This window comes from Talpa occidentalis, unplaced genomic scaffold, assembly GCF_014898055.3.
Source record: "Talpa occidentalis isolate TD23 unplaced genomic scaffold, MPIMG_talOcc4v2.1 talOcc4.8, whole genome shotgun sequence".
Taxonomy (NCBI): domain Eukaryota; kingdom Metazoa; phylum Chordata; class Mammalia; order Eulipotyphla; family Talpidae; genus Talpa; species Talpa occidentalis.
In genome coordinates this window covers 11,171,156-11,315,334 of record NW_023605194.1, presented here as the reverse complement: position 1 = coordinate 11,315,334, position 144,179 = coordinate 11,171,156, and the positions used below count along the sequence as shown (strand labels likewise).

Sequence of the window (144,179 nt, the reverse complement as noted above, 5' to 3'; positions counted from 1 at the left end):
TGACTGGAATGGGAGGGCCACACCGGGCTCACCTGGCTCCAAGGCTCCCACGTGCCCTTTGGGCAAAGTTAAGGGACTCTCCAAGATTCTGTTATCAGTGATACAAAGATAAACGAGGCCTTCTTTAAGGGGCTCTTGCAGGGATTTAATAAGAGAACTCACGCAAAGTGTCCAGATCTCTGTCTGCACATAGTAGGTGCTCACAGACTTCTATGTGTTACTTCACGCCATCATTGATCAAGAGAAGAAGAAGGGAGGGTTATACCCATGAGCAGCTTGCCGGCTAGTTAGAAAGAATCCCAGACCTTAGATGAGTTTGAACTGAACCGACCATGAAGCCCTTCATGGTTCCTCTCCTCAGGATCCAAAACAACGGCCAGTCTGGCATTGGCTGGAATTTTTGTGAAATTCTTTCCTTTATAATTTTATGTTTTACCTTTTAAATGGCAGTCACATCACAGAACGCCAGGTGTACCATCTTAGCCTTCACGCGTACAGCTTCACGACATTAAGAACATTCGGGCTTTGTGTGGCCATTTCCCCATCGTCCGACTCCAGAGCTTTCTTCATCTTACAGAACTGAAACTCTGTCCCTTTTAAACTCGAGCTCCCCAGTTCCCCTTCCCCACCCCTGGCCGCCTCCACTCTCCTGTCTGCCCCTGTGACCTTGACCGTGAAAGGCTGCCTCAGACTGGGATCATAACATAAAGAGTTTATCCTTTAGTGACTGGCTTCTTTCATTCAGCACAAAATTCTGTTTTCTTTATCGTTACTTGTGTGATGCATGCTGGGCCCCTGTGCAAATAGTATCCCATTTCATAGGTACTGGTTTCCTAGGCCAGTCCATACAGCAGAGCAAGACACACAGGCCTCAGTCATCCTGTGTCACACCTGCCAGACAGCAGAGCCAAGCTCAGAGCATGCCAGCGTGTTGCCTCCCAGCATCTGAACCCATCCCGCACCTCCACACAAATTCTAGAACTCTCCCTTTCTAACTTCTTCCCACGGGTCTGCCTTCTCTCCAGAGGGGTGCTCCTCCAACCCCCTCCCATCCCCTCCCAGAGTCAGTGTCAGCTTCCAGACTGGCAGGGGATATTACAGCTGAGCTCCGGCAGGGCATAGATTTTAGCTTTTCAATGTCCACATCTCTGGCTTGCAGTTTCTGAACAGGACCACAAAAATTCAGCCTGCTTCACCTGCATCTTACTGAGCCATGGAAAAGAAGAAGGTTTAATTTATGGAACTGATGGCTTGACATCAATAAAGGAGTTGGCAGCCCATTTTAGAGGAGATAGATGCAAAACCCTTGTAGAGAAACCGAAGCTCTTCTTCATTCAGGTAATCCAGCCAATAGAATTTTCAAAGCCAAAACAATTGCAAGTGGGAGGGGAGTGCAAGTGACTTGACTTGGATTGTAGCCTTTTTACAAATCCATGTGCTATTTCAGTTGGGTTTGTAGTTCTGGGCTTTGGGGACTCTCTAAATGCTTGACATCTGCATTTGCACCGTATCACAGATTATGGGGGTTATAAGAAATTGCAAGTCTATTCTCTTCACGTAGTAAATTGACACAAGATTCACTCACTTATTTATTCATCAAATTCTCCCTGAGCTGCTAGAACATGCCAGGCACCGTTTGGGGGGCTCTCTGCTCACATGTGTGTGAGCAGCACACACATTCTGTCCCCAGCTCCATGGCGTGACCTCTGCTTTGACACTTAGGCTTGCCAGGAGACAGAGCTGGACAACAGCATCCAGGCTGATTCGGGGTTTGTCAATGAAACGGATGCTCAGCAGCACTACAAGGTCCCAGTTGAAGCCGACTTTCTCTTCGCCTATTCCACCGCTCCAGGTATCAGCCCTGCTGTCTGCTCTGCTCTGTGTCTCACAGTTCCACCGCCCACACGCAGGCTGGGGACTGTCTTAACAACCCCAAGTAGAAACTTAAACCACAAGTCCATTAGCTCGCCCTCCTGGAGGTCAGACTTCCAAATGGGTTGCCAGGCTCCCTTCTTCAGAGGATGTGGGGAAGTCCACTTCCTTGGCTTCAGCACTGTGTTTGACCCCTCTGCCTTCCTGGGCTGGTGGCCGCCTCCCTCCATTTAAAGTCAGCAGCTTCACATCTCTGACCCCTTCCATGGGCACAGAGCTCCCAACCACAGCTGGAAAAGACTCTCTTCTTTTTAGGACTCCTGGGATTACTGTGGGTCGGCTGGGTAATCCAGAACAACCCCCCATCTCCTTCCCATTGCCTGGGGCACATCTACAAAGTCCCTTTTGCCTAATGGGGGAACATGATCACAGATGCAGGGTCAGGGCCTGGACTTCTCTGGGCCATCAGGGCGCCTGATGCGGAGCGTGTCTGCTTTCCTCCCTGAGAAAGCTGGATTCTCTCACTGTTAATATTATTGGAAATCATACAGACAAATCTTTCTATAACCTTTTGCAATGTATAGTGTTTTTATGCCTTTTACCACATCTCATCCTTGTAATAATTGATGGTCGGGAAAGGTGTTTTTACTGTCCTAATTTTACAGAAGGGAAAAAAAAATTGAGCCCAAGTGATGTGTCAGGGTCAGGCAGAGATTTGGGGTCACAGTGGAGTTATGGCTCAGCTCTGGATTCCTGTAAACTGCCCCCACCACCATGCTAGGCACGAGCAGGCCTGCTCCTTCTTAACTAAGCTCCATGTTGCCTGAGTAAGTTTAATGAAAATCCCTCCTGTGTTTTGCACAAATCCCATCACCGAATTCTAATCCTCCCAGCTGCAGCAGCTGCTTGTCAAATGCTGGACACAGAGGAATTGGTTATAATAGAAAGTTGCAGTATATTTGGAAAACCAAGTCTGGCTAGATCTACAGATGTATTTTCTGAGAATGTTGACTTCACAAGTTTTAAGGATCATAAAATAATGCTGTCATCCTGCTCTTGAGAGGGAGATGGTGTGAAGAGGGCAGGTGTCTGGGTAAATAAATAGACCCTGTGTTTACAGATGCATGGCATAGATCAAACCTGGGCCAGTAGAGTTATGGGAGCTCTGAGCAGGCTCTGTCGGAACTGTAGAAAAGAAGGGTGAACTCTAGGAGGCTGTGGGAGAGGGTTTCCTAAAACGTGAGCTGCTGTAACCGAGTCTTAGAACCCACACAGCAGGAGCCAGAAAGAGGGCTCGTAGGATAGATCGATCGATAGCCCCGTGCTCTGGTGACACCACAAGACTAGATCACAGTGTGTGGTTCGCTCAGCTGCTCTAACAAAGCTCACAGACCAGGGGGCAGACGTTTGTAGCTCACAGTTCCGGAAGCTGCGAATCCAAGGACACTAATGCTCTTGGGTCAGATCCTTATCGCCTCCTTTAACATTAATTGCCTGCATGCAAGCCCTGTCTGCAAATACAGTCAAATATCTGAATTTGGGGACTCAGTTCATAGCCTAGAAGTCATGGTGTGGATCAAACCTGGGCCAGTAGTCAGGGCTCTCGTGCTGGGCTAAGCAGTCCAAATTTCTCCCTGATAAAAGGATGCAAGGAAACTGTTTTAGGGAGGAGAGTCTCAGGGTGAGGTTTGCATTCTGGAATGGCTTCCTTAAAGACCCTGACGGGTAGGGGTTAGAGGAAGTGAAGCTGGGGCAGTGACAAATGGACTTGATACACAGGTTTACCCTCGCCAGAAGCAGAGACAGAGGGTTAATGTAATGGGGTAACATAGGTGAACCCCTCACATACACTCACACATGAAAAGCTTTGTCCACAAAGTTCAAATCCTCACACTGGTGGTTCCCATATCATGTGCTGCAAGAAAGAATTCTGAGTGCCCTCAACCCCTTTACACAAATGGGTTATTTATGTTTATTCAGTAACGGAAGGATATGAATGATAATGCTGATGAGCCAGTTCTCACCAAGCGATGTGAATGATTGGCTGGAAGAGGAAGAATCACAGCTCTTCATGTGAAACAAACACAGCTTTTGTTTCACTCTGCCCTTTTAAATTGGAGGAACTGGGGTGGTGGGATCTTCCTTTGTCCCTGGATTAAGACACCTGCAGGTGCGTGACTTTGCTGCTCAAGCGGAGAAGCCGGGCATTATTGTCACCTTTTGAAGTCACAAACAGTTGCAGTGTCTACCCCGGATGTGCAGGCTAAGAGGATAACAAAAACCCAAACCTGACTTGGCTCCACACTCCCAATTCCAAGGTGCTCAGGGGGCCTTGTGCCTGCAGCTTTCTCACTTTCCCCCAACTTCCCAGATCCCTTTTAGATTCCCTCAGGGTCAAAGATGACAGGGAGGCAGGGCTGGAGGAGACAAGTTATGCGTAAGACCCAGGTCCTGAAGTGACCCTGCTTCTTATGCTCTGGCCCCGTCAGCTGACTAAAGCTGCAGCATTTCCTCTTGGGCACATCCTTGGTGCTTGGATTTGCATCTCCCTGCCTGGTTGTGCATTGTGATTCCTTCCTCAACCTCTGGGCTTCCTCCTGGGTACTTGCGTAACCTCTTTCTGCTGATGTCTCCTTAACCCTTCAGTAAATCCTATTGGACAGGACCACACCAAGAGCTGAGACAGTGGAGCCAGCGACCTCTCCCAGAGACCACGTGTGCTCTAGGAGAAAAATGCCCCTTCCCATCCATTGCTGGTGCCCGCAGGGCAATCCTACTAAGGCAGCAGGGCACTCAGCCACCTCTGGCTGCTACATTTCAGCAGCAGCAGCCAGGCTCAAGTTCTGTGTCCCCCCCCCCAGCAGGGACACATCCTGGAATTCTCAGAGGTCACTGCCAAATTCCATCTGGAGGCCCGGAGAGAAAGCAGCAGCACGCATTGCAAAGAGTGGTGGGAGTTCCAGGAGATGGATGGTTCTCCATCACTTCCTTTGGGATACTCCCTGCCCACCCTTGTCTCCCACTCACTCATTGTCTGATGTGCCTCCTGTGAGCGCCTCCATCAGGTGGAGGCATGTGCCCCAGTGGGGGCTGTCAGCAGATTTCCACCCACAACAGCAAGCACTTGTTAATGTCTCCACACACCCCAGTATGTCTGTGATGTTTGCTTTCTGAGCCTACTGCAAAATTTCCATCCTGTATGCAGAATGGGGTGGGGTGGGGGTGATTACAGAAGAGCAGGCACGGCTGCCCCAAACACACAGAATCTTTCTGGGTGGTGAGTGGAGCAGGGGCAGTCCGCGGGTCATTGTCTCTCTTCTCTCCCACTGAAGGCTGCTACTCATGGCAGAGCCCAGGAACTGGCTCCTGGTTCATACAGTCCCTCTGTGACGTCCTGAATGAACACGGGAAAAGCCTGGACCTCATTAAAATACTCACCAGGGTGAACCTCAGAATGGCCAGGAACTTCCAGTCCAGGACCGACGACCCAGACATGAGCAAGCAGCAGATCCCGAGTATCGCCTCCATGCTCACCAAGTTGCTCTACTTCCGCAAGTAACCGCTCGAAACACGGCAGCTGAGAAGCAACGGATCATTCGTCGACGAATCAGACTCCTAGGAAGTATCTAAACATTCTGAGGTGTTCTAAATTGAAGTGGAGATCATGAATGAATTTGTTTAGTTTTAATTTCAGGAAAATGTGTTGATTCAACAAGGAAAAAAACTTCATGGTGCTTTGTGTGTTTGGGTTTTAGTCTTTTTTTTCAACATTATACATTTGATGATGTTATAATTTTCTTGTATTTCCTTCTCCTTGTTGTCCCACTTACTACAACAAACATAACCTCTGCAGATGACTCTTGGTGGTGTCCACCATGATTGGTGATGACATTGGTATACAGTTTCAGAGTCATATTCGTACCCGGCAAAGAACCCCAGGGCTTGACAGAAAATAGCTTGTGTTTACCTGTAGTGCAAAAGGTGGTTATTGAGTGTGATTTGAGTCCTTTTTTTGTTGACTTAGGGAAGATTCTCATGCACAAATTCCCAGATAAGTTGGGGGAACAGGGAGAAATGTAAGGATTCAAATATGTATGAGTCAGGATCCAGGTAGAAAAATAGGACCATTCTCGGTGTTTCAGTCGAAGGAACTTAGTAGAGTAGTTGACTTACATAGATGATAGAAGAGAAGCCAAATAAATAGAGGTAGTTGTCACTGAGGGTTTTGAGGAGGTGTGGTTCCCTGTGCCCAGAATCTAAGGTTCTCCACAGGAGCTAGAACCATTCTAGGGGCTGCTGGGTGGGAAGTTGGACCCCCAAGGGGTTGTGGGAAAAGCCATAGCTGGAGATGAGGCAAGGCCTGTGAGTCAGACATGGAGGAATACCTCTCTTATGCCTTTCTTCTGCTCTCAGGTCTTCCCATGATGTGAATGTAGGTAGTCATACGCCCCAACTTGCCACAGTTCCTCTCCATTTAGTCATTCATTTATTAAGTTGTCAGATAATCTGTGGATTACCTGCCAGTTGCAAAATAATCTCTCTTTTGAATGTACTAGGAACTTTTAGATTATTTCAAGCCCTATTCTCAATAAATTTCTTATTGCCTCTGGTCCTACAAATGGGGGAAAGTTTATGCCAGAGATTCTTTACTTGGTTTTCAAGGTGGTATGTCTTTTGAATTCTGGGTAAATTGCTCTTTTATTCAGCCTAGTAACTGGTTAACAAATGTTCAGATTTATTGATTAAAATGTGGTTGCTTCTAACCTGCTCAGTTTGCTTTTCTTTTGAAGATTTTTATGGCAGTGAGAAAATGAGAAAACAGGCTAAGAATTGACTCTACTAACTTGACCTCAATACAAAATGTAATTCATGTTTCTTTTGAAGCTGGAACACTAATAAAAAATTAAATTAAAAAATCAGTTAGGAAGCTGACAGTCTTCACATAAAGACTTACTCAACATATGAAACTGTTTGTGATGGGCTGCCTGTGATTAATTTGGCAACAAAATTAAATGATATACAAGTATCTTCTTTCAATAAGGAAATTATTTAGGGCCAGTTTATTAAGCTTGTCCCTGGTTTCCTGCCATCTAAAATATACCAAATGTTCAAAATTTAAGTGATCATGGGTTAAGAATCTATCTTCTTATTCCCAGAATTCACTTTGGAAAATAGACAATCTGATTAAAGTTCCTTATTATAGAGCTAAAGTCACCTAAGTGCTTTTGTAACTGAAAGTAACTATCACAACACCCTAGCTGTTTGCCTTGTGACTTTCATTATAGAAACAATCCCAAGTATCAGACTTATTTTTTTAATTCTCTGAGAAGTTACAAGTATTAGGCTTACAGATAAGCCAGAGGTATAAATTATTATTAAGAATGAGCCTCCACCCTTCAGTACTTTATTGGACAGAAGTGTTTATCAGGATCACAAATCCTACTCCAAGTTGGATATGCCTTCAGTCACGCCACCATTCTTAAAGCTTTGATCTTTTTAGAACCTGGGATTTTGATGACCTTTCCTAAAGTCTTCAATCTTGATAGACATTCCTGGTTCTCACTGTTAGTTAGAACCCAAGTTTCCCCATGCAGGGGAGTGACAGAGGGCACTGCCATTGTCCTGAGTAAAACTGCACATCTGTGGTGTCCCCACTGGCATACTTTAGACTCTGCCCTGAACTTTCTCGAAGTAAATTTCCATAAACCATCACACATCTGTGTTTATGAAGTGCCCAATATAGGCCCCAAAACAAAGACCTATGTTCAGTGGATTCTTATGGTTTAAACCTCAAAGAAACCAAGAACTTTCTATGAAAAAAGTCTGTGATGTCCCTAAGAGGGCCACTGGCTGACAATCCCTGTATCACCTGAAATCTTCTGTTACCAGCTACTCTGGTTGCCTTTTGGCTTCCTAGGAGCATACCCTTCCATCTAGCTATTCATCTTTCAGGTCCTCTTCCAGCAAATAGTTGGTCAGGCGAGAAGCTACAGTGGTCACCAATTTATTGCCCGAATTAATCTGTGTCATTGGCCAGCAGACAAATAGTAACGGTCTAAGGATAACTGATTTCCGAAGCAATGTGATCCTTATGAATTCTTCAAAGTTCTAAAAATCAGAAGATTCTTTAACACTGTTTGCCATGTCAATATTTAAAATCATGCAACACCAAGTGCATGCACAGTGTGTCCAGCATCCCCTGGGAGCTTGTTGGAAATACAGATTCTCAGACTCTGCCCCAGACCTACTCAGGAATCTGTATTCCAGCCAGATCTCTGGTGTATCTGTGTGCACAGTGAAGCTTAAGCTCAGTTTTGAGAACCAGGACTAGTTGTTAACACACTTACACTTCCCCTTCACACTGAACATAGATCAGATACTATGCTTAAAATGAATTAGTAAAAGAACATGTACATTTCAGAGCTTTTAAAGAAGACATGTTTTCAAGCATCTATTAATCTTTAGCAAAATCCTCTTTTAAAACAATCTGGTGTCCTTCAGTTATATGATATACTTTCTATACCCCTCTCCATTTAAATGAGCCCTCTGCTGAATGATATAATAGAATTGTTTATATGTTCTCAAAGTGTCTGCAAATGTGAATTATAGCCTTTAAAATGTCTTCATAAACAGAACGGGATTAAGGGAGCCATTCCTTGCATGTTTTCCTTGGCTGCAGGAGCTGTTTTGCATTGAAGCTGCAGAGTTTGTCTCTTCCCACCTGTCCACAGAGCCCAGTGGACACCCAAAGAATTATTATCTGTCTCTGCCAGTGTGTCCTCAGGCCATAGATCAGCCTTCCAATAGAGCTTGGGGCTTTGTTTTGGATCAGGTGGCAAATACTTCTTTTTGATTCATAAATCATTAACACAAACACATCAAGAGCACATTTGGAAGACCCAGCCACCAACTCAGTACTGACGTGGACATGGAAACTCCATTAGCTTACAGATTCATGCGTGAACAGTCCTCAGAAAATATGTGATCAACGTTTGAAAACACGAAAGCCAAATATGATGAGTTAGCTTTGGCATGAGTCTGGGCTTACACGACCCTATAAATATTTATGGCGCTACAATTTCCTAATAAATTTGTTGTAAGCATTTAAAGCCAAAGTATGTGTAAGAAGTTAAATTTGGAAGGCACATGGGATTTTGGCTGCAGACACACAAGACCAAGGCTTTCTTGAGTTTTGATGATTTGACCCATTGTAAATGGCATGAGATTTGGGAAAAAGAGATGTATAAACAGTCTGACAGATATGATCAAAATTGTTAGCTCAGCTTGAATCTTTTAAGGCATACCTCAATCAGCATGACATCAAAAATTTTCCCTCAGGATCCAAGGTTAGCAGGGGAGCTTTTGATCATTAATTTTTAGAAATTTGTCTTTGAGTTCTAACTCTGCCCTGCCACTTAATATTCATGTAATTTTAAGGAATCAGTCCTCATCTAAACATGAGGATGTAATGCTGTGAAGATTAAATGACATAGTGTATTTGAAGTGCTTAGCACAATGCCTGGCATAAAACACTAAGTAAATGGTAGCTACCAAAGATGATGATATTGAAGGTGATGACGATGATATAAAGAAGATGAAGAAATGATGATGATGATGATGATGGTAGTGGTGATAATGGCGGTGGTGGTAATGATGGGGATGGGGATGAAAATACATGGTGATGGTAATGATAATGGCGATAGGATGTGGTCATGATGGTGACAATAATGGTGGTGATGGTGATGGTCATGATGGTGAGGATAATGATGGGGGTGGTGGCAATAATCATAATGATACAACGATGATAGTAATGGTGATGATATGATGATGATCATGATGGTGATGATGTTGATGATGAAGATGATGACATGAGACTCATGCAAAGGTTAGAATGAAATATGTTACCCCAGTCCTCTACTCACCCTTTGTGCCTCAAGGACTACTTATTTATTTTTTTAAAGATGTATGTATTTATTTATACAAGCCAGAAGCACGGGAGGGTGAGAGAATTCACCAGAGCCAGAGCAGGGAGCAGAGCAGGCAGACTGACGAAGTACACTGCTGAGGGGAGCATCGGGCAGCAGGAGAGGTCTGCGCGCCATGTGGGACCCTCGCCCAGCGGCCGGGGATCAAACCAGTGCTGTAGTGGCTGCAGCCAGCTTCACAACCCAGTGCTCAACCGCTGCGCCACCGGGGAGGCCCTTCAAGGACTACATCTTGATCGTACCTTCTAGTCTATGCCGTTCAAAGTAAGGTCTCCCAGAAGTGCAGGGGTTACCCCAAAGTGATTTATGCATCCAATATTTAAAGAGTCCTACTAAAGAGCTTATAAGAGATAGTCTGCAAAGATAACAAAAGTGATGCATTTCACAGAGGAGGTAAATACATTTAGTAAAATAAAGGCTGTACAGTGTTCATACACTACTTTGGATGACAGGTGAGGAGATGTCTCTCTCCTTGGAGGGGCATACAGAGAGGCATTTCCAGAGGAAAATCTAATTTTCATTTTAGCCTCCCAACAAGACTGAGGAGGCAGCAAAGAAAAGAAAATGAATGTCAGCTGGTAGATGATTCCTTCAGTGCGTCTTGAACGATTCCTTCAATCATTTTGTTTGTGAAGCAAATTCCTATGTCTTATCCCATCCCCTTTGTAATTCAGTATTTCTGGGGTATAGACCAGGAAACTGCATGTGCAACAAACCTGCCTGGAGGTTCTGATGTAGGTGGTCATGGGACAGTGAGCTTTATAACTAACACTAAAGGCTCTCGCGATCAGGACAAAGGACAGCAAAGCCTTATTAAACAACTGGAAAATACCACCAAAGTGTCAATCAAGCTCTTGCTAGTCATAGACCTGGTGTCTCAGGCCATTTAGCCTGCTGGGCTACTATCACAAATGGCAGAATGACAAGGAGCTCTCTGGGGTCTCACTTATAAGGCACTAATTCTTCATGAGGGTGAAACCCTCATCACCTAGTGACTCTGAAAGCCCCCCCCCCCAACACTATCACCACCATTCGTGGGCAGGATTTCATTGTATGGATTTGGTGGGTGGGGAGGCGAAGAGGACACAGACATTTAGTCCATAAGAACCAACTAGCCTCCCAGGCCCATGTGGATGGCACAGGATTGAAGACACAAATGGGCTCAGAACTAGAGAACTCTTGCCCAGGAACTTGCAGAAACTGAATAGGAACTTCCAGCCCATGGGCACTTTTGGAGGATGCCTGTGAGATGTCAAGGAGGAACAGACCAGCGACAGCTCACTGGGTGGTCCAGGTGCCCTGGCATCTCCAGCTGGTGCCTACAGGTACAACTCTCTTCTCTTCCTCTGAATCACATCAGCAAACATTTTATACAAGATGGGCCACCCATGCCCTCCTGCGCCCCCAGCTCCTTGTAGGCACCACAATGCCAAATGCTCACTCTCACAACCGACATTTAATAAGGGGTTGCAATTGCATGGGGAACATAAAAATAAAAATTTTTTAAAAAAAGGAACATTACTGACATTTTAAAGGGAACTTTTCTCTAGAACACCTTTCATGATGAATATAACCAGATTAATGTTAAGGCAAAAAGGGAAAAAATAATTCTCGAGTCAATGTTTTTATATCAGGATATATCACCAACTCTTAAAAGCTTAGCAAAATCAGCCTTTGCAAATTATCTTTTCTGGAGCTTCCAGCTGTATTAAGTGCTGACAGTTTTTAAGCACTGAGATGAAAGAGACAAATTCTTTTTATTTTGTGTTGCTAATTACAATTTTGCTTGGCATTATGAAGCCTACTTTCCCCTTGAGACATTTGCCAGCATATATTAATTGTACAAATATTTACAGAATTCTAAAGCTTATACCAAAAAAGATATGGGACACTTGGAAAAAAGCCTCTTTGATACATTATATTTGTGGCCAGTTACCCAGAATCAGCATAGAGTATTTGCCCCTTAGCCTCAGCAAACGTGTTTAAAGAACATTGTCTGGGCTGATGTAGTGTTTACTTTGCTGGCAATGGCTGATGAAGTCTTTCTTCAAGAGTCTTGTGGCCACACTTCTTTTTTTGAGGGTTAAAAATAAGATTTCCAAAAATACATATGCATCTTATGGATTGCTGTATGTCAACACTTTTAATCTCCCGGGCCACCCACATGGCATAGGACATCCAATGGATGCTCCAAATCCCAGAAACGTCAAAGCTATATTGAACAAGTTGCAAAAGAAATAGAAAGCGATGAGGGGCTTCCCTGGTGGTACAGGGGTTAAAGACAGCACTATCAAGCTACCATCAGCCACTGCAGCACGAGTTAGATCCCCAGCTAGGGAGGTGACATACATGGCTCAGCAGACATCTCCTGCCTTGCCCTCTGCTCCCCTCAGCAGTGTATTTCAGTCTATCCACCTGATCTGTTCCCCACTCTCTCCGCGAATCCTCTCACCCCACCCCCACACACCTCTGATTTATACCCCAGTTCTTGTATGCATAAATAAATATTTTTTAGGGCCTCCCTGGTGGCGCAAGTTGTTAAGACGCAACCATGAAACTATCCACAACCACTGCAGCATGAGTTTGAATCCCAGCCAGGGAGCTACCCACATGGCACAGCAGACCTCTCCTGACTCACCCACTGCTCCCCTCAGCAGTATATTTCAGCCAGTCTGTCTGTTCTGTTCCCCACTCTGTCTCTGGTAAGTCCTCAAACCCTCCACACCTCTTGCCTATACCCCAGTTCTTGTATGTATAAATAAATAAATCTTAAAAAAAAATAGAAATTGATGAAGCTATTTCTGCCATCTTGTTTTCCCATCATGCTGATTAAGATCAAAGGCTCTGGATGCAGACAGCCCTGTTCTAAGCCCAGTGGCACTTCTAGATTGTATAACCTTGAGGAATATATCGAGCTCCTTAAACCTGTGTCTCCATCTTTAAACGGAAATAGTCCTATGTAGGTACCTAAAAAAGGGTCCCCTCTACCTCCAAGGATCACGGGAAGAGCCCGTGAAATAATGAGTAAAGCAATGATGATGTGGAGTGAACTGAATAAATGGCTGTGTTTTAAACCAGTGTGATCCAAAAGGGGATTAGCAGGGCGGGAGCATAGGAGATTATAATGTACAGAAGAGGCTTTTCTGAGGAAAAAAGCTACCCATGCAGGGGCGAGGGAGAATGCAGGCAAGAGCTAAAGTCTCTGGAAGATCATGGGAAGGCGGGCCAATGCCTCAGCTTCAGAAATGGAGTGAGCACAGAGGGCACAGATGCCCAGTCAAGTCCAGGACACCCAGTCCATGGAATTGCAGGCTGAACAATCATCTTAGTAGTGTACATACGTCCTACCTGTTGCCTGGTACATTTGTGATACTATTCTAAAATAGTACTCATTGCTTATCTGGAATTCCAACTTAACATTCTGCTTTTGTTTTTGTTTTGTTCTGCTTTTGTTTAACTTGCTATCATTTGGTGTCTGTGTATTTATTTCTTTTGTTCAATCTGCCACCCTAATTCTGCAGACCATCCTCCATTTGCCATGACCTCACCCAAGCCCTGAACACCCACCTTGTAGGGTGTTAAGAGAGAAATCATGTGTGAAAAAGGCTTTACAAACACCAAAGAACTATACAATCAAGTAAGAAGACATTTCCTATGATGGGTATTATTATAAAAACTGAGTCATCAAGCAAAAAGCAGCTCTTTGTAAATTTGAGAGGTCTGGAAAATTCCATGGACTTTGGGGGGTTATTTCAGAGGTGGATTCTAAAAGCCCTAATGAGAGGACTCGATGTGATGGTCTTAGCCATAGCTATACCTCAGAATTACCTCAAAATCTGCAGAGATTTTCCAATCCCAACGCCCAGATGGCACCGAGACCAACTCAGCCAGGACCCTGAGGTGGGGCCAGGCGTTGGTGTGCTACCCCCTTCCAGGTGATCCAGTGTACACCAAGCCTGTAAGCTAGTGGTGGAATGCATCTAGGGGTGGGATCAGTTGAACAGTGTAAGGCTCCTAGTGGGGAGACTCTTCAGTGAGATGGGGTATAAGAAGGGAGGTGGAAAAAAATTAAAAAGGCAAGAGGAGGGAGACTCTTAACATAGATGTATTCCATCTGCTTAGTAAAAATTGTGTAAAATAATGAAAGCACCACAAGAGTGCAAGAGTGTGGTTATTTTAAAAAATCAGGAAACTTTGATATGAGCTCAAAGCAGAGTGTGTTAGATAAGAATCTTATGTAATGACTCCAGCAGCACCCAACACAGCCAGTGTGAACCATGGTCCCTCTCACTTGAGACTGTGGCGGAAGGAGCGCATTGGAGAGTTTTCACCATCAGTGAGATTGTCGCTGGCTCACGATGTCTCTTCTAACTATGACAGGGCTTGTGTGAGCTGAAGGCCAATTTCTCCTTCAGGCATAAAGATACAGAAGGTGGAGGTGGTCGTGTAAAACTGCACTGATCTGCATTCTGCGTTCAGCACACCTACATGAGAAGCTATTTGTCTTTGACTACCCATGCTGGACAGCTGAAAGGAATGCACTTTGTAAATAAATGTGTATTTGACTATATCTGCATACTCAATCAGCAAAGAAGTCCACGCGATGGCACTGCAGTCCAGGGTGTCTGATAGGCTGGCAGTGCACAGGCAAGGGCGGGGTAGATGATACCATCCCTGGCCTCAGTGAGAGCTCCTTCCTCGCTGGAGTGAGGTGTCTGTACAGTACTAATTGTACGATTTTGAGCAAGTTATTTTTTTGCCTCTAAACGTCAGCTTCCTCCTGTTAAAATTAAGGCATCATATTACCTATCCTGCATGATTGTAGGGATTAAACAGGGTATTACATGTAAAAGAAAAATTACCAACAAATATTAGGTATCGTTATGCAATATAAACTGTTTAATGGTGCTTTGGCTAAAGGTCATGTTCATGATAGAGAAGGACAATTAGTGGCATGTGCAATTAGTGAACTCATTGGCTATTTCAAATGAATAGCTGATTGCTTTTTAGCAAGTTCACTGATAACTTGTTTACAGGTCACCGGGAGATAATAAAGGAAAATGTGTTTGCATTTCAAAGGTATGTTTACTTTTCACAAGTTTACTTTCACGGATATTTGGTATCTGTACCAGTTTTATGTCACTGTGGGTTTTTATTTTATAGTGGCCCATACCGTACAAATAGCTTTCCTTGGCTTCTGAAGAATCTATTAAGCTTCTCCCTAAAAGAGCTTTGTAATACTATTGAGAAAATACAGGGCAGGTAAATGCATACACAGATGGATGGATTGATGGACAGACAGAGGGATGGAAAATACATGTTTGTCTAACTGGTTTATAGATCTCTTTCCCAAATGAATGTAAACTTGAGGGAATTATGTCTCTTCTCCTTTTTGGTTAGGTCTCTGGATTATGCCCTTAAGTTGCTGTAGCTTTATAGTTCCCAGGTCAGTGGAGACAGCACAAGCTTTTTAATGAACTATTTAGAAGAATACCTAGTAATATCTCATTAAAGAACAAATGGAAAGCCCACTAAAGACTATTCCAGAGTAGGACCTCCCTGATGACGCAGGGGTTAAATCTCAGCACTAAGAAGCTGTCTGCAACTACTGCAGCACAAGTTCGATCCCCCGACAGGGAGGTGACCCACATCGCACAGCAGACCTCTCCTGCCTCTCCTGCTTCTCCCCTCAGCAGTGTATTTCAGCCAGTCCTCCTGTTCTGCTCCCCACTCTGTCTTTGGTGAACCTCTCACCTCCTCACACCTCTGGCCTGTACCCCAGCTCTTGTATGCATAAGAAAATAATCTCAAAAAAAAGAAAAAGACTATTCCAGAGCAGTTAAAAGCTAGAATAAAGAAACATATAAGGAAACACAGACCAAGAAAATATTTCTCTTCAATTAAGCAAAACCTACTCTGTACAGGAAGTGAAAAGTAAATCAATCACTTCTGCATGCAGGAAGCCTAGCTGGGTGTGCTAAATAAAGGAGCCAATAATACCCATACTCTCCATAGGGTGCAAAAGGGAAAAAAAGAAACCAAAGAAATAAACTTTGTGGAATGTTTACTTTAGAGTAAGCATTGTGCCACATGCTTTTTATATGTGCAATCTTAATTTTGAAAAGATCCTTTAAGGTCAGCATGGCCCATTTTGCAGATGAGGAATCAGACTCAGAGGACTAAATTAGCCAAGGCCACTCAGTAAATATCTGGCAAAACTAACTTGCATGGGGCAGCAGACATCTCTTGCCTGACCCACTGCTCCCCTCAGCAGTGTACTTCAGTCAATCCACCTGTTCTGTTCCCCACTCTGTCTCTGGTGAATCCTCTCACCCCCTACACCTCTGGCCTGTACCCCACTTCTTGTATGCATAAATTTTTTAAAAAATTTATTAGCCACTTCCTCTTTCCCCTTATAATTTAAAATATCAGTGAAAATATACCTCAAGTCCATTGGCCACATACCATTCAGCAGGCCTAAGATGACCCTTCATGGCAGCCTGGCTTGGAGAGTTGCTGGGCAGTGAGCAGGAGCCTCCCCAGGGCCATGCTACCAATGACAGTGCCAAGGGGCGACTAAGCAAGTCTTCCTGGAGTCACGTGGCATATGCAAGTGTGCCAGAAAAGCTGGACTTCTGTTATTGTCTGTATTGGCACAAAGGAATTCTTCCCACCATGTCCCCTGGGAGGACACGGATAGGTGGGAAGCCAAGGAATGTCTTCAGTCAATGCTCATCACTGCAGGCAGTCAGGCTGGTCTGGCACTGTCCTCCATGAAAGCCACTGGTCCAAAGTCTAGAAGGTTCTTTTTTATTATTATTTGCTTGTTTTCTTTTGTTTTTGCTATACAGCCAGAATGCTGAGGGCAGTTCTGTGCCAGGCCACAGGAAGCAAGCAAGCCCAGGATTTCCCCTGCGGCACCCACTTGCATTTCAACTTGGGGCAAAGTAAAATCTTCCCTAAGACAATTGTTTGGGAACTTCCTGCTGTTTCTTATCTGGAACATATCTTGGACTTAATGCTCACCTGGACAGTCAGAGCTCAGAGCGAACAGGGAGAGTTCGGGAAGCCCAGGGACAGAGGACTTCACTGAGAACTGAACCAACGAGAGAGACAGGCTTCCAGTAAGTACTACTTGGTGTGACTGGTCTGGGTTCTCGGGACTGTGGTGACCTGGGAGCTTAATTGAGCCAATTTGCGGTTATAGGTTGTTTCTTCATAACCTTCTTGGGCTGTATTTTCAGCAAGAAATAGGATCTCTTGGTATCACACTCATCAAATCCCAAGTGACAATGAACAGGTTTGGCAATGACAGTAACTAGGTTCTCCCGAGGGAAATCAAAGGCTTCTTTTGTTTGGGGGCAATGGAAGCAGAACTATCAAAAGATTTAATTCTTCTTTCTTCATGCAAAGTTTTCAGACACCAACTCTAAAGTTAGAACTCTGGCTCTGCTTCTTCTTAACGGTGTGATAAAATTGCTTAACCGCTCTGGTAACTGTTTCCTCATGTCTAAAATGGCTTTTATATGATTGGGAAAATAGAATAAGCTTTACAGTATTGTTATTTGTGTACTTATGAGATAGCGCACCCATGTTATGCTATATATGCATGTGATATCTATAAGATTTCATATGTATGATACATATTACAATTTTGCCTATGTCATATAAGCAACATTTATAAACTAGCTTTCATATTGGTATCTATAACAGATTTCATATATATGTACATATACTGGATTTCATGTATATATAATGTGAAATTCATATAAATACTCTAAAATATATAAGTATGAAATATTACGTGTGTATGAAATCGATTACAAAAATTTCCCTAGAAGTTCCTGAGACTTATTAACTACTCAAAAAATGTTAGTCATTGTTAAACAATCCATAGACTCAGAATATCTGAGCTGAAAATCATCTAACAAGAAATATTTGCGGAGCACCCGTGAGATAGAGAATATTCTTCACCAGAGAATCTCAAGAGATGCTGGCAGCAAGCTGATGGGGGGGGGGGGGTAGGTAATTTATCAGCTTTCACTGTACAGATGAAGAAACGGAGGCACTGGAGGTGCTATAATGTACCTAAGACCACATCTGTCATCATTGATGAAGAGGAAATTCAGTCCAGATTCCTGCCTTAGCACTCTGGATACCACAACCCTCTCCGTCGCCTATCATTCACTTCACGGTGGGTCTGGAAAAGAGGAGGAGTCACTGCATGTGACTTTGGTGCCTTTCCCAGACAGTGGAAGGCCAGATGTGGCTTCCAGAGCACTGGTCCCCATCCACGGAGTGCAGGGGTGAGAGTTGTTGGGCGCTGGCTATGAGCACAGTGTGTTACCAGGCAGGGTCCCGCAGGGAGCCCTGAGTAAGTGCCCTCATTCCCTCTTTTTTTTTTTTGATTATTTATTTATGCATACGAGAACTGGGATACAAGTCAGAGGTGTGGGGGGTGGTGAGAGGATTCACCAGAGATAGAGTGGGAAACAGGACGGGCAGACTGACCAAAGTACACTGCTGAAGGGAGCAGCAGGTGAATCAGGAGAGATCTGCTGCACCATGTGGGTATCCCCCTAGCCAGAGATCAGACTCATGCTGCGGATAGCTTCATAGGTTGCATCTTAACCCCTTGTACCACCCGGGAGGCCCATGCAATTACTCATTTGTGAAACAAGCTACCTCAAAGGACAGTTCTAAGACACCAAAGCAATAATGTATGGAAGCATTGTATAAACTGTAAAGACTTCCTAAATGATTCTTTCATCAAGAAGAAAAAATTTGGCTTTTTAATAAAAAGAGCTGGTGGGAAAGGCACTGCTTTAAAATGTTACCCCACTCAGCAGTCTCCCCTGCAGTGTCTGATGCCTGAGCGTCTTCCCTCACTAGGCAAAATGCCCTACGGGGGTGGGGGGGGGAGCAAATCCCCCATAAGTAGATGCACAGGAGGCTGATGTACTGAAACCCCTGTCCTCACTTCTGCTTCAGGCAGTGAAATCCCTTACATTGGAAAGAACCTTATTGATTTCAGTCCAAGTCTTGGAGGATATTTTTTTTTAATTTTGGAGGTGGGTAAGGTTTTAGGTAGGTTATCTTCCTTTTCCTTGTACAGATTGTTTTTCCTGGGAACACAGAGCTTCCTCGATGACCTGGCACCTTTCCCAGACTTTACAACTTGCACAGAAATTAATGTGCCCTTCCCACAGAGGAGTGCCAAATATGTCATTCTCCAAGCCCCAGAAAGGGCTTATTTGCTGTTTTATTTGTCATTTATGTATTTGTTCAAACCATCCCCTTTGTTTTTATACAGGAATACTTCAATAGAACAAGCTTTTCCCCCATCAGGAAAGGTGTAGTGTAGGGTCCCGGAAGTCCTCACCTATCTTCAAATAGTTCCAGGTGCTCTGACAAATGCAGAAAGTATGTTTATAGAACTTGAGATCTTCACCTTAAGACTTTCTTCTTTGTTACAAATGTCTATGATTGAAGAATTGCTGTGAAGCAAGCTTGTGTTAAGAAGGCTGGGAAAAGGCAGACAGGCGGGGCATGGTCATTCTGGAAGGGCGGGACTCATCCAGCCCATTGGCGGAGTGGATGGTGAAGCGCCCTGTGCCTCCTCGAGTTTTACAAGGCTGTCCTGGCACTGCCCTGTCTGGTGATTCTTTCTACTTTGAGAGTCTCACTAATTCAAGGTAAAAACTGGTCACACACACACATCCCTGGTTTCAAAGAGCTCACCTGCCTTGCAGCCCTTTATCCGACAGGATTTCCCCACAATACTTATCCCAGAACCCGTGTTGGCCACAGCATGGCTGGCAGAGCTGTCCAGGGAGAACGCCTCCTCTCAGATCAGCTTCCATTGTCAACCTCAGTCCCCAGAGTTGCAGCCTTGGCGTGGGCCCCTGAGGTGGTCTTTGCCTTTAGGATTCCCTCTGGAGAAAGCAAGTCCTTGCGTGGACAACGGCTTGTCTTCAGCTCCTGTGGGCCAGAAAGTCTTTCTCAGCTGGGTGGGATCCATAGCTTCCTCTCCCTGTTCTGGTGTGGCTCTGGTGTCTCCCCTCCTTGGTGTGGCTTCCCCCAGGAGCCTCTTGTCACAGTCACTTCCAGAGCAGGAGCAGAGGCAGGTCCCCCAGTCATCCTGGCCAAACAAACCTCCACAGAACTGCAACCAGATGAGCACCAGAGACTTGCATACAACCCACACAGGAAGGTAGTGTGGCCACCATCTGCCTCGGGACAAAGTAGCTAATGGCATCCTCACATTCCCCGTGGTAGCAACCAGCCAGTGGAGCTCGCTGCTGTTTGGGGACTAACGAACATTTAATCCTTCTTTTTGGCAGGTGAGAACAGACGACCATAATGGAATTCAGTCCTCAGAAGAGTCCAGGTAACCAAGGGGCAGACTCTCCAGAGGGAAAAACATTTTATTGACAATGATGAGCAGTTCCCATCATGCTAAGCACAAGATGGTTTCAGTGGTATTAGCTGGCATTCTGGGACGATGATTCCTGGTGTGGAGAATGTAGCAGAGGTTATTGGATTCAGTTCATTGTTTTGTAAGCACTCACTTAACTAGAAATTTGTCATTTTCTGATTTGCATAGACCAAATATTCCATATGTTGCTTGGAGGTAGTGCTAACAACAAACTATGGCCCACACCAGACTAGAAAATATTGTTTTAATGTTATATAAAATTGTTGCTTGGAGAAACTGCCTAAGTTGTTAGGATTTATTATGGGTTTAGCTCAAGATTTATTGCACCTATTATTAGTAAGTCACTATGCCTCACATTGCAGAGAAAAATACCAGTTAATTAGTGAGTCATTGCTCTCAATCAATTTCTACTTTCATTGGCAAGTGAAGATAAATACACGCAAGTAACTATGTTGGGAAGTTAAGATAAGCACACGCCATCAGACAGGAACCTGAAGTAAGGCAAAATTCCATGGAGTCTGAAGAAGAAAAAGTATACAAATAGTTAACGGAATCCAGAGAGGTTTTATGGGGAAGGCTTCTGAGCTGGACCCTAAAGAATATGTAGGGATTTAAAGAAGACTGGAAAAGAGACCATATCTCAATAAAAGAGATGGCATGAGCAAAAAACAATATAGAAAAATCAAAAGCATCTATAATTTCTACACTTAGAGCGAAGCCGTGAATATTTTAGTGTGCTACTTTTGCCAGCTCATTCTCAGCAGTAGGTGGTTTTGGTTTTGTTTGCTCAGCCAAAGGGCAAAGCAGAATTATCTTGTTCCTACGTCTGGTGCTTCAGTGGTAACAGAGACAAATCTTTGTTCACATCTGGAGAGCCAAGGATGTGCTCCAGAAAGAGGTCCAGACAGGTGTCAGCTGAATGAACGCCCCAGCTGGAGGTGAATAAGAATCACAAGCTTGGTCTTTTGGATCCTTTCTTTTCCAGGCCTATTATCAATGTTCTTTCCCATAACTGAATAATTTGAAGACCTTTCCAGAGATAAACAGTGTTTTTCATCTGAAGCAGTTCTTTTGAGAAATTTACAGAGAATAGACTGAGTCCTGTTCACTTTCTTTTATTAGGCAAAAGTTAGCATGTTCTTATAAAAATGAAGTCTGCAAACAAGATTTCTTTGTTAAATCACCACCTCCTCAGCTTTTCTTCTCTGCAGTAAGTATTCACTACCATTTCACCGGCCTCCCACTAGCCTCATGAGCATGTTTGAAATCCTCTCTCATCCTTTGAGATTTAACTGAGAGGCACATGTTTTTGTTTTTCAGGCCTCTTGGAAAAGGAGGTTTTTCATTCTGTCCAAGAGTGGGAGGAGCTATCGTCTTTCCTATTACAAAGACCATCAGCATCGTGGCTCCATTGAAATTGATCGGTGTGTATTCAATGGAGAAAACCTTTATAGCAACAAATACTAATGTTATAGAGCAGCCCCGATATTGAACGGGTTGCCTGGCTGTGGGTCCTCACCCGTGTGCTTAAAAGGGACTTATGAATACTCCACTGCAGGCACACACAAAAGGTTAATAAAAGGTTTATTTACAAGGGAAAAGGAAATAAGGAAAATATACAACTCAGGGAGAAAATAGGGAAATAAAGTCTTTAATGCGTCCTACCCGATCCTACGACTTGGAAACCCAAAGTCACTCTCAGAGCTGGCCAGACGCTGCGAGCTGGCGGAAAGCCAAAATGGGGATCCCCCAAAGCCCACGTGTCTGCCTTTTATATCCACCTGGCTGCTTAACTCCACCCTCAGGTCCCAGCCACCTTCCCTTTGGTGGGGATGGGATTTGGAGTTCCCAGTGTCTTTGGCTTTGGCCTGGGTGGGGGTGGAGTCCACAAAGCCTGTATGGAATTAGCCTTAGGACATCCTTTTCCCCCTAACAATTACCCCCTTTCACTTCTTTTTCCCCCTAACACTAATGTTAGGGGGAAATGATGTCCTGAGTTAATCCCATACAGGCTTTATGGACCCCACCCCCTCTCCAGACTAAAGCCATCAAGACATTGGGAAAGACAAATCCCGTCACCACCAAGGGAGGGTGGCTGGGACCTGAGGGTGGAGTTGGGTAGCCAGGTTGGATATAAAAACCAAACACGTGGGCCTTGGGCTCTCTCTGGCTCGCGATCGCTCGCCTCCTGGCTTCACGGCTCCTGGCTGGCGGCCAACTCTGAGAGCGCCATTTTGGGATTCCTGATCGGTGGATCGGGTAGGACTCATTTAAAACTTTGTCTCCCACTTTTCTCCCAGAGCTGTACATTTCCTCATTTCCCCTTCCCTTATAAATAAACCTTTTACTAACCTTTCACGTGTGCCTGCAGTAGAGCATTGATAGTCCTTTTAAGCGCGCGGGTGAGGACCCACAGTCAGGCACCCCGTTTTGTATCGGGGTTGCTCTACAACACTAACACACCAAATATTAACAAGTTACATACAAATTGAACTTTAAATCATCGACAAAAGAGATAAGGACTTCACACTTAGTGTTTATTGTTAAAAAAAAGCTAAAATAGGACCTCCCTGGTGGCACAGCGGTTGAGCTCCAGGTTACGAAGCTGCCGGCAGCCTCTGCAGTGCCGGTTGGATCCCCGGCCACTGGATGAGGGTCCCTCATGGCTCACAGACCTCTCCTGCTGCCCGCTGCTCCCCTCAGCAGTGTATTTCGTCACTCTGCCTGCTCTGCTCTCCCCTCTGGCTCTGGTGAATTCTCTCACCCTCCCGCGCTTCTGACTGTACCCAGTGCTTGTATAAATAAATAAATAAATCTTTAAAAAAAAAAAAAAGAGAAGAAGCTAAAATAGGGAACATTTTGAGTAAAACATAGTGAAATACTCATTTCATATTGTATAGGATAGTCAATAATTTGTTGTAGGCATTCAGTTATCAAGGACTTTAGCTCATTTAATTTATAGATGAGAGAATAGATGGACTTATCTCATAAAGATAACAGATTAAAAAAAAAAATCTATGTTGGCTTTGTTGGTCTTTAAGAAATGAATTAAAAAAAATTGGAAAACACAATTTGTGAAACCAAGAATCCAACTGAAATAGGAACTATGGATTTAAACTTTAGGCTCAAACAAGATTTTCAATCAATGACAAACCAGATCTAAATTTATTTTCTAAAATGATTGAATAGTCTTCCAAACAAATGAAAGGGAACTGCTAAGAAAAAGAAATCTTTCCCTGTTAAAGAGTCATAGACCTGGAAATATAAAGTAAATAATAAGTTTGCTTCCTTAATAAGCATATCTAAACAAGGTCTGGCAGCCTGCTAGGCTGATTGATCTCCCAGGCCATCCTGGAAGATCTGTATCCTTCCCCTTTTCCTGGGTCAAGAATTTGCATGTTAACTAACCAACTTTATCAATGTAAAGTGGTTGTGTATAAAAGAAACTCTTTGTCTCTAGACCAGGGCTCAGACCTTATGGGACTACCCAGGTCTGAGACCTCATGCATAAGTAATAAAGCTTTTCTGGCCTCACCATTCCTAAAGGACCACTTGTTCTTCCCCTGCATGGGTAAAAGGCTAGAATTTATTTCTGCAACACAATGACCAAGCAGATCCAAATTTCTGTTCAATTGAGTCCTAATATAAAGCATTCACTTTCTTCCTAATTTTATATCTGTCTCTATTTAATACTGCATGTCTGTACCCAACAGAAATTCCACTGCAGAAGTTGGCATAAGAAGTCAGGAAAAATTGGAAGCTGTACAGAAGATGTTTAGTTGCCAGCCTGCAGAGGTGATGTCCATTAGAACCGCTCAGAGGGAATATTTCCTCATTGGCTATGACAGGTGAGCAGTAAGAAGACATGGTGTGCTTCCTTTGTACAAAATGACATACAAACAAGCAAAACCAAAAAAAAAAAAAAAAAAAAAAAACAAACCATTTAAACCAGTATTACCAAGCCCATGAACACCATCTTGGCAGTCTTCATTATTTGCTAAAACACCTTCAAAAGTCACAGTATGGATTTCCTGGGCTGCCATAGCAAAGTATGGCATATGGGGCGACTTAGAAGAGCAGATTGTGTTGCATCACAGTTCTGCAAGCCAGAAGTCCAAAATCAAGGCCAGGCTCCCCCTGAAGGTGCCAAAGAAGTTCTGCTCCAGGCCTCTGTCCTAGCTCTGGTGGTTCCAGGGCTGGTGGCAGACTCAATCCCGTCTTCCCTTGGCATTCTCCCTGTGTGCATGTCTCTGCACCCAAATTTGCCCTTTTAATAAAGGTCCTATCGGATTAAGAATCTACCCTGCTCCAGTATGACTCCATTTTAACTAATTACATTTGCAATAACCCAAGCCCATCTCCAAATAAGGTCACATTCTTTGGTACTGGGAGTTAGACTTTAACATACGAATGGGAAAAGGCCCTCAGCTCAACTCCTAAGGGTCACCATCCCCAGAAGCATCCCACATGAGAGAATCCAAGCATCTGCAGAGCTATGAGTATGGGTATTGTGCATCCCTGAAGGGGTCTCCAGATTGTAAAGTGGTCCTGGTGCTAGCAAAGCTGTCAGGGTATTGTCTTTACACAAGATAATCTGCTTGGCAGGGAGGCTGGCGGCTGGAGGGGGTGGGCGAGGGCACTTTGGAGAGGAGGTAATAAATGTGAAAGCCAAAATATGAGGAGCCTGGATCTGCTTCAGACCAATCCAAAGGCCAAAAGCTTCCTTTTAAATTGTCATGACTGTCAACAGACAAGATTTATATAAATTTGTTCAAACCCACTCTCACCACCACATGCACTCCCTAAAGGGAGGCGCCTCCAGGCAGCCACACAAAAATGGCGCTGACAGGTTAAGGGGCTCACTTGAGGCCACAAAAGAAATCAGTGTCAAAGCCCAAAGTTCCGAGACCTGTGATTACCACTGTTATTTTCTACCTTTCTTCCCCTTTCTCTGTGCCTGCCTCACAGAAGTGGCAGGAGGGTTAATTCCAGTGTGTGGATGTGGAGGTGGTGAGGAGCTAGTGGGTCATTTGAACTACTTAGGGAAAAAAACCTATTTCCCTGCTCCCAGCTCCCACTGCCTGTTCCAACCTTAATAAAAGAATCCCTCTCTGGATCAAAAGGAGTGAGGGTGCTATTGTTACCACATGCCAGCTGAAAGTTTATTCCTGTCAACAGGGAGAAGATTAAAGACTGGGTCTCCCTCATCTCGTCATTTTGCTGGGCTTTAAAAGCAGCACACTGGAATCCAGAGGTGACTGTCTCACTAATAAAATAGCAGGGCACCTGAACACAGCCCTCTGACACAGGGAAACAATGCAAGCTTATTTTTCTTCCTTAGCAACTGGCATTCATACCAGGAATAAATAAGTGAGAAAATGGATGTCTTTGTTATTTTTATGATTAATAATAGGAAAAAATACTTCCGTGTTTTGCAAGAGAGTTAAAATACAGATACTTCAGAGTTTCATTATTGGGTAGGAAGAGTGAAAGTGGCATTTTTTAAATGGTAGCTGAAACTATAGTATTATCCACCATTGTTATTCAAGGTACGGAACAGCTACCTTTTGGTAGCTGAGTGGTTTCTCCACAAGTGCCTTTCATCTCTCATACTCTTGCTAGTAGTTTTAGGTTTTCTATTTATTTCCTAAGGACCTTTGCTAATTTACACAAATCTTAAGACCTTTATAAATGAAATGCCAGTCTCTAGGTATTATTTTGACAAAATTTCTAGTTTGTTCAATGTTTACAACAAACGTATAGTTCAAAGAGAAGAGAACAAGGTAAGTCTACAAGTAGACTGAAGTGATTAGAGCTAACGATTAGCTCATAGGGAGATTGGGTGAAGCTGAGGGCATCTAGAGAGCCAGATGAGAGTCTTGCTGGGGGGGGGGGGGGGAGAGGGAGAGAGAGAGAGAGAGATCAACTCGTGTTTTAGTGAGAATGTTGGTCATGAAAGACAGAAGGCATGGAGCTCAGTGACTACAGTTGCTTCATTCCAGACAATAGATCAACCATGCCTGATTCCAGTCTTCTTTCCTCTTCTTTCCTTATAAGCTGGAGAAACTCTCACTGTATGATAAAATGTGCACTTCAGACCCTAGCGCTCTCCTCAGTCCTCCCAGCACACCAGAAGTTGCCAGCGCCTTCTCACCACGAAATAATCTTCCAGACATGGTAATCAGACTCCCCTCATTCTCTCAGGACATCACGCCTGGGAGTCAGCTAAGCTGCAAAAAGTCTTAGCAATGCACTCGAGATCTTTCTGAAAGTTTATCCCACTCTAAAAATGATTCTTAACTTCAGTCATTGTCTTCTGTTTAATCTGTTCCCCAAACCACGGGTGGGCCTTAGCACTTGCCCTGACTACTTCTACACAAGATTGTTCAGTTTGGATGCTACCTTGCATCATCTATGTATGCTGGGTATAGAGTCCCCCAGGTGAACAAAAGCCAGGTAAGCAGCCTTTTCCTTTCTTTCACAGACAGGACACAGTTCCCTCAGAACAGAGACTTCCAAAATCACACTTGATTTCCTGCCATACCAGTTGACTCCTCAGGCCAAGGCAGGGATCTTAATTTCCTGCTTTTACTCAAATCAGTTTTGTGGGTCCATGACTTCAGACTTCATCTTCATTTCTAGTGAAGTCCATCTAAGGAAGGAAAATACAATACCTTTGCCCTTGAAAGTGAGTGGTAATAGTACTCCCAGCCTTTCAACTCTTAGATTTACAAACCTTCAAACTCTGATGTTATTAATACCTGAGCTGAGTGTTTTTTCTCCTGCCATAGAAATTGTTTTGTCCCTTAGAGATGTAACCACTGAATTTCCCTCTCCCTGGGTGTAACACACACCTAAATATGGCAGAGCCTTTGGTTTTATCCAGTTGGGAACTCTCCAGTGATTTAAAAGGCTTTTGGTAGCATATCAAACAGGCTGGGCCCAGCACCTCATATAGTGTCTGTAGGAGAGATAGCAAGAAGCAGGTCAGGGAAGACTAACTGAGGTCAGTAAATGCCTCTTGCTTTTCACTTATGACACCCCTTTACTCCCCACATGTAAGTTATTGGTTGTCTTGTGTTTGTATACTATGTATTACATTCCAGTGATTATTCAGTAAACTCCAGTTAAGAGTGCATTTGCCTTTGGGTTTTGTTTTTGTCCTGGTTATTGAAATTAAGTGGGAACATTTCTTCATTCATAAAAGCCAAGATCTGCCTCCATGAGCTTGCAGCACAACCTAAGTTCTTCTATTTTTTTTTTTTTTTAAATCACTTTCCTCCAAGGACTTCCTAAAGAATGTTTGGGGTCTTTGCAAAGCACTTTGCTCTAAGGCATTATTCTTGGAGGGGTTAAACTGTATTTTTGATAATTTTCCTGCCATGCAAAGCAACAACTTTAGTAAATTATCTTGTACCTGTTGGTTGACCCTAGAGCACCTTGAAGCCTATAATTCATCCCATCATATGGTCAATGCCTCCCAATTTCATGGTTACAGAAACAATAGAAAAATGTGACCAGAACACAAAAGGGAAATATCGAGCAGGAGGAGGAAAGGTATGGTGCCTGAAAGCTCATGGAGCCAATGCAGTGCCTTGACACTTCATTCTTGGGCTAATTACCTTTTCAAATGACGGGGCAGGGGGGTGTTCCATGACAGAGCTTAACAACTTCAGTACCCCCCATCAGAGGGAACCACTTGTTCTGAGTTCCAGGTCCCAATGGTGGAGAAATGCCTAAAAGATGGGCTTATAGATTTACATCAGTAGTTGCTGAGATTCACGAGGCAAGTTTAAGGTGGTTTGGGGGTTACCTTGAGAGATCGTTTTATCTTCTCAACCCAGTTAACCTATAATGGCTTTTCCAGGAAGCATATGGTTTAATTTCCTATCTCACAAAGAAAAAGCATTAATTTTATCTTCATTACTTTCTTTTTTGGTAGCCTTTATTGAAAGTAACTTCTCCAGGATTCAGACAAGGTGTTCTACCACATGATTTCTCATCGGAGACTACTCAAGATAGAAAAGAAGAAAGTCATTATATTAGTCCTCAAAGTGTTCTTTTAGAGGTAACCACTTCCACTCATTAAACATTCACTTTCTTTACAAATATTTACTGAGCCCTTCCTATGAACTACTTCTGAGACACTAGCTGGACTCATGGGACATGGAGGTGAATCAGACACAGGTGATATGCTCCAAGTGTTGACACTTGAATATGTCTCAACCAAGACAAAAGACAGAAAGGACTCCCAGCTAAAGACAGATGCTTTTGAAATATCTGGAGTGCATGAAGGGCAGGAGGTGGGGAACTGAGTTTCAAGCAGAAGACAAAGATAACATTTAATGGTATTTGAAAGGTAAAATTTGGACTTAGGGGAACTTTCTGCATTTTGGGCAGAAAGCATAATATGAACAAAAGTCTGTGGGTGATGAACTGTGTGATGTGTGTCAGCCAGTTAATCAGTGTGGAAGTTACTACTGAGCGCTTTCTGTATACTGGGCACTGGACTGTGTGCTATCACTTAGGCCTAGCCGCCACCATTGAGGATCTGCCATTGCTGATGCCCTCAGCAATGCCTGCTGATGCCCTCAGGTCTCATTTGTTACCACATGGGATGCTACTCAGAAAGCTCTAGAAGCAACAACAAAAGGACAGATTTTCTCTCTCCATGGAATCAGGGCTTTAGAGACAAAATAGCATTTGATATGTATTTGGTGAATAGTTCATTTTGGCTGTAATCTAAAGTAAATGTCATAGTGGGAAATAAGACAGAAAAGAGCCAGACCATGGCGGGTCTTGAGTGCCATGGTGACTTCATTCTGTAGGCAGCACAGAGACTGTAATGGCTTCCAAGTTGGGAAGTGGCAAAAATTGAATAATCTTCCAGGCACTAGTAGCCCAGTAGCTATATTTAAAGTGGACAGTAGAGAAAAGTAAATGAAAGGAAAACAAATTAGGAGGCTGCAAAATTTCCTAATTGGGATGAGAGAATAAGATGATGACATGTGTTCATACAAAAGAAGTATTCTGGGTTCAAACATGTTCTGGAAACTTCAATTAAAATATCTTACACCAGCTTCTCAGTGCAAAATTCTCAGGGCCTTTACTTAGTATGCAGTGGTGTGTTATTAACAGCCAAGTGGGATTCAACACACACTTCACAAGCTTATTTGACCACAAGACCCTTCTTTCACCAAAATATATTTTCATGCTGGTATTCTCTGGACACAGTGATGGTAACTAGTCTCTTACAATAGTCCAACTAACCAGTCAGGTTGTTTTGGGCCTTTGTTGTAAGTCTGGCATTTGCTAGGTGTTTTATGAGAGGTGAGGTCTAGTGAAGCAGATAAAACCAGGCAAAAGACTAAACATTTAAGCACAACACAGTGTAGCAGAAGCGCAGAGATTGGTGTTGGTGAGTACTCAGCGGAGGCCGTGGGACATCAGCCAGACCTGAACACAACTGCATGAGGCAAAAAAGGGTCACTCCAGCTGGGACGTGGGCACTGCAGAATGACTGTTCGTAGGGGGAGTTGTGGGAGGACTGGCTTGGTTGGAATGAAATGTTCCAATTATGGGTTAACGATTAATTTGTTGGCTAGGCAATAAAAAGTCCTTGGGTTTTTGAGCAACATTGCCCCAAATGACAGTCATAGTTCTAAGCAGCTAGTTGAGAGCCTCCTGAAAGCAGCATTTTTCTAGGACCCTGACAACCCCCTGAAGCAAATTGGACTGCCATGCTGTGGCTGAGCCTTTGACCAGCCTGGTGACATTATTCTAGAGTAGCACTGTTTGAAAAAGAGAGAAAAAAACCAGTTCAAGTCATGAAGTGCTTAGTGATAAAATAGAAAAATAAATAGTTTGCCCAATACAATGCTTGTGTCAGGAGTCCAGGGAATCTAGAAGAAAATGAAAAAGTTATGAGAAGTTTTATGGTTCAACCTCCCAGAAAGAGCATCACTGCCCATCCCATTTGATGGTGAATGTTATTACTTCAGGGCACAGAACTTCACGTAAGGGGTAAAAAAGTACCTGATTTATTGGAAGACTTGATTCCTCATGTTTATTTCTTCTATCTACAGTTGGATAAGATTATTGCTGCCAATGATTCTAGTGATTCCGTTGAATCTGGGATGCCACACAAGGTCACCAAGAGAACTGAGTGGACATACATGTCCATGAAATCTTGGTATGTAAAATTGCCTTATTTTAACAACCTATTGTAGCTGATGCACTGTTAAAGAACAGTTGCTGCCAATTCATTTAAACAGTTGGTATAGAAATACAAAAGTTACCATCAACAAAATTAACACCTTACTCAGTAATCTCAAAAATTGGGGATGGCCTCTCCATCCACAGAAAATCATTAGTGACATTTTGTGTTTCCTGATATTTTCTGTTTTTCATTTATTTCTCACACTATCACTGCTGTCCTCCAAACCATCTTCATATAAAAGGTGATTTTGATTCCAGATCGATTTTTAGAAGGAAATTGTGTTGTATTGGAGTCTAGGTGTGACAGCCTTCCTGACAGCTGGACAAACTTCAAGGCCCACTTAGTGTCCACATGGCCACTGGCTACTTATATCTGGAGCATATAAGTATACATACAATACCACCGTGGAGCATTGTAAATAGATTATACTAAAAGGGTTTGTTTTCACTTCTTATACCCTAGTTTTGCCATGTCCTATGTGCCTGCTGATAGCAAAGGAGAATCCCAGACCCTTCCAGAGACCCAGAATAAGGGGCTTCATCCACAAGAACAAGGCTCAGGAAGTGACTTGTGTCTGTCACCTGCTGGTACCACACGCAACAAGGAGCCCACCTCACTCACTGTTCTGCAATTGACCATATTGCTCAAGTAAAGTTCTAATTTCTAAAACTTTATGGGCCCTGACAGCAAAGTAGCCTTCCTTTTCTGTTGAGAATTCAAATTTTTAAAGAAGTTCCTAAAAATCTCTAAGCCGGCCAAGAATCTGACCAGCTTCCACCTCTCCTGGAGGTGATAGCCAAGGTCAGTGAATAACACAGCAGTCCCCTGGGCTGGAGGTGGCATTTTCAAGTAAACTGTTTTTAATTCTCCCTCGGCTAGTCTTTCAGATCCTGAAACTTGAGGTGCCTCTGATCTGGGCAGTATGTCACCCATCTTTTACCATTGGCATAATTATGGAAGTGCAAGTAGAGCCAAGTTTGGTCAGAGGCTCATAGGGGGATGTTCAGGTTTTAAGTAATGCCAAACATATTTAATGACATTGTCTCAAATTTAACTCTTTTTTGTGTCTTTTATAGAATGGTTTCCAGCAGAGAAATGTACAAATCAAATGCTCATAGCCTGTCCAATTTAGTCCACTTTGACTCCTCCTTGTCTACTATAGAGGTTGGGAGGGGGCGTGAATAAATATTTTCCAGTATCTTAAACTTATCTTCTTCTCCAAACATTGTGGATGGTCTTTAACTGGAAAAATGCCATCTCCAATGTCAGAGGCCACAGCATACTTAGAAAGAACAGTTCAGAGTCAAGGACAGTTGCCTGATATGACTTTTACATACATCTTATCTCATAGTAACATTTCTGATGAAAGCCAAGTGGAGAAATTGAATGTGTTCCTCTCTCCTCCTGACATCACAAATTATCTTGCTCTCACAGCAGCTGCAGGACGGATATGGTAGGTGGGAGATTTGAGGGTTATTGGTTATACACGGGGTTGGAAGATATGAAGAAAACAATAATTAGATCTTGAATCACTGTGTGAGGCAAAACTGACCTAAGAGCTTGAACTGTTGTGTCGCTTTGATTGAGGCAAAGATGAGCATGCCATTGTGTGGAAGAGTCAGATGGGAGGTGGGTGGATTTCAGAGGATCCGAAAGCAACGCGTTTCTGATTTCTCCAAGGTGAAGGAAAGGGAGGAGGAGTCTGTAGGCTTCAAGGAAATCAGTGCCAATTAGTGCACAATGAACAATTGATGGCCAAAGGAAGATAATGAAGTATCAGAGGTCGAAAATAACAAGGCCTTCCAGGCCCAAGACTTCCAGAGGCCAGCTGAAGATCTTCCCATCAGGGATTCAGAGGCAAAAGACTCTGTGGCAGAGAATTTTCTTGAAATGATCCCTAGTTCTTGATTTCTACATTCCTTTAAAGACTTTACAATTCACTTGGATGAGAGATTTGTTTTACAAGGGAAGAAAACCCTCCAATATGAAATAACTGTCACATACCAATTGTCTTATTCGTTCTAGAAGAAGGCCCACACAAAACCAAGCATTATCCAAATTTCTCACAATCTGTAAATCAATACATACTTAATTGAAAGTGTAGATTTTTCTGAGCCCATGCTTGCTCATTCATTTATTCATTCGTTTGTTTGCTTATTAGATATTGTGTAACCATTATGTGCTTAATTTCCATAGATCCTTATTGAGCATCTTCTGTTTACTTAGTCATGGGGTTATGAAAAAAATACTCTTAATGGTGAGATGATATTTTCAGGACCACATAGGCTAGTGAAAAATACTGCCACATAAACATGTGAATTTAAGAGGCATCTTATTTAAATATGCAATAAATGAGGTGCTTGCCCAGTGTAGTAGAAGCCCTGGGGACAGGGGAGGTTGAGTAAGATCATGGGCATGAAAAGCAGGATGACTTGGCAGTGGTAGTTTGATTGGAGCTGGGCTTAGGAGGAAGACTCAGCAGTGATAGAGGAAAGAATATTCTAGAGTTTGTCTACTTTGGATGTGATGCAACATAGCTAAAGAAACTGGTGATGGTAACAGAGAAAGAGACCAGAGGGTACAGTCCCACTGCGACACCATCTGTCCTCCACCCCAGCAAGCAGTCTCACCTCATGTTGATGCTGTGTTCCCATTGCAGTGTGGCTCACTGGAAAGGCCCCCTGCACCTGGGGTGCTTATTTTGTCATGGAGATCACCTTCTGGCTGTGAATGACCTGAAACCCCAGAGCCTGGAGGAGGTCTCCTTGTTTCTCAGCCGGACCATCCAGAAGGAGGTGAGTCCTGCTGGCTGGCCAAGGCAAAGTCAGAGGCAGGACACAACAAGATTAAGGTGGTAGAGTCTGAACAGTACTCGAAGATAAAGGAGACTCATTCCTCAGCCCCCAAGGGTGAACAAAAGAATAAGTGTAGTAATGTTTTACACAATAAGTACAAATAACAGGATGCTATTTTAGAACTCCTTCAAAGTTCTTTCCTAGACCAACAGAGAGCGCACTGGTCGAGGAGAGATAACATCTGTATTTGGAAATGCAAATATGACGTGGTATCACAGAATGAGTTGCAATTGAATCAGACCAGCTCAGGGTTTATATTCTCCTCCTTTAACCAATTTGTGTCTCAGTTTCTCTTCTGTAAAATTAGGAGTGATTATAACACTTGTTGTTGGAGAATTAAATGAGATAATATATGCAGTATGCCTGTAATGATGACTGGCACATATTAGAAACTTAATATGGTTACTATAATTTTTACTTCTACTACTGGGGAATAGTGGATAGGATCCCTCTTTTAATCTTCAGTTTCCTCATCTCAGTGGTCGAGACAGCCAGATCTTCACCAGAGTAATCAGAAGAAACAGAACATGCGTGTGTACTGAATACCTTTTAAAGACCTAGTCGTGGGTCTCCCCATTAGTATGGTCTCCATATTGTTGATGGCTTCCCTGGTCTGTTTTTGTTTGTAATTAGCCCACATGACCTTGGAAAATCACTTTCTTCTCTGGAATTTAGCTTTTTCTTGCTAAAGTAAGAGAGATGGCTTTCAAACTGGGCTTCTTGAACAGGGAGGGAAGTGGGTGGGGACAGTGTATCAGGAGATGGTTAACTCTCCTTGAAGGAAATATCCTTGGCTTAAAATTTGTGAAAACCACTGTATTAGATGATCTCCCAAGCTTCTTTATGATTATGCATATCCAGTCTCTTCTGCATCACACAATCACATTATCAGTTACACACATTGTAACATCCCTGTTATCTAAATGGGGAAGGCCAGTGGGGTGAATGAGTCATCTCATAGAAATTCATCTTCCACCTGATTGTACAAGTCACCCCCTGATTCCTCAGGCCCATATACTGACTGTAGTTTTTCACAGGATTTTTTTTCAAAGCCAGCTTCAAGACTTGTGAAAGAGGACAGATTGAGAACAAACAATCCTAACCATAATCTCAGTCATTCCTTGTTGTGTTTTAGAAAGTAAAACTCACCATTGGCCGAATCCCAAATTCAGAGAAATTCCATGCTACACACTGTGCATGCCAAGGTATAGTACCTTTTCGAGTGGACAAGGCTGAACTGGAGAAAGTCCTGAGGAGGAGAGCAGCCATTAAAAAGGGTCCTCAGAAGCAGAACTACACGCCGGAACCCACTGCAGCCCAGTGAGGATGGCGTGGACTCCAGAACGCCTTGGGACCTCCCTGCTGTGACATGAGGCCAGTCTGCACAGCCCTCTGAAGCTGCATAACTGCTTCATGACAATGGGGTAACCTTCCCTTCTCTGGCTACCGCATCTGGGATATTCAGAAGGCAAGGTGTGACCATGACTAGAGAACACAGTGAAGACACCAAGAAGAATCTCAGACTTTGTCCCAAACACAGACAGAGACTGACTAGGCAGTCATCCAGAACATACTGTGTATTCTGTAAAGTCACGGTCCCCACAATCCCGTCTTTGTTAGGGGACTACAGTTGGAAATACTCATTTCAGGAAAGCAAGATTCCCGAGAGAGAGATGTGTCACATCAGCCTTCCCAAACACCTCCTGCTATGCATCACGCCTGTACCCAGAATGCTGAGACAGAGTGGCCTCTTGGAAGTTGATAATCATCTTGTTTTCTTAAAGACCCCGTGAAAGAGCTGCTTTCCCTGTAAGTAATAAGAGAACTACTGGGGCCTCCCTGGTGGCACAAAATGTTAAGCACCTCACTATGAAACAATCTGAAGCCTCTGTAGCATGAGTTCAATCCCTGGCCGGCCAGGGAGCAACCCACATGGCGCAGTAGACCTCTCCTGTCTCACCTGCTCCTCCCCTCAGCAGTGTGTTTCAGTCTGCCTTTTCTGTTCCCCACTCTGCCTCTGGTGAATCCTCTCACCCTCCACATCTCTGGCCTGTACCCCAGCTCTTATATGCATAAATTAAATCATAAAAAAAAAATAAGAGAATTGCTTCACCCATCTACATTGGAAAGGTCTTTTCTCATTGATGCAGTAACTAATCCTGGAAGGTCAAAAGAAGGAAATCTTTTTTTCATAAATAGAGAAAGAAACAGAGCTACAGAACTGATGAAATTGGGGAATTTTTGAGAAAAGGGGCCTTCAGAAAATACATTTTAAGATTTTGTCATTTTACATGGGAAGAAATCAAGGCCACGAACCAATGGATAATATACTTTCTTTCTGGCTCCTGGTTCCACAGTGGCTTAGTGGCAGAACCAAAAATTTAAACCCAGCTCTGAGGAACAGATGTTCTGATCCCCACTTCATGTTTGGATTTAAATTTGGAAAGACCTTCAGCACTTTGAAGAGACATTCAAATACAGTTTCTTTTCTGTCATCCAGATTGTACAGAAGGTATAAAATTTTTCATTTACATGCCCTGTTTGACCTATTTCTACTTCTAGAAATTTCTTCTATAGAAATACTCACACAAGTACAAAATGGTATCGTAAAACAATGTTCACTGCAGCCTGTTTGTAATAATAATAAAAAGGTCCTCTGAGGATGCTGAATTATGATGACTCCATGTAATTAAGCCTGCAGATGTTACAGGTTCTGGATGCCTGTTATAGATGTTCACAATATAGTAAGAACGAAGGAGCAAATTGCAGAAAAGTAGTTATAATATTGCACAGTTTTTGCAAAAATAAATCACTGGTGTTTGTGTAGTGTGTATACGTATATGAAATCTCCCAGGCCTGTTTAGGGAGAGAAATCCCTACCTCAATGGGCTGTTGTGAGTTTTAGTGCTGCACCCACAGCACCTGGAACAGTGCCTAATACATATGAGCACTCAGTAAATGTTGGTTATGACACTACTGTTCTACCCATGCTTTGTTGTTTTCATAAATCTTGAAGAACACACATCAAATTGTCCATAAGAAATATCTCTGATGAGTATGACCAAAGGTTGGGTATGTGGGGAGAAGCATCTGAATTATTTTTTTTTTACAATGAGCATATGTCAAATTTATAATTTTTTTTAAAGTGTGGAAAATAAATGTATTTTTAAAACTCTCCAAATTAAGAAGCCAAGCCACCTCAGTGAAGAAAAAGCCATCAAGGTGAACAGGCATCAATATGGATGGAATTTGCCCATTTAGCTCAGAAGCCTACATCATACCATTAATAAAAGCTAAACTAAGAGACAAGGACGAGCCACCAGGCCTTTGCCCGCCTCGTTTAGTCCAAAGAGGAGACTGCAGACTAAGGCAGTGAATCATTTGTGTGTCTGGTGAAATGCAGAAACAAGAACACAGAACTCTGGGTTTCCAGTCCACTGTGGGGAATGTGGGACGTCTGTTCCTGGTCCCTTCTTAATCCCAGAATGTTCTTCCTGCAGCATAGTCAGCTGCATGTACTTGTCAGGAGGATCCTACTCTAGGGACTTCTCCCACAAGGGATTATCAGGCAGTGCCCCAACCCCCAGGCACATCCACACCCTGCTAGGTGTATAATGCCATCTCGACCTTTGTCTCTCCAGAGCTGCCCTGGAGGTTCATGCCTGCCTGATTCCAGGTGTATGAGTGTGAGTGAAGGTGGAGGCAGGAACTTCAGAGAGCTTGACCCAGCCATCCCTGCAAGGGATAGCCCTGGTCTGGGCACACTCCTGGAGTAAGGAGGTAATGAGAAAGGATTATAGACTGTTCTTGAGCATCACATCCTGGGCTGAATTTAGTGCAGTCCTTCAGTCTTCCTGGGGAAGAAACCAGAACCTAGATGTGGGGAGAGTTCACCTGGGCTCCCCAGTCCAAGCATCTCCTAGATCCACTGCCTGCCCACCCCCCCAATACCTTTTCTGTTCTTGCATGAGTTTCTAGGAGGACATCTGAAAGGTGTCACCTTTCAGGGCGTGTCAACTTAATGATTGCCTCGGGCCTCCAGAATGCACCTCAGGGAGCATGAAGGACATAGACTATTCAGAAAGAAATCAGAATCACAGCTGGTGAGATATGCAGTGAATGTGCAGGGTCAAACACACACATCTTTACTTGAAGCTGTTGACATGTTAGCATGGATTACAGAAAGGCCTTCATAATTACACAGACAGTGAATAACTTTCATGTCTCGTTGAATTCTTGCTCAGACTCATTGTTATGGGCATTATTTCATCATATTCTTAAATATTTTCTAAATAGAACTGAGATATAGAAGCCTATCTTCCCCTATGCCAGATAAAACTGGGTTGCTTCTGTTTGCAGTCTCTTTTGTATGTGTTTTTTGTTTATAATTTTAGACTGGGAACACAAATGATGCAACTTGTTCTAATGATATACACACCAAGAATGAATCAGCCATGAGCGTGGTCATAGAGGTTTTATGAGTAAAGCTCATAGTTTTTCAGATAGGGGTTCTATGATGTTGACTTGGGGTCCTCGGTTATCTTGATAGTGGTGTTGGTGGCATTGGTTGTTTGCTTGCCTCTTGGTTCTCAAGTAGGTTCTGAATAGGTGAGACCGACCACCAGAAAAATGTCTGGGAGTGAAGTAATATTTCTCCAAGAAAAATAAAAGAACAATTACCTCTCACACTGGGCGGTGACAAAGGAGTCCAAGAAGGAAAGACATCATGGTGGAGTGTGGTGCTAACCATAACTGACATTCCCTGACCCCACTGAATCCTGCCACACCCCTATAAAACCTGGCCCATCACCTGCTTGCTTTGGGATGGGGAAACTAAGGCACAGAGAAGCTAAATAACTTACGCAAGGCCTTGGCTAGAATGTAACAGAGCCAGAATTTAAAGCAGATAGGTTGGCTCTAGAGGCCCAGGCCTAACTAACCACCCTGGAAGCTTCCTGGACGGCAGCTAGAGCCTTGGAAGAGGTTCATACTTAGGGCTATGATGCCGAGGAGCCAGCACGAAGCACACTTGCAAGTGAAGACAGGGAACGTATGGAATGACTCACTTTTTCATACATCTCTGATTCAATAATAGCCATTTATCTTCTGGGCCTGTTGCCCAGAAGTCCACACCTTATGTTCCAGGAACCAGGGGAATTCTGTGGAGGCTTCTGTCATGACTGACTAGCCTGTTTTAAAGTCCTCATTTTAGATGGCCATCTGGCTCCAAATTGCCTTCCAATTAACAAGCAATTAATGCATTAAGCTAGTCCTCTGGATGGGAGCTGAGGAATTAAGAATCCTAGACTTTGCAAACCTTATCATCAAGTGGGACTAATGCAAACATATACATAGATAACCACAAGGCAAGTCAAATGATCTAAATCCTGTATTAAAGTATAAATTCAGAGTTACATAAAGAAAAAGATTTAAAGATGAATTCTACCTTCTCTGGGAAAACTTCACAGGAAGAGTGAATGGGGGTGGGGAGAAATTGGGTAGAATTTTATATCTGGAAGAATAAATAGAATTCACTTGATCTTTAAGAACAGGCCAACCCTGACTAGCACAGTCATCAGAATGAAATTGGCAAGACTAAAGAAGCTCTCAAGGGTACATAAAATGCCTTAATAACTATGCAATTCAAGACCTTTGAATTGTCACTATCAGCACTTTTTGAGCACCTCATGGGTTCAGGGCACTGTGCTACGCACTGGTGATATTAACAGGAGTAAAATATGTTCCCTCAGGGAGGAGATAGTCCAATTAAGGATATAGGTATAAAAATTGCTTAGAACTAAAAAATTCCCTTACTGAATTGAAATACATGTTGACATAAAATCTTGTACATGATTCTTCCAAGCAGAATAACTCTTAAGAGCCAAAAAGTGAAACTGTCCATCAATTGATTTACAGATAAATAAAATGTGATGCAAACAGTGGAATTCTTGTTAAACTATAAAAGCAGACGAAGTGTAAATGATACAAGCTACCACATGGATGAAACTTGAAAACATGACACAAAATGAAAGAAGCCAGACACAAAAGACCATGTTTTGTAGGATTCTGTTTACATGAAATGTCCACAATAGACAGATTCATAGACAGGCCGTGGTTGCCAAGGAATGGGGGAGGGCAGGGAGATGGACAATGATGCTAGCGGGTACAGGGTTGCTTTCTAGAGTGGGGACATGTCTGGAAATTAGCCAGTGGTGATGGTTTTACGACTCTGTGGATATTAAAAACCACTGATTCACTTATTCTGTGCTGCTACCCAAGGACACTGTCTTGGTTGGCCATTTTGCAGTTACCACTTCCCACTGCTTTTCACCTCCATGCCACTCTCACCAGCACGATCACCACCCACCACCATGAACCAGCAGCTCACAGCCCCCACGAGGCATTCCTGGAGGATGGCAGGCTCCGCTCCCCTTCTGAGTTGACGGGGGAAGAACACTCATGTAAGATTGGTGACCAGAACGGTGAAGTTGTCTCTGATGCCCACCTTCAGCAGGACCCTGATCCAAAGTAACTGGTGAAACTGCCACTGAAATTGGAATGATCCTTTTGACCCGGGAAATTACATTCAGTGCTGTATTGCCTGCGAGACATGGCTTGTAAAACCATCACTCACATCAGAGGGGAATGCTTCATCCAAAGGCTTTAATGGCAAGACTTGTCCTGCGCTAGTAGCCTTGGGGCAACCATCATCAGAGATAGTCCAGTTCATCTTGACCCAAGCGAGGAAGACATGAGAGCAAGAGAGCAGGGTGTGATGTTTGGCTATGCCACTGGTGCAGCAGAGGAATGCATGCCTGTAGCCACTGTCTTACACAGAAGCTCAGTGCCCAACTGGCTGAACAACATACTTGACCTTGGTCACACCCAGTTTCTAAAACTCAAGTGACTGTGCAGTGTATGCAGAACGAGTGTTTCTCCATGTCCATGTTGCCTGCCGGCTTGATTGGCTGGAAAATCACTCTGGGTGCTCACGGAGGTTGAGGGGCTCGGGAAGGAGGTACCTTTTCAGGAAAGGCTTATAGCAAGGTGCACTGTTTGGCTGCTTATGCTGCTTATTGAACAGCAAAATCCCTTCTTAATGGAGGTCTGTGCAGATGTGGTTCTTTTCAGTCTCTTATGCTATTGGGGTTTCAGCCATGGTTCCCACTCTGGCACTTCTCAGGGGAGTTATTAGAAACTGTGAAGAAGAATTTGACCTCCGCCCTGGGGCCAGTGTTAGGGATCTGGATATGAAGAAACCAATTTATCAGCCTATGTCTACTCTGGAAGGGACAGCATCCCCTGGGAAATGCCCAAAAACTTAAATACTGAAAGTCTTAGCCTTCCCTGCCCCCTAAACTTGGCGTAGGCTGCAGAGAAGCCTTCAGGCTCTGAGGGAAAAGGACTCTTCCTAAATTTTCCTGTCCTCTTTCAGCTCCTGATCAGTTGTAGTCACTCTGGTTAGTGACATGAATTTTATCTGGGGGTGGGATGGGGCACTGTAAGTGAGACTCACTACTCTGTCCCTAGGTGTTCTGCACCCCCCCCCCCGCCCCATTATCATGTTAGCAAATACAGGTGATCCGTGTAACCACTGTAGCAAATAACCACTGCCATCAAAGCCTTGCAACCCTAACACCCAAGCCTCTAAATTGCATTGACTTTCCCACCAAATGCTGCAAATGTCCTTGAGATGTTTGTGTACTTGTAGTTCCATCATAGCCTCTGTCTGGCAATGCCAAAAAACTCCAAAATACTGAATTGTACACTTTCAAAAGGGGAAATTCATGGCATGTAAATTATATGTCAATAAAAAATAGAAAAGTTCCTTTGTGGACTCTAAACAGAGGTAAAGAGATTAGATATCAAGGCATCTCCCCAAATTTGGAGAGGCTTCACTTACAGCTGATGAAGAACAAAGGCAGGAGCAGGCGTCCCTATGGATTTACTTAACAGCCTTTTCTAAAACATCACTTGTGAAGATGGTCAGAGTATCCCAGTTTAAGGAACGCTTGCTCATCTGCTTAATAAGTCTTTAACTCCATTATAGGTGAAATGTATTACCATTAAATTTAAAAATAAAAGTACCTCAAGGAGCAAGGATCCCTCTTACAGATTCATTTATACTAAGGTATAAATGACTGCTTGAGCCAACTTCGAGCAGAAAGGTGGCAAGTGAGGACAAGAGGGTAGTCAGTGGAACGAGAGGGTGGGATGTGCTGAGCTGGAGTTCAGAAAACGAGGAAAGAGCAATAATCACCCCCAAGACAAATAGTAACTATTGATACTGGCTAAAGCAATCAGAAATGATATTCTCTCCTCTAAAGCTTTCTTTAAGGAACTTTTGAGAAAACATAATTGCTATTTTTGCACAAATCTTATTTAGGTAGGGTTTTTATTTGTGCTCCAAGAATGGTTACTGCTTTGATCAATTATTTTTTTGCCTCATATGCTAATCCGACCTTGGTTTTCTCATAAGCTATCTTGCAAAAAAGTCATACAAAAGTTAACACTGTAGTTAAAAGTTTTAACAAAGTCCCCCAAATGCCCAAATCATGAGGTCCCAGCTAGGAGATCCGAATCTCTGGCAAATGAGCTAAGTGGCGGAGGAGGAGGGCTTGAACTCAAAGGCAGATTTAGAAAGAAATTGGTCAGATGGCTAGCAAGATGCTGTCAGCGCCTATCAGCCTGGGTACTGGAGTCGAGTTTTTCTTTAATTAATATCTCACACTTCCAAACAAAGTGGGTGAAATTGCAAAGGGCTCTGCCAGGATTCCTCTCAGCTTACATCAGCCCAACTTGAGCTGCGTTGTGGATTTATTAGACAGTGCTGTGAACATTCTTAATGCAGTATTTATTTACTGAGCTTTATAAATAGACTTGATGTTAGTGTCATCATCGGTTAGGAAAGATGCTTTCCTTCTTATGGTCTCAGGCTGCCTCTTAGGCATTTGCACATTATTCATTATCTTCAAAGCATGTGCATAGCCATAACGCCCTCCCCAGCATAATCCTTCTCCCCCAATTTATTGGACAGTTGTAGGGTAAGTAAATGATACCAGGCTTTTCTGCCCTCCCGCCATTAGGATGAATGATGCATCTGCAGTCTGGAATGCATGCCTGATGGCGGGCACCTGGAATAGGGTGTGGGCATAGGTAGATGGGATTCACCTGGGCTGAGACTGGGCTTTTAAGGGCGGCGTCACGGGGAAGCTAGTAGCGCAGAGAACCACAAGAAAAGCAGAGAGAATGCCGGAGAGCCCAGACAGAGTGCCTCCCAGGCCCCCAGCACCCCTGCCTGCTGTGTACCCAGTAAAATCCCAATAAAAGCCTGCAAAAGCCACCAAGGGCTCCAGGATGCTCTTCTCCTTACCCCGTCTGCTCAGATCATAGAAAACCTGCTGTGGCCCATCCTGCCCCTACAACAGTATAGACAACACTGCAGATCATTAAAACCATTTCCAAGTTTGGGCCTTCCCTGGTGGCGCAGCGTTTGAGCGCTGGGTTGCAAGGCTGCCCGCGGCCTCTGCAGTGCCGGTTCGATCCCCGGCCGCCGGCAAGGGTCCCACAAAAAAAAAAAAATCCCCACCATTTCCAAGTTCCCTGATTAATGCTCTATGATATGAAAATTAAAGGGAATTTAAGAGTAAAGTAAATCACAGTGCTGTGAGCGCTTTCAACAGTGTGCACTTACCTGGAAAACACTCGAACCCCAAGGTCTGCCTGCCTTCTCCTTTCACGTAGAAATGATTGCTCTCTCTGTGGTTCTATATCCCCTTATGTCCATTTTCTCTTGCAGTATGTATATCTAGGAAGGTTGTGTGTCAATATAACCTTATTCCATGCAAGCCTGTGGATTCTTTCCAAAGTCATATCTTGGTTACTTTTATGTTTTTAGGCTTCTTGCGTGTTCAGAATGATGAATGTATATCACGTTAAAGTCAGATACCAGGTGATGATCTGACAACATAAAGCCTTCTGCAAAGAGTAGTTAGGAGGCCCTCTGCACTCCAAGAATCCACTTGGTTATGGATTATATCATAATCCACTTCATCTGGGTTATGAAGATGCGTCCTTAGGGCTGGATCCTCAGAGACTACAGGGACCGTGGGCCTCCTGCAGCAGGCACAGGGCGGGTTCACTGTCCATGCCGGCAAACGGAAAGGAGTCCTGGAGCCCTCAACAGGTTTTACAGGCCCGTAATGCTCTCTCAGGGAACCAGGTACACAGGCACACCAGGCAGGGAGGCTGGCATGCAAGGAGGCAGGCAGAGGCCGGGCAGTGGGCTGGGAGGCAGGAAGGCAACTGAGCCTCCAGCCCCCCACAAATCTGTGTGCTATTCTCTGGCCCCTCTCTGGCGTTCTCTCTGGTTCTCAGTCTCGTGTGGTCTTGGGGTCTCGCCTCGAGTGCTCCTCCTCCCCTGCTGCCGCTGCTGCCTTTATCACTCACCTCTAGGCACATGTGTGAGCATTTACACACGTAAACGCCTGTGCTCTTTGGGCCCAAGTGTTTGTAATTATAAGTGCAAATGCCCCAGGCTCATGCCCCCAAGTCTTTTTGCACAGGCCGCAGGGGGCGTCTGTAGGCCAGTTAGTGACGGGAAGGCAGAAATAGCCTGACTTACTCCATTTACCCTATAATGGGGCACTAATATTTGTCACTAACCAAAGCCTCTACTTGGCTCTTGAGTCAAAAGGCAAGTATTTATTCAGTACTATCTAATACAAGCTTGGCGCTGTGTGGAAGATATCTTCTTTATCCTTGAAAACATAGAAAGAAAAGGAGAGCAGTCTGATTTTTTTAGAGTATCTGTTCAACAACACTGGGCACGCTCCAGGAGCTTTATCTACGTTATTCCATGTATTGTCAACAACTCTTCAAGCAAGTCCTGGCAACCTCATTCTATAGATGAGGAGAATGAAGCTCAGAGGTGGTTAAGTCATTGTACCAAAGTCACAGACTCCAACCCAGACTGCCCTGGCTCTGAAGCCCATGTTCCTCTCTACGGCAGGACCCGCCACTCAGTTGCTATTTGACCTTAGGCCTGGAATATTCACTACACCTCTTGGGCAGGCCTCCATTGCTGCATCTGTAATGACTTCCTGATCGACTCTCTCTGATAGAGGAATCGCTACTACTGCCAAGACCAGTAATCTGATCTTTTTAGGAACCCTGGTAACCCTCAGGCCTCTCATTCTAAATCCATCTAAGATACGACTAATTACTATGAAACAAATATTGTGTAACCTAATATATGCAAGAACTAAAGCTTACCCTATAAACAGTAACTGGTGCAGAGGAAAAGAACAAGCTTACAAGCTAATGTTCTCACAGAGAGCCCCTTGGAACAGATGGGGCTTAAATTGTGACTAAAAGGATGAATGACGTGTGAAAAGAAAAGGGAGAGAGCAGATTGAGCAAAGGGAGAAAAATGAGTTTGAAATGAGCATGATAGTAAAAAGACCACTGTGCATTAAGATACAGGAAAGTGCCACTTTTTGGTGTGTTTACAATACAGCATTTCATGAGCATTATTTCATTTAATCCTGGCACCAATGTTACGAGAGTACCTGTTTGATTGTGCCCATTTTATTGATGGGAAGATCAAGGATCAGAAGGTGAAGTTAGTAAGTTGTATTGGGTTGTCAGAAAAGTCATGATGCATCTTTGCTTTAAAAACAAAGAAAAAAGGCCTCCTTGGAGGCGCAAGGGGTTAAGACACAACCTATGAAGCTATCTGCAGCACGAGTGCAATTCCCGGCCAGGGAGCTACCCACATGGTGCAGCAGACCCCTTCTGTTTTGCCCGCTGCTCCCCTCAGCAGTGTATTTCAGTCAGTCTGCCTGTTCTATTCCCCGCTCTGTCTCTGGAGAATTCTCTCAGCCCCCATACCTCTGGCCTGTCCCCCAGTTCTTGTATGCATAAATAAATAAATCTTTTTTTAAAAAAAGAAAAAAATCTGTCATTACTTTTCCAACAAACCAATATAACTAGGAACCTGACTCCATGCTCTTAACCAGAAAAGATGGCACAATTTGGGGAAAGGTTATGAGAAGAGTATGTTAAGTCGGGTCTCCTCTACGGTCAATGGAACTATCTCCCCCACCTAAAATGTTTTAAAATGCAATACCTTAAAGACATCTCTCCCACGCTTCAAAAACTTTCCCAACCCTTTGTTTGAAACCACACCTTTAACTCATTTACTTGACCTCTTCTGGGTATTCACCGAATTATTTCATTTTTGCCAGTGTCAACAGGGTTCCTCTTTTGTTTATATCAACGTAAAATCAAGGTGGTTTCCAGTATCTATTATTCCTTCCTTTTAAAAATTATCTTTTATTCCCCCTTTAAAAGTTAATGTATAATACCTTTTTTACTTAATAATGTGTCTATTGTTCCATGTTGAAAGAACAACAGTGAGAGGTTGGCTGGTCACTGAATAAGCAGATTTACTTCCTTAATTTCATCTGAGAGATGGCAGCCACAGGAAGTACTGTACAGAGACATTCCCAAGGATTCTTTAGAGGAAGGTGGTTCTTCAAAACCTTTGGTTTGTAGTCTGAATTTTTAAAAATTTCATTACCTTTAACAGCTGTTTAGCAGAAAGAATTACTCTCTAGGTGATCACCACTGTTGGAAGCATCCACACCTGCTTTTTATTCATCCACAATGGCAAAGACTCAGCCAACCTGTGTTCCAATTTCCCAGCACAAATATGCCTCCCAGGTAGGTTGGGGCAGTTGGGGGGGAGGCAATCACTTGAAGCCTCAGTGACTGTCTGCTACACATTGTGCTGACTTTCCTGGGATGTCAATTTTTGAAGACCAAAATGAATATCCAAAAAGTCACAGATATTTTCCAATGGGAAATTCTGGATCCCATGGCCCTAGATGTGAAGATTATTATTTGGAACAAAAGTGAAGTGTGTTGAAGGTGGGCATTTAACAACTATCACTGCACACACTCTGAGGATTGTGTATGGGCAGAGGAAGGTGGGGAAGTAGACTCACCACATCCTCGACTTGAGTGCCCACCTCCCCTTGGTGCCCTCTTGTGAAAATTCAACCAAGAAGTCTCCCCAGCTTAGCCTGTGACTGGGGCAACTTAGAGCATCTTAACCTACCTAAACCTTAAGGGGGGGCCCTCATATTGAAATACGTAACCAAGGTATCCTAATACAACATCAATCCATTGTAAACCGACAAGGAAAATAATGCAGATAGCACTTTCTGAGATGTGAAGAAGAATTGTGCAGCATTTTCCCATATGTTAAATGCATTTTGTTTCAGGTCTGAAAATAAAGTTAAACTTAATCATTGCAGCAGAACTGAAATAACGATATATCTGTATGTTCAGCCCTTATGTCAATTTTTTCCCAAATTAACGTTTGTCAAGAGAAATAGAAAGCTACACTTAAACTTGAATTGCATAGACAATGCATCTCTCTAAGTGCGTATTGAATATCTGCTGTGTGCAAAGACACCCTGAAGATATAAAGGTGGATTAAGTATAACCCTTCTTTCTCTTGCCATCTCTGGCACTGCAACCTGTCAAGGTGAGCATGGAGTTACATATTCATGGGCTGAAGATTTGGAAAGTATTAATGAATGTCAAAGACAAAATCCCCACCTTATCCCCAAATCGGTGGCCAATCTCAATCTGAAAGTAGGCATAAAATCCAAGTATCAAATCCTCTTTAATCTTTGCAAATCCTCTACATTTCTAGTCCCAGCTATTTGTTAACCAGTTTGTATGTTTTAGAAAATCCATTGATTCAACAAGTATCTCTAGCACCTATTACTTTCCAGGTACTACTCATAGCAATAGATGAAAGAATTAAAAATTGCAGTTGTTTGAAGCTTACATTTTGGTAAAATCATTATCCACAACATAGGAATTATAATAACAGATGTGTTTTCCATACAAACTTAACAGAGACTATGTATTTTCTGCCAATTTTCTAGGAAGAATTTTTATTGACCAATATCTGAATTGAAGTAAATGCTTCTCGATAATATGCATAATGGTTACCATTTAATCATACCCTTATATTTACCCTAAAATTAAGTCTAGTTGTGCTATTCATTAAATACATTTATTTTAAACTAATCATTTAACATGGTTAAATATACTTACCATGCTATCAAGATCAAGACACTTTTATGAACTTGCTGCTAATCCAAAAATCTTGGGTCTTGCTGAATTGTGGTTATGTGAATTGTGTAGCAACCAGCATAATCTTGGCTTTTCTGTCGACAAGTGTAATCTCTTGAATAACTTGTTTTTGCCCTGAGAAACAGCAACCCCATATGTACCCTTGTAAAGACCTCAAATATTTTTCACTTCGTAATTTTGCTGCATTTCTTCAAGGTGGTTGTGTAACAGGGTGGTCCCCAGGAAAGGGGGAGGTTCCGGTTTTGGGCTGCCCCTCTCCCTGTCCTATAACAGTTGGAATGGTTCAAATGTCACATCTTGTGGTATAAAGAGCTCTGGAATTTAACATTCAAATGATCAAGTGCACCATTTGGAAAAAATAAGAAATTGGTGAAAAACATTTTGAGATCTGCATTTATCAAAAAAGAGGGGAATTGACCAGTGAATTCAAAGGCAGGGCTCCCAAGACACCCATCTGAGTGTTGTGAACAGTAACACACCTGGTCTGACTTTCACCACTGACTCCTGTGCAAATGTAGGTTAGCGACAAGTTTTCTGGCTCCCACCCCTCTCCATTTTAAACTTACTCTGGCCTCCTGCCTCCTGCAGCACCCCCCCCCCCGCAAAAAAAAAAAAAACCCAGCCTTCCCTCTCAATCAATTTGATGGTGTTTAAATCAAGGAGCCTGGTTCTCTATTAGTAATTCCATTTAGTTTTAAGCAATTTTTTAAAATTTTATTTATACAAGCACTGGGTACAGTCAGAAGTGCGGGAGGGTGAGAGAATTCACCAGAGCCAGAGCAGGGAACAGAACAGGCAGACTGACGAAATACACTGCTGAGGGGAGCAGGAGGTGGGGCAGGAGAGGTCTGCGTACCATATGGGACCCTCGCTGGTGGCTGGGGATTGAACCGGCGCTGCAGAGGCTGCAGGCAGCTTTGCAGCCCAGTGCTCAACCACTGAGCCACCAGGGAAGGCCCAATTCCGTTAGTTTTAAACAGAACCAGGTGGAACCATTCATTTTAGTGGGAGCATTTTGGTGGGTACTGTCATTCATCACAGGAATCTAGAACTGGCTATTTTCCGGTACCAACGGGTACTGCCATGTACAAAATGGTTTTTACAGAAATTTTAAAATCACATTACTTCCCCCAAGATCTGTTCCGAAAGATCCAAATGAGAATCTTGGCTCAATCCAAAATGATAATATTGAGAACGTCATAGGACATAATCTAATCCTCTTGATAAAACAAGGGAGAGCAATTGGGTGAGTTGTTTTCAAATTTTTCTAGATCACATCACCCTGGTTTTGTAACTTATTTCTTCAGCAATGAAAATAAATAATTGCATAATATTTTCAGAACTTAAATAAGGTTGAAATCTGGCAATAAGATTAAAAACAACTAAAATTACTCTGCCTCTCTTCAAATTCTCTTATTTTTTTGTAAGGCTATATTCACTGGAAAACTTTTAAGTTCAATGAAAATTTCAGATGCATCTTGTTAAGAAATGAGTTATATTCCATTATGTAAATGATTTTTTTCCAAAAGAAATTGCCATTGAGGCTAATAGAGTGACAATTCTCCCCCATAGATTAGGAAAACATTTCTTCATCGCTAAGGAGAGGCCTAAAAGCTGAAAGACACCTGGTGGGTTTTTTTGCTGTTGTTCTTGGTTGATTTGGTTTTTATTTATTTATTTGTTTGTTTTAGAAAACTCACCAACTCAGCAATGGACAAAATGCCAGTTTCAGTTGTCCTAATACCAGAGTCCAGAAGGTCCAAGTGCAACAGGGTGGTCCCCAGGAAAGGGGGAGGTTCCCTGCCCCACCCAAGGGAGGGTGGAGCTGAGCAGGAAGAGGAGAAGCTGCAGAAGAGACTAAGGAAGGAAGCAGGATGGAGCCAGGAGACCTGGAGGAGGCGCATGGAGCCTAGAGACACGTAAAGAAACTGCACTTGTCTTTTGGTTGTGGACTGGGTGACACAGATGTGGGTGAGACCTGTGGGGAGGTGACAATGGCAGCTTTTATCTTGATGTTGATTTTGCTCTTTTCCTTCCGGGCTTGTCCGGTTGTTTGTGACCCTTTTCTGTGGGTCCCCACTGAAAGATGCTTTAGACTTGTAGCAGGCTTTGGGGCCTTGTTCTGGGCCGATCCCATATGAATGGACTTTTACCCACGAGGGGACGGGTAACTTTGGGTGCTTCATTTAGAAACTAGACTCTTTGCCTTACCTGTATTGTTTCCTAGTTTTATTAAAGATCCTTCCCATTAGTCTCATGTGTTTTGTGTTAATGCGGCGGATGGCAGAACCCATTTAGAATAGGCAGGTTTGCGGGGTTTGGGCTGCCCCTCTCCCTGTCCTATAACACAAGTAGTAAGCACAGGGGAAGATTCTGACATTCTGTCCTCACAAGATAGAAAGCATCCCAATAATGAGGATCTACAGAATAATCCGGCCACAGTTCCCTGTGAGCTGTTTAAGATTGGGGTTGGCTAGGATGTCTGGACACTTCCCGACCCACAGGCCTACAGAATATCTCCGGGAACACAGGAAAAACATTTACTTATCTTAATAGATGTTCTTTGGATCCTTTGTTAAATTTACTTCCAAGGAAGTCAAATGCTGCACCTCCCCCTGCAGTGACCTTTAGGGCTAACCGGCCCTAGGTCCGGCTGGGCAACCAGCGCGCAGGGGAAGAACAGCAAAACCCTACCTGCTGCACCTCCCCCCGCAGTGATCTTTAGGAATGGCTTTCGCCACGGTCCCTAGATCCGGCTAGGCAACCAGCGCGCGGGGGGAGAACAGCCTGAAGCAGAGGAAGTGCAGCGGAAGTTCCCTGAAAAGGCAGAAGCTTATCAAAAGATAACGACCACCAAGAACCACTACAAGAATGCTAAAAAATCTTATCCCGTCTTTCTAGAACTACAAACTTTAATCCCTTATCTGTCTTTCTAAACTTCCTCCTTTCTTCTATAATGGTCATTGTTTGTTATGTAGATCACCTCCCTGATGGTGATAGACTGAGCCCATGAGCAAGCTAATTTCTTTGATATTCATTCCTGTGCTTTTGGAAAACATATATATACTGGTCACAAACTCAAAGAAAATTACACTCAGATTTTCACTCTTGAAGTGTGTCTGTTTGTCATTTCTTTCGCCGACGCCCTGACCACCCTGCACGCTTCTCTCAACCCTGAGGTGGCCTCATCGTCTACTGCTGTGCTGGTCCGCGGCAGTCAAACCCTATTCCCACTCATTTGTATTTTGTGCAAATGTACAGGATCTTACGTGGTGATGGTGGTGGTGATGTATGTGTGTGTGTGTGTGTGTGTGGGTATGTGTATAAGGTTTATATTAATTTCTCCTGCAAATTTTCAGCTTCCTCGTGACTAGGCAAAAAATTCATCTCAAATTTCCTCTTCAATTTGCCTGCTTAAAATAGTGAGAAAGGCTTTGATTTCTTAGTCTAACATGGAACTCAGATGGTAAAAAGAATGCTAAGTTTATAGGAACATTAGTATGAAATCCAAGCCTACTTCTTTTTGAATTATACATTTTTCATAACTCATTTTATTTTTAGTGTTCATTTATGTCATAGCTCATAATATGAAATGTGATAAAATAATAAATCTGACTTATTTTAGGCTGGATTCCTGTTTAGTCATGAGGAAAATTCTGAACATTGATTTCAATTTTTCTTAATCCATAAAAATCACACAGTTGAAATGAGTTTTATTAAGGGTATGAAATAAATTAGAGAACTGATCTAGCTATAACAAAATTTCATGCATATTTTTTTCATGATTTCATTAACCATTCCACTATCTGAAATTGTGATATTTGATTGGTTAGGCCAGCAGCTCTCAATCCTAGCTACATATTAGGATTCTCTAGTGAATTTTTCAAAATGCACCAGCCCCTTCCCAACCAAATTAAATCAGGATCTCTAGGGCTAGTGCTTATGCATGGATACTTTTGAAAACCTCCCCTATGATTCCAGTATGCAAACAGATTAAGAATAACTGATTTACATCACAAAGAGTCTGATTCTAGCAACATGAATGATCATGTGGACTATGTCCCAGATTGTTATAGAGCAACCCCGATATTAAACGGGTTCCTGGCTGTGGGTCCTCACCCGCGCGCTTTAAAGGGACTTATGAATACTCTACTACAGACACACGCAAAAGGGTTAATAAAAGGTTTATTTACAAGAGAAAAAGAAATAAGGAAAATGTACAACTCAGGGAGAAAATAGGGAAATAAAGTCTTTAATGCGTCCTACCCGATCCGACGACCTGGAAACCCCAAAGTCACTCTCAGAGCTAGACGGACGCCGCGAGCTGGCCGAGGGCCCCAAAATGGAGAGAGCCCCCAAAGCCCACGTGTCTGCCTTTTGTATCCACCTGGCTGCTTAACCCCACCCTCAGGTCCCAGCCACCTTCCCTTGGGTGGTGATGGGATTTGGAGTTCCCAGTGTCTTTGGCTTTGACCTGGGGTGGGGGTGGAGTCCACAAAGCCTGTATGGAATTTGCTTTGGGACTGCCTTTTCCCCCTAACAAGATGACATCATGGCAGGTCCACTGCCTGCAGGTAGCAGTAGAGAGAAATAAATTCAGTCCAAATGCCAGCTCTGCGTAAGAAGCTCAGCCAATGCACATTGGACACCAAGAGGAATCTTTAAAGATTAAACAACTTCTTAAAAATTAATCTCTAGGTTGTGTGTTTTGACTCCAAAATTTGGGTCTGATATTTCTACAGAACTTCTTTGCCTCCAAAAATGCAAAGTTATTTGAAGAAACATCTACATCTCACTATATTTATACTATGTTTACGTTTCAAACTACAGAATTTAAAATCAAAGACTGAGGACTCTTATGATCTTTGGCAAGTTAATCTCTTTGAGCCTCAGTTCCTCATTTACAACATGGAATTTAGAAGGGAAAAATAAAATACAAAGCCACTCACCAATTTTTAAGTACACAAGGGTTCATTTCTTTAATGCTGGCTTTTGGATGTACTGGGATTTTTAATTCCTCAGCAATCCTTTTTTCAGGGCCTCTGAGGTATTAAGGACTGTTTTCTAATGGCAAACTCTGGCCCACTACCAGCTCTGGGTAAGAATGAGCACACAAAATGTAGCCATGTACTTGCATATGCCTTGTATTTATCCTTGGCTAATCAGGAGTTAATTGTTCAATTAAAATTACTCAAATGTGGGCCTCCCTGGTGGCGCAGGCGGTTGAGCACAGCGCTGTGAAGCTGTCCACAGCCTCTGCAGTGCCGGTCCAATCCCCGCTGGAGGTGGAGATACCCACATGGTGAGCAGACCTCTCCTGTCTCACCCGCTGCTCCCCTCAGCAGTGTATTTCAGTCAGTCTGCCTGTTCAGTTCCCCACTGTCTCTGGTGAATCCTCTCACCCTCCCACACCTGGCCTGTACCCCGGTTCTTGTATAAATAAATAAATCTTTTTTAAAAATTACTCAAAAGTCACTAAAATAAGACATTCTCTTCTTTACAACTAGAAAGAGAACTGCCACATTCTGGACAGTGGCCGAGTTTTAAAATGTTTACATCCCCACATTCTCCTGCCCAGAAAGGCTTAGTAAAGATTCTGGTTGGAATTAAATTTACAATATGGTGACTGGACATTACATTTTCACTGAGATGCAGTCTAATCCCCTATGAGTATTGGATTTCATCTATGTAAATATCTAGTTTGCAGATGTCTGTCCCTACTCCAACAAATTGCAAAAGCCTGTCGATATTTGGCCTCCCAAGAGCTGTTTACAAACTATATTTAGTATTATTTTCAAGCTTTGCAATCAAAATTGTGAGCCTCAGAAATCAGCTGCTCGGGCATTTCATAACACATAGCCTTGGACTGATAAACCTGACTCTTGTTTGTATGCATAAATCCCCATTGTACTATCACTACTGAAGGGCAGATACCAGGACCACTGTCTCATATGCCCTGTCACTGTCTCCTTTATGTCTCATTCATAGCAGAGCAACGACTCAAAGATTCTCCATAATCCATAAAGTGCTAGAGTTTGGAAGGAGTTGGGGAGGCCATCTGTTCTAACATTTTCATCTACAGACTGAGGCTGAAAAACCCCAGAAAGTCAACAGATTTGCCCAAGGCAACTCAATAGCAAAACAGGAACTTGAATCTAGGACTCCTAATATCCAGATTCTCATGGGATGAATTAGTAAGACACATTGAAAAGCTCATAGAAGACCAGAAGGCTTGAAAGGTTGCCCTTGAGAAGGTAAAAAGGGTGTGGAGTCATTTTAATCCCCAAGCTCCCGGTAGGTGCCCTAGTGTGGAAGGACAGGCACTAGGTTACAAGACTGAGTACAACATATAAAAGCAGAAGTGATGACATTTGGGATATTAGAAGAATATAGAAATGAAGTGGGAGTGTTCTCCTACCCCAACCCACCTCCAAGAACTTTTCTCACTCCTCTAGACCACGTCTTGAAAGTATGAGTGCTTTTGGGACATCTGCACATATTGGTGTGGATTTGAGTAAGTGAGAGGAGTAGAATAGGAATTTGTAAATAATAAAGCACCAGACTAAACAGGACAGAGATTGCTATCCATCACTTACTTGGATTCAAGAAAGACGGGTTTCATTTCTAAAGTCAGAATTTGAAGTCAGACCAAAATTAAACTCCATAAAATACTACTGAATTCAATCTTGGCTGTTAAATGCAGACTGGCTACTCTTATCCCTTCCATCAGGAAAGAACCAACTTGCTATAAATGGCGTTTCCTCACTATTTCCTCATCCTGAGTACATAGGAAGTACATCTCTTACTGGGTCAAATCCCACATAGTTAATATTTCAAAGGCCGACAAAACAGCAGAAGGCTGTTTTGTGTGTAATCTCATGCAGTAGAGCGATTTCAGGTATCTGGCTCTTGAAGTTCACAAAGTTAAATATCAATTTCTATGTTATTTGCTTAATTAATATAAAATCTTGCTAAATTTTTCCAAAGAAACATTTTCTATTCATTCCATTGCTCCATTAAATGTTTATTCAATCTGCTCTAAGCGCATAAATGACCACCCAAATCTTTAATTCTGGATACCAAAAATAGACTGCTATTGTTTTCTACTTGGAATTTTCAATCCCATTATTTATTTAAAATGATCCAATTTTTGATATCTTTAGCTTGGTTTGAGTTTAATTATATATGAGAATTTCCTCATTCTACTCCTATTCATGAAAAATGCAGATTAAGAGATGGGTCCTTATGGGAGGTAAAATGGGTGTAAATGGATGTATGGGATGTAAAAAGGGGCTTTGGGGTTGCTGTTCACTTGTTGTTTGTGCTAGGGTTATTCTCAGCCACCAGATTCCTGGGTGCACCCCATGATTTATCACTCACCACACCATTTAGCTGGATGGTCATCTCCCCGTGCTCCACCTTTCCTCTGTGGGTCATTTATGATGTTCTTTTGGAAGCTCCTGTACACCCAGCTCAGGCAGAGAAAACCTAGCTAGATTTGCATTGCAGAGATAAGTCAGCCATCTGGCTAGGCAACAGATCCCAGTGGCTTTCTGTTTCAGATTCTAGTAATATTAAAACTCAGCTGCTTTTCCTGGCCCCACAATATGCAAACAGTGGGTGAGTTGCTGTGAGCCACTACCAGGTGGGGAGAGAGCAGGCAGCTTATCCTAGAAATTCACTGCAGTACAATCCGTTACGGGATCCCTGACAAAGCCACTTCCTTATTCAAACTTTGCTTTCAGGGGTGTCAGTCTTTTACCTTATATAGACTTATTCTTCAGCTACTAGCAGAGAAGGGTCCTAATTCTTATTCTCTAGTGGCCTATTATGCTGGTATCTTGCATGATATCTGACCATATGTCATAGCGATGCAGTAACTGCTTCCTTGTTTAGTATTTGCACACACATATGTTCCAGGAAGCTAGCATGTACACCTACATTTCTTGTCTGATGATTCAAGCAACTAAAAAACTGTTAAATTTTATCTTATACCGATAGAAAAACAGAACTCCGAGTCCTACAAATTAAAGCAGGGCGGGGAGGGGAGGGATTGGGGTCAAAATAAGGGGGTTGCAATTGTATGGGGAATATAAAAATAAAATTTATTAAAAAAATAAAATAAAATAAATTAAGTAAAAAAATTCTAAAGACAATCAAAAAAAATAAAGATGCAATTTGAACAATTAATTTGAATATTTAAAAAGCCAAATGCTATGTCTGTATTGTTCAATGACATTTAAATTACATAAATAAAAAGTCATGTAGAAATCCTTAATCATTATAAAAAAATAAAAAAAAATAAAGCAGTGCTTCATGCATTTCTGCAGGCATTAAGCATCATCTCGGGCCCTTTCTTCTTAAATACAAAAGCAAGACCCCTTGCAGGTGGCAGATTCCCAGGCTCACACCTGGAGGTCCCGCTCTAGGGCCAGAATTTGTTCTGTTTTTAACTAGGGCCCCAGCTGAGTCTGAGACAGGACCAGACAATCCTGCTGGGGGAGGGGTTTGGCAGGGGGCGGGTTCCAGAACAAAGAGCTGTCTTAGCGATTCCCCTTCACTGACTAAACTGTCATCTGGAGTAACTTCTGTCCACTCTCAGGAAGAAACACATGAGGAATTAAAAAGTGCTATTGTGAGCAAACTGACCATTCTGCAGGGAGAAGTTTCTGGATGTCTCTGGAAGAGATAAAAGCTTTGTTTCACAAAATGGCCTCACTCATCATCTGGTTGCAGCCTCCTTCCCAACCCCCTTCTCTCCTTTTTCTCCTTTTTAGATTCACGTACACGTTACATTCTTTTCTCCTCTGATTATCCAACCTCTTTTTCCAGAGGCTCATGTAAAATCTGCCAGGTGACTAATTTTAGAAGATGGAGTAGATAATTATAAACTGCTAGCAGAACTTACAGGTGAGATTCAGAACCTCGGAAAAGCTAAGAGGCCACTATTGCTGGAGTCTTGGCATTGGTTGAGAGTCTTGGTGTTGGTCGGGAGTCTTGGTGCTGACCTTTCTTATTTTTAAGACGACTAAGAAAGGCATGATGTAAAGTGGTAGAAACATTCAGTGCTCAGGTCCCAGCACTGCTCAGATTCCTGCAAGGGAATCCCATCCACACAGCCCGCAAGCCCCATTACCAGGAACAGGCAAACACCATAGTCAGCAGAGTCCCTGCAGTCTACCAGATGCAAAGCCATTGCACACAGGCTAAGACACTGGAATGGAAACCTCCAGGAGTTGATTATCAAGATTAGTCACCAGGGTAACTCAGTCTAGGAACGGAGCAGCGCTTGGAAGCAGCAGTCAGGGAATGTGAGGATAGCAAGACTAATTTAAGAGGTTGTGAACAGACAAAGCTATTTACAAGCAGGGTCTCTCATTCTTTTATCGGTGAAGCAAACCAGCTGGCCTGCAGGTCCTGACGCTGTAATCTAACCAGTAACGTGACAGTGGATTAAGGACATTGACTCTCACCAAGCCAGGAAATGATGAAAAATGTCCCCATGGACCGCTTTAGGGATAAACAGAGGGAAACGCTTCTTCTCTTTTGAACATTTAGCTGTTGGGATGACTAAGAAAGTAGTAACAAAACTGGATGAACAAATAACAAAAATGGCTAACAATTTGAATCCTGGGGGTGTATCCAACTTCCTTGATGCCACCAGAGAATAATCCCAAGAGAGAAGAGAGGTTGGAAAATTGAAAGGCTATTCTTTCTCTCTCGAGCCTAACAGTTCTGTCCTTTAGTTCTTATACTAGGGGCCAAACCTCTTTGTTACTTTGCCTAATAGGGAGTTAACCCATTTTCCATCTGAGAACCTGGCTATTTTAATTCAATGAAAGGAAAAAATTTTATAAGTAGAAAATGGCAGTTCTTACTTAAGGTGATTCAATTTCTATACACTTCATTTTCTAATTCTCCCCAAAGACACCTCAGATCTTTAAATGTATCCTTTTCATTGGTGCCCCTTGGGCCATCAGTGGATGGAGCAGTGGGGGAGCAGATACTGGAGAGTATTATCAACCCATGAAATCACCAAAGAGGCCCCAGAGATCTGCCAAAGCCTTTGAATTCACTGCATCACTAACCCGCAGCTCTGAGCTATATGTCATTGTTTGGCAATTGATGTAATACATAGGCCCTATGAATTATTTACATCTACACATTGCTTATCAACATTATAATCTGCATTTATGAATTTGTTCTGCCCTGTTTGCTCACTATGCTCTAGGTATGCTCAGGCAGGAACACGTTCTGCTCATCGACTCTTTTATTCATTTCCTGATGGGCTATTCTGTTGCTATTGGCACCCGGCCTCATTTTAGTCAATTCCACTTTAAGAAACTGATTCATCCATTGCTCTGTCTCCAAGGTCCCAAAAACAAACTGGAGGAATTTCTTCTGTTTATATACAAGAAAAATTTAAAAATGAAGATTAAGTAATAAGTAAACCAAATAAACTGGCTGAAAACATTTTCTCATCTGACATATTTTATTATAGAGCACATTCATTGTGACAATTAGCTTGACTAAACCCTGGAAAAGCAAGAAAAACTCTGGAAAAAAATAGCAACTGAGTAAATAGATTCATAGAATTATAAAAGATCATCTAGAGTTCAATTAGCTCTCTCATTCCAGTAGAGGGAACTGAGACCTACGTTCAACAATCCAGGAAAATGAATTAATTTGCACAAGATTATAAAATTAGTGATAGAATCAGGCCTGAATTAGTTTTGGACATTAAATCAAAGTTTCCATTACCATACTTGTTGCATAAGCAACATCTCTTCTCAAAGAATCCTAAATTAATTGCTACCAATGACTCTTTCTGCAGTACTGTCATGAAATGGTGTTAGAGTTCTGAGGTCACTTGGCAAATTTCGCCATCTTGAATTGAAGCTCAAAAAGTTCTCCCCTTGGGTTTGTGGCCACTCCAATCAAAAGTTTTCATCATCAAAGAGCCATGGAGTGGCAATGCTTGACACGCTCATGTTCATCTCTAAAAGTTACTCAAGACCTACCCTCCATCACTTCATCTGCTCCATCTAAACTGCTATAGCAGAGACCAACATTTCCTCTTAGAACACTGTCCTGGCTTCATCTCCAGGGTTTCCCTACTGTGAGGTCTAATCTCATCTCATCCTCTCCTCCAACTCCCCTGTCAGTGAAGAATGACTGCAGTTCCCCCTTCATTCACAGACGTATTGAATAGCTTCTAGGGTATCTGATGTTGGAATCTACAGTATGTACATGGCATCCAGAATATGCTCAGTAAAGTATCTTTTGGATGAATGTTTTAATTCAGTCACACAACAGGAGGCACGTAATTAGGAACATATTGCTGTACACTCTATCACAAAACAATCATGCTCTTATATCTCTATTTAATTTACCAAATCATTTATGGCTTGCAATAACTATTACAAAGAGAAAATCACAAAATACAAGATGGGAAAGATGGCAGAGAGACATTTCATGTGGTTCAAATAAAGGCAGGAAACAAGACTGGTTAATTGTAAAATTAAAGTAATAATACTATGAAGTTATTATTAAAAAAAAAAAAGAATGGATGACAAGGGAAAAAAGAAGGGGAAGAGCTACATGCAGGAAATAACCATATGCTGACCCAAGAAAATGAGGGAAAACACATAATCCAAATGTCGATCAATAATCAAGAACATGAAGGTGATGTCATTTGTAATGTTACATAATATTATCCTTTTCTGAGTTTTTACTGTGTGTATGTGTATCTTTGTTTCAGGGAAGATGAAAGAGACACACAGGAACTGTGGATGTGGACATAAAGCAGGGCAAGCCAAGTATTTGGTGATTCTGTGGGAGCCACATTCTGAACTAGCACAAACAAGTCCTGGGCAGCTTCCTGATAGAGCACTGATTACAAAGTGACCAAGTGGAAAACCTTCCTGCTGCCAAACCAGTCACTGGAACTGTGATAAGAAGGTGACAACTTTGCAGAGAGTACAAGTTCAGACAGGCATTCAAATTATAGGCAGAAAAACTAAAAAGGAAGAAAAGGTAGTAGATCACTCCATTAATCTCCTGAACACAATAAAATAGCTCCCAATCATCACATTACCTGTATATTCTAAAATTCACAAGTGATCATCACTAACAATTTCTTTGTTTTAAATATAACAGGCATTTTCAGAGCAGACCTTATTTCTCTATGGCAGCATTGCTCACACTGATTGTTCCTTTTTCTTGACACCAGTGCTCCGTCCTACCTCTCTAGTTACTAGCTATTTTGCTATTCTCCTTCATGGGACTCCTGCCCTTTAATTGGGAGTTGCTCAGAAGGTCCTGTCTTCTCCTTTCACCATATATTTTCTCCTAACCTAATAAAATCTTATTCCCTCGCTAATTCATCTTCATGCTAGTGACTCTCAAACTCATTGGAGCCAGAATCTTAGCCATGAAGATGCAGCTGTTCCCTGACTGCCTTACCCCCAAATGCCCAAACCAACTTCCTCTGGCCCTCTGGTCACTGCTCAGTGGCTCCTCTGTTATCCTACACAGCCTTCTGAGCCTCATTCTTGGTTTTTTGTCCTCTGGCTTAATCACAACTTATTTCTGATGGTCAAAATTACCAGAAAATGGGCTAAGTGGAGAAAAGGTCAAACCACCCTTGTCCTCCTGGAGCTTAGACTCATGAACACACTCCCCACCCCACCCCAGTCCTGCTAACAGTGCCCTGTGGTTCTTGAGGCAGCCCCCTGTTCTCTAACCCCACTGCCATTTTCCTACTTTAGGGACCATCATTTCTTGCCTTGATTGCCTCATCAGCTTCCTAAAAGCTCCTCTAATTCAATACACAATACAGGGAGAGAAAATAACTTAAAATCAATCTTATCGTACCACCTCTGCTTTACATACGAACAACTCCTCTCTGTTCTTAAGGTAAAGGTGTAACTCCTCATTAAATAGCTGTGAGGAAGGACTGGACCAAGCCTATAGAAACCATAGGGAGGAAATACCAGTCCCCCTTCAATCCTATAATCTTTCAACATTCATTCAACACTGTTAATCAGGTTGTTTTCTTTGGAATGTGACGAATGGCCAGGAGGGGATGGTGAGCTGGCGAGACTTCAATGGGCTATTCTCATCTTTCAGCTCCCAGGTAGACAGTGCCTCTGCCCACACTATTGCACTACCTATGACGTATTGTGATTTCTCAAATACTTTGTATTTTCCACCTGCTGTAGCAGCATCTCTAGCTTTTTTATTGTTTTTGAATTGCTCTGGTTACTGCCTGAAATATTTTTGTGGACATTAAGTATTTGCTGGGTATATGGATACTACCTACCTTTCCCTAAAAAGGAAGCTTTTATTTACAGCCATCTATGTCTTCTTTAAAAATATAATGGCCATCCTAAGCTTTCATCTTCCCTGTGAGCATCCCAATTATACTGCTAAAAATCCCACTTCAAATGTTCCCTGGTCCCCGAAGACTTCTCTAAGGAAAACAAGCCTCTTCCTCTCTCCAGCACAGTGTCTTACACATAATTAGCATCCAATAAGTGGTTTCTGAATGAATAAATTAAGTCACTCAATGGGGATTCAAATAAATTTTTCATGCTATGTATTTTAAAAAAAAGTCTAGCTTCTATCATTAAATATTGAGCAGCTGAAAAGGCTAGCTAGCACTGTTAGTCTTTAGTACTATCCCTAGCAGAGAAGCATATATATAGTAAATGGATATTTAACATTTCTCAATTGTTTATTTTTCCCAGCAAGGGACAAATCTATTTCCTCTTGTCCAGGGACCTCAAATGGTGAAGAGCTTTATGCTGAACCTTTAATGAGTCCTGACTTATCTCACCTGTTCTTTGTCAGAAACTTGTTAAAAATTTTAACAATATGAATAAATTACCAGGACATAACCTGGGATAAATATAGAGCCCTTATATAAAAGTTAACAACTTTGAAATAAAAAGAAAATCTCCTTGACTGATTTTTGATTCATGACATGTGAATAGCTGCGTTGTTTAAAACATAAAAAAACTTGATGTAAAACAGGAATTACAGAATTATAGGATTTAGGGCTGAACAGGACCCAAAGAAGTTATTTCATTATCCAGCTTTCATAGATCATAAATAGCATGCTGTAATTTCAAAAGTTAAAAACTGGATAAAGATTTACATTTATATTTTCACATCAACAATGTGGACCATTTTTTATAAATGGTCTTTCTTATTCAAAATCAGCTGGTGTTATCTATCCTGATAGTTGAAACCCTCCTAGCTCACATCTTCCTTTCCAACTTAAAATCTTAAAGATCATTTTGCTTTCTTTCGGCAAGCTGAGGCAGTCTGTCTTACCTACACTTCACACCACCATTTCATACCTGGAACACAGATACACACTAACAATTCACCCTGCTATTTATTCAAATAATTCTCATTGGACCAAAATTACAGGCAAGTCTTCATGAATCATCATCATCTTCAAGTGAAAAAAGGGAGGGGACTGGCAGAGGGGAAGAAAAGACTGTAACTGTTAATGGGTATGGGGTTTCTTTTTTGGGTGATAATATAAAATTAATTATGGTGATGGATATACAGCTGTATATACACTAAAAAAATTGAATTGCACACTTCACATGGATGAATGATAGGGTATGTGAATTATATATCCCAAAAAAGAGATTTTAAAAACCCAAACCATAACAAAACAAGAATTATCACTCTTTCCATGGATAAAGGACACTAATTTTAAAAATTGGCTGATTTAGCAAACAAGGGTATTTGGCATTTATTCCCCTTCCAGACACTGTTGCTTTTAGTTCATTTACAGTTTTATCTGCTTATCCTATGTGATAGGTAATCAGAGCTCAGAACCTTGGCAGGAAGTCCAAAAACAGTTCTTTCCAACAAACTTAAAAAAAGTTTTAATAACATTATCTAATGGTGTATTAAAGCACTGCTTTGATGCCATTTTATGATCTTAAGCTCCTGCTTTCCATTTTGAAATGACAGGCTTATACAGATCATGTATCTGACTTTACTAAACTTTTTTCTTTAGAAAAAAGTCATCCTATTTAAGACAAAACAAATAGTATTTTAGGTGCTTTTGAATTCCAAAGTAATCTATAGTTCTGCAGGGATTTAAACCACAAAATCCCATCCAAATATACAAGGGCAACACTTACATAAGCCAAGTTTGATCGTTCATGAATTATTTACATAATATTTTGTTTCTAAATTAGTCTCGTGAATTCTATTTCACCAATTCGCTCATATACTTCCAACCTACCCCAAGCCCTTCTCAGGATATAAAACCACACATTTGTCTCCTAAGCATGAAATGCTAAATTCCTCTAAGGCAAGAATGGTCAAGGTATAATATATATTACATGCACTGTACCTATTGTTCATGTCTATACGTGTATATACGTGTATTTCACCTCACTCACTTTTTCTTCATTCCCAAAATGTAAATATTATATGTGACTGCCCTCAAATCTTCAAAAATTCTCTATTCTCTCCAGAAAAGCCTCCAAATTCTTCAGTATGCCTACCAGATCTTTGCTTTCTTCTCCCACCTATCCTTTCTAACTTCAGCTTCACACATCAACACAAGTGTGAGGGATGACTCAAAGTTCTTCCTCCTCACTCATACTGCACACCTTCAGGAGCTAGCTGTCCTTTTGATGGCTCTCCAGTCTTCTCTGGACCGTGTTAAGGCATATGTTCTATGGCCCCTTCCTTATCAGATTTAATTTCTCCCTTTTAAGTGGGCCCATGGCATGTTGGTATTAAGCCATTTTTCATGACTTCACCTTACAGCACCTAGAAACGTGTCTTTCTTTCCTCATCAAAGTTCTCTGATGTTTGAGATTTGATTTATGCAAGAATCCCCTAAAAAAGCACATGTTTGTAAGTCTTTCACCCTAAACAGAAAAGTTACTCAATAAATAATTGGAGATTGAATTATTCTTATCTTAATTTCCCTACACCAAGAATGTGTGGGGCATATAGCAATTAATCAGCAAAAAAATGTTGATTCATAGAATATAAGTCCCTGGAAGGATAATCCAAATAATCAGTGCCTGACTTCAGGGACAAACTAAAGTGATAGATCTTGACACACAAAGTAAGCTTATTTTCTAAACTGTTTCTACACTGAACTGGACATTTTAATGTATCAAAACAATCAACTTGGCAGCTGTACTTTTGTTTTCAGTGGTTCTTCTGGAAAAGACTATTTTCAGCTGAGCAAAATGTAAAATAATTTTGGATTCAAATTCTTGGATTCATTCAAGAATTTATTTTATTTGAACTGCCTCTGGACCAGACAGTGAAAAAGGTTTTAAATTATAAAATGAAGATATGGACCCTATCCTAAAAGTATTTATAGTACACAGTGAGGGGCGGGTAGGAGGTTGGGGAAGGATCTCAAAGAATCTGGGTTTTGGTGCTTCACCAAATGGGTACTAATTAGTTCTATATTGATGAATCTGGAAGTTCTTTAATATGTACTCTCTGAAATGTAAATATACTATTTACGTTTCAATGTAAACTATCATTCCAATAATAAATAAAATTGATCCCAAAAGACTTGACCATATCCCCTATGTTAAAAAATACCTATATTTAGACTATATTTTATTTAATTTAATTACATACTTAATTAGGAAAATATTTTCTAATTATAACTCTTAATAATATACAAAGTTTAAAACACCAAGCCCAAACAAGTTAAAATAATGTCAATGTGTAAAGTCAAATAAGAACAATTAAGCAAAAATCATTACTGTGCCCTTAAAAGTATTTCCTCCTGGAACTATGATCTCTGTAACTCTTATCTCCATAAAAACTAGAATCCAAGTCCATGAAAATAAAGTTCATGGAGCATACTATCCTTCTGGTGACTAAAACTGTTACTGAAAATAACTTTCATGAGACATTTAAGAAATCCACCTATTAATTTCATTGTTAGAATGCAAGAATATGCTACACACATGTATGCCTTCATTATGCTAACTGTTCTCTTACTTATACCACATAAAAACATTTTTAACATGCATTGGCCCAAGATTCTGCTTTTGGATCAGCTCCTCAATATGTGTTGGAGAGATGAAGAGTCACAAATAATATAATCTCACTTAAAAAAAACCAACAACACTGCATTCTAAACTTGTATTTACCTGACGTCTTGAGTAAACATGCACTTTTCTCCATTCTTTATTGGGTGATTATCTAGGCTCTTTGGATCATCTTTTATGGAGTCAAATGTTGAATTATTTTTGTTAAGATGTATAAAATTATACGACCATCACGGTTATAAATTCTAAAAACCAAAGGAAATGACAGCAATTGTAAGATTATGTTTTATTTAAGTATATATATCATATAAAAGTTTCAGTCTATGAATATGAAGTTTTAGTCTATGAATATGTGAATCCTTTTGGTCCCTGGACCTGCCTTTGTTTCCTCATATGACACTGGATACAGAACATAACTGCCCCATGGGGAGGGGCAAGGAATAAAGGGTCTCCATTTCACTGGTGATGCTGAGAGGCACTCAGCACTATAACCATGTTGTTCAAATATAAATAAGAGAATAAACAATGTGAGTGACCTTCATAAGGTTTTTCACATTTATTTCAAGTTTATTCCATATCACTAAATATTGAACTACTTATAAGCTGCACCTAACTTGCTTAACTAATTCTGAGTCCTTTCAGGCCATATCAATATCCAGCTTCTAGTTTCCACTCTTTAAAATAGTTCTCCATTGTTCTCCTAGATTCTAAGGTACCAACATTCACGGTGGGTATGATTTGCTGGGGCTTCAGCCACTGAACAAAACGTTTCATTTCTTTGTAGCTGCTGTGTTCACTATAAGGAATTCCTGCAATAGAAAAGAAAAAATAGTGTCTACAAAAAAATCAAATTAATTTAAAAAAAACGCACAAGCTTAAAATAAAATAGAGAAAAAAAACAATCCAGAGTATTTTTGTCGAAAACTCCCTGGTACTTCATTTATGATAAGGAAATTTGTTAATACGTTTTATAATAATACAAAAATTCAAAACAAAAATAGAATTAAAAAATTCTATTACTTTTCTATGTAGATACCTAATAATGTGCATTTGTAGAGATTCTTAATTATAATTAGACTTTCATTCGTTTTAAAATAATTCTTCTTTTCATGGATCAAGAAGATATGGTATATACACATAATGGAAAACTACTCAGCAATCAAGAAAGATAAACTTGTGCCATTTGTGGCAACGTGGATGGAGCTGGGAGGGATTGCTCTAAGCAAAGTAAGTCAGAAGGAAAAAGAAAAATATCAGATGGTCTCACTTACAGGAGGGATATAGGGAAACTGATCAGGAAAAAGACAAAATTTTCAGGCAAGCCATGGACCTGAAGCCCACAGCAGGGGAGAGGGAGGGAGGGAGGTCAAAACAGGGGAAGAAAGGGCACAAGGGACTATGGTGACAGTCACGGGTGCCGTGGTGGTGGGAGAATTATGGGGACTACACCTGAGGGGAGAAAATAATTCGTTTTTTTAAGCACTTGGCTCAGCTATGGATTTCAAGAAAACCCTGGAATCATTAGGAAACTCATGATTTTCAGATCAAGTAAGCAGATTTCAGTCCCCAAGCTTTGCACACATAAAAAATAAGCAAAAAGAAAATAAATTTAAGTCCTAAAAATCCCTTTATCTTCTTCACTGAAGATCAAGTCCCACATAGAATAGGAGAAAGGGTCCTGACTCTTCAGAGGCTGAAAGTCACTAGTCGAAAGACATCAAAATGTTCCCATTAGTCATTATTATAATAAGCCAATTTCTGAGAATAATGGCAAGAAAGCCCTCCTCCAAGCAAGAAAGTCAAGTCTGCAACTCCTGCTGTTGACTTCGTTTGGTTTCACATGTCACCTAAACTTCCACTACACACACTACCCTCCCCACAACCCCCTGCCCTCGACACCTCCCCCCCAGATCAACCTCTTCTACGATTTCCTCTCATATCACTGAGCCCACAAATGAAATGATCCAGACTAGTCACACGCCTTCCTGTCAGGTCACAATGTACTAGATACAGGTTGAGAGTGTGTAGAGCAATTTGAAACTCTTGAATTGTTAAGGATTCTGTTCTACCTGTTTTCCTCAGATCTTACTTTTATAGCTCATTTTTTTAAATGCAAAGCAATTACAAACATTAAAAACTTAATAACCATACCATATATTGAAATGTTTCCTTTGGTCTGGGGAATGATGTCTGATACACTAGTAAATTTATTAGAATGTGTCCATCCCGTGGGTCGAAAAGCCAAAATTTGATTATATTTCCTACCACACTTCTCCAAATGACTCTGTAAACCCTGTTGAATAAAAATACGATATTGAATGGTCAGTGAAAATGGGTTTTGCAGAATACAACAGAATGACTGGAGATGTTATCTCAGCATAGTCACAGGAAGTTTTTACTTGGTAACTATTAACTTGCAACAATCTAGTGCTATGCTTCCAAAAAATAAAATCATTTTCCCTTTTACTACCTAAAATTAGACAAGTATTGTCGTAAGAACAGTATAATGAGGCAACTTTCAACATAAGTAAAGTGCATTAAAAAATTACAATTCAGAGCTACAAAGACAAAACAAAACAAAACCCCAACTCACACACCTGTCCAAACCCTACTGGGACATTAGATAAACTGTTAGGATATTAGAGACACTCATGTGTACACAGGGAAGAGCCACCCAGATATAGTCCCATGCATATGTGCCAACAGAGGATCGACAGATGCATATAAAGATGGTAACAACTCTATAAAAGTGACATCACAGTCAACATAGACATATTTTGAAGATGGATAGCAGTACTCTGCTCAGGTGTTCACCCTTTAAACACGAATGCTAATTACTTTTTCACCCTTTAAACATGAACTCTAATCATTTCAAAGCTTTTCATGCTGGTACATAAGTTTTGTGTAGAATAGAATTTTCCAAACTAAAGCCATCAGAAGTGATGCCATCTGAAATAATTCTTAGGAAATTAATGAGCAAAGTATTATCCTTGAAAAATAAGAGAAATCCGACTAAGATAAAAATGGCATGAAGGATAAAAAAAAGTCTAATACTTTTGGTGTTCAGACTAAACTCAGAGTTTCAAAGACTTAGTATAAATTTATAATAAAATCTTAGTTGTATTTAAAATGAAATCTAAACTACAGATAGCATCATCTTGGATTTCCAATTCTCCTTTCTGTTCCTTAATTATACTTGGAATTATTAAAATGTTTTAGAAGATGTTGTTATTAAGTTATGAAGAAAACAAAGACAAATCCATTCTTTCATCTACTTATTCATTGATCCAGTAAGTATTTGTTTCACTCTTATGTCATGTCTTGCTGTCTGTATGGTGGAAGAGAGACAGCTTTCAGTTCCTGGAAAAGCTTACAGTGCTGGGGGGAGATGTGAACAAACCCTACCTCCTGGGTATTTTTAAAATGGAAACCATCTGTCCTTCCTTAACTTTTTATAACTCTCATCATCTATAAGCTATTTTGAAAAGCTCCATAAAAGTTATTTCATGAACTTACAGCAAATAATTAAAATAACTTTTTACACGTACATTATAATTCTAAATAGTTTTAGTATACAGGTTCCATTGCTAGCTGTCCAAATGCTAGTGATAGGACTAAATCTTGACATGAATACATCTAATGAAAAAGCTCCTAAATCAAAGGGAGTTCTTGTCATATGTATCTCAGTTTATGCCTCAGAACTATCACCAGAACTCTCTCTTGGACTCTCTCTTGGAGTTAATTCCACAATTTCATTCAATCCTCAGAGCAAGCACATTTCCAAGACACATCAATGATACGGGAGCTTAATATCAATTCAGAATAACAGCCCCACCAAAAGTCAGAACTTAGAATTTCCCACTCATTGCCCACTCTCCCAGGAAGAAGTGGAAACTATCTCAAAAGTAGGTGCGAGCAACAAGACTGCTGTGTGCTTTTCTGTGTTTCTTCGTTTATGACAGCTCTCTAGTTCCTAAACTTCTGCTGGTGTCTAAGTAATTTTATTCCGCTGAACACACAAACAAACTAAAAATATATTCAGTTCTCCTTAAAAGATTTTCAAGAGTAAAGATTACTGCTGGTGACTTTACTATAATTGAATTACAAAGGCAGGTAAGTGGGGTTCCAGTTCACAGCCACCAGATTACCTTTTTCCAGCTCATCCTAGAAGGACATACCTCTTGAATGCTTACCTTAAAGTTAATTTGCATCATTGGGAGAAGGTGAACCAGTGAACTGCCCATGTCTGTAGTGATGAGAGATTTAATTTCTGGTATATTGAGGCACTGTAACGTTTTATATTTTTCTCGGGACATTCCCACTTTTGAACCTAAAACATCAGCAATAGCTATAGGCAAAGGAAAAGGTAAAAACAGTAAAATTACAGATTATGAAAAATAATAAAATTACAATATAAGCAAATTTTACAACAGGAATTTACCAAATAAAATGAAATTCAAAAGCTTTCACATTTTGCCATAACATTCCAAAAAGGCTGAATAATTCTTTTGGTTAACTGTCTAGAAAAATGTAAAAAACAATCTACTTTTGAAGCCCTGCTATTTAAAAATTGCAAACTTTTTCTAGAACAGGGTAGGAGGAAGCACAGGAACCTAATAGGGAGGCTTTATCCATTCCTATCTTAAGACTTGACATTATATGATCATAGTTAAGAAGTAGTTAAGAAGTACTTTGCAGACAGTACATCACTACCTAGACAAACTACAGTTACTTATCCAGAAATCATCAAAGAACAAAAATTAAAACAGTGCTCTACAGTGATCTGATGTTTACCCTGAAGAATGTAGTAGCATAACTATGCACTGGTCACCTTTCAAAGTTTATCAAAAAACAAACTGCATGGGCATTTGCTCCATAAACATCTGACAGATATAAAGGCCACCTAAACACATTTATCACATTTCTGTTAAGTCTTTCAAATTTTAAATGAATCCAACTCCTTTAAACCTGTCCTTCTATTTCAAAGGTCATATTTGAACCACTTCAGGAAATAATTATCAAGTGCAATAATAGAGCCTGAAAGGGCTTTATGCAAAAAGAATCTGATCTTTATAATATATTAATGTAAATTAGATACAGTCACCTAGGAAGACTTTCTCTTTTCCAATAGAATAAGTACCACAGACAACAAGAGCACGTGGGTTTAGAGTTACAGCCTCAAAGGCAGTGTTGATGGCAAACTGGATAACCTCTTGCTGAGACGGAAAGGAGTATTCTGGGCTGCAATACCTGTAATGTGGAAATATGGTACTTACTAAAAAAAGAACAAGAAAGCAATAGCATTAAGTTGGATGCTGTTTTATAAAACCTGCTTTGGCAAAATTATATACAAAGGCAGTATAATATATTAACATCATTGCATATCTCACTGCCTGTTATTAAAATGTTGCCAGCTATTGATCATTTCTGATGACCAATATAACTTTTCACTATATTTCTTTTTAATATACTTTTTTCAATATATTTCTTTTATCACCCTCAAATTAAGAAACTGTCTTTTTTTCTTTAGGCATATGTCTCGCCAGTTAGCTATTTTAGTTAGCTAACTATATAAACCTCAGCATATTTTTTAAACCCCAATTATAATCAAGAAAATAACACTGAAAGATTATCTTTGAACTAAAGAATTCTGATTTAATAAAAAAATGATTAAAATAATGAAGCTAAACAAATTTAATGAAGTAGTTTTAAATTATTAATATTCACATTGTTTTCTTCTCAGGAAATACAGAAATACATATAATATTACAAGAATCCAACAGATTTATTTGAGCTTGCCTCAATACAATAATACCCAAGAAAAGATAAACCCTAAGACTCTTATACACATATATTTGAAACCAGTAATGTATAATAAAAAGATAATGACCTATATGATTATGTTTATATTAATTAGGAATTCAAAGTTGTCTCTTATAATTATCTTTTGAAAAAAGGAACAAAATAACTGGACTATTCAGAAGCAGAATTGTATTTTGGTCTCTGTTTTCTCCCCACAGTCATACTTTATTGTTACATAGATACTTTGAACCCAAAAGGATGTGTTCCTAAAGTTTGCCCCCAAAGTATTCTTCCTTGTCTCATTAACAAGATTCTAATGTAAGACATACCTTCAAAAGGAAATCACAAAAAATTTGAGCCTTTGTAAGTTAAGAACATGTCATCCCAAATTTGTGCTTAAGCAATACATACTTTTTTTTTTCCAAACAGCATCCCTCTGATAAAATAGCCTTGAAAAAATGATTGACAATAATAATAATGATGACCTAATCATTCTGACGACCTAAGCAATGCTCTAATTAATTCAAAGCATATGGGGGGAAAACATCAGCAGGGAAAGAAAGCAAACAAAGCTTCTCTCACGTGGTATCCAGGTAAAGTGTGTGGACTTTCTGACCCGCCAGAAAAGAACGCTCCATGCTGGGGTCAGCTCTGAAGTCGCCGGTGTGCAAGATGACATGACCATTCGGAAGATAAAAAAGGATCATCACTGCTCCTGGACAGCTGAACACAAACATGCAAAGGAATGTTCTTTACACGGGCAGAACACTGAAAGGGAGGGGACTTAATCAAGATGAACAAGTGAATACACTTTACCAGCTGACCACAACAACAGCATTGTGCTGCGAGGACACACAGCACTCCCAGGGTACTTATGTGGTTAAAAAAACAAATAGAGAAGAAAGGATTAATCCAGCAGGCCTGGGGTACTCAAACTCACACATTCCCCAGAAAGGCCTGTCTTTGGGACTAGCCCTCAGCTGGCCATAGGAGATGATTTCTGAGTCTTTGCTGATAAGAGCATCCTGTGTGTCTGACGCAATGGGCCACATGTTACTGGTTTGATCAGACAGTTTATGCTAACAGCGTGATCTCTGGTGAAAACCTGTTTTTGTTCTGGGGGACTTAAGTCACTGAGGTCAGTCACCTGGCACTGCCATGTGTACACGACTGACATGTAATGACAGCCCTGGACACCAGGCTCCAGTGAGCCTGCCAGGTTGGCAACACTTCACATGCTCTGCTACACACTGCTGCTGGGAGAATCAGGCGCATCTCTGCCACTGCACTGGACCAGGGCTCCTGGAAACGTGCCGGTTTCTCCTGGACTTTGGCCCCATTTGCCTTTTCCCTCTGCTGATTTCAGTCTATACCCTTCAGCCATGATAAGCTACAACCATGAGTACGACAGCTTTCCATGTCCTGTGAGTCCTTCTAGTGAGTCAATGAATTTAAAGATGGTTCTGGGGATCCCTGATGCAAGGGTAAGGAAATTATTGCTCAAACACATGGAATTTTCTTTTTGAATTCTAGAAAAAACACAGGGAATAATTCACTTGTAGTTGAAACCATCACCTTACCACCCTACCCCAAATATACAGACCCCAACGGCTTTCCAATACTTGTGGAAGAAGTAATACTACTACATAACATTTTTCAGAAAAGAGAGGACATAATATTTTACGAGGCCAACATTACCCTGATATCAAAAACAGCGAAAGCATTATCAAAAACTACAGACCGGGCCTCCCCGGTGGCGCAGCGGTTGAGCGCTGGGTTGCGAAGCTGCCTGCAGCCTCTGCAGCGCCAGTTCGATCCCCGGCTGCTCCCCGGCCACCGGTGGAGGGTCCCACATGGCGCGCAGACCTCTCCTGCCGCCCGCTGCTCCCCTCAGCAGTGTACTTCGGTCCTTCTGCCTGCTCTGCTCCCCGCCTTGGCTCTGGTGAATTCTCTCACCCTCCTGCGCGTCTGACTGCACCCAGTGCTTGTATAAATAAATAAATAATAAATGAATCTCTTTAAAAAAAAAAAACAAAAAACAAAAACTACAGACCAACATCTATCATGAAAACAGACACAAAACTCTTTAACAAAATATTAGCATCCCAGAGATGCAAGGCTGGTTTAACTTTCAAAAGTCGATCACTATCATCCTGATAAAAGGCATCTCTGAAACCTGCTGGTAATGTCGTGCTGGATGGAAGGACGCAGTGCTTTCCCCTTAAGATCAGGAATAAGGCAGAGTGTCTGCTCTCACCATAGCTATTCAACACTGTACTAAAGGGCTGAATCTGTACAACAAATGAGAGGGAAGACGCTTCTCTGAACAGAAATTAAAAAGTAAAACAAAATTGTCTTTATTTAGTATATGTAGAATGTATACGCAGAATATTTTCAAGAATCTAGCAAAAACCTAATACAACTAATGGGCAAATTTAGCAAGGTGCTGAGACACAAGACCAACAACAGAAAGTCAGTCGTCCATCAAGAGGTGGGTGGAAAGCAAACTGCAGCGTGCCCACACAAGAGCTTGGCTCAGTGAGGAGAGAAAAACTACTGTTACATGTGACAGTGTGGACAAATCTCAGAAACATGATGAGTGACAGATGCTGGGATACTGTGTGAGGATACTGTGTGATTTCATCCAAATGAATCCCTTGGAAACACAAATCTAATCCATAGTGATACGAACAGATCAGTGATTTCTTGGGCCACTCCACTGGGAAGAAAGAAAATGTTTTGGGCTGGGGAACATTTTCTGTATTTTCATTGTGACAGTAATTACATGGATTCAACAAATACTTAAAATGGTGTATTTTATTTATGTAAACTATACCTCAATAAAGTTAACATAAAAAAATTAGACCTTAAGTTGTCATGATCAGTGATGAAAGAAAGAAACAGCAGCACAATTAACAAATAAAAACTGAATGGCAACCTGAAAAATAGCACTGGTTTTGGTATTAGAAGACCTAGATTCAGTTTCAATTTTAATTCTCTAAACATCTATGATCTCTAAGGTTAGGGAGGTTAACACTCTACGAAAGTTGAAAGAAGCATAGTTAATAAATCATCTTGGGAACATGAATACTGACAGTACTTTATCATTAAGAAAGAATTAAGGGGATAAATGGAAACCATATCCAGGAAAGAAATCTTCCAGTCTTTAGTATCAAAAGCCTGAAGAAATGCTTAAAGGAGAAAAATCACTCTACTTGAATAGGATACAAGCTGTTAATTTATGTAAGTGACACTAAAGGAAATAGAGAACAGCAGAACATTTTAACATGTTAAAAATACTAAAACAAAAGTTAAAAAGAGGGAATCTCAGATGTCAAGCATAGTAATTTTAACTGGATTAAAAAATGGTTAAATAACATTTAGAGGACTGCTCTACATTTAATTTCTGATTCTGTAATTGAGGTTTTTTTTTCCAAAATGAGAAACATGTTTATATACATAGTTTATACATACTAGTATGAAGCATACCAGTTTTAATAAATTAATTATTTAATAAAACATCAAATAATAATTATTAGTGATAATTAATTATTAATAATTAATTATTTAATAAAATAATAATTTTAATATTAACAATAATTGATTATTTAATAAAACATTCTTAAATAATCACGCCAAGGTGTTCTTTTGAATATTTGAAAAATAAGACTACTACAACGATTACTATCATACTTACTGGTTGGCGTCAAGTAAAACAACACTGATACCATTTACTGTACATTTAGTGTCCATTGGCAATGGATGGATATATTGTTCTTGCACATGAAGTTTGCTCTTCAACAAATTTCCAGTTATCTGCAAGACAGGATGTATTTATTGCTGATACAGTAAAACACTAAAGTCTTAAATCATACCTAGTTAAGAGCCCAAGCATCTTAATAATCTCCCTGTTCGGCCACTTGCTTTCCTAAAATGAGTTACAACTTTGCTCAAATACTGTCACTGACGCTCCCTCTCCTGGGAAAAGTCCGTCCTCCCCAGCATCACATAAAAAACCCTTTGAGATCAGGCCCCTGCCCATTTCTGCAGATTTATCTGCTCTCATTAGCTACTGTGGGTTGAGCGGCTCTGAATTACCTGAGAGCCTGGAATGGGTACATCTTCCAGGCACCTGTGCCATTACACAAACTCTGCTCTCGCCCTGGTTCAAAGGACCTGATGCTGAGAGTGGACAGATCTGTGTTCAAATTCTGGTTCTGCCATCACCAGCTTTGTGACATGAGGCATATAACTTAACCTCTCCAAAATTCAGTTGTTTGAATAACAGAAAGGAGCTAATTCAAGAGTGCTATGAGGATTATATAAATTTCTAACTAAAGCCTTTAAGCACTGCAATGTTCATCTTTTAATAATTAGTTGGAGGTCTTGGCCTGGGACAGAGTAAAGTCCTCTTTCCTCCTTACCTCATGCAGTTCACATTTCCATTTTCCTGCTCACTTTCCTACCACAATGCTTATTCCCTGGTGGTATTACTGGTGAATGTCTCCCGAGGGCTGTAAGCTCTTCGCAGCTAGGTGTTTTGCCTAAAATACCTTTTTAGGCACTCAATACATGTTTACTGAATGAATTTAGGTATTTTTCAATCCACCATGAGGTAAACCAAATGGCATAGGAGTTCACTGCATTCCACAAGCTCAGAGTTCAGAAAACTAAAACTTACCTCACTACAATAAACTGGAAGGGTGAAGTGTTTAGACAATCCAGCATAGTGATCAGAGTGAAAATGGGTGAGAAAATAGGCGGTGCAACCTTCAACCGGCCCATACTGGAAGGCATCCACTGTAAAGCCAGTTCCTGCAATGGAAACACCAATGTGCCAGCTTGAGTGACAGCTCACGAAGCAAATGTACCCACGTGACTATACGTTGTGACCCTCTCACATCTCTACATCTCATTTCCAATTTAATTCTATAATTTAATTTTAAAACTTAAAGCATTTAAATCATTACAGAATTTTTTTAAAATTCAGCAAAAAGGAGACACTAAAGAGCCTCCTCTGGTGGCACAGTGGTTGAGTGCTGGGTTGTGAGGCTGCCCACAGCCTCGGCAGCGCCGGTTCGATCCCCGGCCGCCAGCAAGGGTCCCACAAAAAAAAAAAAAAAAGGAGACACTAAAGATGACAATGAGATACGCAGCTTCCTACTGATTGCCCTAGTATAAACTATTTTTTATGAATAACTATACATAACAAAATCAACAAAAGGAGAATGCTAACTTCTAAAATAGAAATCCCTAATGGGAGTGACAGTGATGTGCTTTTAAGAGGGCAAAGATGGTTGAAGACCCAAGTCATTATACAATAGTTTGTGGCCCTCTGAAGGTCACAGTACAACACCAGATACGTAGCAGTAGTTGTAGTATTTGGATTTCACTGTGGGGGCAAAGAGGGTAGAGGTGGGAGGGAAGCAAAAAAAAAAATATGTCTACAAAAGCCTCCCTAAAAGGGTAATAATGAAAAAAACAAAGTATTGGGCTATTCTGAAATGTGCTCATGAAAGAAATAAACCACTGTGTTGAGCAGGATGTACAAGAAAGGTAGGAGAGCTTCACAATTCTGTTGAGGCTCATCAGCATGTGGCATACTAGCATGAAGGCCACTATAATGCAGAAAAGTAATCAAAACAATCATTAAATACAAAATTGGTATGATGATGCACACAAATGCTAATCTCTATGTGAATATTCTGAATAAACCACAGACCTATAATATCAATAATGTACTAGAAATGGCCTATGAAAGGCACAGGCACGTGAAAAAATGCTCAATATCATTTCTTATAAAGGAAATGCAAATTGAAACCACCACAGATATTACCTCACTCCTATATGATTAATAAGGCAATGGCCAACATCAAAAAGACTGGAAAAAAAAAAAAACAAAAGGAGAGGAAATGGAGAAAGCGGAACTCTCTTTCACTGCTGATGGGGGTGGAACTTGGTGTCATCTCTGTGGAAAATGGTATGGAGATGCCTCAAAAAAATTAAAATGGAAATACCATATGTTCCAGCAGTACCATTTCTAGATATTTATCCAAAGCTCATGAAAACACTAATACTACAAGATTTCTGCACTATGCTCACAGCAGCGCTACCCACAATTGCCAAGTTGTGGAGCCAACCTATGTGCCTCTCAACAGATGACTGGAAAGAGAAATTGTGGGACATGGACACAACAGCACATTACTCAGCTATTAAAAAAGATGAAATAGTGCCTTGAAGGACAAATGGATGGATGGTGAGGTGGTTATTCTAAACCAATTAAGTCAGAAAGTGAAAAACAGTTACCAGATGGCTTTGCTCATTTGCTCAATATATATAACCAAAGAAAACAAACTGGAAAAGCATACCAAAAAATAATTCTTAGAGCCTGTGAAAAATATAATGATTATCAGAGGGGGTACATGAGGAGGAAGGAGGGAGTGAGGGGGACAGGCAACTAGGTGCTGGCACCAGGTTCGCTGGTGGAAGGTGAGAAGCACGCACACATATGGAGCTGTGAAGTAATTGTATAATCCCAAAATACTGTTGTATAAATAACTGGCAAACCAGTAAAATTGGGGAGAAAAATCTTTCGGAAACCAAGTATGTCTTGGTGGTATCTTTTATAGTCTTTTCAAAAAAGTTAAAGGTTTCTTCAATAAAATCCACTTCAGTACATATTGTTTTACTAACTCATCTTTGAAGGCATGAGAAGTTGTAAGAATATAAAAAGGCTGAGAAGCTAAATGTTAATGATTTAAATTTTCTGGCATGTCTTATGACATGTACAACCTGTGGCATTTTCCTTGTTTAAAGCTATTTAGTACTTTGTATTTCTCGTTCATGCTTAGAGATAAGCTTTTAGTACCACAGAGAAACTTTCCACCTTCTGGATTAAGCTGATTTTTGCTAATCTTTGTCAAATGTTTAATCTACCTAATTAGTACAGGGACTTGCATAGAAATGTTTAATAAGAGTTTGCTTAATTGAATGGAACAAAAAAGTTAAACATCTATGCTACAGATTAGTGAAGTATTTAAAAGTAAAAGCCAATGAAACATATACAAAAAGTTGTTTACATTTCCCCCCACCCCCACTCTCTCTTTCTGGCAATGACCATGAAATTTAAACAAATTGGTTCTTTATATTTAGCACTAATATTTCAACTTACCAGGTATTTTCTTATAGAATGGACATGTCCTCTTTCTTATTTCTCTCATGTTATATGGCTCTGGGATTTTTGTTTTCCCTCTCCACCGCCTGCCAGGAGCTGGTATGTCTTTACTTAAATTGACTGCTTCAGATTCTGTATTAATAAGGTGACCTGACTTCTTCTGATATGCTCCTTCCTGAAGTGAATCTGACTTTTTACGTCTCTTTCTTTGATGCTGTGACCTTGGACTAGATAATTCCACAGACAGCTGACTCTCATTTAAATTCTGTGAATCGAATTCTAAATCACTTAAAGATTTTTCTGCTTTCCTCTTGCACTGCCGGGATCTCTTTTGATTTGGACTTGAGTTCACTGCTTCTAATGCACTTTTCCCTGGCATTTTCTCCTCCTTTTTCTTGGGTGGTAGTCCAAAATACACACCAATATCCATTTGTTTCATGGCCTTGGCAGACGGTTGTGCTGCATTAGAGGTAGGACTGGATGGCGGTATTTTCAAAGGCTTAGCAGCAGCAGGAGCACTAGAAAATTTCTGTGTCTTTGAAACTTTACTGTCCAGCATGCCATCTAATGCCCTTCTGCAGATATATTCTGTATTAGCATCATTCTTAGCATTGAAGTTCTTACTTGGTGATTCTCTAATTTTATTTTGGGTTGGATGGAAAGAAAGACACCCTTCTCCCTGGCTTTCAAAAGATTTTGACATTTTACTCTTAAATAAGGGAAGGGAGATCTGATTATGAGCACCTGATTCTTCAACTACCTGTTTCTGTTTATTTGACTGAGATGAGAGGAGTTCTGGCTTGTCAGCTTTTGCTTTAGCAGCTGGATAACTAGAGATAGGTCCCTCTACTAACGCAGGTGGAAACAACAAAAAATCACCATTAGAAGTTGCTGAATCATCACATATTATAATTCTCTCATTCTGGAACCTACCTGGAGATGAATCATTTAGAAGGCTGCATTTGTACAATTCTTCACTGTATTTATTGTGAGTTAAGCTGTTCACTTTGGGGCAGTTCTCTTTCTGGTCTAAGGGACCGTGGAGTTTAACTGATGTGAAGCTGTTGTCATTTTCTCCTAGGCTGCCATCTTTAGAGCTTTCTGTGAAAAACATTTCCTGTTGGGACTCAGCCAGCTCTTCATCTCCATCAAAACTTTCCTCATCACTTTGCAGTGGTGAATAGGAAATTTCACAGTTGCTTAAGTCATTTTCTGGCAATGGCAAATTTATGTGTTCTGAGCTGTTTTGGCTGCCTAATTCTTCATCAAGGAGCAAACCAACTCCTAGTTTGCCATTATTAACAAATTCTGTAAAGTGAGGAGCTTGCTGGGAGGTTTGGCTATTTGTGGAAGAGGAAATCTTTTTATTGGTTTCAGTTGGAGACTGAGAGTTTCTTAGGCACTGCGTCACTAGCAAAGCATCAGTTGAAACATTTAAGTTTTTGGTTTGTTTCTGATACAGAGACCATCCTTCCTCCGGGTTATAAGGAAAGTGGGAATTAGGCTCAGTGAAACTGTCAGCTGACCTGTGGGCTGGACTGCTGAAAGGACTATTACTAGCCCTGCTTTGAGCCAGCAGAAGGTGAGTGTATTTCTTGTAATGAGAAGGAATTGTTGAGGTACACAGAAGACCATCAGGACACTCTGAAAATTTTAATAAAGAAAAATGTGTCACAGATTCAAAGCACAGACTAAGCTTTGACAGCATTATCACTATAAATTAACTCCTAAATAGGAAGTCATCAGTCTCACATTACGGCTTTAGGACAAGTTATCTTTAAATAATTAAAGGTCAGCAAAAATAACACTAATCCAGCATGCTTTTGCAAAGTGCTGGTTATTATTTTTTAAATCAAATACTCTTAAATTTCTTTTCAATAACCTTTCTTTCCTCAAACATAACTTTTTAAGGCAAAACCTCCCTCCCCTCTACTCCTGGAATAATTCTCACAAATGAGCTCCTTCAAAATGCATATCATGTTTGCACTAAATATTTCTTAAATAGGTCCTAAAAATTGATAACACCAGTTTGACTAGTGTGCTATATTGCTCAGGCAAGAAAGTATAAAGAAAACTGGTCTATCTCACACAAAACTGAAGTTCTACCCCAGCATTTATCTTACAACCCAACAGTTTTAGGACAATTGTAGTACCAAATTCGGTTCCATTATTTTATTCATACTATACAATAATAATAATTATTATTATTAACAATTGTGTTCTGAGATTTGATATGCAATTTGACAACTGGTCAATAAGATTTTAATAATCTGGAAACTATTCCCTGTCATACTATCATGATAGAGAAACATCTTTTAACCATCTTGGCATATGCCCTTATATGCAAATCTCCAGACTTATCAAAACATGTCCCCCCCTACACGATGTTATATTAGAAAACTTCATTACTTAAAATAACTTTAAACCACATCATGGAAGTATTTGATATAGAGTGGAATTCAAATCAAGGGCAGTTCATCTGAGATTCTATTCAAAGTAGTTTAGTCAGTGAAAAACCAAAAGAAAAATCTCTTAGAGGTGGTTATATGTATGATATTTGATCCTAAGGTGCTCACCATGGGACTCCAACTTCCAGTTCTATTTTTTAGACACTTAAAAAGAAATTACTAGCTTTTGATGGGGCTTTCACTTATTGCACTTTTAGAAGAAAGGCAATACAAAATTTTTTAAAAAGTGCTTTTGCATATTCATGCAGAATTTTAAAATAGAGCTTGAGGTTAATAAAATGTCTTCTGAATCATAGTTACCATGAAAGCCATACGGAACATTATTTTTATTTTGCTGAATTTTAATTCTTTGATTTTAAAATATGTTTATGATATATATGGTAACTTTAAAATATACAAATCATCATACCAACCATTTCCATATACTCCAGGTAGGATTTTCTATATGCTAAACATGACATTTACCATATATTTTAAAGCATAATAAAAACATAGCATTACTTGTCATCTGGGAATTTTTATTATTAGAATCCTAATAACCTAAGATTATTTCCCTGTTCTTCCTGTACATTAGCATAATGAATCCAACATAACCATATTTAGAAGACTGCACTATACTCAGAATACTCTTAAAAGATAACAAAACGGTCAAGCTGTTTTCCTCTTAAGAACCCTATAAAATGTCAATTCCACTTACGAGGTCATTGTGAGTCAAGAAAATAAAAGGAAGCATCTTGAATAAGTGTTCAGTTGGCATATATGACAAATAAGATTGAGCTATGTAGGGACTTTTATGAAATAATGCATTAAATAGTTTTCAACTTTGCAATATTCTTTACCATTGTCTATTATCTTTTCACCCATCTCAAGAAGAGTGAAGTGCATGATCTTGTTACCTTCTAGGGTAAGTCATTTATATTTGTAGTGTCTCATCTCTCTTTTGGTTTATTTGGTCTACACACTTCCCTGAACTGAGACATCTGGCCTAATGCAGGTCTTTCAGATTATTAAAGACTACTATAATTTTTGTAATCTTACCTGTTTCAGAGACTGGTGGAGAATCCAAGCACTCAAAAACATGCCATCGAGGTGTCTGGCCCAGTAATGAGGAAAAAGGCATTTGGCAGTTTGGACAGTGTCCATCATAAACGGGACGTACCTTTGGAGACACTTGGTTTTTGTGAGTCTTACACCGCTTTCCAGGGGTGGTTTCCTTGTCTTGGGACTGCTGGGTACCATCTCCACAACTAGAATCCTGACTAGAAGCTACAGAAACCTCATTATCGGTGTCTCCCAAGCACACTTCTGGGTCCTTTGCCTTCTCTTTAGCTACTACAGTTCTTTTCTTACTTCTGTTTCGTTTTGATGGGTATTTTCCATCTGTTGCTTTTCCAACAGATTTTGGGATATTCTCAGAACTACTTGAAAGTACTGACTTTAGCTTTCTTTTGGATTTATATTCCCAGATGTCTTCTTCCAAAACAGTGTCTTCCAACATGGCAAAATGATTGTATCATTAAAGAAGTACTAATGTTAACTCAATTAAGAGTCTACTTGTGTTACCAAACTTTAGAACGGAATTATTTTCTGAGAAAAAGAGACAAAAGTAACAACCACAAAAAAAAAAACCAAAAAAAAAAAAAAAACCCACACTAATTTGATGATACAAAAACTCTGGTAATAAATATACTAGCAAACTACAAACTTTATACCTGAGATCACCTGAGTTCCCATTAATACTATAACAAAATTAAGAGACCCTACCACAGGATTAGCATTGGGACGGCTCTTTCTTTAGTGTCTTGGTCTTTTCCAGAACTTGATAAAAATAAGAATCAGTCATAATTTGAAAATCAAGCACTAATGGGAAGTATAGGTTCAACATCTTCATCTTAGGAGAAGCCTTGAAAAGCTGTTATAAAGCTGTCAGTTCCTTCAACTGGACCATTGTCCAAATAACTCAAACTCCAACCACATTCCCCCAAACGCTGGCTCATCAGCTGTTGTAAACACCGCAAGGCTACCTCCTTTGCCAGTAACACTAGGCACACCTAATCAAAGAGGTGTGTGATTTGCAAAATTCGTGATTGCCCTGATCTGTGACTCACAGATGTTCAACTTCATTTTCCTGGGTCATTCCAACATGTTCCTTGGGCAAACACTGCAGAGTGAACAAACAAAGTTCAAACATGGTAAGCCATAGTTGGCTGAAGCCACACGTCTAATACCGACCACACAGGTGATCTGCCTGGAGGTGCTTGTTCTCTCCCCACCACCCTGCAAACCAAGGGTCACTTGCCAGGTGCCTCTTTAGACTTAGGGGGCTGCAGGGCCAGTGAACAGAACCCAGGCCCCTTCTAGGGCAAGAAGCAGGTGAGCAGCTGGCACAGCCCGCTCCCAAGAAAGCCACCAGAGCCCTCCCCTTCTGAAGATTCAGAAGCTGGCACCCAGGGATGCCGGCGGCAGCCCACCTGCACCCACACCCCCCGGGGGCAGCTCCAGCTGCTTCCGCCCCCCCGCACCCCCCCCTCCCAGGCCGGCTGACTATAAATTCGCGCCCGCACTTTCCGCACTTCGAGCACTCCAGGGCGACACAGCACTAAAGCCCTGTCCGAGTATAAGCCAAAGCCCTGGCCAGTCACTCCCGACTCCAAAAGCCTTCTCCTCTGAGGACATCCCTACACCCTTTACCTCGAGTGTCTTGGCGGGAACAGCGTCCTGCCAGCAGTGCTGTGGCGAATCGTCTGATCCGCTCGTGGTTTAAAAGCAGAACTTTAAAAAAAAATTAAAAATCGTGTGCCCCTTTGAGGTTTACGGATTTACTGTGTTTTCCTTTTGCCCTAAAACGCGCTCATTTCCAAAACGAAGGGAGGGGGACCGGTGCTGTCAGGACTCCCAGAACGCCGCCCCCGGGGCCTCCTCCGTGTGGAATCTGCCGCCCCGAATGTGCAGGCTCCGCGGCGGCGGCGGCCTGGCGCGGGGCGGGGTGCGCGGGGACCGGCGTCTAATTACGCGCGCCACCGAGGCGGCGCTCGCCACTTTGGGGTGTGCTTGCGGGCTTACAAAAGGAAAGAGTGTCGTTAGCGTAGCGGGGGGCGGGTGGGGCGCGAGGTGCCGGCTTGAGCCCGCAGGCCAGCAGACGCGGCCCCGTCCCACTCGAGACGCGCGACAACATGGCGGCCCCCGCGGGGCGCGGCGCCGGCCTCTCGGGCCTGCTCCCCGCGCAGACCTCGCTGGAGTACGCCCTGCTCGACGCCGTCACGCCCGAGGAGAAGGACGGGCTGGTCTATCAGTATCTGCAGAAGGTGGACGGCTGGGGGCAGGACTTGGCGGTGCCCGAGTTCCCGGAAGGTGAGGGGCTGGCTCTGGGGTGGGGACCCCCGAGGAACCTCCCCTTCCTCGGGGCCGGCGCCCTCCCCGGGGCGGGGGGCGAGGCCCGTGGGGCGGCCGCGGGTGCTGGGCCGGGCCAAGCGGGGCTTGCGCGCTGTGCTGCTCCCCGGGGCCCAGAGCAGCCCCGACGGGGGTGTGAGGAGGGCAGGGACCTGCGTATTCGGGTCTTTGCCCGCTGGAGCCCGATATTAACTAAGTCGACTTTGAGTGGCTCCAGGGGGCAGTGGCTGACCTGTCAGACTGCCCAGCCCTTTCTGTTTGGTGCCCAGCATCATCACCTTCCTGCATCATCCTAGCTCTAAACATTTCAGGGTTATTGTCTTACTTAATTTTACCTGTAATTCATTGAGGTGCTCTTATTAGTCCTCCTTTACATTTGAGGAAACTGAGGCACAGGGAGGTTAAGTAATGTGCCCAGGCCCTCAGACCTCTGTCCTGCAGGGGTCTGTAAACAGAGTGCAGATTGGCCTGTTTCTTAACTGTGCAACATTTCTCTGTCCTGAAACTTTTCATTTCAAAGCGTGAAACTTGGAGATTTTAAAACCTGAGGGTTTGGAACATGAGGGAATTGATATTCCCAGTAGTGCTATTTGTGAAACACATCTTGCTGTGATAAATGAAACCGTGCTTTACCTTCTTTGGTTGGGACTAGCTTTGTTTTGCCTGGTGGTGCTGGCATGACACTGAAACCACATGTATAGTTAATTGGTTGGATGTGGCAGAGTTCAGTATCTCATGGGAGGTATATCTGACATCAGAGTCTCATCTATCTTTCCAAGTCTTGTCCCTGCCTTAAAAAATACTCTTTTCCTCATATTCATCCCACACTGAATTTGAAATGTTGGGGAATTTCTTACGAAAGAATTGGGTGCACTAGTGTTTATCCCATTAAAGAATCTTTAAGTAGTTGATATTTCCTTTTGTATTTACCAAATGTGTTGATCTTACTCCTTTCACATGCAGACTATTACAAAGCTATGAAAGAATTCAGCAACTTTTTCTTACTGTATTTATAGACTACCGCAAAATAGAAGGTTTCCATTCTTACCCCATCCCTTCCTTTGAAATTACAATGGTTCAAATTTTAATGGAAAGTTTAGGTAACTTTTCCAATTATCTTTCTCTTTTCTTTTCATTATGATAATTGATTTGTTTAAAATTCCAGGATTAGAATGGCTGAACACAGAGGAACCTATTTCTGTCTACAAGGATCTATGTGGAAAAGTAGTCATCCTTGATTTCTTTACCTACTGCTGCATAAACTGCATTCACCTATTGCCTGATCTCCACGCATTGGAACACACATACTCTGATAAAGGTATCTGCTCTATAAGTAGTCTCTAACATAGTGTGTCCTGCCATAGGCACTGGAGAGTAACTGACTCATTTGCTCATAGGAGAATGAATATTTGGTAAGACTGATTCTAAAAGAAATTTCTAACCTACAGATAAAGGTTCTGTGTAATTAGGATTAAATTAATTGAAGTTTTACTCTTAGAATGGATAAATAAGATAGTTCACCAATCGTGTAAGACTAAAGGTGAGAATAGAGTAATAATGTACAGAAATGGAAGAGATCTTGAAACTTAGTTTAAAAAAGGGGGTGATAGATTGATGTAAGGGGTTAAGTCTCAGCACTAAAGCTATCCGCAGCCACTGCAGCCACTAGTTCAATCCCCGGCCAGGGAGCTGACCCACTTGGCACAGCAGACTTCTCCTGTCTGGCCCACTGATCCCCTCAGCAGTGTATTTTAGTCAGTCTGCCTGTTCTGTTCCCCACTCTGTCTCTGCTGAATCCCCTCACCCCTCATCCCCACCTCTGACCTACACCTCAGCTCTTGTACACATAAATAAATCTTTAAAAAAAAAAGAGGGGGTGATAGATAAAATCTTCAGTGTGACTAAAATTTCAGATGCTTTTAAATTATTATAGATTGTATCTTGAAATTGTCAAACAAGAGAACAGGTATGGTTTTACTGAGTAAGAACATTCCAAGCAGAGGGAACACTGTGTCAAGCCTTGAAGCAAGGGAAATGATGACATTCTTGAGGAACTGAGGAAGACCAGGTTGTCACCACACCCTGAGGGAGGGAGAGAAGAGTATGGAGAAGATGCTGGAGAGATGAGATTTGGTTTTTATGGGAAGAATAGTGAAAAACCAATTAAGGATTTTCTGCAGGAGAGTGACATGATCAGATTTGTGCTTTTTAAAATGTATGTCCACGAACAATAAATCATCTTGTGGGTATCTCTTTGTTATTACTGGTGGCATATCTTAAGGATAAATTTCTAAAAGTGGGATTCCTAGGACAAAGTTAAATGCATATATTGTTTTGTTAGATGTTGTTAAATTCTATCTCAGTTTGTGCCAGTTTGCATTGCAACTACAGTATGTGAACTAGCAGCTTTCCCCGCTGCTGTGAAAAATGTATTGACACACTTTTTAGCTTTTACTGTTGTAATAGGTGAGAAATGGTATCTTCATTTAGTTTTGAATCATATTTTAGAGTGAGATTTAATGCCTTTCATTTGTTGATGGCTATTTATTGTAAATGGAAATTGTCTACTGCTATATCTTCTAACTATATAGTGTGCTGATTTCCCTCTAATTTATATTCTCTGCTGTTTCCCAAATATATTACTGTATTATATTACCTGCAAAGAAATTTTTTCATTCTTTGCACCGCTCTGCTTCATCCTTAAGTAGTGAGAATAGAGGGCATCTTTGCCATGTTCCTTATCTTAGTAAAGATAACTGATAGCTTTTCTCCATTAAGTAGGGAGCTGGTTTTAGGACTCAGTTATGTATATTTAGTCACTTAACAAAGTATCAAAGGACAAATTTTACTTTAAGCAAATTGTCTCTTAGTAAACCTTATAGTAAATACAAGAATCTATTTAAAAAAAAAAAAGCAAAAGCACTAAAACCAAAAGTCTGTCTCTGATTCTTCTGGGTTGGAGAACAGTGGTCACCTGATTTTGAATCTTCCACTTATATTCCCATTCCCCCACAAACATAAAAACAAAGAGAGTAAATAAAACCACATTTGATCTGCATTTAGCAATACTAGGAGACAGAATATCTTGACCTTCAAATTACCTGTAAGTTGAGAAACAAACTGAATTCCATCAAGAGTTCTGTGACTGCAAGCCTGCAGGTGCTGACAAGGACCAGGGATACTTAAGACTCCATGAGAAAAGTGGAATAGTTCAGAAGACTTGGGTGAAGCACAGAATAACCCTTATCTGCAGAAAAATTTCAACACTCAGAATACTGAACACAGGTTTCGATGCATTAGATCATGGCACCAGCTCTTGAAAGAATGTGAAACTATGAGCACAAGCCTCAATGAAGCATTTTTCTGGGGGAGAATCAGGTATAGAAGCGTGGTTTCTCTTGGAGAGATTCTACTGATGGAAAAGAAGAAAGGGTGGAAAGTTAAAGACCCTGTGGAAACAAAAGATAAAATACACACCATCTCCCACACAACATTGCTATCCAAAAATGAACCTTAACAGAAAAAGGAAACCATCAGAAAAGGGTGGTCTCAAAGTTAGGAATCACAATGTATAGCAATATTAAAAAACAGATCATACCAATTTAAAACGAAAAAGCTGGAAATAAAATTCAAAGTTGAAAATTCTCAGTCACAGAATTAATGAAAGCTATAATAGTGTTCCATATTGAATTACATAGCCTTGAACAGTATTTAGGAATAATGAAAAAGAAAAGCTTGAATTAAAATTCAAAAACTAAGAACAGAAATGGAGCATAAAAAATAAAAGGGAAGAAATAAATATTGATTGAACTCAGAAAAGAAATTGAAGGGAAAGGTCAGAATTTTATTAGTTTTATTAGAAGTAAAAACTAGGGGCCTCCCCGGTGGCACAGCAGATTGAGCACAGCGCTATGAAGCTGTCCACAGCCTCTGCAGTGCGGGTTTGATTCCCGGGGGCCAGGAAGACACTCACATGGTGTGGCAGACCTCTCCTGTCTCACCCGCTGCTCCCCTCAGCATTGTCTTCTGTCCATCTACCTGTTCTGATCCCTGCTCTGTCTCTGGTGAATCCTCTCACCTTCCCATACCTCTGACCTGTACCCCAGTTCTTATATAAAAATAAATCTTAAAAAAATAAAATAAAATCTAGATTACAAGGTGCCTTAGGAGGAACAGTAAATTTCTAAGAGTTTATGAGGTGTCTGGTCAGGGTTTTCTTCTACTATATCTTATTTGATGGGCTAGCATTCTGAATTTCTGTAAATTTTTATTTTTAACCAAATTTTGGAGGTTTGGGCATTGTTCAAATATTTTTTTCTTCCCCAATCTGTGTCCTCCCTTTTTGGGACTCCGGTTATATGTATATTATTGATCTTTGGAATACTGCTTAAGTCCATGAGGTTCACTCACACCCCCCCCCCATCTTCTTTGTGTTCTTTAGATAATTTCTCTTGAATTATCTTTAGATTCACTGACTCTTTTCTTTGTCTTCTCCCTTTTACCACTGAGTTCATTCAATAAATTTATTTCAAATATGGTATTTTTTAGTTCTAAAATATTCATTTAGTTTTTTATAGTCTATTTCTGTTTATGTTTATTATCTTTTCACTTATTTCAAATGTTTTTCTTTACCTCTTAGAGCGTAGTTATTATAGTTGCCTTAAAGTCATTACTAATTCAGACATCTCTTCATTTTGGTGTTGATATCTGTCCATTGTTCTTTTCATCAACTTAGGTCACATTACCTTGTTTTCTAAGGGTTAGGTAATTTGGGATTGTATCCTGAACCCTAGAATGTTACGATAAGCAGACTCTGGGTTCTGTAACAGTTCTCAGGAGAATATCATTCGCTTTGTTTTAATAGGAATTCAACCCTGTTCAAACTCCCATCAACTCTGTCTCTTTTGCCATCCGATAATCCTCTATTCACTAAACATTTGATATATTTTGGGGGGGGCTGTGTCACGATATGTAGTTTAGAAGTTGAGACTTTTTACTCAGAAATAGGGAATCACCTTTCCAGGTCTCCTCCCTTTAGAGTTTTTCTCATATTCTTCAATTTCCCTGGTTTTTGGACCAGAAATGTAGTGATATATCTGTTGGACTTCTGGCCACCTGCATTGCTCCAAAACTGGAGCCCATCAGTTCAGTACCATGAAAGGAGGGAAAAAAAATTAAACAGGAAACTAAGCCTCCTATGGTTTGCTTTTCCAGGTTGTGCCTCAGTACTAGTACCTGCTTTTGTTTCATTTTCTCAGTCCTCAGGCAGGTGTGTGTGTACTTACGTATGTTTTGGTTTGGAGTTAGTAGCTGTAATAGAAAGATGTTCTGTCAGGGGACTAGACCTCCTAATTTTTATTTCTTCTTTTAGGTTTGTGTAGTTTTCTTGTGATTGTATCAAAAGATTGTAATTTAAACAGTATGATTTTTGCTATGTTGTAGGCAGTATTGAGTTTTTCTTCTGAATCCAGACTCACACTCCTTACTTTTTTCCCTAAACTAACTTCTTGACATAGCTATATTGATTAGGTAAAAGAAATGTGTTGTCTTTAGTTTTTCATTTAAGCAATTCTATCTACAATAAGAGTGTTCTAAAAATTATAGAAATTTTAAATAAATCAAAAATTTTATTTAAATAAATCAAAAATCTGGAAACATTTGGCTTATATTCTTTCTGTTAATCTGTAGTATAGTTAGGTAAAAAAAAAATTTAAAGAGAATAGTATACCATTAAATACAACAAAAAAGCAGCCACAGTCACTGAATTTCAAAGGGGCTTATGCCAGGTTGAAAAAGTTACAAATTTCATCATCTTCATCTAAAAGTCTTTTCTATATTAAGATTATAATGAGTTTTAATCCTGAAATGCAACATTTTTGATCATGTGTGTTTTATGTAGTTATCAAGATTTTCATGAAGTCTAAAGTTGTTACTCTTTTTTTAATATATGTGTTTAAATGCAGTTAAGGATACTAATTTAGTTCTGTCTTTTTTCTGTTTTCATCTCTGGACTGTTTATATCTATTAATGACCCAACCCTTATATGTGGGTTGTGATATTTAAACTTTAACACTTCCTAATATTTGACTTACCATTTTTCCCATTTAGATGGTCTTCTGATTGTTGGTGTTCACTCCGCCAAGTTTCCAAATGAAAAAGTGCTGGAAAACATTAAGAGTGCTGTTCTTCGATATAACATCACCCACCCTGTGGTCAATGATGCAGATGCCAGCCTTTGGCAAGAACTTGAAGTTTCCTGCTGGCCAACTCTGGTCATACTTGGACCCCGTGGAAACATGTTGTTTTCTTTAATTGGAGAGGGACATAAAGAGAAATTATTTTTATATACTTCAATTGCTTTAAAGTATTACAAAGACAGGGGACAGATCAGAGATCATAAAATTGGAATAAAACTCTATAAAGATTCTTTGCCACCTTCACCATTGCTGTTTCCTGGCAAAGTAACGGTAGACCATGTTTCGAATCGGCTGGTAATAGCGGACACAGGGCACCATAGAATTTTGGTCGTCTGGAAGAGTGGACAGATTCAGTACAGCATTGGAGGTAATGTTTGTTTCTAATTATGATATATAAGTCTATAGAGTAAAAAAAAATAGTTCAAGGAAATGTTTTAAAATTGAAATTACAAATAAGAACTAATTGTGGAAGGGCAGTATACATTGCCTTTTAACTTTATCACAAAATTGTTTATTAATATTTGGTGTCTGGATTAATCTCTCTTCACTCCCTCAGTAAAAACAAACAAAAATACCCAAAAAGCTCCATCCAGATCAAAAGGAGATCTTTAGGTTATAATTCTTAAATATATGTGTATGTTCCCTCTTGTTCTTTAAAATATACTGCCACATATCTTATGGAAGTATTATATACACTGTATTTCAGACATTTTTAAGTGGAAGTATTGTATTTCACTTTCCATCAGAATATAACCATATAGTTTTAAAGACTAGGATAATGCCCTAGGAATTGAGATTTAGAATATATAAGATAATAATCTGGGTTTTGCACTTTATTTTACTTTTCTTCCATTGGAACTTAAATATGCTTCTGAATCCAGTCCTTTTGTGTGTAGAAAAATATAAGTATCATATGGACATAAGTCATTTTATCCATATTTCCCTGGTTTTACATCTAAAAAGCACTCTTAACAACATCTACATAATTAATAAAATCTGTTGAGTACATTGTCATTAATCCTGCTTATCCAGGCTGAACTGACATTGAACATTAGTCAGAGAAAACTAATTCACCTCTTTGCAATTCTTCTTTAGTTATGCTTACAGCATTAATACATAAAGTAGGGATAGCTGCATTCTTAAGGCGAATGAGCTAATCATATTCCCGAGCCCTTGATGCTATTCTTAGTATGCCAACATATTATCTTCTTAGCTCTCTAATGTTTTGCTTCCTCTTGTTTTTTTAGAACATGTGTGTTTAATGTTGTTTATTTTGTTTTGACTATTTGGTATTTTGGTTTATGACAGCAGTTATGAGAATTGTTACCAAAAAAAAAATCTGTTCTAGCATGTTGATTTTAAATGGTTAAAGGAATAGATGAATATTCTCAGTTGTTAAACAGAAACCAGCAGCAAGCTTCCTTTCCTAAACATTTCTAGGAATACTATCACCTTGTGATAAATTAATAATTCTTCTATAGTTTTTTAAAAAAGATTTCTATATTTAGATGCTCTCAGGAAATACTCATTTGATATGGTTTAACAAACTTGTGTGGGTGATAGTGTCACTGTACATCAGAGATGTGATGTGCTGATCTCATGATTGTGCAAGAGGGGGCTCTAGCGCACAATGTTTTCAAACCTGAACTGACCACAGGGAATGTTCACCAACATTCAACAGTATTATGACTACTAATAGCAAGCACATCTACTCCTGGCATTATTCTAAGCACTTTACCCATCTTAATTATTTTCATTTTCACAATGCTGCCAGCTAGGTATAATATTAGTTCATTTTACAGAAGAGAAACTGAGAAACAAAGAACTTGCACAAATCATCAGCCTGAAGATCTGGGATTTAAACCAAATCCGTTGGAATCTTGAGTTCATGTTCTGAAAACCACTACGTAAAGAATGTCTTACTAACATCTGGGACAGTGGAATTCTGTCCAACATAGTTCGGGCGTGCTAACTCAGAGGCTTTGAATGGCTTGCTCTGGTCACAGAAATAAGTTATATTTTGTCACTCTATTTCTCTTTTAAGGTAGCATACTACAGAACTTTGTGGCAAAGTGAAATAGTAAATATGAAGGACTCTTAATCATGGACTGTTAAGAAATGCTTGATCTAGGAATCCCTTTAAATTGTTTTAATACTTTATGGGCATGCGTATTTTTCAAAGAAAGAGTTTCTGATTTACATTGTATTTTAGTATGTTTTCCAAAACTGTTAAAAATCTTCTAGATACTAAAAGATTAAAATTGTTTTTAACCTTCTAGTTTAGGTAATAGTAATTAAAAGGAAAGTTTCTTCTTCAAACATGTGCTTCTGTACATAAGTATACTAGTAACCATTATATGGTATGTCTTGTCATTAGCAAAACCCACTTTTAAGAAAAACAGGTATCTTGAGAAACATTTTAGTTTTTAAGTGAAAGTATACTGTTACATTAATAACTCAGATTTAAGTGAAAGTTTTTAAGTGAAAGTATACTGTTACATTAATAACTCAGATTTAAATAAAATTCTATTTTACTTTATTTTGGGATTTACTTTGAACTTAACCTTGGAGGTGGAAAACTGGTCTTAAGGTTATCTTGTTTTTTAGGGCCCAATCCTGGAAGAAGAGATGGACTATTTTCAGAGTCAACTTTTAATTCACCACAGGGTGTAGCCATAATGAATAATATCATATATGTGGCAGATACTGAAAATCACCTTATAAGAAAGGTAATTTTTCATTTTAAAAATGTTTTGATAGTTTTAATCAGAAAAACTGATATTTGCTACATTAAATATTTGTAGCTACAGAGTATAAATACCTCAAAACATCCTTATTCAGATTTTTTTAAAGGTACTTGTTCTAGATTTATTTTTAGGTATCTTCTTGTCATGGGGGAGAAGCTCATTAAATCTTTTAAATCCTTTGTTTTAAAACATGTCTGATTTCCCAAAAGCACCTCACTTTGAGCTGTTTTCCTAATCGTTACTTACGAAATGATGTTTTGTCCTTAAAACTAGAAAAGAAATCATGATATTCCTACCTCCCTTTGTCTTATGCTTTGTTTGGATGTACCATTAATCGTATTAAAATTAGTTTTGCTTCATTATTAAAGTAGTATCTTTTTTTAAAGAAATGAATTAATACATAAAAGTGTCTTGATTATGTGTTCCAGCATTCCAGAAGTAACCAACCTTGTTAAAACTTTGCTTTTTATATGAACAGAAATTTTTTATTCATATACAAATTTATAAAAAGATTGTCTATAGAATGTTCTTTTAAGCAAATAAAATCATACTGTGCACACTTAATCTTTTGTCGTCTTATATTAACTTTTTTCATTCATCACATGAATGATGTAACTACAGAGTATTGCATTGTAGGAGTACCGAGTTGTTTTAATGTCCTTTATTGATGAATATTTTGGCTGTAATCCACTGGGCTTTAAGTTGTCATCTGTTTATAAGATAAGTAAGTTCAACTGACCCATCCTGCCTAAACATATTGTTTCAAAAACTTCCATAGTTTTCTTACTGTTTCTTTCTATATTGATATTTATGCCTATTCGGCTATATTACTAATATACATATAACAGGAAAAATATATACAGAACGTATATTAATATCTGCTGTAATGTAGATCTACATAAGAGAGTGAAATTTGTTCTATTTATAGCTAAAATCCTTCACCCTGAGAACCAGGCCTGGCTCTCCATGTTTACTATATATTTGTTGAGTTAATTTATGAGCAAATAATTTCTGTTTAAATGAAGCATTTCTAAAATGTATATTCCTCTTAATACCAAAAAAAAAAGAAAAAAGAAAAACATGAAAAAAAAGAATTTTGTGGATTTATAAACTAAAGCAGATTGATTTTTTGAAAGTCTTGAAGACTTTCTTCTTGGTAATTTTAATATGCTTAACATATTGTGAATTCATTAGTAGGGGGATATGTGTGCAGTATTCATGACTTAATTTGACCAAGGAGCTCTCTTTAGGGAGAACTTTTCATAAGACTAGTGATTTCATGGTTTGTTATTTGGGAAAAAGTAGCTTACTGTTACTAAGTCCTTAAAGTTAGTTACTAAGTCCATTATCATTTGGGGGGTCTGCATTTACATTCCTAATTCACCATAGTCTCAGAGACATCTAACAGAATATCCAAGTAGTAAGATACTTGGCCTCCTATGTGACAGGAAGTACTTGTCCTTTCTTAATTGTTCATTCTTTATTTTACTCTCTAACTTAATGGGTTTCAGAGTATTGATTGCATTTCAAGTAGCATCATCACAACAAATTCAGGTTACCAGAAGTTACTTTATATTACATGACTGACTTCAGTATTTGTGAAAAACAGAAAGCGAGGTGGAATTTGTCTTTCTCTCAAAAACGTAGACATGTATTGTGTTTTACTTTCATCTAGGACCTTATTTGCAGAGGGCTGATCATACTTCTACATTCACAGTTCACAAATGTTATTTTTCCATGCAACCCTATCTTTAGAATCATTTATAATAAATTTATAAATTCCTCTTCATCCCCATTCCCATTCCACTTGCCAGTCCCCTTACTTAAGCACACCTGCAGACATCCATTCTGATGTTTAATTCATATTGTATATAACCTTTTAAAAAAAAAAGTTGTGTATGTTTTTAACATTATTGTGATATATCTTACATTTCATCAAAAATGCATCCATATCAAATATATAATTCAACAATTGTTAGCAAATTTAACAACTTACGCAAAAATAATCATTGTTTTTAGAATAATTTCCTCCTCTCCCTCAAGGGAGGTGGGTGAGAGGAAAGTGGGGGAATAGGTGGAGAAATGAAAAGTACTGTGTATTAAGCATTTTAATAATAATTCACCCTATACCTAATGAGCTGTTAAAAAACACTTTTATTTAAAAATAAGTATTTGTGTTGCAAATACTTTCTACCTGTTCTATTGGGAATCTTCACATACCAAGAGAAAAAAAACAGTAACATTAAACATTAATTTCTACAGATAGACCTAAAAACAGAAATGGTGAGCACCGTAGCTGGCGTTGGAATTCAAGGTACAGATAAAGAAGGTGGCGCTAAAGGAGAAGAACAGCCCATTAGTTCTCCTTGGGATGTGGTTTTTGGAACATCAGGTGTGTAAAATTTTTTTTACAATGCAGTATTACAGCACCCAGACTGTCCGTACTTCCCTGTGACTTGTTATTTTCTAGCTGAGAGTTTGTGCTGCTTCTCCTCTTATTTCAGCACCCTCCCTTCCGTTAGGAACCACCAGTCTGTTCTTTACAACCATGAACTCAGGTCTGTTGTTTATTTGGGGTTTTTTGTTTTGTTTTTATATTCCACATATAAGTGAGATTATATGACACTTGTCTGACTTATTTCACTCAGCAGAAAGCCCTCAGGGTCCACCCATATTGTTACAGATGTCACAAATGATAAAATTTTCTTCTTTTTTTTTATGGTTGAATAATTTTCGTGTTTGTGTATGTACGTGTATGTGTGTACATACCACATTTTCTTCATCCATTTATGTCCATGGATACTTAGGTTTCTTCCCTGTCTTGGCCATTGTTAATACTGCACTGATCTTGGGGGTGCCTATATCTTTTCAAGTTAAAATTTCATCTTCTTTCTATAAATACGTAGAAGTGGAGTTGCTGGATCACATAGCATTCTGTTTTTAATTTTGTGAGGAATTTCCTTACTATTTTCTATAGTGGTGCACCAAGTGACATTCCCAGCAGTGATGCACAAGAGAGTTCCCTTCTGCACATCCTCACCAGCGCTTGTTATTTCTTGTCTTTTGTACGATATACTAGCAGGTGTGATGTGATAACGCATGTGGTTTGATTTGCATTTCCCTGATGATTAGTGATGTTGAGCACCTTTTTGTGTACCTGTTAGCCATCTGTGTGTCTTCTTTATAAATATGCATATTCTTTTGGTAAAAGACAGGAGTGCAAAAGAGTAATAAGCTCACTTACACACATTTTAAGTCTTTGTTCAGGTCATATCTACTTACTGTTATTAAAGCAACTCACATAACTAAACTCCCAAGTCATGGGGCAGGAATATGTACTTTGCCTGCACTGAGGCTGTGGCAAGGGTGTGGATGTCTGATACTACAAGAGGATCAAGACTAGTGTGCACTTCAGCCTGTCGCTTATATCAGAATTTATACTGCAAAGCAGGATGTACTTTACTGAATGCATTACCAATTTGGATTGATTTAATGACCACAAGCTACTTAAATATTTTTGTAGGCTAAAATTCTTTCAGTCATAGTTTATGGCATGGAATTTCTGATGGTTCCTCTCATACTGAGAATGTACCCAAATTGCTTTCCAAGGAAAATCTTGGCTCTATTGACAAATCCTCTGTCAATAGCTGAGACTTATTTGTGTTTTTATTGCGTTCAGTTTTTGAAAGGAAGTGTCTCCTACCTTAGCTCAACAGATCATTAAAACCATATGGCTCTACCTTAAACTTACAGCTTAAAATAGCATCATTTGGTATTTGGCAAGAAGAATAATCTTGAGTGCACTTAAGCTCAATACCTTTCAAAATACTGGTTTTAAAAAATGGTTTTAAGCACTGTGTAAAGGACTATAATCACTGTGACTACTCTAGTGCAAGAGCGTTTACCCTTAAATTCTATACTCAAGGTGTTCTTGGTAGGGCTTCCTGAGGTACCTACACTGTCCAGAAATTCTATCTAAATTTGGAAAATTGGTCAGATTCTCTCAGGATTTCACAGTGCTATGTTACTCTGAGGTCTAATCCCGAATTAATGTATGTTGTCAGAATACGGAGAAATTGGCTCTGAAAATACTGGTCTTCTTAAAATTGTTTTTACTAAACTATATTTTGGCATCATGTCATTCATTTAAAAAATTTCAACTCAAATATATTTTATTTTCACTTATATTCGTGTGTATATGTAGTTCATCTTATTTATTCCATCAAAACAATGCTGTTGCTTTTACTGTGAGGATTTGTTGGTAGTTTCAGGATTTATCGTAAAAATGACCTTTGATTATGTGCTGAAGAAATTTTTTCTACTCTTGTAATACAGATAATCATACTTTTCCCTCAATATTGGATTTGTTATTAAGCTGGATAAATTAAATATCATCTCCGATTTTCTTTACATTGTTGTGTTGATTGCTAGGAAACTTAGAGACAAATGTATCATTAGCAAGTTATACTAGATGACATGATATTTTTATTTTTAATTTTCTTTTTTTAAATTTATTTGTGTTACTAAGTTTTATTTCTTTGAAACCTATTTAATTCATTTATGATACGACAGAAGTGAATTAATACAGTAGAACCCTTTACTGAAGTGATTGGTATGATAATTGATCCATATAGAGAAAAAAACTGTTAATCTGGGAATCATAAAACTAAAAATGCCTTTTAATTTAAGAATTATGAATGTGTATTTTTAAGCCAATCTTTTGATCTAGGACTAAAATCTTTCTTCAAGTGGTCCAAGAGTCTTGTACCACTCAAAATATATTGTTATAGTTTCCTTAAAGTATGATGAGAATTTTAAAACACATGCAAAGAAATCCGAGGGCAAATTTTTTTTAACTCTGTTCTTTCCAGTTTTCTTTCCACACCTAATTCAGCAACTGTTTGACTTAGCTATTTGGCCTTATTGAATCTTTTCCAATTCAACTATGTTTTCATAGAAACAATTTCCTCTTTGCAGTCTTATTGCATTGGGAGGCAGGAATGCTCCACCGAACCACCAATGCATTGAATAAATTGGTTCACATATATTTAAAGCATAAATTTATACAACTGACTTAAACACATGTGGGAATAAACACAACTTGAAAGGGCTATGGCTGAGAAAAAGTGTTCTTTTAAATGAAGTTTTCTAATGAAGAATTTTATCATATATTTCTGAAATTCTATCTATACTTAGGAATTTGAGAGAGGATAAAATTATCAGGAGAAAAACATGAAAAATTGATTAGTTATTATGATATCTTTATACTTTAGGCTACTCTATAGAGAGCAAATAATGGACCACAGCAATAACTAGCAGCATGGACAAGTATCATAAGGTGCCTTCGAGTGGAAAAAAGCAAGTTACAAAAGAGACCTACTATATGAGTTTTCTTTTAAAGAAAGCTCTGTAGCAAACGACAAACTATACATTGAGAGATCAACCCAGACATTTTAAAATTAAAAAGAAGGAAATAAAAGCCACAATTTTTAGACTAGTGTTTCCTTCTGGGGAGAGGAGGTGGGTATGATCGTAGAGGGTGCATGAGATTTTCCAATAAATGTTCTTTCTTGATCTCAGCAATGTGCACATGGACCTTTAGTTATTTTCAAGTTTTACATATAACATGTATCCATGTATGCATATATAATTAAAAATTAAACCTTAAAATGAAACAGCATGGGTTGGGGGGGAAAAATGAAAAGTAACAAGGACAAGTACATAATTGAATATATACCCTACCGTGGAACCCTGTTAATAAACCATATCCTTCAAAAAGAGATTACAGAAAGGAACTTGAATATCACTGATTTTGTTAAAAAATAAACTTGTAACGCGTAAGTGTATATATGTATTATATTTAAATAGTGCCTGAAAATTTAACCAAATTATGCCATTACAGTGATAAAAGTATACAAAGTGATTTTTACAAAAATGACTTTCATCTTTGCTTATTTTTGATTATCACTGTAGATATGGTCAGAACTTAATAATGCACTGAAAATAATTACTAGCTATAATAAATTCAGTTTTTCAACAGAAACTTTACCATGTTTCTGAAATGCATATCGGGTCTGTATGAACTGTGCTCAAGCCAGGTAATAACCTCAGAGATTTTTTTGTCATAAAGGTCAAAACCCCTGCTAGTCTATAAGTACTTTAGACTTTACCTGATTTAGAATCATTTCTAAAAGAATGGATAATGCACCCAAATCACATTAACCTTCCATGGCTCTTTAATCAGCATTTTCCCTAGATAGAAATTTAACTGTTCGCATTCTTTTCTTTAATGGTTGAAATCCAGGTACATATGTGCTTAGGTAATACACTTCTCTGCTCCCAGTAATATGCTATAAAATACCAGAAAGATATTTACTCTCTAAATATAATCAAATGATATGTATTTTTGGAGGAATACATTTTATACAGTATGACTAGTGTTTTTGTTTTGTTAAAATAAAAAATGTATTTTTGCATCTAAAATTTGATTTTTTACACTATCTTACCATACTGAGTTGGTGTTAAGTTTTTTTAACATGTTAATAAGGTTTAATTTACACAAAATAACATTCATCTTTATTAGGTATAAGTTCTATGAATTTGAACCAACAACTGTAATCTTACAACCATTACTGTAATCAAGGTATAGAACATTTGATTCACCCAGTCAAATGATTCTTTCTCATAACGCTTTTCACTTCCTTTCTATCACCTTCAACACCCGCCAGACACTGGCAATAAGGATCTGTTTCTTGTTCCTCAGTACTGTTTGGTCTCTTGTATCTGATATTTTTAATTTAGTATAATACTTTTGAGATTCATCTATGGTGCATGGATGGTTGCATGTCTCAGTAGTTCTTTTTGTATGAGACCATAAAACTGTTTCCAAAGTGACTGTTACTTTCAAATCCCAGGTGTCTGTATGGAATCAGACAGATGCTGATTCCAGAATCAGGTTCTGCTTCTGCCTAGAGAATTTCCTTCAACATTTTGTTTATAGCCCAGGTCTGCTGACAAAGATGTCTGGATTGACTTTTTTTCCTTTTGATATTTTAAAGATGTCACTCCAGTGCATGTGAATGTGTTTCAGTTCTCTTCCTTGGTCCTTTCTATGTAAAGTGTGCTTTTTCTCTGGCTGCCTTCAGGGTTTTCTCTTTGGTTTTCAACAGTGTGATATGTCTAGGAGGTCTTTTGGTTTTGGTTTTTGTTTGTTTTTATGTGTGTTTTCTCTTTTTTTATTATCTACCAGACATCTTGGGTTAGAGCTTTAGAGCTAAAATAAATAGTATTTATGCCATTATCATGGGAGGTTGAGTCAACTCATCAGAAGCTGGGCTGGTTATGTATTCTATGTTGTGTTTTTTGTTGTTGCTGTTGTTGTGTTTTTTTGCTGTGGTTGTCTGTTCACCACAGCTCTAGCAGTGGGCTGCTGTTGCCTTATGGTGTTACTGTAGTGTGGGGTCTTAGATGCTGGAGAGTTTTTCTGTGTTAGTATTCCACCCACAACTCTGTCATCCCTGCAGAGCCAAGCCAGAGTGGGTCTCTCTCTACACTCCTGCAGCACCTCCCGCAACCCCCCTGTATAGACTGTTCCTATTTGTTACTCAGTATTAGACTTGGGGGAAGGGTGTTCTTTGTTGTTTGGTCAGCTTGTCTCAGGGAAATGGTGTGCCTGGGCCTCCATGAAAGGAGATCAGGGGCTCTTCCTTGTACCTGTCCTTTTTTTCTCTGGCAACTAACCCACTATGAGTGGTGTGAGGGGTTACCCACTTCTCCCACCCCAAACCCCTAGGAGAAATCTCTCTAGAGTTTACATTCACAAACTCGTCTCTGCCCTCCCCCAGAGATAGAGAAATTTTCTCTTTTCCCCTGCTTCAGCAGTCATTGCTCTTTCCGTGTACCCTGGGGGTGACGGACTTGCTTCTTTTCCCTGGCGTCACAAGGCCTTGCTTCATATGAGGTTTAGAGAATGTGTAGGAAAAAAAACTGTTTACTCGAAGGGAAAAGTTCACAGAGGCTCTTAAGAGGGTTCTAATCAGTGGGATCTACTTTGAACATAGTGTCTTAAAATAACAGAATTTTTAAAAGCTGGATTGCAGGTAATTTTCCTTTATATTTCACTTACTGATTTTATTCCTCTTTCCTGAAACTCTTTCACTAATATTTATTGATAATTATGAGGGATTTTGTCTCTTAAAATACTCTTAAGTGCCTCCCTGGTGGCACAAGGGGTTAAGACACAACCTACGAAGCTATCCGCAGCCATTGCAGCACCAGTTCGATCCCCAGCTGGCCAGGGAGCAACCCATATGGCGAAGCAGACCTCTCCTGTCCTGCCCACTGCTCCCCTCAGCAGTGTATTTCAGTCAGTCTGCCTGTTCTGTTCCCCACTCTGTCTCTGGTGAATCCTCTCACCCCCCACTCCTCTGGTCTGTACCCCAGCTCTTGTATACATAAATAAATAAATCTTTTTAAAAAATACTCTTAAAAGCTTTTTAGCTTTAGCATTTTCTTTTTTTGTTGTTTGTTTTTAATTTGTGACTTTGGAAAATCAGTGATACTAAGTGCACTCTTAATTTAAAATTGAAATGTTTTGATTGCATTCTTGTTAAAACAAAACTAATACCCATACTCAGTGATAGAACTGTGTGCTTTAGAGCTCAAAATCCAGGATGAACAGTATAAATTATTAAATGACTCTATTGTTAGTTTGAGAGACATTATAAATGCTGGATGACCTTTAAGAAAAAAACTCTTATTTGCAAGAACAAAGTCTTCAGCCCTCAGTGAAATTATCGGGCAGGGTGAACACTTCCTGAGAGGGTATAGCATGATAGTTAGGAGCATCAGCTCTGGAGCCAGACCATGTGGGTCCTAGTTTCACGTCTTAGTAACGGTGTGACTTTGGACAGTTCTGGGGCTTCTTCTGTCTGAGTTCCCTTATCTAAATTGAAGACATTAATAGTACCTCCCTTAAAGGTTTATCTGAAGAATTATGAGAAACAGCATAAGTAAAACACCTAGAGTGCTTGTATGTGTTTGCTGTTGCGTAGACATTCATCCTAAAAGTTGCAAAAAGGTGTTGGTAAGCTGAACCAAACCAAAAATGGAAGGGCAAAGATTCTAGAGGCCACAGGGAGAGAAGGGCAGGAGAGAGCCTAGTTACACAACCTGGAGTAGAAAGGCATACTTCCATTGGATCAGATCATGTGAGATGCCCGTGAGTGCTTGATGCCAGAGCTAAGTGATGGGGCAGAGACAGAGGAGAAGAGAATAGACCAGAAGAGCACAGGCTCATTTCCATAATCCATTCTTACCAGAACACTGATTATCTTAAGATCTCACTGAGGAAGTCACATTCCAGGCTTAGCTGTATGAATTTTCAGCAAGTTATTTAACCTCTTTGAACTTGTTTCTTTCTAAAATTTATAAATGATAATAAGGCTTCTTAAGGTTGTTAAGTTAAAAGAAATGATCATTGCAGAGTGCTTATTCACTAAGTGCCTTAAATATAGAAAGTGTTCTGGATGGCTGTTTTCACTACCACCACCCCGTCCTCACCATTTGGTATGTAGAACCCAAACACCTGAGTCATGACCTGATCACCCTCTTCTTCCACACTCTTTCACTTTCCTCAGACTTCTTAAGACCAAATAGATGTTCACACTTTATTACTAAAAAACTTTTGCCTTCATCTACTAGAATGAGACTGGTCTACTTAGCGAACTAGAAAATGGAGACCTGATTTGATCTTTCACTCAGACACGTACCAACACAGCTCTCCTTTGGCAAAGTAGAGGCTTTAAAATGTTGTTTTCTAATAATTACAGTTTTGTTTCTAATCTTTATGTTTCTTGCTTCTCCTTCTTGTTGCATAAATTAGGACATTCATATGATCCTAAATAAAAGTGTTGCTAGCCTATGTCCTTGTCTCATTTCTGTTCTCAGGGAGAATGTCTTGGTCAGCTCCGGCTGCCATAACAAAATACCACAGATGGGTGGCTTAAACAACAGAAATTTATTTTCTCACAGTTCTGGAGGCTAGAAGTCCAAGGTCAAGGTGCCAGCGTGGTTGGTTTCTGGTGAGAGTTCCCTTCTGGCTTACAGTCACCCTCACATAGTGTCCTCATATGATGGGGGCAAAATAAAATAATTATGGAAAGCTTTTGATCTAGTTTAATGGTTAAGCAGAGACTGAGTCCCTAAAACATAAGGATGTCATTGTCACTTTTAATATAATTTATGTTTATAGAAATATTTGAAAAATTAGTGATTTAGATTTCATAGGCTAGCTGTTAAGAATACAGAGAGAGGCAATGTGTTGAGCTAGGAATTTCTGTTTGACTGCCTAGGTTCAGACTCCAGTTCCTTCATTTACTAGCTCTGTGATGCTGGCAACTTACCTAACCTCTCTAAGCCTCAGTTCCTCCTCTGTAAAATGTTCCTCATCAAGAGTTCCTCATCAAGGGACTCTTGAGAAAATTTAAGTGATAATCTCTATAAAGTGCTTGACACATAACCACAACTGATTGAAAACCCTATCATTTTTGTTGTTAGATTGAAAAACAAATGAAAGCAGTACAAATTAGGGAAGAAAAGATATGCCTAGATACAGACTACTTGAAGTTAAAGAGAATACAAACAAAAATTTTATTTTATTTGGTCAGCATATGTCTGACCAAAATATTTTAGATAAAATGTCTCTATTATATGTGAAGGTAGTATCAGAATATAGTTTAAATAAAAATAATTAAATATTTTACAGTAGATTTAATTTGAAAGTAGACCTTTGTCACATCGTAGCAAGTTGCAACTTCAGTCTAAACAATAGATGATTTATCATTAATTCAAGTAAATAGTTATTTGTAACAAATTGTACTCTTAGCTTTTTTTGCATGTCAACTATATCTTTGGAAAAAGTATCACAACCAATTAAATAGTGGATTTTTAAATAGATATTTGATGTGTGTCTAAGTCTAGAAGTGAATGCTGTGGCAGAAGTACACCTTTCTTAAACTATTAGAGCTACAGTTTTTTCATGAGAAATTGTTCAGAGAACCTGTTACAGAAGCATATCACTGAGGTGGTTGGTGCCAGTGCTTGAATGGCAGGTTCCTTTGGAGATGAGGTGTAACCCATTTCTTCTATCACATAAAGTGAGAAACTCCATGTTGAAAGATACTGTACCCAGAGAGGCAGAAGGACATATAGCTATTAAGAATATTTTTTATCTCTGTGAAATCATTACAGGTAAATTTTTAAGTTGAAAAAAGAATAAAAATTTCATAAGGAAAATGAAAAATTTTCTAAAACAACTTTAAATATTGTGAATCATTTTATTTTCTTCTACCAAATAATTTATAAATATGCTACTGTCTTCCTTAATTTAAATTTCTGAAAGTGTTTGCAGTGTTCTCTATCACTGAGAAAATAATTGCTATTTATTTTTTATAAAGGTACAGAGGTTCAAAGAGAGGATATTCTCTGGATAGCCATGGCAGGGACACATCAGATCTGGGCCCTCCTGCTGGATAGCTGTAGACTACCAAAGAAGAAGTAAGTGGCGGTATCTCTGGGTAAACTGCACTATTTTGGAAAGTGCAGTTTCTAAGTCGTCATCCTGGCAATGTCCACTGACTACTCAGGTGTGCTTGACTGTTCTACCGTAACAAACGACCCAGGTTCTCAGCGGCTTAAAATAAGGTTTGTTTCTTGCTCACTCATGTAGTTTCACTGGGGAGCACTGCTCTGGCACCCAGGCTGATGAAGCAGCCACCATCTGGAGCTTTGCCAGTCATCCTGGCAGAGAGAGAAGGGTGGTGAGATGCTCACAGACTCTTAAAGCTTCTACTGAGAAGTGACTCACATCACTTCTGCTTAGATTTCATCAGCCACAGTGTCTCACGGCCACACCTGTCCTTAAGGAACCTGGGGGTAGCAGTCCCACTGAGTGCCCAGAAAGAAAACTGGAAATGTTGGGTGGGCACTTATCTTTTAACACATCATCCAAATATCTCCAACATTCAAATATTTAAGTACTGCATAGCAGTTTAATTAGTAGCTCAGGCTCTGTAGTCAGACCAGAGATAGAATCCTGGTTCTCCCACCTACTATCTGCATGAGCTTAGGAGAGTCACTTTAATTGAATCTTAGTTTCTTTATACACCTCATATGCTTGTTTTGAGAATGAATATTACAATGAAGAGTACAGCCTACATTTACACAGTGAATGTGCTTTGTTGCCACTGGTGGCAACATGAGAATGTAACAGATTCTTTACCTATGAACTTTTCTCTGTAGTGAGTTAAAGAAAGGAACCTGCCTTCGGTTTGCTGGAAGTGGAAATGAAGAGAATCGAAATAATGCATATCCTCACAAGGCAGGGTTTGCCCAACCTTCAGGTCTTTCTCTGGCCTCAGAAGATCCCTGGAACTGCCTGTTTGTAGCAGATAGTGAGAGCAGTACAGTGAGAACCGTCTCACTGAAAGATGGAGCAGTGAAGCACCTTGTAGGAGGAGAAAGAGACCCTATGGTAATGAAAATCCCTTTATCCTGTGTGTCCAGACACTTTTCCAACTTGCAGTTTTCTGAATTAGGAGTTAATAAAATTTAGGAGTGTTCTTAATTCATAAGTTAAAATGTGTCAAACCAAAGGAAATGTGAACATAAAGAAACACAAGTAACAGAACTATCTAAAGAAAATTAAACTGACTCTACTTGATTATAATAAATGTCAAGGCTTCAGGGGGGAAGGGAGGATGAAATACTACTGAGAGAAGAGAAAATGTACATTAGATATTTAATGGCAATGTGGTAGAAAGAGCACCACTGAGTCAGCTTGGCCTGTTCTGAGCAGGTGTTTGATTAGTGCTTATAAAGCTGATGCCATGAACTAATACATGTAAAATTCCATCTTTTTTTCCTATTCTGAATCAAGTGCCCAGCCCTATTCACATGAAATCACATCTTTCACCCCTGCACTTAAGTAGCATATACAGCCATCTTAATTTTCACTTTCTTCCCTAATAAAGTGCTATAAAATTTTTAATACATCCTATTTCTTTTTTTTTTAAACAAAAATAAAAGAATTTATTTGCTTTTGGTGATGTTGATGGAGCAGGAATCAGTGCAAAGCTGCAGCACCCACTGGGAGTAACTTGGGACAAGAAAAGGAATTTACTCTATGTGGCAGACTCTTACAATCACAAGGTGAGTCTTGACAGAATTACATAATACCCTGCTTTTCATCTGTGGTATTTCAAATGCTGACAAATGTGTGAGCCTCCTACAACTACCACTTTAAAATACAGAGAGGAATAACAATCTCTGACAACTCTATATAAGCCTGTTCTGTTCTTGTCTTGGCCCTTTCTTTGCAAAGAATCTGATGGTACCCTGAGCTAGGCAAAGGACTGAACACATTCCTAATGACTGTAACCACAGGTTGTGCTTTGTAGCTCAGCAGTGCTACTTGGCTATACATCCAGTGAATAAGGGAAGGGGGGCAGCAGGGAAATTAATATGTCAACTAACAAATGAGTATTTTTGAGCTATGGCAGTGCCTGTTAGCAAATAATTCCATTTTCAGCAGCATTTCCATTCTTGTCTCTGTTGGACTGACTATTCAACTGTTTCCATTTTTACTGCATTTTTTTTCTTTGATAATAATGGGAAATGTTAATACTTTGTAATAAGAGACCATAAATTTAATATAATTGAGACTCAAGTCAGAATCATTAAGTTAAACAACATAAGCAGCAAATCCTCAGCTGATATTAGGTGCTATTGAGAAGAAAGGCAGTTCTCACACACCATGGAGGTGTGTCCCATTGTGGAAAAAATAAAATTAAAAAAAATGTTAATTCCAAAAATAATTTCATCAAAGATGGCTTCTAGAAAATAAGGTACAACTAGGGATTTTACAGCTTTTAGTGCTTAGATTTCTCCCCTTAGACTGTAATTGAATGTTTGTTTTTTTAAGAAAATATGGTTATTCTTTTCCTGAAATTTATTAAGAATACGAAATTCTCTAGCTTACTTGATACTATACTTTCTTGCATATGAGATTAATCTTCAAATATATACATTTTTGTTCTTATTTAGGTTAAAGTTGTGGATGCAAAAACAAAAAACTGTACAACATTAGCAGGAACTGGAGATGCAAGTAATGTTATCAGTTCCAGTTTTACTGAGTCAACTTTCAATGAGCCAGGAGGCTTGTGTATTGGAGAGAATGGTCGATTATTATATGTAGCTGACACCAATAATCATGAAATTAAAGTGATGGATTTAGAAACAAAAACAATATCTGTGGTAAGTGCAAGTTAGAAGCTGTCATTTTGAGAATGATCCTGAGCCCCCACAGCACGTACAGGCATTTTGGGTTCGACCATCTATAGCAGTGAGAAAGAAACATATAGGTAGGGCAGAAAGTAAATGCCCACTTCAGAGATATCTTATTTTCTAAAGAAAATCTTTCATTTGTGTTAAGAATTTGAGAAAGACACTGGAAACTAGAAAGAATTTGATGAACTTTCAGGGGGGAAAAAGGCCTCAGAACTGTTAAACGTCCCACTGGACATACAGAGTGCGCCTCCTGAGGCGGTACCCTGTGGTTTCTGTGTGTTCTTGGTCTTTTTTTTTAATGATCCTTAGATTAATATGTCAGCTTTGTTTCCTGTGATTCATCCATTGCCAAATAATCTTTCAAAGGAAGCTCATTTCTCTGTACATTGAAGAGCTCTAGTTAATTTTTAAAGATACAGACATGATGTCAAGAAGAATTTTCATGCTACCTCTTGATGTATTGCATTTGCCTATCCCCTAAAATTCTAGGAATTTTCCCAGGTATATTTTAAACAAAAATACAGTGTTCTCATAACATAACTGTTACTCGTCCTGATATCAACTGCTAATATAAGATGGTCTTATAGTTAGCAATGAAAATTATAAAAGGATGTATAATATAACCACTGTATTTAAATTGGTAAAGTTTTGCTCTAATTTCCTGCCATCTATATAAACATTATAAGACAGTTTTCATCCTTAAGTGTTGGTAATCTTTTGCCTAGATGAAACATTTTCCTAAACCCGCAAGATAATCATGAGAACATTTAAGTAAACACATTCTACTTGAGACTAGAATTACGATTATGCTTCATTGACATAGAACCTCATTTTTTCTACTGAGGCCTAAAAATAAGCTCTCTCACAAGTACTGTGAAGTATTTGTGCTTTAATAAACAGGTTTTTTTATTTCCTAGTTCCCAGTCTTCCAATCTGAAAATGCTGTGGTAGATGGCCCATTACCAGTGGAAAAACAGAAGATGCTGCCCAAGCTGCCTAAATCAGCACCTGTCATTAATCTTGCCTTAGTGGCTGTATCTCCAGGCCAGACTCTTCAGTTCAAGTTAAGATTAGACCTCCCCTCAGGAACAAAGCTAACCGAAGGAGTATCCAGTTGCTGGTTTCTAAGTGCTGAAGGTATGAGAGTAATCTTGCACATGCAAATATTCCATAAATTCTTGACGTTTTAATCGAATATTTTTCCTTACTTGTTATGTAGTATTTTTATTCTGTAGTTGGACAGCATTTGATGGAAGTTATGTGAAAAAAATAGATCCAGATATAGCCTTTTACTTCCTTTTATTAAGGAATAATACAAACTCAAGAGTTGATCATCATTGTCCCCATTTACCACCAGGCAAGTTCAGTCAGAGTGCTATAGTCTCAGACAGGTGGGTCCTTGATCTGAAAGGTACCAAGAGATACTAGCTATTCTAAACCCCTTATTTAAAAGTGAGGAGACTATTGGGCTCAAAGAGATACAGTGATTTACTCCAGGGCATAAATTAGATGAAAAGATGGAATTTGCACCCACTTCCACTAGTTGTTTTTTAAAAGACAAAGTTCAAAACTACAATTACACATTTGGATATTATAAAGTTTCTAGATCTTACTCTTAGTTTCTGTACTTAACCCCTGCTGGTTTGTGGGTCAGCCCCTGTCCACAGACCACACTTTTAGTGACACTGTTTAGATCACTCGTGCATAAGGGATCAAAAAGAGGAGGAGGAACCAGCAAGGAAGGTTGAAAAGTAAGCAGATAGGAGGAACAGTGAGCAACTATATCAGATGTTACTTATAGGGCAGGTAAGATAAGGACTAAGAATTATTTGTCATTGATTTAATGGCATAAATCAACCAGAGCTGTTCAGAGTGGTAGAGGGAAATGCCTGTTTAGAGCATGTTAAAAAGAATAGGTGAGGAACTGAAGAAATCAAATGTAGGCAACTATTTCAGGACTTCAGCTAAAAAGATAAAATAGAACAGTTGCTAAAATGGAAAAAGGCATTTGAAAGAACGACATATTTGTTATATTGATTGCAAGATCCAATAGAAAAAAAAAATATGTGTGGTGGGGCTGGGTATCTTTAAAGATATGAGATCTAGTGCACAAACGGAAGACTGGCCTTTGCCGAGAATGTGGACATATTTCCACAGTAAGGAGGAGACCCAATGTGTAAGCCAGAGGTCTAGATGGGTATCTGTGGAGGTAGGTGTTCATGGAACCTCTTCTCTGAATGCCGAGCATGAGTGAGAGAGGGGAGAGAAGGTTTCAGAGGCCTCAAGAGAAAACAGGATCATCTGGAAGGATGAGAGGGAAGGAGAGTGATTGTTGCAGCCCTAAGGCTCCACTTGAGGGCTCCGCATTATAAATGTAAAGGCAGGCGGCTGCTTTTCTCCAGCTGTGTGTAACAACAAGTGTGCAGCTGGTGTAGGTGGAATGTTAACTCCGAGTGTTAATTAGCAGGTCTGCTAATTAATCAGCTTATGTTTTTAGGAGTCCTGATTCAGTATTGTTTACCACTATAACTTCCACTAACAATGATATAAATTTCACAGAATCTGTTCTAAAGAATTTAATTTTCCCCTGGAGTATAATATTTTAAAAAATACATATGATTTCTTTAAAGTAACTTGATATCGGCTTCTTCCAGTTCGGTTCTTTAGTTTTATTTATTATTATCTCGTATAAGACTATCTTATGGAGATAGCCTCTGTCACATTCTTTAGTCCTCTCAATGAAAATGCTGTTCATTTTATTTCAATAGTATCATTAAGACTTGATTTACCAGTTATTAAGCCTGAAGCTGCGTTTTCTTCTTTAAAGATGCCAGAAGTAGAATCTGAGCCCCGTCACTTGCTTACTACAAGAAAGTGAATGCCAAAGCCATATCTTCAAGTATGCCATTCAGGTAGAAGAATAAAGCATTGTTGGAGGATATGTAATTGAATACAAATGAATTACTATGATCAGAACCCAGGCAGAACCTTTGTCCTCACTCACTAATTTGTGATCTTTTAATCTAAAAACACTTCCTTGTCTGAGTTCATTCTCAAAGTATTCAGTTACTGTAAATTATGTAAAGACTTGAATGTGTGTTTGAATCACTGTGAACTAGTTCCTTTTATCATGAATTTATAACAAAAGATCTGTGTACTGCTTGTTTTACAGCAGTACTTCCCAATATCTCTCGCAGAGTGGACAACATTTTAAAAGTGTACTACTAGTGTTCCAAAACTAAATTCTGACTTCTTGTCTCTAATGATCTTACTCTGTTCTCCCACGTGAAAGTCTCCCACGCTCTTTCACACGTTCTCATTTACGATCCCATTTCCTCCCAACTCCTCTTCCCTCATGCCCTCTCACACACTTTTCTTTTGTACATTATCCAGATCCAGGCTTGATGCCTTCTTACCTTGGTATGTTCTGACAGTGCTGGCTGCTGGCTGCAACTACTCTTGGTATCCGAAAGCAAGAGAACAGAGAGATCTTGCTGGAGGCTGGTGAGGAGGTGACTGAGCATGTGGGGAAACCACCCCCGCTCACGCTTCTCAAGGGAGAGCACTGAGCCGAGCAGGATTAGGAGGACATTTGCAGCTATCATGTGGACAGAGGAATGTCAAACCCTGACTACTCCATAGTCCTCGGTAGACGCAGAGCAAGTCCTGGACTGCCAGTTTGACTGTTCTGATTGTGCCCATTAGTCTGAAAGACTCATCAGGTGGAAATTACTGTTAATTTCTTTGTATTTAAAGAGCTATATACTGATTTTTAAAATAGGATATTGACAGATGAACGTATTTAACTATTCTTTGTCAAATACACATTGTTACTGAGTCATTGGAATACAAAATAACAGTGTTAAGGAAAAGTGAAGTCATCTTTAGCGAAAATTCTTAGCCGTTTTATCATTTGTCCCAGATAGTGGCTCCAGTTTAATTGCGTAGGGACAAGTGATCTTTCAGGCAAGAATCATAACAATGTGAGGTATTTGAAAATTATTTATTTTGTAGAGTATAATGTCCTATGATTAATGAACATTTTTCTTCTTCACTGGTTATTTAGAGACAGGAACACTTACTTTAACTGAATTTTGGTCTGTATAATCTTAGTCATCATATGTAAAAGCTTTAAGCCAAAAAAAGTAAGAAGCATGAAAGTACCACTAACATATTAATAATTTCACAAATTCCATGTGTGATGTATCTGAAAAATATCTGAAGAAACTTTTTCTGTGTTTTATTTCTAGAATTGAACATTAAAATAACATAATTTATTGTTTTCCTGATTTGACTTAAAATATAAGAAGTTCCCTATTAACCTGTGATCTAGCAAAGTAAAGCTTAATTTTCAGTCTAGAAATAAGCAAAGAAGGCGAAAGAATTGTTGAGAATTTTTAGAGAGTTGTTTAATAAAATCTCTTTACTCAACTCTTCATATTCACATCTTTCGCTCTCTCTACTCTTTTTGACATAATTTTTCCAAGTCTGTTTTCAATCACCAGCCTGTTAAAAGAATAAACTAAAGGAGAGTAAAAGGCCAGTGAGTTTGTTGACTCATCCGGAAATCAAGGGGAAAAAACAGAAAAACTGAAAGTAGACATACGAGTCCATCACCACTGAGCAGATGGACCAGTTGTGTACATGTAGGCCCAAGGCATTGGCAAATCACAGGTTATGTTCAGTGCACCCTTTGGTAAATCATTTATATGTTCGGTGTGCTCTATTTAAGATGTGGAAAAATACATCCTGCATTTCCCACAGGCTGACTCCTGACACCCATTCCCTTCTAAACAGACACTGTGTGTCTTCAGTGTGACACTTGTGTTGTTCTGAGAGAAGGAACTGGGTAAATACAGTTTAAAAATATTAATGCTGGAAGACTTAAAGATTTTTAGCGGTTTATTACTTTTGTTATATAGATATTCTATGTATTAAAATGAGGTAAACAAAAAATTTTGTTTTTATATTGTTTGAACCCTGGGAATAATATATACAGTGTTGCTTATTTCTAAAAAAGAATCAGTGTTTTTGATTGTTATCTTTGGATAGTCAAAAATTCACCACTATGTTAATTTGAAAGTCACTGCAGAGTTATGCTTGCATTTGTATTCTCCAGATACAGTTTATTTTGTAGTTTTCATATATTTCTCAACACTTTTATCTGGTGAAAATGATCTATTTTCTGAAGCATCCTACATTTATTTCCAGAAGTTAATAGGTTTCATTTTTAATTTTAGAGATTAAGAATCTATAGTCCTATTTGCAATAATTGGCTTGATTTCAATAGAAATTTATTTTACAGTATTCAAGCAAAGGAAGAATTTTAGTAATTTGATATCAAGACTGGTAGCTTCTCATGAGTGGACATTGTATCTTATTTTCATGTTTCTGTCCCTCACACAGAGCACAATGCCTGGCACTTAGAGGCTTTCAGCAAATACTTAGTGATTGAATGAAGCTAGTCTTCAAGAGGTTTATCTGATTTCCTGCTTGTCTTGTTATGCAATCATAATAGTTTACTTTTATTTTTTAGGCAATGAATGGCTTCTTCAAGGACAGAATCCTTTTGGGGAAATAGAGAACATTTCCAATCAACCAACAGTCCCACTGCAGATTCCTAGAGATTGCTTATCATCAGAAGTCATTATATCTGTCAGTGTGTTTCTCTATTACTGCAGCACAGACAGCAGTGCCTGTATGATGAAGGGAATTTTATTCAATCAGCCTTTACAGATAACTGATCAACAACGAGATTGCATAGCTCCAATAGAGCTGGGGTATGTATTTTAACCAGTGGGCTGGCAACCTAGCCCGTCAAGTCACCTGTCTCCTCCCTTCCCATTACTGCAGTTTATGAGAAGAAACTTTATGGCCACTTTTGGAGACTGAGAAATTGGTTACTAAGTTCCTGCAACTGGTACCAAAATAAAACTCTGCTCCTTATTTATTATAAACAGCTCCTTCATTCTGGCTGTGTACTGGCTAAGTCACTGATTATTGTTTGACCCATGAAGTTATAATCTATGCTGCTATTTGACACGAGACTTAAGTCAACACTACATTATAGCATATTATCATGAGATAATTTGTAGTGAGTACTGATAATGATACCAAATATTTCAACTTTTTCTACCTTTATTAATAGCAAGCAGCACATTTGTATGTGTAAATTTCACAATAACTTTAAACACAACTTAAGATCCATGATGTTTATAAGGACATCTTCCATTCAAGGCAAAAGGTCTGTTTTGATTAAGCAAAAAAAAAAAAGTCTTCTTATCACAGAAGCTTAACAAATACCTGAGTGGTAAATACATTTAAAGAGAATTTCAGTCTTTTTAATACAAGTTATTTGTTATTTTTAACATACCGTTGTTTAATGCCTTACAACTCTAGACAGAAAAAAAAGCAAAGCTCAAGTCTAGGACATGCAGACTCACTGGTTGAACATTTTTCTAAATAAAGTCTTAACAGATAATGAATGAGTCCCCAGAAATATTGTGACTTCAAGGAGAAAGGGGGGTCAGGAACATATTACTGTCTGTGATACTATTTAACCACAGATAATTAATTGTGGCAGCTGGCTATGATGTAAATGGGTATGTGTGTTTTGGAAATTTACATTTCACTTGTAAGCATTAAATGGAGATTTATTGGGTTTTGGTTTTTTGTTATCGTGTTGAGAATTTAAATTATCATTTATTTTGATGTTTTTAGAAATCACTTTTAAGCCATCAAAGTAAAAATTACATACATTATGCTATTAATAGGTAAAGTATGTCCTAATATATTATAATCTTAAAATAGTAAGGCTGAAACATACAATGACTGATGAAAATGTTTAGGAGCTGTTTTTCTAACCATAAAAGAAATAGTTTTTGTTGCCTTTTCTTGTTTTCACTAAAACTAATTCAACATGTTTGTTATTTAATAAGCTTACACGATTTTAAAAACATGAGGTGAACCGTATTTATCTGATAAAATATTTATAGAAAATATGGCATAATACTTCAAATACAGTGTTAAATTTGAAGTATAATCTTTTATGCACCATCATCTACCTATTTATCTATTTTTAAAGTTAGGTTTTCAACATACTCATTCACTTGTGTCCAGGTCAGCTGAATTGCTGAAGGAAATATACAGATCATGACTTTGCTTTAATTTGTATGTTGCTAAACTTATGTTTAAAGTATTAATGTAAAATTGAAAGGATAATTACCTCATAAACCTTTTCTCTCCACAAGAAATATGTCATTCTGCAAAAAAGGATATATAACATTAATATTCTCTTCTATGGAAAATAGGCCATACTCATTTTTTAAATCTCCTTTCATTTATTATACTACTAATTTCCAATTGCACAGGATGAGAATATTTTGGCTGGATCTTTTCCTGCTTAAGGACATAAACAGTTTTAGTAAATGGACAGCTTTAACTTGCTAATTTAAGAATAATAATTCTGTAATACAACACACATATATGTATTATATATTTTCACATACCTCATAGATACTTATATTTTTCTTTAATGTATCTTTTGAATAGAGAGAGTTTTAGGTTAGTATGAAGTTTATACTTTTCTTGACTTTCAAAGTAATTTTATCAACCATTCTTATTACCTAGCCACCAGTCTGTATCGTTTTTTACATATAAAATATTATTTATATGGATTACAGTGTGATTCCTTTTCACTCATACTAAAGCAATGTAAATAGATTTCTAGAATTTATGACTAATATAAACCTTTCACATAAGAGGAAGCACAAAATGTGTATTTTTAAAATTCTTTGTCCTTGTCTGCCTTCTGTTTTCTATCAGGACTTATATATATATTATTTTAACTTTCACTTTTCATGCATAAATTATTCTCTCCATTGTTTAAAAAGAGCAGATTTAGTGTCACTTTAATCAAAATGCCAGTAATGTGATATTACATACACTTTGACATATGCTTGGAATCTTTGCCCTAAATTATTCTGCTAGTTTGTTAGTATATTTTTCTGCCACTCTTTGTGATATCATTTCACGAATGGTAGAATTTTTTCCTCTGAAATTATACTCAGGATTGATATGATCCCTGAACAGAATCTCATCTTGAATATTCTTTCTCAAGCAAATATTTAACTTATTTCATAAGGGGAAAACTTGGCGGTTTAATCAACCATAAGTGTACCTTTGGCAGAGTTCACTGACTAAAAAACAAATTTTTCCTTCACCATTCTAATTATATTTACTTAAAGTATCAGGCCTGCAGAAAGCTATAAATCTTAACACATCCCCTCCAAAATTTGTGTGGACAAGTGTATAGGTATTTGCATATATATACACAGATAGAAAAATCAACTCAAATCTCTCTCATAAGTCCTCTTATGGATAATATGCTTTTGAGTTAATACTCTTTGCTTGTTTTTCCATAGTTGGAAAATTTGGAAGGCTACTGAAAATACAGATCTCTGTAATATAATAATTTCTGCCTGCATAAAATTTTACTATTGATTTATATCTTCCAACTAAGGACTACAGAAAAGCCATTATATTTCACATCATGTTTAAAAACAATCAGCAAAAACTAAATTCCATAGTTCACAATTGCATAAAAATACCTACAGAGGGACTATGTCAATAGTGCTTCTCCAGAATGATGGAATTTTGGGTACTTTTATTTTAATCTATGTTTTGGTTTTTTTTTTTCCTGTGAGCAATATGTTATTTTCAAATAAGCCCCTTCTCCCCCCAAAAAATAACTAGAAATGCTTAAATGCTTTGTAAAGATTTCAAATGAACTGGATAGTAAGAACTACTATATAATATCTCTTCTAAAATTATTTTATTACCAAAGATCAGACCATAATTTGGAGCCTTTTGATCTGTTAGATGTCTTATGTATGCGATCTGGTGAAGATAAAAATAATTAATGGCTTTTTCTTTGGGTGTTTCTATTGTGTGGGGTAGCAGAGTAGTTGAGGGTGGGCTTCATAATCCATTTGAATTCTAACCCTGTGAAATGGGGCTGCTAGACTTACCTCAGGAGTTGCTCTGAGGATTTAATAAAATGTGTTTGTAAAGCACTTATAAGCAACTAATTAATGATACTACTAGCTATTGGCTTAATAATACTGGTAATAATAATTGATGACCATAAACATGTGGCTTGACATTTTCTTTGCAACCACAGTTTCTAAGGAAAAATACTATTCTCCCAGCTAATTGAGAGACATTGTTTCATAATAAAGTATAATACTATTTTATAAATTATCGTTATCAGAAGCATACCTCCAGTTTTATTTATTTTTTAATGTAAAGACCTTCTGGACCTATGATTAGTAAACTTCCTTTGAGGGGATCCAGACAAACTCACCCTGAGCCACATTCCTGTAACTTTTCTACTGGCGCTTTACAAATTCTGCCAAGTGCCTTTCGTGCATTTTGCCCCAGTGGAACTTCATTGTAACCTGTGAATCACACAAGTAGACTTTTGTCCATATTATAGATGAGGAAACAGCTTTAGAATGTTGGTGACTTATCTCAAGATCAGAAAGTTCCCAGAATAATGCCTGGTGCCAGAGCCGTGCCTGGAAGGAGCGGTGGCCTACTCAGTTGTGTTAATTAAAGGTAAATACTGACTGCCAGATCTTTTTTTTTGAACACAGGTCTCCTAATTCTTAGCTCTGCTCCTAGAGGTAGAGTGAAAACAAACTATGGAATTGAAAGTCTATATTTACTTTTATGACTGCTTTCTCCATCCTTGGCAGTATTTAAATAAAATAATAACTAAATTTACTGATTGCTCGCTCTGTATTTGCACTTTTCTAAGTGCTTTGTATGTATTAACTCATTTAATCCTCACAACAACCTTATGGGGAAAGTAATATTTTTCCCTATTTCCCTGATGAGGAAACTGAGACAAAGTTATAAGCAGTTACACCAGCGCGATCAAGGACCCATGTTCAGGAAGTAGCTGAACCTGGATGAGTCTGCTCCGCACTTTCGCTCTCACCTCTCAGGGTAGTTTTTTAAGACAAATCTTTCATAGTTATAGGTTGTCACTAATCGCGCCAACAAACCCCAAAAGCCCTAGTGATGATTGCTTTAGAAATTTAAAATAAATCCCTTACTTAATATTAGCTTTGGGACTTTTCATTAGACACACTTATCCATCAGCACTTGCAACAGTCTGCATAATTGTTGTTGCCCAAAAGATTTTATCTCCCCTTTTTTCTTAAATTCAGGTATTATCCACAGGTTTTTTTTGGTTTTTGACAGATGGATACATTAAAGAATTCTTTAAAGAATTCAGTTAGTTCCAACAATGATGTTTTAATTGGTCTTCAAAAGGTGATTCTAAAACCTTGTCATAAATTGTAACTGAATTCTTAGCACAAGATTGTCGCAAACCTTAAGAAGCTTGTTCATATTTAAGAAAGTTTTGTTTTAATAACTAAGTGAGCTCCAGAAACATGATATTTGGCCAATTTGTTCATATGTTTACAAGTCCTCAGCTTAGTTGCTTCATAAATAACACTGGTGGGTACCCACCCCCAAATATATGCAATTCTAGTATAGTAGAGTCTTCACCAGCTTTAACTGTTATTCAAAAGAATGAAGTAAAAGGTTTATCCAGGTGCAGGAATGTAAGCATCTTTTCATTGTTAAATAGTTTGCTGATTTAAGTAATAGTAGAATTTGTTAATTCTGTTATAAAATCCCATTCTAAAATCCATAAGGAAATGTACATCAGCTGAAAACAGTAATGGTGCCATGCTTTAGAAGCAGAATTTACTGTTAATCACCAAGATTTCCTCCTTTTCTTCCTCCTGTGGGACATAGTGCTTTTTAAGAACAATTCACACCAACAATAAGTGACTGGTCCTAAATAAGTAAAAATTGGCTAAGACAAAGAATGACGGTGAAGTTAGAGCTTCACTAATCTGTCCTGTGCACTCCGTGGCCAGCCAGCCTTTCACCTGTAGTCTGCAGGTTAGTTGGCTGCTTCCGGTTCCCGGCAGCTGGTCTGACTGCAGAGGGCCAAGTGACTCAGCTCTGTGGCTGCTCCCTTTCTGTTTCTCGGTGTGCGGGTTTGGTTTAATCATTTTCAGAGGTTAGAGTTTGGAAGTGAAAACCCTAGATACTTGTTGTGGAATGTTTGCCTACTTACAGTTGTTTGGTGTGTCCCTCCTCTTTGCGGGCATGTCAACTCTCAAGTGAACCAAAGGACATTTTGTTCTCTCGAAAGCTCCACCACCAAAAGGAAAGAATCACAAGTATTTCTAAACTAACTTTCCTGCCTATATCAGCAACACAAGCACAGAGAGAGCACCAACCCACCAGAGTCAAAAGCATTTGTGTAGCCAGCAGGCATGGTCTGGTGAGCCCCTTGCTGGTTAAGCAGTGACTCGCGGACCTGGTGGTCTTCAGTAAGGCACAGTTCAGCAAAGATGTCAGATTCTTTTAATTTTGAAAACATGAAGCTGTGAGTTACATGGACAAGCAGAATTTACCTTTTGCTTTTCGTATACTTGTTTACCTTTCCAATAAAGTAGAATTAAACTTCATAATGTTGATGATTAAAAGGAGGGAAAAATCAACCCTCAGATTTAAACATGCCCTGTTTAAACAGTATTTTTATGACTTTTTTTAATCTGGTATATTATGCTGATGAGAAATATAGGTTAAGGTATATAGGGTAAAACATTAGTTGATAAATTATGATAATGAAAGGTAAAAATAGACACCTTCCTATCTAGAAATTGAGGAAGGACTTTGCCGTGTAACTGTCCTCTGTTTATAGAATATGTAGTCACTACTCTTCGTCCCAGCAGAAATACGTTCATTCTGTCAGCATGTACAGGATGGGCTACCTGTTTTGTTCATTACATTATTCAAAACACAAGTTTTTGTTTGTATAGAGTTGAAATGTATTGTTCATGAATGTCTGTGATACTCATCAAATTTACCTGTAAAAAATATACCAACACAATGGGCCTCCCTGGTGGTGCAAGGGGTTAAGCACCGCACTATGAAGCAATCCTCAGCCTCTGCGGCACGAGTTCAATGCCCGGTGGGCCAGGGAGTAACCCACATGGCGCAGCAGACCTCTCCTGACTCGCCCTTTGCTCCCCTCAGCAATGTACTTCAGTCAATCTGCCTGTTCTGTTCCCCACTCTGTCTCTGGTGAATCCTCTCACACACACACACCCCCGCCCGTCCCCCCCCCCCCCGCATCTCTGGCCTGTTTTCCCACTCTTGTATAGCATAAATAAACAAATCTTAAAAAAAAAAAAATATATATATATATATATATATATATATATATATATATACACCAACACTTCTTCTCCACACCTTAGGCTTCCCTTGCTTTGAAAACAATAGTTTCTGTAGAAGTTTCAGGAAACTATGGAACACAAATTACAGCTACAGCAGGGTAATTTTGTTGTAATTTTTTTTCCTGAAATTCCTAATATTTCCGTTTCAAAGGAAGAGAATAGTACCCTGTGTGACTTTAAATTAATTTCTCTATATTTTGAAGTTTACCCGCCTAATTATATTTACATAGGTTACAATATTTTTTTTAAGTTTGAAAATCTCAGTGTTAGGGTGCACTGAGAGCTGATCTAGAAATTTCTTTAGTAACTGTCGTGGACTATGGACAAATCTAAGTTTGCTGTGTGATATATATACACATATATATGTGCTGTGTGATACATATATTCATAAATTGTCAAGTTTTAGAAATTCACACTTTCCCCATCTTTTGTGTGGTTTTATTTGTGAGAATAGAATTAGTCTGCTCTGCTGAATTCAGTATCTGTCATTCCAAAGTTTTGATCATATTTATTTTTTTCTCCAAAGATAAATATAATGATCTGATTTACAAGTTCGTGTATTGATACTTCTAGACATGGTCTAGGTCTAAAAGGATTTACTTGGCCTGCATTTTTTAAGTGTTTCGTGTAGACAGATTAATATATTTTTATACAACACTATTTCTACACTTATTTCAAGACTTATTTTCAATGACTTTTTCAAGTGTATATGTTAACTGAAAATTGGGATGAGTGTGCGAGGCCTTCATTACCAACTCAGAAGTGTAACACATGTGATTATAGAAAGCAAGAGCCTGTTTATACTGTACACTGAAACCTAATGCCTCTTTTCTAAAGCTTTGTACATTTTTTTCACAAAATAGATTAAATATTTTCTCTCTAAAACGCTGTTTCTGTTTAAATATGCTTTTTATTTTAAGTATATCATGAGATAATTTTACTACTTAGAAGCCTGCTTGTAAGTCATGGTTTATTGTTTGAATTTTGGGGGAAATGAAAAGTATAATTCTGACTTAAATACATTTGGGAAAAAAAGTGATGTATTCGGTAGATGATACTGGGAACATTTGGGGGGGGGGGAATAGGGCTATACTTGATACTATACACAGAATTTGAAAGGAACTGCTGATGACTTAAAAAAAAAAAATGCAGAAGTGAAGAGTAAGCTTTAGTGTTGGGGGTGGGGCTAGCATTCCTGAGAATGCGCGAACATGCAAAAGCAATAATGGGAAAGTTACATAATAATTTTAAGCATCTATGTAATAAACAGGAACAGAAATATAAAGGTAGAAAATAAACTAAAACAAAATGTAAAACATAAAATGGATATAGATTTAGTCTGTTTCGTATATAAAGAGCCCCCATAAACTAATAACAGAGGGCTATCCCAGCTTGCGAATAGGCGAATGAGCACACAATTCTCACACTCTGCTCCAAGCCCACTGACAAGCAGATTACACAAAGTCCCTGCTCTAGCGCCCGCATTGTAGTTGGGGGACAGACGAGAACATCAGGAAGTAAACACGAAGGGTCACTGCTCTAACAAGGTAAATAGAGTCACGGCCTCGCTGTTGAGTGACAAGTGAAGCCAGCACACATCCAGGGAGGCAGAGGCCACTCTTTCAAGTGCTTATACACATCACACTCCATGTTTGCAAGCCCCTGGGACCACATTCTCCCCAACACGGGTGATCAAACTTGAGGTTTTATGATTCGAGTGCTGGATGGGACCTCACTGTGGCACTGATTTCCATCACCATGACCGGCAGTGAGGGGGAGCCTTTACCGGCCACATGTGTTTCCCTTTCTGTTCATGTCTCCTGCCCGTTTTTCTGGTGTCTCTGTGCTTACTGGCTTGTCACCACTCTTTTATCTCTTCCTGATAGTGTGTGATTGCAAGCATTTTCCCCAAGTGATGTAACTTAACCTGTGTTTTTTGTGTGTTAGGCAGTGGGCTCAGTTTTAATCGAAACTGATGAAGAACCAAGGATTATAGATAATACAAGTTTGTACACCTGCATTCCATTAAAATATGAAAGGCAATGAGATGGGCACAAACTTGCTCCTCTGAACGGGGGCTAGGAGGATGGGACAATGTCCTGGCAGACAGCAGCCAAACCCAGAATCACATGCATTCTAGTTTATCTCAGGTCAGCTAACGCCGTTGAAGAATTTTGAATAAAAGAGTGATCAGGTTTATATTCTTCAAGGATCACTGACTGCTCTGTAAAATGTGCTATGAGTCATAGGGCAAGGAAGCAACCTAAATGTCACTCAATAGGTGATCATTGTTAATCATCCAGGCACAGAATGGAATATGATGCAGCCATTAAAAAGAATTTAAGGCAGCTACTTATATTCAGATTAAGCAAAAAATACCAGATGCAGAATTAATAAATATCCTGTATTTTTTTAAAACTAGCTCTATTCATATGCCTTTTGATTCTTCATACACACGTAAATACACACAGCCAGTTCTTGCTTTGCACGTTAGAGCAAGACCATAAAAATAACCATGCAAGCCGAAACTGTGACACAATCCTAGTGATCTGGAAACTGCAGAGCAATCTTAATAATCAATGAGGAACCACATGTTCTATGAACTTTAAAAATGTTTGCTAGAATATTAAAAATCCTCAGTGTCAATTTTAAGTGTGCAGGGAAATGAAAAAAAATAGAGTTTATATTTACCTAGCTCACTAACTTAAACATTACAAGTACTAAGAATTGGTTTCTATTTCTTTGTAAGAAAACTTACCAAGGGTAATTAAACAGCACTTGCTTTCTCCTCATCACAGAACTGATGAAACAAAACAAGTGCCTTTGCTCTGCCCAGGCAAATTGTCATGCTCCTTTCTAAGTTTAGAACAGCTACCATTTCTATCTCTGCTTTCAACATTGTATCTATACTTCTAAGAGTTTCTTTTATGTGAGGTTTTTCCACTAGCATCACCTACTCTGGGACATCATCATCCTTTTCATCACAGCCCTGTCCTCATTTCTGGCCATAAGCTCACCGGCACTTAGTTTCTCATATCTAGAGTGTCTCTGAAACATCGACCACCAGCATCCCCGTGCGACTATTTCCTATATGACCCCCGGTACATTCAATTTGCATTTCACTTCCAGTGTTTTCCCTTTTCATTTCTTTACTGAACTTTTTTTCTTTCTTGGCCAATTCCTTCTTCTGAGTGTCCCCTTTCATACAATGCCCCATCACTAGGAAACAAGAAGGTGCCCCGACACCCTTTGCTGTCTGGGCATGAACTGGATGACATACCCAGACACCAGCCACCCATGACTTGGACCAAGAGGCATTTTTGTCACTGATCCTGGGACATTCTGCTATTACAGAGTAATCTGTGCACTGACGAGCGCACAGTTAAGTTTACATAAGCAACTGCAGCTAAGATATTGTGGAACTGAAATGGGAACCATGTTTTCAGAAACTGGTATTATTTGATCATTGTAACTGACATTGTTCACCTCAGAATTGTTCAAAGCAGCAACTGAGTGCATAACATATACATACATGCCATATAGATCTATAGAGAGAGCAAAATAGATAAAATGGAAACATGCAACAAAACGGAGAAATTGTATTATTTAAATTTTTACAAATTAGTACTGTAATTTTTGAGAGCAAAGTAAAATAGGCAAAAGACTCTTTCGTTTCCCACAATCTCATCTCGCATTTAGTATGATCCTGGTGAAGGGAAGGAGCAGGGTATGAAGAGCACCACAGGGCAGAGTGAATAAGCAAATGCTGTGGGGGTGGAAGCACCTAGCTGGTTATGTGACAAGAACCCACACAGTTAGCGTGACTGTCACACGGCACAGCGCCGTGTCCAAAACACCAGCTTTGCGCCAGCCAACCTGACAACACACTTGGCTACAGAACAGCCTGGAGCAAGTCACTTCACTTCCATTGACTCAGTTTCCTCATCTGTTCGACTGGCTATTAATACCTCATGGAATTATTTAGTGACAATATTAGAAAAGCACTTGACACACTGACTAACAGCCAGGAAATGTGCCAGTCACTGAGTCATTCACACCACAGAGAGCGCTGCGTTCTGGCCATGAAGGTGTTGGAGCGACACTGTGAGATGGCCGAGCCACGAATTTGTCACAGCAAGTGGGAAGGGAACCAGACCAAGCCCACTAGCATTCTGCAATCTGGAATATGCACAGACAAACCAGCTTAGTTTTACCTCAAAATAATTTCCATGTGGGGCCTCCCCAGTGGCGCAGCGGGTTGAGCGCTGCACTGTGGAGCTGTCTGCAGCCTCTGCAGCGCGGGTACGATTCCTGGCCGGCCAGGGAGATTCCCACCTGGCGTGGCAGACCTCTCCTGTCTCGCCCGCTGCTCCCCAGTCGTCTGCCTGTTCTGCTCCCTGCTCTGTGTCTGGTGAATCTTCTCACCTTCCCGAGCCTCTGGCCTATACCCCGGTTCTTGTATAAAAATAAATAAATCTTTTTAAAAAAATAATTTCCATGTGTATCTTAGACCTTGATGATTTTTTTTAGAATGAAACACATACCACTGACCAACTCAAATATTATACATTTGAAGATACACAGATTTTTAATAGAACTCTGAAAATTATCCTTCGCACTGGTAGCTAAGCAAACACAACCTTGTTCATATAATTTTGTGTCATTTCAATCTCGATTGTGACATACACATAGAATTGACTATATTTGTGTATTATTTGACCAGTTGCAGTTTCTAGTTTCCCCTTTTGACCCAAAAGTCAAATTTGTGCCAATCTTAGAATGCAACTTAAATAAGTAGTAACTTCAATCAAACTTGGCAGATCACAATGTAAATCCATGTACAGTGAGTTTTTATTTCATCGCTAAGAGAAGTTGACAGTGTCACTGTGCACTGTGTCTTGTCACTTCTTCCCCTTATTGAAGAAATCACTGAATTGCCAATTAGAAAAGTGGGAGGATTCCTAAGAGAGGCCTAGTTCCGCAATCCTGCCAACACAGAGAAGCAATTCTTTTCCCTAATTTTTTAAGAGTTTAATTTGAAAAGAGTCATTGCATTAAATAGTATCTACTTCTTTAATTGAAATTATTCTATATTTGACATTTGTTTGAAATGACCCCACAACCAGCCCCTTAGTAGAGTAAGCAAGATAAGGAGAATAAATATTTGAAGTAGAGTTTATCTCCCCATCCTGGGAAGGGAAAAAACAATGGCTTATCCATGTGTCCAGGAAGTTGGCATGATCTAAGACCCAAGCATCACAAGGGCTCTGATGAGGCTGTTTACGCTGGGCCTGTCTTTGTGGGGTAATACATTGAGTCAGTCTTGCAGAAAGTTAAGTAGAAAAGCTGCTTTTATTTGTTTACCTTTCTGGAGGAAGAACAAAATAACCAAGAAAGCAAGAGCTTTCTTGAATTTGATACTGGTTTGGTTTACTTGCACCTCACAAACTTCAAGATATTTGTGGGTGTTTTTGCCCTGGCCCAGTATGGGAGATGAAAGGTACAATACTGAAGTTATTTTCAATAATTTGTGTAAATAAGGTGCCTCTGCCAAATGCTACCATAGACAGTGAGGTCACGGAGAAATTGCCTTTTAGTCACTTACGATCTAGCCTGTTTCAGAATGCTGTTCTGACTCCTTTGTGGGCAGTGCATTCTGTGACTTCATCCTGCAAAGAGATTATTCCATGTCTAATCTTGGTGCCTAGCTTGGCATTGTAAGCCTTCCACTTGATTGCTGCTCTATAAATTTGTTTACCAGCAATTTGTAACCTTAACCTTCTCTTTCTGAAGTTAATAATCACCTTTTAACAGTTTTCTCACTATTTGTTACCCACAAATATGCCTTCTAGGTTTGCTTTCCCAATCATCTGTTCTCTGTGAGCCTTTCCTTAACTGTTCCCAACCACCTGAAGTTATAAAGCCAAAAATTAAACAATGAATTCTGTGGACAGGATAACATACACTGGAGCTTAGGCATGCTTCTGGAATGTCACAAGGAGCTCTGAGGACCCTCTCTCCAGTGAACAACCATAATTGGTAAAAATGATGTAAAAATAACTCCTAAATATCTTAATTGTCCCAAGGGCATACTGCAAATGAAGAAACACTTATTCAAAAAAAATCTACTAAATCTCAGTAAGAATCTCAAGAACCTGTGGCACTAGGTCCACTTCCTTTTTCTCCTCACTGCAGAGCAGTGGACAGAAACTCCTGTCCAAGTGTGTGGCCAAGAAGTTTGGAATCCTTCTCTCAGTTCTCAATAAAGGGTACAGTAGTTCCCAGAGGGACAGGTGACTAATATTCTCGTCCCCCATCCCTGACTCTATTGAAAAGGGTAAATGCAGAAACAGAACTGGGGCTCCCTGCCTTCACCCAATATATGCAGTGGAGTCTCTATCCCAGGCATGGCAAGCCACACCAGGGTCAAGCACACCCTCACGCAACCTCATTCATAGGGCAGAGGTCCCATACCAGAAGATGCAAGGCAAGAAGACCAGAGGCTACTGTCCTTACCCAGTGCCCAGCTTACAAAACATAAACAGGCACTATCCCCACGTCTCTTTGCAGAGCAGTGAATTGAAGTAGCACATATGAGAGAAAAGACCTTACTCCTGACCTTACAGAAATAAAAAGGATTATGAATAAGAAATATGAATAAATTAACTATGATAAAACAAATTTCTATAATGACCAAAATGACTGAGACTGACTCACCATGAAAAACATTTGTAAAATTAAATTGGATTAATAATTTTAAAACTTTCTACAAAAAAAATTCTAAGCACCTATGACTTAACCTATAAATTCTACCAAGCATTTAAAGAATTAGTACCAGTTCTTTGCAAAACTTTTCCCAAAAACAACACTTCCCAACTCATCCTGAGTCTGATACCTAAGTACGAGAAAGACATCACAAGAAATGTATAAATCGATAATCTCTTTTGAATAAAAATGCAAAATCTCTCAATAAAAAATACTAGCAAGCTAAATCTAGCAAGATATAAAAAAAGAGGGATGCATCATGACTGTTGTATAATACAGAATTTGGTCTGTGACCAAGATTTCTGGCAAGGAGCATCTAAAATTCTTGGTATTTCCTGAATGATAAAAGTATCTTTGTTACTTATGAGCCCCTCCAATCACACCTAATTTTTTGCAAATGAGGGGACTCATAGTCAGCCCCGGGCAGCTTCAGGATGGGGCTGGTCATGCTGGAAAAGCAAACCTTGTGATGAAAGGGCTGGGGCTTTGAGCCACATGACATCAGCCTGACATCCTGAACCTACAGAGAGGGGACAGCTGAGCTCCAGATAGAGTTCAAACATAGCCCGTGTTCAATAAATCATGCTTATGCAATGAAATCCTACCGAAAACTCTAGACAGGTTTGGTTGAGCTCTCTGGTGTTGAACACACGTGATCCAGGAGGGTGACACACTGATTCCAAGGGGAGAAAGCATGGAAGCTCCTCCCAAGCCTCACCCTACATGTCTTTACATTTGCTTGTAAACAAGGTGTTTTCCTGAGTTCTGTGCATTGTTCTGGTAAATCACTGAACCCAAGGACCATCTGGGAGTTCCCTGAACTTGCAGCTAGTTGGTCTAATGTGAGAGCAGTCTTGTAGACCAGGCCTCTTAACTCATGGGGTCTGTACTGAGCATGGTTGACAGATTTTGTCTTTGAGCACTTTAAATATGTTCTCTCACTGCCTCTGACCTCTATTGTTTCTACTGAGAAGTGAGCTGTTAGTCTTACTATGATTCCTTTATATGTGCCTAGTAGTTTTTCCACTTGCTGTTTTCAAGGTTTTTCTCACCTTTGACTCTCACCATTTTTACTATGGTGTGTCTACTTATTGATCCTTTTCTTTGTTTGTTTGTTTGTTTTTAAAGATTTATTTATTTATGCATACAAGAATGGGAGTATAGGCCAGAGATGTGGGGGGGTGAGAGGATGCACCAGAGACAGAGGGGAGCAGAACAGGCAGATGACTGAAGTACACTGCTGAGGGGAGCAGCGGGTGAGTCAGGAGAGGTCTGCTGCGCCATGTGGGCTTCTCCCTGGCGGGGAATCAAACTTGTGCTGCAGTGGCTCTGGATAACTGTAGGATATGTGGTTTTTCAGGCTTTTCTGCCCTCCCACCATTAGGATTACCCTGCCTGATGGGGCACCTGCAGTTGTTATATTGTTGCAAGCTATCTTGTTTACTTCTGTGGGGCAGGGGAGGAGTATTGAGAGATAGTCACCAAGAGAAGCAGAAGAGAGGCAGGAGAGAGAAGGGGCGAAAAAACCCGGAGAAGCCCAGAGTGAAGACTTGCCAGGGGCTTGGAGGCCTGCTGGCCTGCTGGCCTCCTGGCCCCCTGGCACTCCTGACTGCCATGTACCTGGTTGTTGTGATGCATGTAAAGCTCAATAAAAGCCTGAGAAAGCCACTGAGGACTCAAGGACCCGAGGACCCTTCCTTTACCCACTGCTGGCTCATAGATGACCTGCTCCACGGCCCGTCCTGCCCCAACAATAACTTCATAGGTTGCGTCTTAACCCCTTGTGCCACCAGGGAGGCCCAGATCCCATTGGAGTTCACTGATTTTCCTAGATGTAGGTTATTGTCTTTCAGTAAGGCTAGAAAGGTTTTTTATCTCTTGGATTAGTTTTTCTTTTGCTTTCTGTCCCTGCCTTCCAGTTCTCCTGCTGTGTAATGTTCATGAGCTTCCCCCCTTTTCTTTTTCTTCCTTTTTTTTTTTCTCTCTGTTCTTCAGCTGGCATAATTTCTGTTGATTTATCTTCAAGTTCATTGATCTTCTGCTAGTTCAAATCTATTTAGTGAATTTTTAAATATACTTTATTTTGTAGAAGTTTTAGGTTCACAGAGAAATTGAACAGAAAATAGAGAATGCACTATGTGGGCCTCCTAAAATGCACTATCAGGGCCTCCCTAGTGGCACAAGGGGTTAAGCACAGCACTGTTAAGCTATCTGCAGCCTCTGCAGCATGAGTTCAATCCCTGGCCCACCAGGGAGATGACCCACATGGCACAGCAGACCTCTCCTGACTCACCCGCTGCTCCCCTCAGCAGTGTATTTCAGTCAATCCACCTGTTCTGTTCCCCACTCTATCTCTGGTGAATCCTTTCACCCCCTCACCCCCTCAAATCTCCTGTCACCACCCCCCTAACACACACACACACACCTCTGGCCTGTACCCAAATTCTTGTATGTATAAATAAATCTTTGAAAAATAAAATAAAATAAAATGCACTATCAACATTTTCCACCAGAGTGGTGCATGTATTATGATCCATGGACCTATTCTACTATCATTATCACTTGAAGTCCATAGTTTAATTCAATTATTATTTTTCAAGTCCAGATTGCTCTTGCGCGGGAGGCAGTGGTTCTAGGGCAGGAGGGACAAACCAAAGGAACCTCAGGCTGCTGCCTCCCCCATTGTGCACACCACTCCCACAGCAGGACTATCAGTCAGAAACTTGTCATTGTGCCACTCGCACTTCCAGAACACAGGCTCAGAGGTATTGCCTGAGGGAGAAGGCCAGAAAGATGCCATTAAACAGCTCCTAATCTTATCCCAAGGGGACTGATTTAATTTACAACAGAGAGTAAAAAGTTCTGAAGAACAGAGGTGTGTTTAAGGCAATTGTGAGACAATTCATGGATTTAATGAACAACTTCAAGAAATTCTAGGTAGGGCCTCCCCTGGTGGTGCAGGGGTTGAGCCCTGGGCTATGAAGCTACCCACAGCCTCTGCAGTACCAGTTTGATCCCCGACTGCCAGCAAGGGTCCCATATGGCATGCAGACCTCTCCTGCCGCCCGCTGCTCCCCTCAGCAGTGTACTTCTTTGTCAGTCTGCCTGCTCTGCTCCCCACTCTGGCTCTGGTGAATTCTCTCACCCTCCCGCGCTTCTGACTATACCCAGTGTTTGTATAAATAAATAAATAAATCTTTAAAAAAAGAAAGAAAGAAATTCTAGGCTAGCTAGTTTGCAAGGGAGAACTGAAGAATAAGTTAGCTGTGGAGAAGCCCTCCTGAGGTCAGGACAAATATCAAATACCGACCTCAGAAATATTCCTTGAAAGGAGCCACAATTTGATCAGGTTCATTGGTAGAATAACTTAGGCCCCCGTGCACTGTTGTAAATAACAGAGCAATCAGTTGGAAATTAGTAGAGTTTAACTGCCAGGTGTGGCCAGTAAAAAAGAGGGGAGACCCTGATCCACACAAGTTACCCCAGGTCGTCACCTCCCCAGGAGCAGCATCAGAGGCTAACAATGTGTGTACGTGCATGGGGTGCATGGGAGGAGATGGGACAGACTGCAATAATCCAGTCAGAGACTGAAATTAAACATGCAAATAACAAGTGGGATGTCAGTGTGCACAGCTGCTACAACATGTTGAAAGTGTTCATTTTCCAACAAAAGTTATGTGGTATGCAATGAAATAGAAAAGTATGACCCACATATTGGAATAATAGAGGTGCCAGAAAGTGCCCGTGAGAGCAGCCAGATGTTGTGTTTAACAGGAAAAGGCTTCAAAATAGCCAGTGTAAATATGTTCACAGAGCTAAAGGAAAACATGACTAAAGAAGTAAAGTTTGGGGCCTCCCCGGTGGTGCAGCGGTAGAGCGCTGGGTTGCAAAGCTGCCCGCGGCCTCTGCGGCGCCGGTTCAATCCCCGGCTGCTCCCCGGCCACTGGAGGAGGGTCCCACATGGCGTGCTGACCTCTCCTGCCGCCCGCTGCTCCCCTCAGCAGTGTGCTTCGGTCCTTCTGCCTGCTCTGCTCCCCGCTCTGGCTCTGGTGAATTCTCTCACCCTCCCGCGCTTCTGACTGTACCCAGTGCATGTATAAACAAAACAAACAAATAAATAAATAAATAAAACATGCCTCTATTTAAAAAAAAAAAAAAAAAGAAGTAAAGTTTGACAACGTTGCATTAAATAGAGAATAACAATGAAGAGACTAAAATTACTTTTAAAGAGCAAATGGAAGTTCTAGACTTTAAAAACACAGTAATTGAAATAAAAAGTCACTAGATCAAGAGAATAAAAAGACAAGGCACAGGACTGAGAGAAAAGTTTGCAAAAGGCATCTGATAAATGATTATTATCTAAGATATGCAAAGAACTCTTAAAACTCAACAATAAGGAAATGAGCAAACTGATTTTAAAAAGGCAAAAGACACGAACAGGGGCCTCACCAAAGAAGATATGCAGATGCAAATAAGTATATGAAAAGATGCTCATGACCAGATGCCATCAGGGAAATGCATATTTAAGCAACAATGAGATACCAGTACACACCTATTAGAACAGGCAAAAGCTAGAACAGCAACTTCAAATGCTGATTGAGGATGCAGAGCTCATTCATTGCTAGTGGGAAAGGAAAATGATATAGCCACCTTGGAAGACTGGTAGCTAAATGTACTCTACCATACAACCCAACAAAAGCATTCCTTGGCATTTACACAAGTGAACTGAAAGCTTATATCTACCCAAAATCCTGCCCACAGAAGTTTGTATCAGCTGTATTCATCATTACCCAAACTTGGAAGCAGCTAAGATGTACCTCAGAAAGTAGATGGCTAGGGGTCTGCCTGGTGGCACAGAGGATTAAGATGCAGCACAATGAAGCTATCTGCAGCCACTGCACCAACAGTTTGATCCCCAGTCGGGAAGGTGACCCGCATGGTGCAGCAGACCTCTCCTGTCTCACCCGCTGCTCCCCTCAGCAGTGTATTTCAGTACATCTGCCTGTTCTGCTCCCCACTCTGTCTCTGGTGAATCCTCTCAAGCCCCACATCTCTGGCCTGCATCCCAGCTCTTGTATGCATAAATGAATAAATCTTTTTTAAAAAAAAGTAAATGGATAAATTGTGAAACATGCAGGCAAGGAACTATTTTTTTGGCCCTAAAAGAAAAGACAGATGAAACCATGCAAATATCTTAAATGCAGAATACTAAGGAAAATAAACCAATGGGAAAAGAAGCGATTTGTGATATCAGTCATATCACATCTGGAAAAGAGAAAACCATAGAGACAGTGAAAAGATGAGCAGTTGCTGAGGGCTAGGTGGATGAAAGGGTAGAATACACAGTACTTTTTGGGCAGTGACTCTATACCGCATAAGCAATCATGGTAAATACATGTCATTATATATTTGTTAATCCAAAGAATGTAAACAACCAAAATGGCCCTCAGCACCTAAGAACTTCCCAAAGGCCCCACCTCCTTATACCGTCACCTTGGAGGTTATGGTATTAACATAGGAATTGGGGGGATGCAGAAACAAAAACTTACATTTCTAGTTTTACTATTTTGACTTGACACATAGATCAAATTATTAAATTGATATTTCCTAAAATATGCTCCAGGAAACACTCATCGGAAAGGATTACATGAAAAAAGTTTCCCTGCTTATTAACTTTCATAAGAACCACATAAAATTACTTTCAGAGGAAGTTTGGCTTCTAAACTTACTAGATGATAGGAATAAGACTCAAGGACTTATATTAGAGAATGATTAATTATGAACCCATTATAAAATGATTCCCATTTTACGGATGGAGAAGCTGAGCCAGTGAAATGCAAACTTCACTAGATGAAACGTGATTGTCCGAAATCCATGTTCCTCTGGAACCTCAGACTTTATTTTATAAATAGAGTCGCTGCAGATATAATTAGTTAAGATGAGTTCATAAAGAACCAGGGAGGTTCTAACCTAATGATTGGTAACCTTATAAAAAGAGGGAAATTTGGACACAGACGTACAAGTGAGGGAGGGTCACGTTAAGTTGGAGAAGCAGAGACACGCAGGGAGGAGGCTCTGTAAAGGTGGAAGAGGAGACTGGAGTGTTGTGTTTACAAATTAAACATCAATAATTGCCAGAAGCCACCAGAAGCTCTGGAGAGAGGAATGGAACAGAACCGTTTCTGGAAACATCAGAGGGATGGCTGTGTCAAAACCTAGATTTTGGACTTCTAGAACTGTGACAGAAAAAAAAAAAAAATCTGTTGCTTTGAGCCACCAAGTCTGTAGTACTTCAATACAGCAATCTTAGGAAACTAGTAGGATAGCTATTTTAATTGGCAATATGCAAATATTTACTTTTACAAAAAAGCAATATTGAATTCTAACAAGGTAGTATTTGCTTACGGGCTTAAATTTTACCTTAAAAAATTATTGATTTAGTGGTGTTTTAGCCCCACGGGCACTGTCATTATTATTGCCCGTGGGTCTTTAATCATGGTCTTTATTTTTTTTTTTGTTTTTTTTTTTAAAGAGTTATTTATTTGTTTGTTTGTTTATTTGTTTATTTATACAAGCACTGGGTACAGTCAGAAGCGGGGGAGGGTGAGAGAATTCACCAGAGCCAGAGCGGGGAGCAGAGCAGGCAGAAGGACCGAAGTACACTGCTGAGGGGAGCAGCGGGCGGCAGGAGAGGTCTGCGCGCCATGTGGGACCCTCCTCCAGTGTCCGGGGAGCAGCCGGGGATCGAACCGGCGCCGCAGAGGCTGCGGGCAGCTTTGCAACCCAGAGCTCAACCGCTGCGCCACAGGGGAGGCCCTAATCATGGTCTTTAAAGGAATTGTGCATATTCATTTCTTGTTGGTTAAGTGATGATCCATTTGGAGTAAATCAGATTAATTTTTAAAATTTCATTACTAGAAGAAATGAAGCATTTTTTTCCCAGACATTTCTGCAGTTGACAAGTTTATTTGCTGGCATATAGCCGATGCTGGTGCAGTTTGTTCTGAAAATAAGATCTATTAATTAACTAATCCTTCAGAAACAGCATATGGTGGCCAGATTAAAGATTGAAACAATGACACAAAATTGGTCTTTGCCAAAGGACAATTAGCTCGCCTTTTCCTAGCCTCAAACTTGATCACAAATGAACGTGATCTCCTAACCCTCACCAATCACAGACCTCGAAAGCAGAAAGGTCTGGTGGGAGCCCTGAGCTCTTGCCCAACTCTCTTACAATATTCCTTTGGAGATGGTGATTCTGGTGGAGGTTGGGGGGAGGCTGGGGAGGGCGGTAGAAAAAGGAAGGAATTTTTAAAGACAAATTTGTGTCTCCAAAGGAGAACATTTTCTCTAAAAATGTAGATCGTTCCAAAGATGTGGGAATATCTCCATGCTTTTGCTTTGGGGATAGTGGTGCCCTCTTTGTCTGCTGGAGGGGAACTCAGCAAAGGTCTGTGCTTAAGGAAACACCCTGATCTTATTTACTTTATTTCATTTACTTTATTTAGACTAAGGAATACGTGTAGACAATGGTAAATAAGGGTAGGGCCAAAGTTAATGCAGTTGCTTGGTGAGAACCCTGTACTCACTTTAAAAGCATACTGGGATTTTCCATGTCTCTGCCACCAACGAGCCCCCTTCCTAAAGTCTCACCTAAAAGACGCCAAGGGGCCTCCCCGGTGGCACAGCGGGTTGAGCACCATGCTGTGAAGCTGTCTGCAGCCTCAGCAGTGCATGTTCGATCCCCGTCGGCTGTCAAGAATCCCACATAGGGTGGCAGACCTCTTCTGTCCCGCCCGCTGCTCCCCTCAGCAGCGTATTTCTGTTGTCTGCCTGTTCTGCTCCCCACTCTGTCTCTGGTGAATCCTCTCATGCCCTGCATTTCTGGCCTGTACCCCATCACTTGTGTAAATAAATCTTTAAAAATAATAATAATAATAATAATAATAATAATAATAAATAAATAAATAGTGCCAAGGCTGGCAGACCTATGAGGAGTTAGAGCTAAATTGTCTCCAGCATGCCTTCAGATTCATAAACTAGGTCAGAGAATTGTTTATATATTTATATATACTTGTTTCTGCAAAGTCAGCTGAATTGATGTTTTGGTAAAACACACAGTGAGCTGTGAGATTGGGCAAAGAATGCAGAGGATAGGTTAAGTCCAAATCTGTTCTAGAAGCTCTGAACTCCTAGCTCATTCAGAAAAGTAAAGAAATGTGACATGGCTCTCACTGCCAGGTGCCATCCCTGTCCTGCCTGCCCTGCCAGCTACACGTCTGGCTGTGTGACAAACAGGATAATAGTCGCCAAAGATGTCCACACCCTAACCTCAGGATTTGAGACAAGGATTGTGCATTTGGAACACAATATAGAAAGCTCTAGAACTCCCTGGAAAGAACTTTCATCACTTTGATGGAGCATTGTGTAGGTCTTACTGGCCATCTGGACAATCACCCCAGGCTACAATCAAGTTGTTTCTTCTCTAGCTCCCTCCCTCCCCCCATTTAATCATAATTCCCATCAACCTGGCAATGAGTGTGGGCCAGAGAGGAACTGCTCCTGATGTGTCCCCATGAGCGTGGTGACTGCCCTGTGTACCCCAGAGCACGGTTAGTGGGGTCTTTCCCTGCACTGGAGACTTTGGGCCTTTTTGCCATGTGCTGTCACAAAACACCTTTGTTAGGCCCCAATGTGGGAAATGACAGTCTGTGAGAGCTGGTGTGAGGACTCAGGAACTCGTAAGACTGGGGGCTCCCCTCATTAAACCATATTTTCAACAGACACCAGGCCCAAGGAGCTGATCACTTGTCCACAGATAGTGGCAGAAGTGGGTCTAGAAGCCGGGCATCCAGCCAGGCCCACCCAGGGTTCTTACTTCTCAGTCAACACCAGCACCCTCTAGGGTACCCCAGGAGCCTCTGAGCCTGCTCTCACAGCCACCCTGCCATTTCCTAGCCCTACACTGCAGAAGAATTGAAAAAAAATGACATCCTTTCATCTTCTGTTTACTTTGTCTGAAGACAGATAAAATGTTTCTGTACCCATAACAAAATAGGTTTGCTTCCCATGAGATTAAATCTGTTATTTACTTAGGACTTAAACCTGGGCACAGCAGGAGGTGTCCTTGCTGTGATTCCCTCCAAGGAGGGGAACTGGGGAGTAGAGTTCCCCTCTTTGCAGAAGCAGCCTTCTGCCTGATGAATCGGGAATCTCGGGCCATTTTCCTCAGAAACTTCTGGATACCAGCTAGCACTCCTGACACCACAGGCCCAGCCTAGTATAAGTGATGATATACATCAATACCAATCAGGAAGCAAGGACTATCTTTACCCCATTAACCAAACAGAGCTGCTTCAGAACTCCAGAGAAGTTAAATGACGCACTCAAGTCATCCAGGCAGGGCTACCGAGTCAGGACGCAAACCCAGGTCCATGGGCCTCGTTGTGGGGAAAGAAACCTCTCCTCAAAACATCAGTATAGAATCTGACACTGTAAACAGAGATAAATCAGCGTGGAGGAGAGCTCAGGGGGTAGTATTAACATTGCAAATAAGGATAAATTCAAAACATGTCAAAGTCCACAAAAAGACAAATGGCATTAATTACAAATATTTGTTGCTTTTCCACTTGAGCAAATCCCCAAAAGGCCCCCCTCTCCTAAGCAGCCTTCTATTTCTCCAGGTTGAAAGCAGTGATGCTGCATAGTCTAATCCCTAATAGTCTAATTCTGGCTTTGCGTGCATTCAGGTCAACCTCAACTACTCACCTACAAGATTACTTTATTAAAACACAAAAAGAAGTTTTTAAAGAGTTAACAAGACAGTTGATCCGTCTTCTGCCCAGAAATAAGGCTTCAGAACAGACTCAGAGTCAAGTTAGGGGACAGAAGAGAACCACACCCAGCTCTCATTAGAGTCACTAATTGTCCTTGCTTAAGAAATAAACATCAGACTCCAGAAAAGCCAGATGTCTTCAGTGTCTGTGCCCAGCGTTGATTAGGGTTTGCTATCCAAACGGACCCTTTGATGTCCCTTGCTTTTGCATGCGCAAGTGCAATATAACTTAATTTCAGGCATCATCAGCCTGGTTTTTAAAACCAACTCTACTAAGACTGCTGTAGTCTACCATTAGGGTTAGGCACTTGAAAGGGTTCCTACATTTCATTTGAAAAATTGATATCTGTGGTGCTTGTTCTTAATCCTTATTGTAACCACTGGGAATTTAAAGGAGCAGGATTGTGCTCTCATTGGGAGGAAAGTAAGCGGATTTTCAAGCCCTCTATCTAGGCAGGGCATTTTTTGCTGTCTCTGAACCTGACGCTCTCATTCAGCCTGGGGGTGAAAGAAGGGCGGAGGAAGTTCAGTGGGGAACCAGAAGACAGACAGTGCAGGCCGGGCGGCTGTAGGGCCTGTGAGTCTTCCTGCTGATGTTCTAATTTGGGGTAAGGTGGGATGCAAGAAGTGGGCTGCTGAGAAAATAGAAAGCACAATTTAAACCAGGAAGTTCTGAAATCTCATGGATGCTGAATAATTGCAGAAGGCTTAGAAATCACTGGCCTTCCTGAGAGAGCTGGCCTCAGAGGTGAGAAGAGGGTGATGCAGCAAAGGCCCATCATCAAAAGGACAGCCCAGAAGAGCTGCAGCACCCGGCTTCCTTTGTGCCTGACTTTCTTAAAATTGCTTCTCCAAATGTTGTGCAGCCTGTTGTGTAGTCAATGCCAGCCCTTGAAACAACCAGATGTTTGGTTGTGAGGAATCCACTCAGGAATCGGAGGCCTGGTGACATCCACGGGAGTTCAGAGAGAGAGTCAGAGAAACACAGAAAACCAGAAATCCCTGCACTGACCCCACCTGCAGAACACAGAAGGACCTGAATTTCTCTTTCAGTTCTTACACCTTACCTGCTTCCTCACGAAGTTAAGACCATAAAAAACTCATAGAAAGGAAATGTCAAGACCAAACATGTGCACAGCTCAGAACTTCATCTTCCTCATTTGCAGGAATCTTCTCTAATATTGCTGCCAGGCCCAACCCAAAAGAGTGGGTCCTTTGTACTCTAGAGAAGTGATTCACCAGCGAGGCAAGGCTTTAGTAGAAGCTTGTGCATAAGGGAGCCAGAGATAGAAAGGAGAATTTAGCCTGACCCCACAAAGGGCGCTGGAGAAGAGGTTACAAGGGTAGGTTGACGAGGCAGGGAGGAGGAGACAAGCATCATAATTGCTCTGGGTTGGGGGATGCTGGTGTCTGCACGCCTGGGTTGTATATCACCCGTGCACATGGGCTCTCAACCTTCTCTCCCCAGGCAATAGTGAGGTAGTCATTTCTGTCTGGTCTGGAGGGCCAGATTGTTTGGACAGGACTCACCAGTTCATGAGATAGTCCACCTGTTCAAACAGGACTTGGGGAAACTCTTGTCCTTCCAACTCACAATTTCTTTTGCCCAGGCGGTCTCATTATCATTAATCAACACAAACTCGCAATGTTTGTAGGTAGGCAAAACTCCATAAAGTCATTTGATCTTTGATTATTCTTCTTTGTTTCTTCTCAGTTAAATAAAAAAGCCTTTTCCCCCAAACATTTCCTACTTCAGGCAAGTCTTTGACAACCTCTCATAAGCCTACAGATTTTGTGACAGATCTATGGTTATATTTAAGCAGGCTTGTCAGGGGGAGCCCACTCCAGCACTTTCTGTTACCCAGATTTTAAAAGGATGCAATGAACTTATTGTTGTTTTATTTAAAATATATATATTTTATTTATTTTTATGTAGAAGAACTGGGGAAGAGGTCAGAGGTGTGGGAGGGTGAGAGGGTTCACCAGAGACAGAGCAGGGAACAGAACATGCAGACTGACTGAAATACACTGCTGAGGGGAGCAGTGGGAGAGACAGGAGAAGTCTGCCATGCCATGTGGGTACCTCCCTGGACAGGGATCAAACTCACATTGCAGTGGCTGCCGATAACTTCACAGAGCTGAGAGTTACCCCCTCATGCCACCAGGGAGGCCCTAATTGGTGTTTTAATGAGAGTCTTCTGCACCTTCAAAAAAGTGGGAAGGAATGGATGGGTCCTATAGAAGGTGGCAGTTATGGTTAATAAATAAAAAACGAAATGAATCAATAACCCATAGTAAAGAAATTCTTAAGCTAATCATCCCAGAAAACTAAGGCAGGATGAATTTAAACGGTTTAATTGGGTCCCTGGTAGAAACAGCTTATTGGGGGCACAGAAGGCTTGGGATTTTGATTGGGTAGCTCTGGAAGGCAGCTGCTAGTACATGCATCAGGAAAACAGATTTCCTCTGACTATGAAGAAGAGCTTGACAACAATTAAACATGTCTCTACATGGAATGGACCAAAAATATATATATATATATATATATGTATTCCCCCAGCGGGAAGTGTTCAAGCAGAGGCTGGGTCATCATCTGGCATAGTGGGTGGAAAACATTTCTCCTTTGAGGCAAAACCAGATAACAGAAAGCTGAAGGTGACTTTCTACTCTAGGAGTCTGTGATTCCATGACTTTGGACAATCAATAACCCATTCAGGATCTCTGTTGCCTTATCTGGAAAGTGAAGACCTTGACACAAATATGTTTGTAAGTTACTTCTCAGCCTGAGATGGTAAAAATCTAATGCCTGGCAAATGAATGGATATTGGAGGCAATGGCTAGGCGTCCTAACTCACTGTCCGACCGGAAGAGGTCCTTTAATTTCTCTGGGCCAAGGAGAACAAAGCCCACACGCGCTTGAATCACCATTGCAAAAAGCAAGAGATTCAATGACTGAAGTTTAAACATTTATGAAACAGATTCTTATGAGTTAATTCATACAACATCAGGCAAGAAGAACATTGGTCAAAGCCTTAGAAGTCCTGTGCCTGGACTTTAAGGGCACTCCCCAGGAAGTATATGTTGATGATTGGCTAACAGAGCAGGTTTCAGGTCCAGGAGGTTTGTTTCTAGGAAGCAATGCCCTCCCTCAAGGGAGGAAGTGCCACTCCTATGTTCTTCTCAGAGGAGAGGTACACCACACCCCATCCCAGCTATGCTTGACTTCTCAGCCCCATTAGTGTTTGGTATACAGTAGGTGCTCAAAAATATGTTTGGGTGAACATAAATTTTTCTTTTTTTTTTTTTTTTTTTTTTTTTTTTTTTTTGCTGTTTAACTAGGTTTATTTATTTATTTTTTTTTTATGAATTTTATTGTTATATTCCCCATACAATTGCAGCCCCCCATTCTGACCCCAATCCCTCCCCTCCCGCCCCCGCCCCCCTAAAAGTGTCTCTGGTTCATAGTTTTTTGTTGATTTTGATTTTCACTTTCTTATAGTTATTTATTTTCCTGGTCCATTATTTAAGTTTTCTAGATTCCTGCTACGAGTGAGACCATCCGGTATTTTTCTTTTTCTTTTTGGCTTATTTCGCTGAGCATGATCCCTTCCAGCGCCATCCATGTTGCAGCAAATTGCATGTGTTTATCTTTTTTGAATGCTGAGTAATATTCCATGGTATATATGTACCACATCTTCTTGATCCAGTCATCTATTTTTGGGCATTTGGGTTGTTTCCAAAGCTTAGCTATTGTAAACAGTGCTGCTATAAACATAGGGGTGCAGGTGTTCTTTGGAATTGATGTTTCTGTGTCCTTTGGGTAAATACCTAGGAGTGGAATTGCTGGGTCATATGGAAGCTCTATGTTTAGTAGGTCCAGAAATCTCCACACAGCTTTCCACAGTGGTTGGACCAGTTTGCACTCCCACCAACAGTGCAGAAGAGTTCCTTTTTCTCCACACCCTCGCCAACATTTGTTGTTGCTAGTTTTTTTAATATGTGCCATTCTCACTGGTGTAAGATGGTATCTCATGGTAGTTTTGATTTGCATTTCCCTGATGACAAGTGATGTTGAACATTTTTTCATATGCCTGTTGGCCATTTGCATTTCCTCTTCAGAGAAGTTTCTTTTAAGCTCTTCTGCCCATTTTTTGACTGGATTATTTTCTTTGTTGTTGTTGAGTCTCATCAGCTCTTTGCAGATTTTTGTGATCAGTCCTTTATCATTAGTGTTGGGTGCAAAAATGTTCTCCCAGTTGGTGGGGTTTCTCTTTGTTTTTGTTATTGTCTCTTTTGCTGTGCAAAAGCTCTTTAATTTGATATAGTCCCAGCTGTTTATCTTTGCCTTCACTATCACTGCTTTGGGTGATGTGTCTGTAAAGATGTCTTTGATGTGCAAATCACGTAGTGTTTCGCCTATATTTCCTTCTATATATTTTATGGTTTCAGGTCTTATGTCTAGTTCTTTAATCCATTTTGAGTTGATTTTTGTGTATGGTGTGAGGTGGTGGTCAAGCTTCATTCTTTTGCATGTAGCGACCCAGTTTTCCCAGCACCATTTATTGAACAAACTTTCTTTGCTCCAATGCATAGTCTTTGCTCCTTTGTCAAAGATTAGTTGACCATAAATCTGTGGGTTTATTTCTGGATTTTCTATTCGATTCCATTGGTCTGTATGTCTGTTCTTGTTCCAATACCATGCAGTTTTGATGATTATGGCTTTGTAGTATAGTTTGAAGTCTGGGAGTCTGATGCCTCCATTCCCTTCTTTTTTTTTCAGGAGAGCTTTGGCTATTCGGGGTTTTTTGTGATTCCATATGAATTTCATCAATAATTTTTCTATTTCTTTGAAGAATGACATTGAAATTTTGATTGGAATAGCATTGAATCTGTATATTGCTTTTGGAAGGATGGCCATTTTAATAATGTTTATTCTTCCAATCCATGAGCAGGGGATGTCTCTCCATTTCTTTGTGTCTTCTTCTATTTCTTTTAACAGTGTTTTATAGTTTTCTTTGTATAGGTCCTTTACCTCTTTTGTTAGATTTATTCCCAAATATTTGATTTTTTTTGTTTCAATAACAAAAGGGATGGTCTTTTTGATTTCTTCTTCTTCAGATTTATTGTTTGTGTATAGGAAGGCTACTGACTTTTGCGTGTTGATTTTGTATCCTGCCACTTTACTGAACTGATTGATGAGTTGAATTAGCTTTTCTGTGGAGTTTTTGGGGTTCTCTATGTATAATATCATATCGTCTGCAAATAGTGATAGTTTGACTTCTTCTTTTCCTATTTGGATTCCTTGGATGTCTTTCTCTTGTCTTATTGCCCTGGCTAGGACTTCCAGTATTATATTGAAAAGCAATGGTGAGAGTGGACATCCTTGTCTTGTTCCAGATCTTAATGGAATTGCTTTCAGCTTTTCACCATTGAGAATGATACTGGCTGTTGGCTTGTCATAGATGGCCTTTATGATGTTGAGGTTGAACATAAATTTTTCTAAGGGAAATGTCTGTTTATAACAAATGAATTCTAAACTTCACTTCAAATACAACTATTGTAGAACATTTTTTAAGTTATCTTGACAATTGGAGTTGCAATACCAGTAAGGCAAACTCCTTGGGAGAATAAGGACATCTGTGATAGAAAGGGACACCAGGCTGGATGAAGCCCTGGATGCCTTGAGGCCATTCCCTGACATTCTCTCACATTTCCGGTTAAATTTGTCCATGATTGAGTGAACATTTGCCTCTCAGGGAACCATTTGTCCAGATACACACAAAAGGCATTTTGTACTAATTCAAAAAGTATTGTTGACCAATTTTTCTCTGTAAGCTGTTGGTGACAGGCTGAGGTTCTCTTTACCTATAAAAACTGAAATGCAGAGACTTGAACGACTCTTCCTGCTTCTAATAGCTTCAGTCTCCAGGTGTAACAGGGCTGACACTAGGTAAAGTGATGAGCTGACTGACAAAATTCTCTATGATTCTCTCCCACTTCCCAGAATCTTCTGTTTCTTCCCACTCGTTTCAGGAACTTGTTCCAAGTTCCAGTGATAATATCCCCTAAACATGCTGTTGGTGCCTACTTCAGGATGTCTATAATCTTCTGTCTCACATTCAGCTCAACAGCCCAATGCTCCTGGACACACCTACATACCTTTGCATCACCTGAGCAGTGGCCCATCCAAGCAGGGCTTCAACGATTGTTAAAGACGTGGTAATATATGATTTAGGCCCTCACCCTTGCAAGGGTAGATACATTGTCATAAGATCGAAGTTCAAAGAATGCATCAGAGAAGGAAGGTGGCAGAGAAGTTGGGAGGGTTACAGAAAACACTAACTGTATGACATCCAGCCTCTCCTGACCAGTAGTCAGGACACATGAACAGAAACAGCATCAGAATAGATCACAGTTATTTTTAAAATTAAATATATGTGGTGGCCACAATTATGTTCCACTAACTTTTCAAATTATACAGGTCAACAGATGATACCCACTTGTGGGATTGACCACGCCCTCTAGCAACAATCTTTTTCTTCAATAATTTAAAGACTTTGAGTGATAGGAAGTTAGTTTGTACCTCACTGAAGGAGTTGAGTTTGAGGTCCTAGTTGGGACCAATGAGGTCCAAGTGGAGGTCCTAGTTGGGGGTTGATTAGAATGTCAGTTCATTGATAGCAAGAATCTTGCCCTATTAATCTCCATATGCATAATGCATAGTGGCAGGCCCATAGCAATTTTCTCAACAAAAATGGGATGGATGGATGGATGATGGAGAGGTAGATAGAGAGATGGATGGATGATTACACCCCACAGAAGCCCACAAATATAGGTGCTATAAGGAGAGAAATTATATGGGCAGATGTGGATATACAAAGAAGACATCAGAGAGGTAAGTAGGGAAATAATTGGAGAGTCAAGTCTTTAGACTCTCTGTAGGGGGAGGTAGGGAAAGGTTCCTGGCAAAATAGAGACAGTCTTCATGCTTTTGTGTTTTTGTTCGCCAAATGTTTAGACCATCTCTAAACTCCTTTTCCACTTGAGAGTTTATCAGGCCACTCATTGTGTATTATGAATCATTGCATGTGAAGTGAACACCAGTGGTGCAACTACTGTCACCAGAAGATCATTAGGACAGTGGCAGGCATTTTTGAGCACCACTGTAAGAATAATCCTTAAACCTTAATCATGATTCATATGATGCGCTATTTGTTGTCCAAGAGGAAATTCTTGCATCACAAAATCTCTGCAAACATGAGCACGAGCCCTTTCCCATGGCACTGAACCTGAGGACCATCCTTTTAGCCTCCCTCTCCTTTGGCACAATACTGCTGACTCCTATGTGAATCTGCCAACTTGGGCACCCACATCCCTGCCACCACATCCACCCCTCTTTCAGCTGAACCCTGACCTCTGCTTATTATAAATCAGCACAATGATGAGGTCACAGAAACTACCCAAAACTCTACCCACATGTATGAGCTTCCTGAAACAAATTGCTCCAAATGCATTTAAGTTCAAGAGCATGAGGAGGAGAAGGGCAGAGAGATGCTTGTTTTTGGCCTTTCACATGGAAGAAGAAAATCTCACAGGCTCATGTCTGTGTCCTGTAATGTTTATCATGAGATCACAGGCAGTGAATATACGCAGTGTGTCCCTTTTCCTCCCCCGGCCCTGGGGTAGGGCTGCCGACTTGGAATTAGACAAGACAGGATGTGCTGGTCAGGAGGGGAAACAAGAGACTGAGTTCTAGATGGAGCCTCTGGGGGCTGGTAGATGGAGCCTGGTACGTAGTTGTGAGTCAGGGTGACTGTGCATCTGGGGCCCCTACCTGAAGCCTCCTTGATACTCTGTAGACATGGGGGAAGTTTGTGGCTGGAATCTTTTTCCAGGGAGATAATAGATGTATTGGTTTCCAAGAGGCTACTACAAGAAATAGCCATAACTGAGTGACTTGAAAACAACACAAATGTATCCTCTCAGTTCTGGCAGCTAGAAGTCTGCAATCAAGGTGTTGACTAGACCATGCTCCCTCTGAAGGCTCCAGAAAAGAATCCTTTCCCATGTCTTCTATGCTGCTTGTGATGGCAGGTAATATTTGGCCGGCCTTGCTGGTTTTTGTATCACTCCAATTTCTGTCTGTACCTTCACGTGGATATTTCCCTGTGTGTTTCCTGTGTGTTTCTATGACTTCACATAGCCTTCTTATAAGGAGTCTTCTGCCTGTCATGCTCTTGAACTTGAATGCACTTGGAGCCATTTGCTCATAGCACATTCAGGGCCCATCCTAACACACTATGACCTCAACTTAATTAAATATGTCTTCAAAGACCCTAGTTTGATATACAGTCTGAGGCCCTGAGTAGACATGAATTCAAGAGGGATACCATTTAATATGGCAAAGGCCACCGCCTAGAAATAAGGAGACTTGGGTTCAAGATCTGGCTCTTAGTTAGGAACTATGTGGAACCAAACAAATCATTAAACTTTCAGTGTCTTTTCCATAGAAT

The 144,179-nt window shown here is 40.1% G+C and overlaps 4 protein-coding genes across 9 annotated transcripts in view; 3 read left to right on the top strand and 1 right to left on the bottom strand.

Annotated features, from left to right (window-relative positions):
• The window catches only part of LOC119233844 (caspase-7-like), an 8,333-nt gene extending 2,854 nt beyond the window's left edge, over positions 1-5,479 (top strand). Inside the window, exons 3-5 of the mRNA XM_037496495.1 lie at positions 1,160-1,338; positions 1,723-1,852; positions 5,205-5,479. Coding sequence (XP_037352392.1) covers positions 1,160-1,338; positions 1,723-1,852; positions 5,205-5,431 — 536 coding nt within the window. The 3' untranslated portion in view covers positions 5,432-5,479. The remainder of the gene's footprint in view (positions 1-1,159; positions 1,339-1,722; positions 1,853-5,204) is intronic.
• Positions 5,480-19,406: 13,927 nt separating this feature from the next.
• On the top strand, positions 19,407-34,693 carry PLEKHS1 (pleckstrin homology domain containing S1). Its single transcript, XM_054690390.1, has 12 exons — positions 19,407-19,552; positions 21,418-21,505; positions 21,616-21,719; positions 24,009-24,143; positions 25,474-25,549; positions 26,353-26,472; positions 28,238-28,363; positions 30,381-30,499; positions 30,977-31,162; positions 31,866-31,967; positions 33,174-33,309; positions 34,505-34,693. Exons 1-12 carry the CDS (start codon positions 19,407-19,409, stop codon positions 34,691-34,693), a joined length of 1,527 nt encoding a protein of 508 aa, XP_054546365.1.
• Positions 34,694-57,776: 23,083 nt separating this feature from the next.
• On the bottom strand, positions 57,777-83,006 carry DCLRE1A (DNA cross-link repair 1A). Of its 4 annotated transcripts, none has more exons than XR_008549849.1 (11): positions 82,746-83,006; positions 81,093-82,215; positions 77,584-79,230; positions 75,094-75,227; positions 74,110-74,228; positions 70,995-71,135; positions 69,715-69,860; positions 68,804-68,958; positions 66,762-66,903; positions 64,713-65,419; positions 57,777-57,945 (listed from the first exon to the last, which is right to left on the bottom strand). XR_008549849.1 is itself a non-coding variant. In XM_037496104.2 (10 exons), exons 2-10 carry the CDS (start codon positions 81,550-81,552, stop codon positions 65,259-65,261), a joined length of 3,105 nt encoding a protein of 1,034 aa, XP_037352001.1. In that variant the 5' UTR covers positions 81,553-82,215; positions 82,746-83,006; the 3' UTR covers positions 64,245-65,258. The 4 variants fall into 4 exon arrangements, 1 of the variants encoding a protein (XP_037352001.1); XR_008549851.1 differs by lacking the exon at positions 82,746-83,006 and adding an exon at positions 82,628-82,739; XR_008549850.1 differs by lacking the exon at positions 57,777-57,945 and adding an exon at positions 58,023-59,563.
• A 189-nt stretch (positions 83,007-83,195) lies between these two features.
• NHLRC2 (NHL repeat containing 2) lies at positions 83,196-118,947 on the top strand. 3 transcript variants are annotated; one of them, XR_008549803.1, is made up of 12 exons: positions 83,196-83,405; positions 84,610-84,762; positions 89,553-90,008; positions 92,249-92,370; positions 94,651-94,780; positions 103,845-103,944; positions 104,689-104,920; positions 105,475-105,597; positions 106,492-106,701; positions 107,652-107,871; positions 110,169-110,456; positions 112,271-112,304. XR_008549803.1 is itself a non-coding variant. In XM_037498018.2 (11 exons), exons 1-11 carry the CDS (start codon positions 83,228-83,230, stop codon positions 112,525-112,527), a joined length of 2,181 nt encoding a protein of 726 aa, XP_037353915.1. In that variant the 5' UTR covers positions 83,200-83,227; the 3' UTR covers positions 112,528-118,947. The 3 variants fall into 3 exon arrangements, 1 of the variants encoding a protein (XP_037353915.1); XR_008549804.1 differs by lacking the exon at positions 110,169-110,456 and adding an exon at positions 109,562-109,646 and having other exon boundaries at positions 83,198-83,405; positions 112,271-112,306; XM_037498018.2 differs by lacking the exon at positions 110,169-110,456 and having other exon boundaries at positions 83,200-83,405; positions 112,271-118,947.
• The last annotated feature ends 25,232 nt before the right edge of the window (positions 118,948-144,179 follow it).

Bases quoted from the DNA above. Each gene is read 5' to 3' on its own strand.
- PLEKHS1 (XM_054690390.1), top strand. From the start codon at position 19,407: ATGGTCATTCTGGAAGGGCGGGACTCATCCAGCCCATTGGCGGAGTGG. The intron at 26,473-28,237 runs GTAATCAGACTC...CTTTTTTGGTAG, and splicing joins GAAATAATCTTCCAGACATG to CCTTTATTGAAAGTAACTTC. The intron at 30,500-30,976 runs GCCTTATTTTAA...CTTATACCCTAG, and splicing joins AAATCTTGGTATGTAAAATT to TTTTGCCATGTCCTATGTGC.
- DCLRE1A (XM_037496104.2), bottom strand. From the start codon at position 81,552: ATGTTGGAAGACACTGTTTTGGAAGAAGACATCTGGGAATATAAATCC. The intron at 68,959-69,714 runs GTGACTGTATCT...CTTTGCCTATAG, and splicing joins AAAAGAGAAAGTCTTCCTAG to CTATTGCTGATGTTTTAGGT. The intron at 66,904-68,803 runs GTAAGCATTCAA...TTTATTCAACAG, and splicing joins TGATGCAAATTAACTTTAAG to GGTTTACAGAGTCATTTGGA.
- NHLRC2 (XM_037498018.2), top strand. From the start codon at position 83,228: ATGGCGGCCCCCGCGGGGCGCGGCGCCGGCCTCTCGGGCCTGCTCCCC. The intron at 92,371-94,650 runs GTAATTTTTCAT...TAATTTCTACAG, and splicing joins AAAATCACCTTATAAGAAAG to ATAGACCTAAAAACAGAAAT. The intron at 104,921-105,474 runs GTAATGAAAATC...CAAAAATAAAAG, and splicing joins GAGGAGAAAGAGACCCTATG to AATTTATTTGCTTTTGGTGA.